Below are 125,408 nucleotides of genomic sequence, written 5' to 3' on the forward strand. Positions count from 1 at the left end.
AACGTAGCACTGGAATGAATCAATTGATAACACTGATTTGTAGAACAATTTAGGGGTAGACAAAAATAATTTTTTTGCAGTGAATCTACACAATTCAGTTACAGAGTACGTGGTGATGTTATTATCTAGTTCATACAGAAAGGAGCTTTTCCCATGACACAACTACAGCAACAGAGAAGCTACATTCGCATAAGGACCATATACAACAGAAATTATTTTTTTCCTCCGTTCAATGGTTCAGTGACAACATTTTTTATCTCTGAGGAAATCACATAGACAAAGAAACAAACAAAACAAAAGGGAAAAAAAAACAGAATAGGAAACTACACAATATCCTATTAAATAAACTCCAGGCAAGATTAAAGTTGACCACCACTCACTGGATTTAGAGAGAGCTGTGGAATTGAATTCACTCTGCTTCTCCTGTCTGTTGTCTGCAGAGTCACTGCTGCTAGATGCATGACAGTTTGAAGCAATTTGGACTTTTCTGGGCTTTGACTCATTTTCTGTGAGCTTAGTGAGAACTTTTTTTTTTTTTTTTTCGTTTCATTTGATTATTCATCCAAAATAAGTCAGCCACATAATAATGGCTGTCTGGTGACACAGATCCCAACACAAAACATAAAAGTTAAGTGTGTGTGAACAGAGCCACAGGGCCAGGCCGTGTTTAGCTGAGAGGGAGGCAGACTGAGACAAATACCCAGACTGGGGTGACCACTGCAGCCCAGCCACTTCTATATCTCTGATTTTTTTATTTCCTTCACCTTGAGCCACCGTGCCAATTTGTGTAGAAGCCCATTTAGAAAAGTCCACGCTGGCACAGAGTGAATAGAAACAGTTCAGTTACTGGGGAGTAAAGTGTGTCATTGGCTGAGTGACTGGAATCAACTTCATGAAAATCTAAGTAATTAGGGACGTGACTACAAAAACAATGTATGATTAAGGTTTTGAAATAACAATTTACTTATTTGAAACTGTATATTTCTTCCTTTTATAGTTCCGAGCGACGTTCCAGGGTTAATTCTCACAGGGCCGATTGACTAAAGAGAGGAGATGAAGGGAAAGCCTCTGAGGTTTATGTGTGGGGAACTGTATATCCACACACCTCACCTTTTAGGCTACACTTGAATTTTCAAATTGACACCCTGAAAGCCAAATTCTTTCAGGAATGAGTACCTGTGAGCAAAAGCAGAAAATGAACACTGTGGTAAATGTGAAAGAAATGATTGCAATAGATCAGGCTCATTAATCATTAATCATTTTCTCTCTCTGCCATCAACCAGTGGGCAAAAGTTGCCAGTGCGTACTTCCTCCAACTGAATCTTCTCTGTCTTCCTTAATCTCACCTTCTATTTTCCTCTTTTCCTAATGTGCTACTCTTCCCCTCTCTCTGGTTCAGTGTTTATGGAGGGTAGGTTTAGTGAGAAATGATGAAAAGTATGCAAGAATAATAGTGGACAAAGACATTTTTTTTCAAGGAAAGTAGAAAGCTGCACAGGGGGCTTAAATTGATATTTTGTTACTGCTAGCGGGTGCATATTGAAGCTTTTTGGCTCCACTGGAAGGAAGAATTGTATTAGCCAGAGGGAGAGACAGAAAGACAATGACAGAATGAGAAAGAAAGACATACAGCAGGATGGCATTATTGGCAAACGCTGCTGTTTAACAGGGCTGCCCAGATCCAGACACAAAGTTGGCCTGTGATTGGTCGGCTGTGGTTAGGTCTTGGCAAGGACTGCAGCAACAGCTGTTTGGAAATGATGGAAGCCCCTGAGAAGGGAGACAGAGAAGACCGGGACCACGACAACAATCCAAAATTACCGTGAAATTCTGTTGTCCAGTCTATTCTCCTGACATGGCTTAGATGGACGCGGAATGAGAAATAGGAGAACGCCACAAATTAACAAATGGAAAAAAAAAGGAGATACAAATGGGAGAATCGTGTTGGTACTGCACATTGCTGAAAGGAACATGCAGTAATTGGATGCCTTCAATCTTAAGTTCTCCTCTGAGGCTTGTTTGTGGGCCTGTTTCATTTCACGCCTTCATCTAAGTCTAATGGGACAGATCATAAAGACATTATGTGTTGAAGGCAAAATGAAATTCAAGCGTGCATGCTATTAAGACTCCTTACAAAAGGAAATATCAACAAATATGTACAAATACAAATAAGCCTATTTATTGCTAATCAAGCTGTTTTGTATAAATGTAGTTTGACAGAGGAGAAACACTTATCAATGTGGTAATTACCCTGCAGTCCCCCCCTTAATGTGAATCTGGTCACTTAACATGTGGTGTGCTTTACCCAATGGAGATCCAGATGGCAGCTTCACTATTCATAATTGCAGTCCCATCAGATTGTAGTAGAGCTATGTAAATACAATGGACTGAATCCAAAAGCAAAAACACATCAGCACAAGGCTAAAAACACATCCAGCAATCATTACAACACCACTGTTTTTGTTTTTTATTCCTCAGCCATAAGAGGAGGTCTGTGTTAACAGCTACTATTTTACTCACTCAGGTACTCACATCACACTTCAAGGAATCCTACAGAGGGAATAATAAATCCCCCCACATCTCTTCTTCCGTTTGTTACTGTGTGTTTTTCTACATTCAGCCCCTCTCGCCCCTACAGATTGTAACTCTGTGGGGCTGTGCACATCTTGCTGTCAAATCACTCTATGGCATATAAAGAACAAGCAGAAGGGATGGCAGCAGTAGCAGGGAATGTCCAGGATCCCCTTTGGCATGACACAGTGACCGGGAATTCAAGGGGTTGTTAGCCATTTCAGAAATGCCACCCAACTGGGTAAGTGGATAATGACAGCCAATCAGGAAACTGTTCGTTCTGCACAACAGCTCCACACGGCTGTACTGCATCTGAACAAATGACGGTGTGCAAAGACCACAGGACACAGCTAACAACTGATATGAAGTTTATCTCATTAAGTTCATTTGCCTGTACTCTCTCACAGAACCATCCCTATCCTAACAGTCTGAGTGCTTATTTAGCCCTTCAGCTGTATTGTTGTGAGCAGCATTGAGTTCATATTCCATGAAATGTCAGACTGTGAGTGAGTCAGCCATGGCAGGTGCGTGGGATTGGCATCTACTGTAAATCTCTGGTTAACAGTATAATGAGTTACAAGGGAGCCTCTCCATATGGAAGGAAATGTGTTGGAGGGAAACATACTCCACACAAACAAGACCAGTTGCTCTCACCTGCCTGCATGGCTGGGCACAGCAGAAACACACACCCTTACACCTCCACAAATACACAAACACACACACACACCCGTACAAAAGACAGTGGATGTCTTCCCGTCAGAGCCAGCACTGTCAGTTTGTGAGCAAGTGATAGAAGGATGCTCGAAGACTCTTTCAGCCTGGTGCTGCAAATTCACGTTTGTTGCAGTGACGGGAAACATCCGAAGAGGGGGGAGGATGTGAAAACAAACGCTCACTCAACAGCACAAAAACCCTTAGAAAGAGCACAGCCAGCTCGTCCTGGATAATATGGTGATTGTAAAACTCTGATGAGGCACTCTGCCTTCTATTAAAAGTGCTGTGCTTGGAGCGTTTTTCACTCTCAGCCCTTCAAATGCTTGATGTTGATGACTAAAAGAGGCACATTCAGTCATCCTCCCTCTACATCCTTTTCCAAGTCACACGTGCACGTACGTAGACCCGCTGAAACACATACAAAGAGAGCTGGAGGCTACCCTTGCACGTCTCGTGACGTTGTGACTGGGAGGCTTGGATGGAAAGAGCGGCGGCGGGCTAATAAAGAATGCTTCATTTGCTGATGAAGTCTTGATGCAGGAGTGGGCAGTCTTGCTTTAAGACATGTGATCTGACTCTCTCAGCTCTCTCTCTCTCTCTCTCTCTCCTTCCAGCTGGACTACGTTGTAACACACACACACACACACACACACACACGCATGCATGCTCACTCACACACTCGCTCTGCCTCTCTGACACAGACTCTACTTAGTGCGTTGAAGAGAGCACTGAGCTCACACTATCAGCACAGCTTCTCAATGGGGGGACGCAGCCAAGAGCACACAGAGCAGTCATTCCACTGGAGCCTTCCGCTGCACGCGAGAGAAGGAGACGACAAGTGAGGGGGGTAAATTAGCTCCCTGTCACCACAACATAGGAGTTCTACTGACGGAGAAGAGGCACAGGCTGAAGGAAGGAGAGGAGAAAAGAGCTCCACGTATGTGACTGATACAGCAGTGACATGCTCAGCATCCCATCCCTCAAAACCTGGCCAGTGTGTGACACAGACCCCTGGGTGTTTTGCTTTTGCTGACTGTGTTGCCAAAGATTTCACAAGGAGCTGAGCAGCAGGAGTGAAAAAGGAGGGAATACTGAGGACAAGAGCAGCATTTCAGCTCCCTTTGTGTGGTGCTCTGCTCATCTGACCACTGGAATTTCGCGCGGGAACCCCTGGCTTCAAAGTATGGATGGATTTAAGGCAGAGGAGTGAGGCTGCTGGGCAGGCAGTGATTCTGACTGAGCTCCTTTCCTCCTGAACGCGCAGCTCAGGTAAGGGTGTGGGACTTTCGAGGAATGCCTCTGGTGTTTGGGGATGGGATGGGTGGGGTTATGAAGTACAATTTCTGCAAAAATGGAAGCATATTCCACACTGCAGGCTGCTGCTGGTTGGAAATGTGTCTAGTCTGAGTAAAGGATGTCTGGACTCATGCAAAAGCTGAAAGCTGAAAAAAAAAACAACAACAAAAAAATAACTATCTACTAAAACATCCTGCATCTCCTGACATTCCTTTGGCATAATATATACAAGTTCCAAACACCTTTACATTGAGCTGGAATGCTGCACTAATCCTGATACAGATAGAGTGAGTACGTCCGATAAAATCCAAAAAAAAAAAAAAAAGTTCTGATGTGTTTGTGGGAGTCGTGGTCAAGTGCGCAGAAGGAGAGTCGGACAGACGCCCGCTGTGGTGTGATTTGGTCCGAGTCGGTGTTGCATGCAGGTGTGTCTGCTGCTCAACTCCGCGACAGCATCCGACGCACAGTGGATCCGTTCATCTGCCGCTTTATTCTGACGACGGAACCAAACAGAGTAAACCCTTTTCAATATGTTGCTCCTTTTTTCAAGACGCCGAACCTATTTTTGTTAGTCGGGGGGAGGGCGCTTAGTTGCGCTGACAAAAACGACCCTCCAAGAGCGAGAGTTGTTTTTCCCTTTTTCCATGAAAGCCGCTTCCTTCCCCTGTGAAGTTCCTTTAAAATGAGACGCACGTTGGCTCGTTTCATTGAAAGTCTGCCGCCGCACGTCTTCACCTTTGGTCAAAAGCTGCCGGTAACAGTCACATGCAATTTTTCAGCAAGGAGGCCTCCCGGTAGCCGGGAGCAGCTCTGGGTCTCTTTACAATGAGCGGATAACTGCAACGCTTCTGTTCACAAGAAGCGTTGTTGTTGTTGTTGTTGTTGTTGTTAGGAAGGGGGGTAAAAAAAAAAGCAAAGGAGGAAAACACAGTTCACATTTCCACGAAAAGCTGCAGATTATGATGGACAGTGCATGGGTGGGGATTTACAAAGTGCCATTTACTATAATGTGCTTAATTTTCTCTGAATATTAAGCTGGCTCAATGTGGCCTAGGGGTGAAAAACACAAGGACAACGTGGAGCAGCGCAATGGCTGTAACCCCTCATGCTCAAAAAACAGTGAAGTGAGTCTTGTTTGAGCAAACAGGTGAGCGAGCAGTGGCTCTGCTCTGTGGAAACAATCTGGCCTGCTGTCGTGGCAATTTCTTCATTTGTACCTAAATGGACCCCTTACTCAAATGTGAAATCTGTGATTTTTCAAGTGTTTATTGGCCAGACCCCCTGAGGTCCATAGCCTGCTTTCTTCTCACTCGTGCTTTAAGATCTAGTGAAATAAGAAATTATAGAAGTGATAGGTTCACACCGAGCATCAGATTCACACAGAAAGTCACAATCTCAGTGGAAAGTGAGAAATGTATAATAACGGCTGCCAGAATTTGTGATAAGCAAGCGATGAGGTGGTGTTTCAAGGTAGCAGTACTCAGTCACAGAGTTGTATGTTTCATCCGGTTTAAGTGAAAAGGACAGACAGGTAAACGCCTCATGCTGTTGAAGAGCAGGTGGAGGTGATGATTTAAAATTTCCCACTGCGGGGTCTTGAATGCATTGAGACACTGAAAGCACCTGGAAGGGAGGAGAGCGTCATTATTCAGTAAGGGCTAAGGCGTGACTCCATATGCTGGTCCTCACCAGCCATTAAGCAGTCACTGAGCAAATCCACAAAAAGGTTCTTCTCAATTGTGTTCTTCAAAATACAATCTTTTACAAACTTCAGACAATATTCAGAGCACTGGCGATGATACTAATGGACCCATAGTTTTCATCAAAATATACATATGCCTGTATAAAATGATTTGTTTTACAAGTTTGCAGAAGAAATATATTCTTTAATAAATTCTTTTACCACAACAGATTTAGACAAAACAAATATTGACCAGATTAAATTTACGTTTGCGTTAGTCCTTTGTCTGCAGGAATTCTTTCTTGAAGCCTAATCTTGTTTTTATTTATTCCTTTTACTAATTCCTACTGTAATTATAAGAAGATAACCTTGCATGTGTGTAAATAAATCATACTTCTAGACTTCTTGGTCTAATATTTCAAGTTGATACCACAATATTTCAGGAGGAGCATCAACTCGACTCTTTCCTGTGTTTTGACAGTGTATTAAACTCAGTGTGTGTTGCAAAACCAGATCTGGGTGGTCTATAATACAGCTTTGCCTCTGTCCTCTTGCAGACTCGGCCTTACCATGTCCTGGTTGTTGGGCATGTGGATTAGCCTTGGCTTCCTGTTGTTGTGCCAGGCTACGCTCTACCAGACCGTCCAGCAGCACCATGTGGCCCGACCTGGTCGCACCGACATTCTCACCCTGGGTGCGTATGCCTCTTTGATAGATTTCAGCTTCACAGCATAATCTTACGATGTGAGATGTTGTGCTATCCATGGGGCGACACTTCTAATCTCTGACTGCTAAAAAGCAAAACCAAAAGAGCTGTGCAGAAAGTCAGAACAATTTTCCACAGCACTGTACTGTAACATGATGATTCACCGTGCTTGGAGTCATACAAGATAAGCAAGGGGGATGACTGCTAATTGTGCCTCTAATTGCATGTTGCATATTTCCATTTAGTCATACTCAGATATATCTCCCTGTAAATATTTCTGGCTATTTCCGGGCTAATATTGTTGTTTGACTTTGGTTTTGTAGTTGCACTGCATGCCCGTGTTTGTATCCAAACATGGAAGCCATGTTAGACATAGAGCATCTTTAAACCTTGTCGTTTTGCTGGTAGGGGTGTAGATACTGTGTGCACTGAGGAATTCTAGAGTACTGCACCCTGAATCTTGCTGGCAGACTGATACGAGGAGTACAAGCTGTAGGCAAAAATCCCTATTACTGTGCTGGTAACCAAGGGAGCTTTGATCACTGTGGCTTAGATGGAAATGACAATTATATTTCCCTCTTTTGGAAACGTTTGGCAATTAAGCTCAATGTCTTCTGCATTGAAGGGGCAAAAAGGGGAGGGCAGACGCCAAGGCGACTCTAATAATCTGATTATGGAAAAGCTTACCAGCGTTTCTTGTGGTGTATGTGGGAGTGTAACGGGGCAGGCAAAGGTTTTTTTTTTTTTTCCAGCAAAGCAAAGGCTTTCTTTAAGCTTCTAACAATGAGTGAGACTCCCAAGCTGAATCCTTGTGCAGAGAGGGGGTCTCTCCGGAAGCCAAGTGGCAGTTAAACATTGGTGCTATCTTCTGCTTGATTCTCATGTGTGTGTTGCACAGCCAAGCTAAAAGACGGTAATTGAAGCACAGCGTGCAAAAGAAAAATCCAGCCATGAATTGTCCATGCTTGTGTTGAACACTGGTGACTTTAAGCAGCGTGTTGGGGAACTGGCTTGCTTTTGCTATGGAACAGCTGACAAGTGAAAATCCCAGCTATGATACAGAGAAAGTTCTCAAAGTATTGCTAGCCCGTTAATTGGAACAAGAGGGTGAGGGATGAGCGACAGAGAGCTCTGAATGAATTTTTAAAGGCCAACTTCCAATTTTTTCTTGTTTTGTCTCTCTTCGCTTCTCTTTTCTTTCTTTTTTTTTTTTTTTTTTTTTTTGACTGGTTGGCAAGTCAAGCTTCGTGCCAAAGATGTACAAGGAAGTGCAAGGCTCAGTAAATGTCTTTTGAATAATGTAGCTGTCCCAAGGGGGAAGAGGAGGGAAGAAATGCCCCCTCCCCTCCTGTCCAACCACCACCACCACCAGTGTGGATCTAGAGTCATCCAGGCAAAAGAGTTATGGCTGAAAGTCCTCTGGAAGGTTTCCTGTCAGATAGATCAACTCACACACTTACTGCATACAACACTAAGGTTGGTGCGGACGTGTACAACCCGTTCTCTGAGTAAAGCCATTATGGTGTGGCATTTTCATGGGTCTCCTGAGGTTACTGGAGCTGTGCTCAGGACACGGTGCATCGGTTGTAAGAGGATGCAAACTTATTTTGCAGGGATTGGTGACAAACACTTTTTTTCTTTACATCTTCATTATTTAACCTGGGGTCACACATTTTTCAGTATCATCATGAAGAAAAAAAAGATGTTATTTAAATTCACAGTGAGGAAGTCATGATGTTATTTTAGCATAAGTGTTCTCTGGAAAAACGTTTGACCTATGACAAACTCTGACCTATGACAGCAATAATTGGTGCTGACAATCATGATGCTGGGAGACATTGATGTTTTACAGCTCAGTGCTCAGAGGGCTCTTTTTTTCCTCTGCCGCTCGGCAACTGTACAATTTACTGTATATCATGTTTTTTTTAAGAGGATTAAGCTGACATCAATCTTACTCAGCTATGGAGTAGCGTTAACCGATTTAACTAGGACTGCTCTCTCAGAATTGAAATGCTATGATGAATATTTGAATTAGAATTGATTTTATAATTTGAGAAGCTCTTTGGTTTCATTGAGGCCAGAGCCCTCAGATATAAATAGATATGGATATGTAGGACGTGGCAAAAAAAAAAAAAAGAGATGTCTTGCCTTGAAGAATCCATTGGTTCTCATGCTTTGCTGTTTTCTGTGATTAAATAATATTTCCTTATCTCTTGAAGATATGTTGTGCTGTACCATAAATGAAGCTTGAGATTATTCCCATCAATGAAGGAAGTGGCATGCAGGTTTAAAGATGATTCCCTTCTACGTGACTAGACATAATACCTAACTCACATTAAAATTTTTTAATGAAAAATGTTTTCTTGCTCGCCCTGGCACACTATGTTTTCACATTGTCTGCGGGACCGCGTCTTGAAGAGGTAGCATCGGGTTAGTAGTTTGGAAGAAACTATGTCCTGAAATAAATTTCTTTGGATCTTGGCATGCAGCCTAGCCGACTGTCTGAGAGTCTGAGTGGTATAAAAACTCACAAACATCCCTCATCGACAAACATACACAGACAAGGGGCTGTGCGGGTATCTAAGCAGGGGAAGTGAAGGTCATGTTGAGTGAGGTAGAGATGTAATCCTCCGGCCTGTTGAAGCATTTAACAATGTTCAGAAATCAGCTTATCTGCCTCCTGAATTTGTGAAATGACATACGAAAAAAAAAAAAAAAGGCCACTGCAGAGACAAAGTTTCAAGATCACATTTATTTTTTCCAAATGTTTCTGTGAAAAATCAGCGAAGTCAACACCGAGGCGGAGATTGAGTAACGAGTTGCCTGACTGCTTCGTCACCTGCTCAGGAAGCGGCGCCGCTCTCCTTCCCATGAGCCTGCGCTTCACACAACCTTCCCCTGCATCCTGCTCATGCGGCTGAAGATTGATGGCGGCCTGATTCCGTGCAGCCAATTCTGGTCTCTCAAGAAATAATCCACTACATTGACAGATGAGCTGAATGTGACATGACACACACAAGCCTGAGCTCTGCACCCTCCCCACCTGCCAACACAGCGAGCACAAGTGCTCACTGCCAAGACAGCAGCCGCACGAATCAGGCCATTCCTGACAGCACGTAGTATTGGACTCCATCACAAGTCAGTAAAAGTGCAACCAATTTGCACAGTCAGTGCATTGCTGGCGGTAGTTACTGTAGATTTGGCATCTTCTACCATCAAAATGAAAGTGCTCCCAAATGTGTTGACTCCACATTGTAGTACTGTTCAGTATTATTGATATGTTACCTTCCCAGCTACTGAATTTATTTACACTTTCACTGTGGAATACATTCAGTAGACTTGATCATACCGTCTCAATGCCCAATGGGACAGTCTGAACATCACAACTTCAACTTGGTTTTATTATGACTATGATAGGACAGTTAAGGAGAATATCAGCCTTTAATAGAGTAGCATGATTCTTCAGGTGCAGCAGTGAAACTCGGTCCTCTAGCCTGTTAGTCTTCTCTAGCGGTATATATGCTTAACCATTTTTTAAGTCAGCCTATTACTCACACATTGTTAGCATACTGTGCAAGTGGCCTACTGTTCACTTGAAAGAACATCATGATCAAAGACAGTGAAATGTGGTTAAGTGGTGAATGGCAGCCAAAGGTACACTGGCTTTGCATGTGTGTGAGAAATGTTTTAGAGGACAGCGCAGCGTAGAGGTCTTGCTGAAAAGGCTGGTAACAAATGCTGCAGTGCTGCCATTAGGTTTTTATCCATTGATTTGTAATGGCTTGTAAAGTTTAATGACAGATAATTGGATGACATTTTAATGAGCTCATTGTTCAATGCGCCATAATGTGCAGAAATGTGCAGAAGTTCCCTCAGTGCAGAAAACTCATTGAAGTGAAAGTAAACATGTAATAGCCAGTACGGCCAACAAGAGCAATGGTATAATAAGAAGCTACAAAGGGTTTGGCAAATAAAATGATGCTAAGAAAACAACCTGTTAAAATGCTGTAGTGCTAAACTTTAGTTAACATGTCTTTTGAATCTCCTGTCCTTTAACTTAAGATCTAAAGATCTAAAGATGGGAATTTCTGAGCAAAGAAGAAATCTGACATCGGCATGTTGAATGAAACATACAGCTTGATTTAGGATAGCTGTCTTTTTGGTGAATTAGGACAGGGAGCCATACATATAATTTTTTTTTTTTTTTTTTTGCCGAGCGCTTGGCTGCTTCAGAAGATTGGTGATTTTTTTTTGGGGGCAGTGTTTGGGAATATTAGGAAATTAGCTTCACTTGCTCAAAAGAAAAGTAAATGGAAAGACAGTTTTCAACTTGCAAATGATTTTCATAGTTCCCAAGCTCCTGGTTACAGTAGCTCAGTATTGGAGGCAAAAAAACACAGTGTGCGCTTGCACCTTTTTTCCCTCATCTTCAAGCTGGTAATCTTGCTGCTTCTCTTCTTCTGTGGAGGTCTAAGCTTTTACAGTGTAAGTGGCAGATCCATCCCCACTATCCACAACAACAGCTGTCCATATAGGCTGCGCTTTTTTTGTTTCCCCATTAAATCGGCTTTATTTACATCCCCATTAAACTGTGGAGACTAATTATTGTGAGACGTGATGGTGAAAGAACATTCAATTAAATTACAGTCACATGAATGGATGACGAATCAATCATACTTTTGTAGAGTGGAGGAAAAGGAATTGTTTGATCTGGCTGAAACACAGCATAAGCCCCATGCACATATTTATACGCATGTGCACACACACACGCATACGCACACAGATGCAAACATATCCAAATCATTACTGTCAAGGTTGCAGAATAACCTTTTATGAGGCTGCAGGTTGCTGTGTTTATTTTACTCTCCATTCTTTTTTAGCTTGACAAAATATTCAGGTGTGTGTGTATCAGTGTTATGTAAAACCAACTCATTTAGAGCAATAGGAGGATGGATATCGTAAATCATATACGACGTAAATTTAATTAGAATTCATTTTGTGAGTATGACATCTACAAATCCTGCCTTTTGCTAACAGAGGATCTCAAATCCTATAATCTACCTCCACATGGGATTATAATTGCTTTGAAAACTGCGGGTTTAGGTAGAGGGCTCATCAGTGCAATGTGATCCCGCTAACTCTCTCTCACATGCTCACGCACACACATGTACGTCTTTGGAGATAATGAAAGCAACCTTTCTTAAAAACAACATTAAAAGCCTGATCATTCAGGTGACAAGCCGCTTTCTCTCCGTGCCCAGCCTCTTCCCCTGGCCCTCTGTCCTCTTGTGCCCCACAGCCCTCATCCCACCCTCCCTTTCCTCCATCTCCTCGTCTCTATCGGCCCCTCAGACGATTTGTCATGGATCAGATGAGACCATTTGTCATGGATTAGTGCACTTAAATGTCTGTGTGATAGTGGAAGCAGTCACTGGAAAAGCTTAGGAATCCTATTACACTGCGTTTTATGGCCAGCATGAGCGGAGGGAGTGGAGGTTGAATTGGTAGTTTCGATGGCCTGTCTACCATTTCTTGACTTTTTCCTCCACACATAATCAGATATTCACTTAAAGGTGAGCTCTACTAAGAAAGCAGACCTGAAGTTATACCATTTCCTGCATATGTTTCTATTTCAAACGCCCACTTAGCCCTGCCACCATAGTGGCCGCTGCTATGGCAGCCAAGCTTTTGTCTAAAAATATAGAGTGAGTATTATGACACACTGTTTGAAATTTACAATAATGATTAAACAATTACCTCACAATAAAAAAATGGTCTAATATCCAACTGATTTTTTTCAGTTATCTTGAGCTGATTTATGTAGATAGAGCCAGCAGGTATGAGCTAATGAAATTAATAAAACTATAAATATGATAATGTAACTTTAATCTCCCAAACAATGCATGTTACAGTCCTGTATGAGTATTTTTACTGCTTATTGACTCAGAAATATAAGATAAAGATATCACACAAAGTCTTCAAAGTCAATACTACCATTGTTGCTAGTAATCTAGTTGGCCATTGCAGCATATGTAGATTTACACTCCAACTGTTCACTTTTGCTGTTGCATTTTTGATTTGGCTATTGTAAAAATTAAAAACAAAACAACACCGTCCAAACTCAGATACAATACAGATTATAGTTTTGCTAAGCATTTGATGTGCACTTCTCTTAGATACAGTTATATGTGACCTCTTGGGAGGGGTAGTAAGCACTCAATTAGATGTTGCCTTCAAGTATATTTGATTGCGTGTAACTCAGTGAGACATTATCTATTTGTCTTTAGTGTTTTATTTTCAATCTTGGCAAACAGATCCCACTTCAACCTTTTGGCAATATTGCTGTGTTTATTTACTTACCAGTCTTTCTCATCACAAGTCTTTAAGCGAACGTATAGTGCCTTTTCTACCCAGATAAGATGGTATCATGGTAGATTGTATTCATAACTCAGATAACTGTGTCAGGGAGAGTGTACAAGTGCTATTGACAACAGATGGCTCATTCTCCTAATTATTTTCAATAAATCAAAGAGAATGGAAATGGACAGTCCAGTTGAACATTGCCAAGTGTGTCCAAACAAACCGGTGGTCTATCGGAACCTGAAGATGCATGTGAGCCTACTTTCATCCAGGTTGAATACTCTTCTGTGCCTTTTTCAGTAAGATCTTAATTATTCCAGCTCCCTACAACATATCAATTTTATGTATAATAAACAGACCAAAAGAAAATGACTTAAATTAAAGAATTAGCATATTTATTTATGCAATATGATATTCAGCTTCTCTATCACCTCTAGGCCCCTGAGCCCTTTAGTGGCTTGTCACTGAAGTGAAATAACTTGCTTATGTTAATGAGGAAAAGAGACACTGCCAGGTAATTGTAATGCATCAGAGCTACCTCATGGCATCATTTAAAACCACTGCATGGGACAAACGTTTCTCATTGAGCGTTTTGTTCTCAGTCGACTAATTTGCCCAAGCAACACATTTAACCAGTGGCAGTTAAATTAGGTTGTCATAACCATACCACTAATTTACTTTCCAACACATTTTACCCTTCTGATCTTTGTTTTTATTTATTTTTTTTTTCCCAATCAATTTTTTTAGGGGATATACAGAATACATTATTTTTAGCTTGCCTTTTAAAGCAACAATTGACATGTGAATTGACAGCTCCATTTCCACCTTCTCTGCTGTGGTTTCTTAAATGTTAAAAGAAACATGCTGTAGAATAATTGATTGCGAGTTTCAGTTTTTCCTCTGGTTTGTTTTCAGGGATTTCTTGTTCACTGACCTTGTACCCACTGAAATATTTAGTTTAAACTCTATATTTCTCCTCGTAAGTGGTTGATTGTTTGTATTTTAGCAATCAGTCATGTCACTACTTATTGCTCACTGTGATAAATCGATGCATTATTCGGTAACTCTATAGTATCACTTAGGTTTATGGAGATTGAAAGTGATTATCGGCACACAACTTTACTTCTATTGTGCAGTGTCAGGGCTCTTACAGTGTTATGTGGTGAGGACTCATGAAGCTAAAAGGAACTGTTGAAAGCTAATTTTGCTAATTAAGCTCGATATACATATTAGATTTGATGTTGCCAACAAGTTCAGTGTATTATCAAAACTGTCAGAATTTAAGATCTCATCAATTTCATCATCTCCTCGAACCAAAAACACATACATCCACAAAAAAATAAAAATTAGAATAAATAAATGTGTATATATATATATTTATTATAATTGTTATTTTTTTTTGCAGATTTTATGAATGTACTTTTGGGCAGTGCTACTTTCTGTCTCAGTTCAGTCCAGTGAATCATTCATTCATGTCCTGACAGAGGCCAAAAATGGATCATGGGCTTTGGAATTATGGAAACAGAAATCCTCTTGCTTGAATATGTCCCCACTTGTCAAATGTATGATTGAAAGTCTGTCTAAATTTTCCACCCTGGGTGCTCTGTCAGCATTAGTGAAGGTCTATTTGTCTTGTTTGATGTCTGCATGAATACGGCCGCTATGCCAAGGAAGCACTACATTGTCTTATCACAGCTTTGTCTGACAGCAGACGCGCTAATAATGGAAGTTAGGTTGAGATGTCACCGTTAACTGTTCATCACTGCTATCCAGAGTATGACACACGAGATGGACACGACCAAATGCCTGTATAAATAGACAGGATAGCATATTTCAATCTGTGCCAGCCACCATGCCACTGTATGTTTTCACTCTGTTGTCTAGCTTGTGTTAAATGTGCCTGTCACTTGTACTGTACATGGGGGGAATGGTGACAGACTGTTGAAAATCTAGGAGGACAATTAGTATCCGCTAGGCCTGCAATGTATCTTCATTTGCTACAGTATCTCCAGCGCATGTCAGGTTCACTGAACATGGCTCAGTGCCCTCACACCTTCCTGCTCGATGTCTGCTGGCCAGGAGAGTGAAAGAATGAAGGATGAGGTGGCACCTGCAAGTGTCTGTCTGTAGCCTAATGACCCAGAGGAGCTTTCTCTCTCGCACACTACCTCCCTCCTTACTTTTATGCTCTTTGTCTTTGTCATTCTCAGGACATCTCGTCTGCCTATTAGCTGCAGAGCTCATCTTGGTCGGGTATTATCCCAATCCTGTTCATTGGCACAGAGACTATTCTATACGTCTGTTACCTCTGTGGCATTTCCAAAAAAGACATGGTTCACTTAAATCATCTCGGGGAAGGAAGTGCAGAAGGCACTGTGTATTTGCAAGGAAATATTATTTAGAACCCCGGACAGCCAGGCGGACTATGCAGGATTTTCATCCTCCTCATCTCTAATCCCAGAGGTTTAAGTGGTTAGGGCTACAAGGCTTTTCCAACAAAAAGACCTTTCGACCTGCTTTCTGTAACTTTTGTGAGTTGAGTGTAAACGAGGATAAATGCCTCTTCTAAGGAACTTGCTCAGCCATTTCCCTGAAGGCATCAACAAAAAATAATAAGTGGATGGCATACATGTATACAAAATAGGGGTGTTATTGGAACTGAGTTGATAGAAGCAAGTACCTTTCCACATATTTCCTTTGATCATAACAACTTTTCCATGTCCTTGAGGATTTTAGCCCCTTCCAAGGCATAAATTACAAGGCACGCATGTGTGCTAAATAAAAATTCTTGGAACTGTACCGATGTATAACTGCATCCCTCACCTCAACTTTTATCATAGTATAGTTTTTCTCTGTCCTTGTGGAGTTGAATCCACATCAAGGCGCGTGAGCTTAAGCTCCATCATGAAAGACAAACAAAAAGATTCTTTTTTTATAAAGCTGCTGTTGAGCTTTTATTTTTGTGGGACAATCAGAGATAGTTAAGCTGCAAAATAATTTCCTCCCTGGCATCATGGGATATCTGTAGCCAGTTCTTGGACGGACAGCAAGCTGTGCAGGTTTATATTGCCAATGCCGGAACATGAAAGTTCGCTAAACACAGTTTCCTTAGACCACTCTACAGTACTTTATTTTTTTTTTCTTCAGAGCAAATTAGCATTTTTTTTTTCCCCTTATGGTCCACACGCTTGCATTTGTGTAACTTATTGTACGCATGTAGTGAAAAGTGCACTCAGAGATGAGCCAATGCGCTCTCTGTTGTTCAAGATCAAGGGCTTTTGCTCTCTGCGATGCAAAGAAGCAGAGTAGCAGGGTGGTGTTTGGCTGAAGAGAGACAAAGTACCTCTGGCTCACTTAGTGTATATTAGCTCCTAGTACTGCCTTCCACCTCTTCCCTGTATTGTCGAGTGCAAGCTTCTCAAAAATGAGTGCCTCCACTGCAACACAGTTCTGCCTCTTCTCAGGTGCAATCCAAGTGCATCTTCTTGATTTAACTATAGAGAAGATACTGGAGCTGAACAACTATTTTGTACTTTCGTATCTTTATCTGCTGTTTTATTGTGTGACGGATATGTAGACATGCTGTTACGGTGGCGTATTACATTTATGAAATCATCAGGACATTACCTTAGCATGAAACATGACCTCAGCAGTAGCTGCTTCTTGTCTCAGAACTTGTAGACAGGCAGTGCACATGCTGTCGGGATACACAAGGACAGATGTCTGCGCAGCATCATGTCGCTGTAGTGATGTTATTGCAATTTGGAATGATTTCACATGAGAGGACAAAGAGGCAGGCAGACAGTATTGTAATTGTCTCATTATTATTATTATTATTTAACCTTGTGAAAGGGAAATGTAACCCACTGCTGCAACAAGGGCAGGCTTAAAGGGGTACATATTCAAAGAGCTGTGACTATTTGTTCAACTGGGGTAATGTAGGTGGTGTTATACACCAGAGAGTCCCAGTGAGGGTTGAGGTGAGGAAGAAGGACTCATTAGAGATGAGAAATATCAGTCGGACTTGATGATAATTGACAGGTGACTCTCTGCTCTGACATCAACCCTGGCCCTTTTGTTTGATTGTACAGCAGCCTTTTGATAACCGATTTGATATGTGTACATACAGCGCGATTTCGACAACCTTTCTCCAGATATCTTTTCTTTTGCTGTGTTTTCTTTCACTAGAGCAGCTGAGTGATTTAGTGAGATATCCCATTCACTTCTTTTTATGTCTAGTTTCTGTGACCTAAATCACTTTATAGTACATTCCACTATTATCGAATGTTGTGTCATTATTTTTGTTCACTTATTGTGAGTTGCTTTGCAGGTCAAACTTTACAATGTCAAATCAATCTTGAAGTGAACTGCCGTTCTGCTCAAGAGGGGGCCACAAATAAAGATAAAGCGGTGTAGGAATAAAGTTTATGCTTGTGTGTTTTAAAGTACTTTAAACGTTTTTAGTTTACTTTACTTTAGGAAATTATGTCAAACCATCATAAACTTGGCTGCTCTCTAGTTTGATTGTGTGAGTGTTTGTGACTCTTGAATAATCATTAGTGGAGGTGCAGTTGACTGCTTTTACTTTAGGAATGAGTGACTGAGTTTTAATCAGGGATATGGCTATTAAATGCTACAGGGATCTGGTATAATAATGCTAATAATTACATCATAGTAATTACAAATACCTAATTTCTCATGATAAGGAAATTAAAATTAATGAACAAATAACAAAATCAAAGGAAAAGTCATACTGAGCAGATCAAAATATTTAACATAATATAGTTTAGCATTAAATGGAACTGAGTCAAAAATGTGCTTTCATTTCAGCAGGACCGGACATCTAGCCAGTAAACTTGTAAAGGCCAAGACTTGTCACATAGTATTAGACAGAACAGCACTTGGCTGGGCACCAAAATAAACAGTTAAGTAATTACAACAGCGACCACAATGGAAGCCCGGATAATAGTTCCAAACCACAAATGTATAAGCACGTGAGAAGACTAGAGCATATGAGTGGGATGATTAGTGATGGAGTGTCCAAACCCATTCCAGATATCCCCAATATGAGAATAAATTTTGGCCAGGTGGTCATTCATATAGTGTTGACTGTGTCGACTTTTGCATTGGATTAGACCATGGTGTAAGAGGAATTGGGATGGAAGGACTAAAAACTCCTGGCAATGAATTAACCAGGAACAGTTTCCCTTTTTGTTTTTGTGTTAGCAAACGCTTTAGTGAATTTCAGAATAAGCGGAACAACAGGAAGTGATCTGGGTGAGTGTGAGATATACAGTAGCAGGTCACCGATGTAAAGCAACAGTTCATGTGCAGTTCTTACTCCCTTGATGCTGTTATTCTCTTCACAACTTGGGTTCTCTTTCAACTGCAGTTAGCAGTCTCTCTCCCCGTCTTGTGTCTTGGTGAAAGTGTCACTGCCTGCTGTTTGATTGTACTATTGCTAATTGGAATGAGTACAGTAGCTCAACGATGCCAAACCCCTCTATGATCTGAAAAAGGTCCATGCATTCCATTTTCCGCATCAAATTATTCCACCACCTTAGAAGTACTTGTGCTAGCCAGGAGCAGCTATTGTGATCATCAATAACCATTTTTAAAATAAAAATGTGCTAAATGGTTCTGGTATCTCCATATGAGAATACGATGGTCTTCCTAGCCATGTACAATCACAAACATTAAATGTTTTATAGGAGTAAATATTTAAACAGTTAACCAATAATGTTGATTTGAGGATCGTGCTGCCCAATCTCAACAAGGTTTGTGTGTTACTGTTTCAACTACCATCTTCAGAAAAGGAAGACACCTAGGTTAACCTGAGCACCACTCCAGGACTAAATCACTGAGGGCAGATTTTCTGGAGCCTGAAGACATGAAAGCCCTCCAGTTGCCCGGAGCAGAGGTTATCCAGCGTCACTGCTGGAGACAAGGGGACCTCTTTCTCACTCTTTAGCCTGAGGAGTAGTGTGCTAATGTTAGTCATTTTGGTGATATTGGAAGGTGAATACTAGTCCCTCGTAAGGTCTTACAGGTTCTTGTGAACACACCATCTTATCCTGAGGTGAATTGGATGAGGAAGGTGTTCTGATCTGAGTGCTCTCTGCAAGGGCACTCATAATAGGTTTCTCACACATGGGACAGCAGCAGTAAAACTGCCTCATATTCCTTTTCATGAGCAAGAGGGGATTATGTAGTTTTAAAGTAGAAACACGTCTCTTACACTGTACATGTGAAGGATAAAAATCAGGATATAGCTCAATATTGCATAAATTGTTGGTTTAACATATTAAATGAGAAACATTCAAGAACCATATGGTAATGAATCGCTAATCTTCCTAATCTCTTAATGTTATCTAGGAAGAATACTTGTACCAATGCTTTGTGGCTGAGTGCGGGAGTAAAGACAGTTGGACTCGTGTTTTCTGTGAATGTGCCGATCGTTTCAAACCTTGCTGCCAGTTGGAAGAGACAGCAGTGTGTTTGAAGAGTGAGGGAAAATTTGGCCAATCAATCTCGCATCTGCTGTCCAGCCACTACACTACCATCGATCATCGTTTTCATCTCATTTCCATGCTACTTGCGTTCTCTCAACATTTTCCTCTAGACATTTCTATGTTTGGCTGGATCCACCTGTTTTTGTGGTACTCCTTTCTTCTTTGCAAACAAACAGGGATGTGTTTATGTGTATGCAAAAGAACGAGGCAGGATGCGACTGCCTGAGCCCGCCAAGCAGCACTCTTGCTGAAGTCCTGCCAGACAGATGCCGTTCATTTGATCCGGAAGATGCTGTAATGGCTGGCCAGGAATGGCTGAGAGAGGTCGTTATTGGGTCTTCTTGAGCAGGCCATGCTGCCAGTCTGCCAGGCAATGAAAACGTTAACCTTTTTAAAAGCTTACCTTATTTTCCACCACTGCCTCATTGATGGGTTGGCTGATGTGGCAGATAGTCATCAGGACTGTTTGAGAGCTCACAACATGTACATCCTGTGTCTGCATTCAACTATTGCTGTGCATCATTTTTTCTCTTCACTATTATCTGCAAGGCTATTACACGTTTTAGTATTCACCTATCTATTTCTTGTGTTTGCATTGGAACAATACAAAACACAGATAAAAAACTCAAACCTGATTTGATTCCACACAGAACTCAAAAAAATGCCCCTGGACAAAATTATTGGCAACCTTAACTTAATATTTGGTAGCACTCCCTGTAGGAGCCATAAAGGTATATATGATGAAAAGTAAATCGTTATTTTTTTGCTGTTTATTTTGATTTCACAGGAAGCGGGTCACAGGGATATGGGCAGTAAGCTCTAGTTCGGTGGTTCTAAGATTGGGGTAAGTGTACCCGTGGGGGTACGTGAGATTTAAAAAAAATATATATGTTAAATCTAGCAATCAATTCAAAAGCCCTTAAACATAGTTTAGGGTTTTTTAGCTGAGTTCCCCCTAACTGTTAAGGATTACTTCACTGAAAAAAGGTTGAGAACCACTGCTGTAGTTAACATCATCATCTGTGCACTGGCGCAGCGGGAGGTAACAAAGAGAGAGAGGCTGAGTGACTGGGAAGCCGTATTTTTACTAGCACACCCTATACACTTATCCTCTCAGCGACTGCTTTGTTTTTCATAGTCAATACGCACCCTTTGGAAAAATGTACAGAAATCAATCACTTGCAGTAACCATGAATGAATTTCTTACACCTCATTGCAGGAATTTAGGATTGCTCTTCTTTTGCAAACTGCTCCTGGTTTTTCAGATTTGAAGGATGCCTTCTCCCAGCTGCTGTTTTGAGCAGGTCTTCTATGGGATTCAGAGCTGGACTCATGGCCGGACATTTTAGAAATCTCCAGCGCTGTGTTTGTAACCATTTCTTAGTGCTTTTTGAAGTATGCTTTGGGTCATTGTCCTGCTGGAAGACCCATGACCGCTGGTGGAGATGCAACTTTCTGACGTTGCACCCCAAAATTCTTTGATAATCATCAGATTTCATGATGCCATTCACACAGTCAAGGCATCCAGGTACACACCTTTTCATTCAAATGAATAGGAAAGTGTGTCCAAACGTTTGGCCTGTAGTGTATGTCTTTTATTTTGATGACAGATTGAACACAATGTAATACAAACCTGTGTAGAGGCATCCTGACATTCTTCACAAGTTTTTTTTTTTTTTCAGCCAGTATCCTGGAGAGATTTTGTTTCTCCAGTTTTATAATACTCCAAGAGTGTTTTATTTGAAATTGTAAGCTATAACTGGTCAGATCGCAGTCTCCACTATTTTCTTCTTTAAAAGTCCTGTGTGTGTTTTGTTTTTTTCTTTCTTTTTCAGTTTGCTTGGGATCATTGTCACATTAACTTTCCTGCCAAGATTTTTTGATTTTTAAACCATCTTTTCATTCAGTTTTTGGGTTACAAGCTGGCGTTCTAGCACCATCTATAAATGTCATCTCCCTTGCATCTTCTTCTCTCATGCCCAACCATGCAGTTACTGTTGTAATCAGGGCTGCAACGAACTTGCCTGACTCCTTCTGATCAAATCTCATTTACTTTGGTTTAATCTGATGAAAGAATGGGCTGGCAGTATTCATTAGACTGCTTTTCACTTTATTTGGAGAAGTTTGATCTTACAATTTTGTCAGCAATGGTGTTTTGGAGCCCGTCCATAAAAGTTAAGTTCATGTGTCCCTCTAACTGTCTGATCAGCACTGAAACACCACTCTGCACAGATAATTCTTGTGGCACATCAGAAGCGTACCCATCTCTTTTAAATCAAGGCTGAGCAAATAGTGAGCTTCATGTGCGGTATTTTTTCAAGTGTCACCACAGAACCTTCTGTCATTGGTGCTCACTATGGTACTCCTCCATGACTGTTGACAACTCTGTTTTTAGTGGTATGTCTTTACAACTATTTGATGGAGTTCCATGAAATTTGGTTCACGTATTCATGTTGCTAATTAGATCCGGTTTGATCCCTTTATTCAATACTTTGGCAATTACTTCGGTAAATCTCAGCTTAATAACAAACTATATTGCTAATAAACTTTTATAATAGTGAACACCTTCCTTGCTGATGTTGGCATTGTTAATGTGTACATGTAAGCATGCTGGCAGTGGTGCTAACATTCAGCCCAAAGTGTCAGTGTGCTTTACAGTGCTGGTGGAGTTGGGCTACAAATCTTAGTCTTGGTTGATCATCAAATTTTATGGAATAGAGTTAGGAGCTGCTTGTTGTGGATTATTTGCGTTGTAGAATTTGGTCTTTTATAATGATTTGAGATATCTTCACCATATCTATGGAAAAGAATATATGTATGTGCTAATCTTCCCTATATGCAGATGTGACATGAGATGAAGGGCAGTATCTTAAGCAGCGTGTGTTTAATTTCACAATGAACACTGCAATTGTCTCCCCCTCCTTCTCTCCATGTTTCTTTTCACAGGGTGAAGACGTTTTCACAATCACTTTCATCCCCTTATCTCGTCACACTTGCAAATCCATTTTCAAAAGGTTAGACATTAATGACAAGAATCCCACCCTTTCTTCCTACCCCACTTCTCAGATATGAGATCACATATTTTACCCAGCGCAACAGACAGAAACTAATCCGCAGTACATGTGTGGTTTTAGGCCTATGCTTGCCAGTGTGGCTGACAGCTCTGCAGGTCCTAGTTTGATATTGGGCCTTTAATAGGCCACAGTTAAAATCCAGCTTCAGTTAGGCACTAACCCACACACACATACGTACAAACTCCGACATATTCGCCTCAGCATCATGTGTTTAAATGAAACCGTATAAATGTGCAAACACTTGAACTTTCATACTCCCTCACTGAAAGCAGCAGAAAACATGCAGCATGATTCTGAGTTTAGCAACTGTTAAATAGCAAGATAAGCACTGGGCCTATCAGAGTAAGTGTGATAAGTAGCCTATTAAGTGCCCTATGGCTTCCACTTTCTCTCTGAATCAGTGGATCTTAAATGGTAAAATTAATATTTAAAGCCTCTAGTACAAGACACTTCCAGGGCGATTGCATCAAACTCGCAATAGGGTTGACAATATCAAACCAACCTAGTGACTCATCTTTTACAGTAACCATCTTATACTATGTTTGATACCAAATTCTCTTAATACTCCTCTTATCTCACACATGCTTCTTTTCACAGTGCCCACAAATGATTGCATATACTTGCATCCAGTATTCATACTTGCATGACTGCTATTTGCTTTCATTCCATTTCACTCATGTAAGAGGCGTGGTGCTAAATGTGTTCACTTTTGCAGCATGGCATGGCAAAATTAGCAGCTTAGTTCTGCCTTTAATAGCCCCACATTCACCAATTCTCACACAGTTTTAGACTTAATGACAAAAAAGGATCATGCTGATAGAAAATGTTTTCAGCGACCCAAAGCGAAAATATTTATTAAAATAGCATAAATCAGGAATCCATGCTAGCTCTGTGTAATTAATACTTATTTGTGAGAGTATGTAGAAAACGGCATGAACTGAAAAGTCTAAATGAAATGACAGCCCAATCAAACACACCATGCATTCATGCTACTGGAATGACAGACAGACTGGACTACAGTTTTGAGAGCCAGGAGGGAATTTACTCAGCATTCATCATGCATGTTCAATTCATTAGCATCTAGAGGAACATAATTCAATTTAAAGATCTGAATTTTAACATCAACAATTTCGCCTTATTAATTAATGATGACTGCCAAGGTTTGATGACTTTGAACCAGCATGTCTGAAGTTTGAATAAATTACCACATAGAGCATTTGAAAACATGGCCCAGCTTTACATAGACTTAGAACATATACACTTGCAAAACACTGGGTGCATGTGTAGCAGATGTGTGGCAGTGTAAGACATGAAAATTATTATGTGTAATCTTCTGGCATAATTTTAGATCATCATGTGAGTGAAAAAGGCCTGTATGGCTGTGAAGCGGACCCTGAAACAGAAACCTTTGAAAGCATATATTTCTTTGTTTTCTTTTATCCTCATCACTTGTTGTATTAAAAAGGTAGAACAGCGTGCTACACTTGCACATCAAAAGCAGAAGAGCGCTTCCTCATACCTGAGCTAAGACGGAAAGATGTTCACTGAATTTTTAAGATCATGTTAGCAGGAAGACTCGGGTTTTTGTTGGGTTTTTTTTCTTTTTTCGTCTATCGATATATTTCTTTGGCTCATTCATCACCACAGTGATGAGATTAACGCCTCTTTTGTCACTTAAATGAACATCGCGCTTCTTGGACAGGCCTCTGCACAGCACAGAATAGATGTCAGCCCCCAGGCAGCCAAGTTCCTATTGTGCTGCTGCTGTGAATAGAGCTGTGCGTTATGGTACCGTAATGAGTTACTGTATGCGTGTTTGAGACATGAGCCAACACCGACCCAGCACTAATCACAGAGTGAAAAAGTGGGTGGGGAGTGGTGCTGTCAGCTTGTCTGCTTAGACCCTCCATTCACATCAGTCCGCTGATCTAAATCCAATTCATAAGCTCTTAATGGACTGCGCAAATTGTGTCTCCAGGATCTTAACTGGAGGAGCGGATGGACTGAGTGGGAACAGAATGGAAACATATGGTGCACAGTGTTGAGCACAGCATAAAAAGGTTGGGGCAGCAGCAAGTTATCATGAACATATAAGAAGAAAGACTGATACTATTAAATTCACACTCTGCAGCAAATCTAAGTTTAACAAAAAAAAAAAAAACTGTTCCTGTCACAGTGTCTGCGACTGAATAAATATTATGTGGAACTGCGTTCGTGTGGCTAAATGCCACTGCACCCATCTCCAGTATACCAACACCTGCAACTAAAATTACAGATGGCATGTTTCACTAGCCCCCAGCCTCTGTCACAGAGCAATGATCAGTGGCCAGTGGATTCGACTGCGAGCATTGTGGTGGAGATCTGAGAGCTATCCTTGCTCCGAAAATCCATTTGTTCCTTCCATTTCCCTGCATTTGAGCATGATCACACAGCTCACAGGGCTCAACAGCAGCGACAACAACAACACAGTAAATTGTCATTCATTTACCCAGGGCCAACAACACTTACCAGGCACTGTGTTCAACTCCATCAGGCCTTTGATCCCATTTGTGAATGGCATGTGCTTATGTACGTGCATATGGCACACACACACACAAAAAAAAAGAAGAAAAAAAATCCACAGGGTTTTTGAGAATGAGTCCAGGGTTGTCTCGAGAAGGTGTATGAAATCAGCTTGTACATGGGCGCTGTTACTGTGGACGGCTCGTTAGAAACACACCTTTAACTCCTTCGCTTGCGCAGCATTTCTCAGCGTGGTTCGTTCGCACTCTCCTCCAGCTGTCGAATTACCACCCCTCTGACTTGTTTCACTACAACTGATTACTCGGCACAATTTGGGAAGAAGAGTAACACAGGTGGTAGACTGTCTCACTTTATCTCATTTAATTTCCTCCCTCTGCTTTAAATGGAAAAAGAGAGTGGAAGAGAATGAATCCATCTGCACCAAAAATGACTCATCAGTCCTATTCCAAGGTTGACAACACGACTGTGACAATCTGGGAATGCAAACAGTCCCCCAGTGACTACTGCAACCACATCACCTGTTGTCAGACAAACACGCGGAGAAAACCAGCCAACTGTCGACACAGCAGCTTGGCAAAGTTTTATTTTTCCTCTACATATTTTATTCTCCTGATTATGTCTCGTTGTTTGACCCTGTTACTATGCCTACTCATAATTTTCTTTGTTTCTGCACTGGCAACTGTGTCATGAGTATCAGTCGAGGATCAGTGAGTTTTTGAGCTTTCTCTTTGAAGGAGGGACTCCTCTCCTGTCCTCCCCTTTTCTCTTCTCTGCTCTCTTGCAGGCAGCTCTCCTGACCTTGCTTCACACTCTGCTTGGCAGGAACACTTAAAGACTTCTCTCCATGCACTGCTCTTTCTCCCTCTCACACCTTCGCTTTATTCATCCCTGACATAACTGAGGGGAATCGACTCCTCATGATTTTTTAATATCTCTCAGATCTTGGGACTCCGTGGCTGAGGTGGGGAGTGTTTTGTGTGATCGATGTTTCTCAGGCTCTACATCTCGTTTTAATCACGATATCATCTCCCTACCCTGGCCTGCAGAGACAGGTGTGCCCCGTGCTTTTTTTTTTTTCCCCTCCTCTCCTTTGTCTTGCATTTTTCCCTCCACACCTCCCTTTTCCCTGAAGTGTGATCACATTATTTAAGTCCCTGTGAAGAAACTCTGGGGCAAATGGAGAGTAAAGGTATGTCTTGGGTGGGAAAAGAAGTAGGACACAGAGGTCGATGGCTATGTAAGGCAGGGTTCAGGATGAGGCCATGGATGCACACATCTGTTGAGTAGAGCAAGTCCTTTCACAAAGGTCTCCTAACTCACAGCTATCTGCCCTGAGGGAGACTTTGACATACTTGAAAAAAGGCATCTGGATGCTATGGTAAGAGAAAAGGTGTTTTCGGTTTATGTTCACACTTGGTGCTCTAACACCTCACTTAGAGGTGCATGGAATGTCATATTAGTTCTGCGCCAATAGTTCGGTAGCAATGGAAACAAACAAACTTTTCAAGTCATACGTTAAGTCGTGGGGTAATGCCATGATGGCTAAGGCTGAAACTTTGTGGATTTTTGTTTTTCCCCTTTTCCTGCACCATTAGGTGAGATTTTTGTGCGCTTTGTGGATTCACTTTGAGGTAAATATTGTCATTTTTGGGATCAGAGTGTTAAGTCATGTACAGTACAGTCTATCAGAAGGTTTTTGCTTCTGTGTCTTTGCACTTTGCTGTGGGTTGGATCAAAAGCACTCATCAGATCAAAAGGATGCCAGAGCAGGTGTGAACTCACACTGCAAAGGTCACGATTGACTCCATTATTCATCAGGCTCCCATGCTTAAGCCAGGGACTTTTAAGAAAGAAAAGAGAGGGTGAGAGAGAGAGATTGGGGGATTTATTTAGAGAAGCGTTCCCTCTTTTTATGCCTCTCCTCCCACAGAGACCCCTGCCAATATTACTCATTCACTGTTGCAAACGTTCCAACTCTCCCATGGTTAAGGAACAAAGGATGGAGGCAAAGTGAACGTGGACACAGCAGAAAAAAGGAAAGAGGGAAATACTGTGTGGCCTGTCCCACTACCTCAAAGACCTCCATCTCTTGATTTAGCCATCTATTCCCATCTCCCACCACCCTTGCCATGAGATTGAAAAGTGAAACAGAATTTGGCCCAAAATATAACACCTACTGTGCCAGCTGGATGTCTGCAGCACCCAGAATTACTTTTCTGCGAGACCTCCGACCACTGGCCAAGACAAGCGGAGTAGCCAAGAGCAGGTTCATATGGTGGCGCTCCTCTAAAAAGCTTTTCTTTTAACACATGCAGCAGCATTAGCAGCTCAGCACCAAAAATCCCTGCCATCTGACCCCTGTTGTTGAATCACATACCTGTTATCCCCTGTGAAGGATAGAAAAGAGCTGAAAACACAAAGCTGGAGATGAGGTGATGGGGAAAAAAACCTACATTCACACTTTCCCTGTAAAATCTAAATACAACTGAGGTCCCTGTTGTACATCCTGTTTCCTGTTGTATTCCCTGTGGAGCATATATACTCTAGCCGTTCCTGGTTGTTTTATGACATTATTTATTTCTAACACATGGCGACCTGGGCTCAACATCGGCCGCAAGCAAAGCTCTCTCCAAACAGTGGCCCGCACAATCCAGCCTCTGTGGAGATCCTGGCGTCCTTACTGCCCAGGGGAGTGTTTCACACAGCATGAGGGGTGAGATCTATAACTGAATACATATCACTTTCTTCTCCTCAACCACCGCCATTACCTCTCCCATTGCATCAACACACACACACATATGCACACACATATGTGCACCACCTCCACAGAACAATGAGAGAATTCTGTGATCCTCCATTGTGTAAAAAAAAAGCTCACTCACCCACTCAACTTTTTTTTTTTTTTTTTTTTTTTTTTTTTTTTTTTAATAGCAGCATACAGTATCAGCAGAATTACTGCAGCTCAGCTTCGATGCTGCAGCAGCCTTGCAAGAGTGTGTCAAGCCCAGAGGGGTTCATGGCTTTGATCTAACACACAATACCCAGTGTGTGTGTGTGTGTGTATGGAAAAGGGAGGGTGGCGTACACACGCACTCTTAGGCAAATGAGCGCACATCTAATCAAATGCTCGCGCAAACACACACACCTCTGCAGGCATATGCAAGTAAGCAGACACACACGCATATATCCCCTTTGATATAGTTCCAGGCTTTTAGTGGGTGATTAGGAGAGGCGACCCAGCGAAAGTCTGGAGTGATAGGAGGAAGCAGGAGCCTGCTGCTCTTTAGTTAGAGGAAACCAATGCTCTGTCTGTAGATAGAGGAGTAATTATGCTCAAGGGCTGAGGGGAGAGGGGAAAGAGCATTTTGGAGCAGAAGGAGAGGAGGGGGGGGAGGGGTGGGTTGAGGGTGAGAAGACTGGGAAAGGGGCGGATATCAGATTCTCCACTGTGTCAGTCCTACAATCAGTATTTAAAATTCCACTAGAGGGAATTTAATGTGTGTTTATTGTAAATATATATGTGTGTGTGTGAGAGAGAGAGAGGGAAAGAGGGAAAGAGAGGCTAAGCATACATGTATTTACATTATGGTGCAGGGTGCGGTTGTGCATGAATTTGCCCCGCTGCTGCATAAATGCAGTGGAAGCTGCCGCTGCGGTGCATGCACACACGCACATGAGAAAGCACACTGCTGTTTACTGAATCCACTCCAACTTGTTGGTGGTCTAAGGGTAATGAATTATTAATGCCCCCTCTCTCTTAATGATTCATAAATTGTATTCCAATACTTACCACTCTGCTTCTCCTCAGTATTTTCCACTCCCTATAATTGGACCGTTGGCCTGGTCAAAAAAAAAAAAAAAAAAAAATGGGGGGAGGGGGTGGGGATTGTGTGCGAGACGAGTGTGGAGCATGAGATGAAAATCAAGTTTTCCTCCATCCTTACTTTTTTCAGCGAGCTGCATGCAAGTGCTGAAAGTTCATAATGTCAGTAAATGGTATTCATGAACAAATGCTCTCCCAGGGAATGTGTTTTTAGCATTCACACCAACACTGAACTGAGATGAGTATTTGGCCAGGAAAACTGCTGCGACTGCCAGTGACACCTTACAAAATATTAACTTCAGCACACAAGAAATGAGGGAATGTGTTATTTACTGTAATAAACCCTCCGTTATCAGGAGATAGTTGGGAGAGTTTTTGTTCTTTCTCCTTACAGGAAGAGATGGTGAGGCCACACTCTAATGCGGGCTAATCTAAAAGAAACAGATTCACATTATGTTTGTTTTATTTATTTATTACCCAGCATCGATCGGAGACCTGAAATCACCACTCTGGACTAAATGAAAAGAAAATAAGCTTCTCACTCTATAGCTTCTTTATCTGCCGCTTGTCTTGGTTTCCCAGACTTCACCTCTTAGTTTTATTTGATTCAATAACACTTTATAAAATAAGAACATTAAACATCAGGAGAGAAGAAACATACAGTAGCCAAAGTCATCACATTAGATGCTCTCGTACACACACCTAAGCACACATGCAGGTGCAGAGGTGGCTCATCTGAAGGACCAAACAGATGCCTTGTTTGCTATCGCAGGTAAAGTAATAAACCATAAAGCTCCAGTTTTTTGCCTCCTTCCCTGCAACTCATGTTGACACTCACTGAAAGCATACATTTGAGCTTTAGATGAGCTTAAACATAATCTCCCTCATTACTCATACACACATGTAATGAGGGATAAACTGCAGAGGCTTTTGTAGCAGGTGGGCTGCCAGTCTGACAGAAGAAGCCACATCAAAGAAACATTAGTAAACTGTGACTTGTAGAGCCACACAGCCCCCTGCAGATAAGACACCAAGACGTATACAAAGCCTCACATGTGTATGTTCAGTCATGCTCACCTTCACTGCAGGATTCATCCAGAATAATCAGTACAGCTGGAATTCCCTCCTTGATGACTCGATTAATAAAGAACGCACTGAATATTTCTGATCATCAATCATTCACAGACTACAATATAACAGGAGCTGATTTTCTACAGCTCCAATATTATTGAACACACAAAATCTAATAGTGACTTTTGCAAAAAAAAAAAAAAAAAAAAAAAAAAAAGGCAAACAACTGAACAATCAGCCCAAAGATTTAGCAAGAAGCACTCAATAAACCAAGGCCAAGTGGCTCCTCAATCACCCCCTCAAGCCCCTACTGACTGCAGCAAAGGTCAGTTCCTGTGAGAGTCTATCAGAGGGGCTCTAGATATCTATGTGGGTGACAGAAGCCTCTTTTTTTTCCCTCTGCCTGAGCTCCCGCTGACCAGTGACTAATGAAGATTGATCCAGTTTATTTTGGGCATAATAACTTCCAGCAGCTAATAAATCCTGTCTGTGCTATTAGACTTACAGAGAATGACAGAAAAAGCTGGAATAAGAGAAGAGAGAGCTGCAGAGCTGCTGCTGTTGTCCTTCCCTCCCTCTCCTGCAGATGTTTTCTCTGGAATGGCATGAGGTCAGTGTGGGTTAGAGTTCAAGACTGGGGCGACTGGGGTGCGATGCAACACCATGATTGTAGTTGCTGTGGCGACACAACGTAAATTTCCCAAAGGGAAAAAAAGGGCAGTATGACACGGTTTGGCATGCGGATGGGGCATCTACACATGCAGTTGCTATAATGAGCGTATCACTGTGTCTGGCGTCACACAACACTTGTCATTGCAGACAGAGTAGCCTCCCACTTGTTTGGTGTTGTCATGATAATGTCACCCACACACAAGAGAGACAACTTAACATAGCTGCCATGACAAAAAAAGCACAGGCGAAGCTTCCAGCACGCAGTGCAGTTTAAACACCGCTGATTTTCTCTGGAAATGCATGCTTTAAATTGATTTCATTCTAATTATTTTTAATGAGCCCAACAACAGAACCTGGCAAAGAGAGAAAATACCTTTTTATCACTGGGGCAAAAGAAAAGGTTGGCTGTCCACCAGCATGATGCAACACGGTGACATTTTTACCATCTGTCCTTATGTAAGCCGCTCCTGAATATAGTGGGCACAGTTCTGTTTTTTATGGAGATAACTCCCCGAGCTCTCACTTTACTTCACAACACTTTTTTTTTTTTTTAACTGACACACAAAGCAACACAAATGCATCTTCACTCTGAAGTGCACAACACAGAAAACACACAAGTCATTAACTGCCCCCACTTTCCAATCTTTTCCTCCTGAAATGAGACACAATGCACTCTGAGGTATGCAATCATCTCCATTTTTTCTTAATCTAAGTGATGTATTCAAGCCAGAAGCAACCACCTCCCTTCATTTTTCCACCCACTCTGGGGGTATGTTGGGATGGGTGGAGACGTGTTCGGGGCCTCCAGGCTCTTCCACATCTGGAGTCTGCCACAGCCATTCTGTTCCTGCGGCCTCATGAGCCACTGTGATGACCACCACAGGCCACCCCCTTGTCTCTGTCTCTGACATCTCCTCCGTCTGGATGCAGGGGGTGTTACACTACCCCCAGCTGACATGGATGCTGTGCATGTTTATGCATGTGTTGATTCTAATAACGCTCAGTTCATTCATGTGCCAAGCTAGGCAGTGGTGGACCACCATAATGCTCACTGACTCGCCTGTCTGCCACATTTCTCTTCTGCCAGTGCCAATGCATTGACTGAGCATTGTCTGTTCATGCTCCCGCCTCAGGATGTTGCAGCACAAGCAGCTGCATAGTAAATGTTTCCCCAACTGTTCCTGTGGCCTCCTCCCACAACCCATGTCAATATGTCATATTTATAGTATGCAGTGCAGAGCATTGAAGCAAAAGCAAGCTTTCGATTAAGTTGTTTTCTCACTGTAATGCAGTTGGATGTTAAGTATAGATGGGGAATTTAAAAAGGACCAGTCTTCCAAGATGTCCTTCACCATCAAACACTTTTGCCATGTGTTTAAGATTAGCAGTGAAGAGAGAGCAAGAGGAAAGTGGGAAGGAGAGGCAAGGTGCATTGGGGAGTGGAGACTTAATAGTGAGGGATGGTTCTGTGTCGCAGCCCTAAAGAGAGAGACAGACCTCCATCTCACTTATCTCTTGTTTGCTCAATTTCCTCTGTGTACAACAGTGCACCTGGGGTCCAGCGTAGCCTCCCAAAGCTCCTCAGTGGAAACCCCCATGAGATAATAGCCAATCCCGCTCTCCCCACTCCCAAATCAGACAGGGCCAAAAGACCTTGTGCTTTATTTAAGATTTCCAATGAACAAACCCATGTCCCTGTAGCAGGGGGCCATTACAAAACCAGACAGCTGAATGACACTCTTTTTTTGTTCATCTAATAGCACAGTGAAAAAAAAAAAAAAAAAAAACTAAACTAAACAAGCTCTTTGGTCTCAGACCGAGGTCAATGTTTTAGTGTGTGTGTCTGTGTGCTGCCGGATGATCACTTCATGGGTGATTAATAAAAATAGTGCCGGGATCATTAGCCTGAAGTCAATAATCCATTATGACACCTCAAATCTGCGCCTTACTTACAGTGGCTGTTTGGCTGTTCAGGCCATACGTGAGTGACACAATGCGCTGATAGCAGTGATGGCAAAGCACTGTGTATACAAGTACTAATGCGTTTATGTCCTTTACTGTTATCCTCCCACTCAACACCTTGCCTCCTTTGTGTTTGTGGAATCAGCCAGACACAACTATCAGTCAGCTCCCCTTGTGGCTCTGTCAATCAGTCTCCCAGAAACGTAATTCCTCTTTCAACTTGGACGTCATATGTCATTACATTATATCTGCCTCTCATGAGAGGCAGTCTCCCCTCTCAGCTGTAACTTAAAAAATTCATGTGACTGCTGAGGACCTCTTGATTTTCAAATGGCCTTTAGAGCATCTAGATCCAGAAGAGCTGAAGGCAAAATAAACAACGGCCAAACATGCTTCTGGACGTATTTCTTCAAGGCGTTTGACGTATTGGCTGATCTAAAATGCTGATGCTCAGTGTGGCTGTAGGCCTTCCTGTGGGGTGTCACGCTGTTACTTTATGTAGACAAATCTGTACAACACTGTGTTGAGGAGTGCTCTGTGCTTAATGCAGCGGAGACAAGCTAAACAGATACAGTCCGATACCGTAACATCCCAAGGGTACGGTCTTTCTGGTCAAAGAGGAAAAGAACCGCAGGTGAATCGTTAGGAAACCCAAACCCTTAAAAACCTAAGCACAAATCAATGACCAGAGCAGCCTGTAAGGAGCACACTATCCAAACAGCCTTCACCTTCCCGATTGCCGCACTATCAACATTTCATGTTGATGTGACGCGATCAGCAACACACTGGGGATACCACTGGGTCGCTGTCCATCACATTTAAGATATATGAGCCGCTTAGGCCCCTTGGAAATAAAACCAAAGACTTTACTTACATGCACTCAGATACTCACACATATGCAAACCACATGTCCAAGCACACAAGCACACATTCACATGTACAATCATGTTCAGTCCATTTGATATGAGAAACAGGTTAATCAGCAGCACCCTGATATACAGCTCCTCTTTCACCGCTCGACAGTACTTCTACACTTTCTTCCCCTGTGCCTTAGTTGTCTACAATAGGCCTCGCTCTGAAGGAATCCAATCTTAATATGTAGCATACTAGTGGGGGCTTTTAATGTCTCCTGTTTCTGCAGTCTAAAATGCCAAATCATTGCTAACCTACTTAACCTTGCACCTCCGGAATGGGTGAAAGATTGCAGCAGACTTTTATCCCCCTAGTAAAAACCACACTTGGCAAGGAGTGGATCGACCAGGGTGTTTTATTTGGGGGGGGTTCTTAATAGCCCCTCTCAAGCTAATGCTCTTAAATGATAGATTAAACAAGGAGACTCTTGATGGTACAGAGGGTGGTGGGGAGATCCAAGAGATCCGTGAGTGAAATAAGAATTAGAGAAACATGATGTGTGAGAGGGAGAGCGATACGAGCCAGAGAAGGAAATGCAGTCGACTGCAGTTCAGGCTCAGCACAGCAAGTAGTTTAACACACATATTCTGAATAATGCAGGTTTAGACACACAAACGCCTCATAATGTTGACTAAGATGCTTTACCACATGCTGTCCTCTTGCTAATCCATTACCACTTGCAATGAACCCACAAGCCAGGTTGGGTATAATGGGAGACAGTTTAAGCTTTTATGGTACAGTGGATGTGGTTCTTTAAAAGTAAAACCTCAGTTTCACAGTTGTCTCTAGAGACTGGCCATTAAGAAGGAAGCAAGACGAAGTAGTAAGTTAGACACAGTCAAACCAGGGATCGTAAAGAAACAGATGGTGCTAGGCTGCGTGTTTACACTACTAGTCTTAACTGCTGGGACATTAAACACACCCACACCGGTACACTCACACAATCACTCACATTTCCATGACTCAGACAACAGAATTGGGCAATGTCAAGAGAAAGTCAAGAATGCTTTTTAGTGTTAATGGACTTCCTGGCCTCATTGTTAAAAGCAGACACACATCGCGTACATTTTTTTCCCCCTGCCACTGCTCAGAATTACTTTTGAGATGCCACAGTCTTTAGTCACAGTGACAACCAGGAGGTGGAAATGAACTTTTCAATCCTGAATAAGAAGATGCCCAACATTGATGTGTACATGCTGAGATATTAACTAGTTCATTTAGCTGCTAAGTAGACATGCTGTGCTCTGTCTTGTGTGAAGATATGCATGGGGGTGGGTGGGGGGGGGGGTGCGGATGCTGAATGTAGTTCATGTTTGTATACCAACAGCTGGTTACAACTTATCTTACCCCGTTGGACCCCACCCCACCCTGTCCACGGCCTCCTAGAGCTTGTTCTCATTCAGTCAGCACCACTGTCTGTCTGCACTTCCCAGCTCATTAAACGCACTGGTCTGTTTTGCTTCACAAGTACCGTTATCTAAGCATTACGCAAACACACAAATAATGACTCCTCCACATGTAATTATATGACATTATTGTCACATTACAGTCATTGCATGTGATTGCTAGCCTCCTTGTTATCATGTGCAATCTAAACAAACTCCCATTACTGCTCTCATGCTTTGGCATCAAGAAGGCATGGGCTCTGACACACACGCAGTGTTACATATAACTAAATATAATTGGTGATATTTCATGAAGACCTTATTCTCTCAAGAGCAGCCCGATGGCTTCTTATTGAGATACATATCTTTTATGATGCACACCCACAGTGCCTGAATGTCACAGTTTATTAGCCGGTCTTGTAGTCACACTGACAACCCTCCCACTCAAAAACTCGCAAATAACCCTTGATTATCCAGAGAGCATACAATGAATTTTCTGATTATATTATGCTAAGATGTATTCTGGTGGTTACAAGGACGCTCTTCTGTAATTTGGTTTACAAATGATTGTCCGGGATAAATTATCAGACGGAATTTTCATTGGATATCATTGTGAAACAAAAAATTGTTGATGAGAGGAGAGAAAGGCCGGCCTAAAGAGAGAGTACAGAGATGAAGTCTATAAATGTGTCAGAACAACTGATACTGATATTGATCAAATGTTTTCTTGTCTATGTCAGATAAAAGTCAACACTTGATCTGGGTTTAAACATGAATCGCCGTCTGATCCTCTACATTATTTAACATCCCCACTATAAATTTTCCACCTCTAAACTTGACTGGAGATAGCAATATGCTGCATGCCTTTTATACATCAGCGAAAGGTGTAAAAATACTGACTTTGCTCTGAGTGTGCAGTCCCAGGTTCAGTAATAGTTTGGCAAACAAAAGTGATATTAATACCTGCGACAACTGCACACTGCAGCTTTTGTGATAGTTAAAAACCAGAAAGTGCTCGACAGCCAGGCCTTGGAAGTGTAATTAGGCAGCTCCCTGGCAAAATTCTCTCTGATGCCAAAGTTTTCAAAGCCCATCCTGCTTCAAAGCTAAGGACCCCTAAAGAAAGGAATCAATTAATTCATTATTTATTATTTACCGACTACACACTGGGATAAACAAATTCTTTTTTTAAGCGCCTAATGCAACCTCTAAGCTAGACTCCTCAGAGAGTAAACAATGGCTGGTTTTAGCCCTCCATTTCTGAATCCAGTGTCTGTGTTCTCTATCTATTGTGTTTGTAACACATGTGCTGCAAAGCAAAGAACATTGTCTGCTGCTTGCAATTATATGACTTATTTATAAGGATGTGAGGTGGGGAGAGGTATTGCAAGAAAATAGTTGAAGAACATAAAAGAGAGGAGTGAGGCTTGGCACCACATTCGGAAGTGGCAGATTTGACTCTGACTCACCTTTGTGTAAGGGCCTGGTGAGTTACTGGATGATGCTAATATCGAGTGACAGGGCTGCCCGCAGGCTAATGGGAGCTAACAGGGCGTCCCCTTCTCACGGCTGGTGACCAGACTGAAACTTAAATCTTGTTTTCACACCAGCGTGCTTTGTCACAGAAATATTTTTATTTTCATAAAGGATACATTCTCATTTCAGTGTGACATGCAGTGCAGCACATCACAGCCATAAATTACTTTTCACTGTCTCCACATTTTCAGACCTATCTAGGCAGCTAAATTTTCAATCAGCAAATAATGTTTGCGTTTAGTGGGAGCATTATGAAGTCAACATTTATTCATTCATCTTCTACTGCTTATCTGTTTCCGGGTCACGGGTGGAGGTGGAGCCAATCCCAGCTCACACTGGGTGAGGGCGGGGTCAGCCTCACAGGGCCAACACACAGAGACAGACAGAGACCAACAACCACTCACACTCACACTCAGACCTATGGACAGTTTAGTCACCAGTTAACCCAAACATGATGTCTTTGGATGGTGGGAGGAATCCGAAGTTTAGAAATATTAGATGTTCCACTTGCTATTTTATGTGCCGTCAGTGGCAGGAAATAGTGCAACAATATAGAAAATGTCAACAAAAACAGACAATGTGGACCGCAAAATTAAACATTAGAGATGAACTGAATCAATCAGTGTCTTTTGAAGTGGAGAAAACTTTGCCTTCTGACATGGCAATAAGCAAAGTCTAGTGGAGCCTTTTAACTCAATCAGTCCTCTCTCTGCACATATTTCACAGTCTGCTTGAAGATTCAACTGAATTGAGTGATATTCAACAAACACTGAGCAAGTGTAGATTAAAGACGCATACACTAGAGACTTGCACAAACGTCTATGCACATTTGTGGGCTGCTGCTTCTATTTCACGCTGTAAATTATGGATTCACCGCACATGGAAACGGCATGGAAGCTGCAGGGTATCACCATGCTTCGACAAATGTATGTTCTGATCCCAGCGGGATTTGACACGATGACTATCAGCTCTCAGTGTAAAGGAGCTGCAGCAGCAGCAGACACTGAGGAATCAATCACTCCTTGCAGATGATTCACAGATGATAAATTAAGTATTCAACTTCTCAGGGAGAGTGCTGTTATTGTAAATAATGACCCTATTAACCCCCCACATCATGCACAAAACCTGTTCTTCAAACATTATGGCACGACCAATGTTGTTATTCAACATCGGCTGTGCTGTCACTTTGCTGGAGATAAAGCTTCCTCCGACAGCCGTGTCCTTATTGCATAACATTTAATTAGCCAGAATCTTTTGTCTGCCATCTGATTTCTGCAGCTATTGAGCTGTCAATATTTTTCAAAGGGAGCATCCTTGGACCTGCGCAAACAATGCACCATCATCCCCAGGGGTTTTCACCTGCTGTATGATCGTGCTAGAAGAAGACAGGACTGTAGTGACACGTCAGGAGGAAGGAAACGTATAGAAGGGGCTCTGTATTAACTTTGATGCATCTCTTTCTGACTCGTCGCTCCTAAAAGTCACTGGTGCCTATTTGGCAATCTGTAATTTATTCTCCTCTCCATCAGTGTTTTGTGTATAATTACAGGAGTGCTGAGTGCTTACAGCCCATTTCCTCCACCATCCTTCTGTCACAAGCTGTTAAGGAAGTATGTTGTGATTGTTGGTCTTGGATTCTGAGAGCCGAGCTATGCTATGTAGCACGACAGATTCTATGTACAAGGGTTGGGGTTGCCATGGAGACAGATATCTGGACTACATAAGTTATGATTTATCAAAACACCCTGGGCATGTAGCCTAGATACTTGAGGATCTCAGCAGAAGGGAGTCTTCAGCTACTCAAAGCGCCGGGTCAGTCAGGAATGGATTGGGAATCTGTCGCTGGGAATTTTTGTGTTGTACCAAGGTTACAAAGGTTGCTTATTCTGCTAATCTACCTGAGCAACATCAACAGTGTGAAGTCAGAGCTGTAGATAGTAACAGCAGCAAACTCTGTCATGATTTTTTCAAGTTTGAGGTGACTCAGGGGCTGTAACCCAAGTGAGCTGAAATCATTATGACCTATTGGACCTGGCTCTGCAGAAATAAAGCTCAGTGCCCAGAGCTGAGGAAAAGGAGGTCAGGGGCTATATGGTGGCTGGGGAACGGGTCAGTGATTACAGTAAGAGGCCTGGTCGCTCATCGATCCTTTGTCTCAGGCTAAAGCGGGTGAGCGACTGGAGCTCTCACAGACACTCACAGAAACAAATATGGAGCTGATGCAAGGAAACAGGAAGAAGTAAGTGTGTGTGTGTGAGGATGGGGGGGGGGCAAGGAGAGGCCAGGGACATTGAGAAGCAGAAACACTTACTATGAAGTCTTTGAGTATGAGACTAGGACAAGCTGTGTCTGAGAGTGTTGTGTCGAGACAGCATGAAATCTGTGAAGTGAACCTGAACAGGGCACCCCTGGAGCAATGCTCTGTTTTGGTCTTGTGGTAAACCAAAAAAAGAAATATTTAGCTGCATTATATTTGATTTGTTTTTCTTATTTGGATATCAATGCATCATCTATACAACCTCCACCTGCTAAGCACATTTGACTGCACTGAAACTTTAATTACTTTCAAACATGGCCATGATTATCTAGCTTGCGCTCATTTCTTACCGACAATCACATTCTAATGTAGTCCAGTAATCACAGTGAGTACAGCTTATTGAAAAGCTAATTGCCTATTAGGCTCAACTTGTTGCCTTGGATATTCCTAGCTTGATTATGAGGCTAAGGACCAAAGGGCTTGAGAAAAATGTGAGGCGATGATTTCAAACATCCGAGAAAAGCTATAACGCTGTAATGGAAAATGCCAAGTTCTGCAATGATGGTTTTACACAACCAAAGCAACAGAAAATGTTATAAAGGTGGAGTCATACTCTGCCTATGCGAAAAGACTGGAACAGAACAAGTTTTTTTTTTCCTAAAATGTATTTACTTAAATAAAAATCCATATAGTGTCTTATTCATCTGACTTGGCATACAAATAAGATGGAAAAACAATATGACATATGCTGCATGTTATATATTTGCTGTATTCGACTCATTTCTTTCAGTTCTCTTTCTGGTGCTGTCTTATTCAAGCCAGTCTGTAGGGAAATAGTAGTATCACACATACACAGCCACACACAGTGGACAATGTTGTCATACTGGCCACCCCCTCTCCCAATCAGCCCCACTTCTTTTCTGCACTATTATTTTCCTGTTTGAATCCTCTTCAGCCCAGTCCCCATGCCGCCCTTGCAGTCATTTTGCCCCCACTGGGTTAATCAAAGGTGGAAGCTACAGCAGTATGCTCGCAGTGTACACACTATAATCTGTCTAAACACACATGCACAGCATATTCCCTCGCCCTCAAACACACACAGTGCACCTGTACTTTGTATTGTACTTTTACTGCTGAGATCATGGCTTGAGTCGAACTCTGTACCTTACTTTACTTTGCTGGACATACAGTATATTATCCAACCATATGCACATGAAAAATGGAAAAGGATTTTTTGTTTTTTTGCGTGATATACCTTGTTTTCATTTCACATCTGCATATATTTGTGTTGTTTGATTTGTTGCCTTTTAACTACAAGGCAGTAGCTCCTGAAATTGAAGATTACCATGTATGGCGTGTGAAAGGGTTTGAAAACAAACACTAATGTTTCATCCCCGTGCTCACGGAGAGCAGCATGAATTTGAGCCAGAGCCGCCCCCAACTCAATGCTCGTGGGGATGCTAAAAATGGAAACAAAATTTCCATATTTCTTTTCATCAACACCAGGGCCATTGCCCAGCATATCATTTTCTCATCATGTAAACTGGCAGAAACTTGTACCATTTGGGTTGTTCATTTCTTTGGCAAAGGCAGCTTATTCACTTGATAGGACAGCTTCACAAAGCTTAGGGGAGGTTTCTGCTTGCTTATTTGACTTCAGTGCAATGTATTGTAGAGGAAACTGAAATATTGAAAAGTGAAAGATGGAATTTTGAATGTATGTTTTGATTTTCTGATGTATTTTCATAGCCCAAATGGCACAATTGCACATAAAGAGTGGGAAAAAATGCAACTTGAGTCTAAATGAAAATAGAAATATGTCCTGCTGGGTAAAAACTATGTGGAGACTATGGCATAAATCTGCACAATCCAACTTGCACAGTTAATATAAACCACACAAGCCCGCTGCCCTTCATTGTTGTTGGGTGGAGCATACTCCAAAAACTTATAAATGTGTAAATAATTCATGCTTCAGCTTCAACAAAAAATCCAAAATGCTTATATATTCATTTTAGGGAAAGGAGACAAACTCCAGCCAAACTGCCAGCGGCAGCGGAAGGTGTTTGCATAGTCTGAATGCGTTTAGAGAAATATAAATAAATAAAGCTAGAAATATAAATAAAGAAGAAGCTGATGAAAACAGTGTGATAGGAGAGAGAGGAGAGGAGAAAGAAGGTGACAGTTGAAACAGCAGTAGAGGAGTCCTTGGTCTCCTAATGGATCAGATTTGCTCCTTGTAACCACACATATGCTGTCACCATCGCTTCTCTTTAAGCATTTAAGGAGGGAATATGTAGCCAAGAAGTCTGGCTGACAAAGTCTAACCTACAGTGAAAGCAGGACAGGATCTTTGCTTTGTTGCTCACTCACACCTCTGGTGATGTGTACTTTAAGCATTGCATTAAAAGTGAAGAAATAAGGGAAGGGTATGGACAAAAAATGTGTCATTTTTCAGGCCCTCACACTGCAGCACACACAGTAATGGAAGAAATAGTTTTTCATCAGTAAAGGTAGCATTAAAAGTCACGCAGCCAAGAGTTTGCTTAATTAAGTGTAAATATGTTTTATAGGCAAATGTTCAAGTACCAAAAACAAAATGTACAATTTACTGTACAGTGTTAATCATTAAAGGACATGTGATGTTGATGATTTACATGTAAGCAGCATTTTAATGGGGTCGGGGCAAAGTTCATTTTAACATCTGGATATGCTATTGAGTCATTTAAATCATGGCAATGCGTCGCAGTTTCTAGATTGCTGCATTTTACAATGCAACTATGTCGGAACAGCAATTTAACCAGTAGTGCTCATAAATATTCATTAATTCATTCATTCATCTATCTTCTACCATTTTGAGGAAACCAGAGTTGCTCCTAAATAAATACAGTGAAATGAGACTTAACAATACTGCTTTCTAAAATGTATTATGTATAAATGTAATACTAAATGTAATTCAAGAACATATCCAGGTACAATTCTTGTGTAAATGTGGTTAGTTACATAAATAATCACCAACTCCAAGGCTTGCTCACTTTTCTTTACCAGAGTTTTTCTTCCAAATGCAGTATTTCCTTTTCATTTGTTTGTTCAAGTCCAAATAAGATGTTGCTGATTGTTCCCTTTTAGATTCAGATCTGATAACTTGCTGCTACAGAAATGATTTTAAAGAATTAAGTTGAAATTTTCATTCAGTAAATACTTTGGCTTGAGAATGGGCGAGACTGTTAGGTAACAGTAAATGAATCATGTAAACTTTATAAGTGAAGTGTCATTGGTGTGAGTGAACATAAATAGATGGAAAAAGAAGCCCATGGTGTGTCTGCATGATTCACTTTTCATCCAGAAATCTTAAAAATAATAGATGTCTGGACTCATTAATGTATTAATTTATATATTGATGTAATAGGTTTGAAAACAACCCAGCTGGTCCTTTTCCAGTTGGGCCTTTAAAGATTTCAATAGCATATATAATAGAATAAAAAACCCTCTGACCAAGACAAAGAAATTTGTATTCAGACTCACATCTTGCACTATATTACTATTCCCAACTGAATAACACACCTTTTACAAATGCCACAGTCACAAAAAATGTTGGATCAAAATCGTTAATGTGATATTTTTTTCTTGAGCGAGTACATTTTTCTGAGATGGGTAAAATTGTCACAAACAGCCACATTTTCTGTGCTAGAAAATCCAGCATAGCAAAAAAAAAAGTTGCGTGAGCTCAATTGGGAGAAAAAAATGTCTTCAGGCATATTTTGTGAGGTGAATGATAAAATAGTACCCACGGGAAGCGTATAGTGGCATCGTGAGCGGAAATTACACTTGAATTGAACCAAAGTTGTGTTTTTCCTCCTGTTGTGAGTTTTGGGTGCTTGTCTGACATTTAATCCACAGTGATGTTTGTGTCTTTCAACGTATTCCCGCTCCTGCATGGCTCTCCTGATTTCGCAGTACTGAAAGAATTGTTCTGTTTTTTGAACACACACACATATATATATATATATAACCATAAAGGGGTGCAACACTTTCTTCTCAACGTCTTCACTTTTAATTACCCGCGATTTCATCTGAATTCTAAAAGCATCCATCCACACCACCACAGCCTGAAAAAGACAACAAGAGAGATGATGCTCCCATTGCAGGAACAGAGGGAAAAAGGAGGAGGAGTGTATGCGTGTACGTGGTGTGTCAAGTCAAATTGTTTTTACATTTCATCTTGTTGGCTCCTTATCTATTCAACTGTTTATCTGCATCTCTGCTGGGGAATGTGCAAGCTGCTGGTGTATGTCTCTGTGCATGTTTGTGTGCACCAACTGCCAAAGTAAGGAGGCAGGCAGCTTGCTGTGTCAAGGGCTGTGGGGGGAATGTTCAAACCTCAGTCAGCGGGGGATTATGTGTGAAATACAGATGTTAGAAATGGCTCGACTGTTTGCCTATTGTTATCACTGCTCTTTGGCTAAGAGAAGAACAGTCTTGGGTTTTGACTTGACAAGGGAGAAACAGAATGATAAATTGTCCCACCAGCTTTTATCCAACCCACCGCCCCTGAGCTTCCCATCCCCACCCTGCGGCTGCCCCACCCTGCATTAGATAGCATAAAAAAACAACAGATTACAAAGTTATACAAAGACAGCTACACAATGTGCAAAGGAGAAAGGAGTCTCCACCCTATTGTCTCGCCAGCTGCCAAGCAGAAAACAGGGCATGAATTAATAAGGCAAAAAGATGGTTCCAACAATTCACGTTCTCTTTTTTTATACATGATTTTAAGGAGCTGAATGGAAGAAATGAGAGGGACTGACAGATAAAAAAAAAAGAAGTGTCTACACACTAGAACAAATATAGATAGCAATCTGCACGTCACTTTGAAATGAAGGCGTCAGAGTTGTATGCAGTGGAGCACTGTGTAAATGACTAAAACTGTCATGGGTTTGGTTCCCGGCCTCTCTGTGTTCTCCCCATGTCTGCGACGTTAAATTGACCGTAGGTGTGAATGCGAGTGTGAGTGGTTGTTTGTCTCTGTTTGTCTTTTTGTGTTGGCCCTGCAATGGACTGGCGACCTGTCCAGGGTGTACCCCGCCCCTCGCCCGATGTGTAAGGGATTGGCTCCAGCAGCCCCACGACCTGGATACGGATAAAGCGGATGAAGATGAGTGAGTGAGTGAGTGTTTCCCCACTCCCTATACACACATACATACACACATGCATATCTGTGTGTGTCCACAAACACATACACACATGCAAGCACACATACAACTACTGTATACGTATACCAACGAACTAATTAGCCAGAAAAACTACTGATCACAAGAACTGATCTCTGCTGCTGAATGCCAATGATGGGCGGTTTGGCTCCAGCAGTAATTAAGAAAAGTATATCAGTTGCTCAACAAAGTAAGTTGTTATGGTCTTCTCTGAAATTTTCATCTCCTACCGCTTCTCAGTTTCCGGGTCACGTGGGATTCTGGAGCCAATCCCAGCTCACTCTGGGTGAGGGCGGGGTCACCCTGGACAGGTCGCCAATCCATCACAGGGCCAACACACAGAGACAGACAGAGACCAACAACCACTCACACTCAGACATACAGACAGTTTAGTGTCACCAGTTAACCCAAACATGATGTCTTTGGATGGTGGGAGGAAACCCACACAGGCACAGAGATAATATACAAACAAACAAAACACAGAAAGGCCTGAGGCTGGGAACCAAACCTGTGACCTTGTTAATGTGAGGCAACAGCGCTAACCACTATTCTGCAGTGCTGCATTCTCTAAAATGTCTTTTTCTTTTTAACTACAAGTAACAATTAGGTTTCAGAAGATAAAATCTTGAGCGGACATGTTGGCGTTTGAAATGTTGGTGTAACCTGAGGGCAGACATTGCATAAAGGAGGAGATAATAAAAATCAAAAATGCTTGGCATTAAAAATAGCATAAAAGAGAAAGCCTTTTGGCTAATTAAACATCTGGTACAGCAGGAGAAAAATCTAGGTGTTAGTCTGAAGGTGTGAGTGTCTGCCTCCTAATTAATCTGTGGAGAGCATTGATATGGTTGTGGGAAGCCATGTACTTAATAATCTGTGCTTCATTCAGAATTATATGAACAGATAGAAGCTCTTGTGCCATAGAAGGTAGAAGTAGAAGGTCTTACTAACCTTTATGTGAAAATTAGAAGCATTTCTGAGAACTTTCATTTATACCACACAAGTAGGTTAAACCTTGGCCCCTAAACCACTCACACAAATACACAGCTGTCAAACTGCCATCCACCTCACAAAAGGAAAAAGCAAAAGATCAAAGTTTCTCCACCCTGAGATGCAGGAGTACTCTGGCTGATGTCTAACATTAATTTCTCATGATGTAAGTCAGCTTTCATGAGCATTAAACTTTAGCATGCCCATGAGATAACCATCTGGGACAGACGTGGGAAGACACCAGAGGGCTATGTGAGAGGATGACTGCGTCCTCCACTCATACCCCCACACAACTCTGAAATGTGCATCACAAACAAAAACTAAATAAATAAAAATGTTGAAACTTATACATTTTAATATCCTCTGCTTGGATACCTTCCCCTGGCTGGGTGGTCATGTTTCCCAGAATGCCTTCACTGCCTTTCCAATTACAGTAGAGAGAAAAAAAGGTGATGGGAACACAAGTGCGCAATGGATGCACACACTGCCTACAATTGTGTGGAAGAATGCATTTATGTAGGTGTGTGTATGGGCTGCGTGGTTGGTGTTACATCAGCTGCTATCCATGTGTGGTATTTCATTATATAAAACAGTGATGTAAAAGCTTCTGTAACTCTGTGACAGTTGATCACATCTGACTTAACACTGTGTTAAGATTGCTGTGATGATTGCTCAAATGTCCATTTTGTCATAATCTGTGAGGTTTGAGTCTGACGTTAATTAGAATTGTGTGAAAATAACGAGGCGTTCTCACACTGCTTTTCTCTGCGTGCACGACAGTGTAAAAAGCTGCATGTCTGCACATTCAGTAGACATTCGGCGTGTGCGAGTCCACTGGCATTAAGCAGCTAAGATACTCAGTTCACTCTCTGCTAGGTTCCATCATAATAAGGTTTTATCCTTGTGCCGATTAAAGAGTTGGAACAACATTGACACAGAAGTTGACCTCCTGCTGTAGCTTGCCGATAGCTCCCACAGGAACCAAGCAAAAAATCATTAGCCAATAGTGTTGTGGTAGATGAAACTTAAGATGCTGTCTGCATGTTTCAGTATTCCCCCCCCGCCCCACACACACACACACACACACACACACACAGTGTTCAGCCTTTGTAGACAGAGCTGCATTCATATCCATCATGCATCACTTTTCCATGATAGCATAGCTTCCACAGCCACTTAGTTTTACATTATGTATTGCAAGCCAAGTGGTCTTATGCATGCTTATTGCAGCTAAAGGAACAGCCACTGCATCGTTTACCAAGAGGGTTTTTTTTTTAATCACTTGTTTGCCTTTTTACATTTATATGAAGAGGACGAGGCTTTTAATCTGCCTAACACGTGCTGGTGCTACACAGACAAAGACCTTCACTTTTCCAGTTCATCATTTGTTCAACTAATCCAATTGGCCATGGTTAGACAGGAGCAGAAACATGAAACATGTCTCTGCGTTATCTTACACCACTTTGGGTGCTGAACTTCAGTGATTTTTCCTTTCGGGTTATGTGGAAGAGTCTCCTTTCATCTACCCCAGTCATAGTGTTGGTTTATTAAGAGGCTTAAATAATACTTGAAAACATTCCCAAATGTCCTGTCCCCCAAAAAGAGAAGAAAGTCAGAAAAAAGAAACTGTTAAACAAATTACAGGCAGCTTCTTTCAAGATGGAGTTTTTTTTTTTTTTTGGCGATACCCCCAGTTCAAGGATGAAAAACCATCAAGGAGCCACACATGTTGGGGATAAACAAATCTGTTCACTTCATATCACTTCATGTAGTTTCAACGAATGACTCGGCAGAAGATGGTGCACCACATACAAATATTCAGTCAACATGCACTCCCCATAGGGCTCTATGTGGACTATCAATATGATGGATTAGTCTTTGCCTGCTGGAGGAAAAAAATAATTGCTCAAAGCAATAATTACACCAGCTTCCTGCTGAATTGCACAACACTCAACTGGTATATATGATTCCATTGTTGAAGTCATGTTGAAGTCAAAAACAAGCCTAGCACCTTGAGATACAAGTACAGAACCCTGTGCGTCATCTGTGTTATGTGCCTCCTGGTACTTAACAGTTTTTTTATTGCTTAGCAGACAGTAATGACAATAAATGGAGTTAATCCAAACAAAAATGTTTTCCTAAACCAAACCAATCAGGATTTGTGCCTAAATCAAAAAATGACCCTCCTACAACCTAAACCACAAATTTAGCAGCGGCTGAATTTTCCTACAGTCTCCTACAACGGTAACAAGTCGAGGAAGTACACGTTTGGTCATTAAGTTTGGAGGACTTGCTGGTAGCTTATGTGGTCCAAGTCCTAACTCATAATTCGGAATTCATCCGAAGCATCTGGTGTCAGGGCTCCACTTGGCCCCCAAACAATGTTCCTCAGTCAAAACGCTGGTTTCACTGTGTAGAAGTCAATGGATCAGCAGGCTGGACAAAGCCAAATGTTACAAGCACAAATCATCCAGCCAGTAATTAGAGCCGGATCAACCAAAGTTGTCAGCCAGCAGTTATGGCTGCTGGATAATTGAGTAAAAATGGGAGTGATTTCCGAATGCCCTGACACATTATTACAATCTCTTACAGCACATTCCTCTAGTGAGCTGTTGGGCTGTTTCGCATATTAATGGTCACCCAACTTGTGCTTTTGTATATCACACACAAACACATACACACACAAGCAAGGCAAGCAAATACACGTTCACGTTGTTGTTGATGTCTTCATTAAGCCACCGAAGTCAACAACACCAGCAGATTCAGCAGTCTCGTAAAGCCTTTAATAGGAGAGTGAAAAAGATTCGATTATAACTTTCTGACTGGGGTTATGGTCCTTTGGACCTTTTTGTGAGTCTGTGTTCATGTATGTATGCATGCAAGTTCGTCGTATGGCGGGGATAAGCCTGTAGCTGTAGCGGAGAGACTAAGCAGTGCTGGAGTAATTACTCCAGAGTGACTGTTAAGCTGTGAGGCAGAAGCAAGCCTGTTCTTGATAAATAGATAGCAGTTGATTTATTTAGAAGTCAAGGGCATGTGCACTTATCTTTGTGTGTTGTCTGCTTCATTTTGGCCATTTTGGTCGACATGACTGTGTGCGTGTTTATACATAATGCAGGCGCCACAGCTGCTGCCTGTAGCTTTGCTTTTATTTATATTCTTAAGGTCTTCGGAACCTTCCGAAACTTGTTTCAAAGAGAGGAGATCCATCAAGTCAGTAGAGGAAAAACAACAGAGGAGCATAGGTCAATTGTGAGCACGCTGCACATCAGAGGAAACAATGGTTGTTGAATTATTGAGTCTTTCCTGTCCCATCAGCCATTTGTCCCAGACCTAATGGGTTACTCTAAAAGTTACCATGAGAGAGAATGGAAGGAATTTGCTTTGTTTGGAGTTTAAAAAAAATCAACAAAACTGAGCTTCCCTCCTTCAGACAGTGGTGTCCAGCTTTAGCTTGTTAGAAAAAGCTGAATTCCGAATTAACCATTTCTCTTTTTGTTAACAAAGTTTTCAAGTAATAGATCAATAATTTTGATGTTTGTGTTGTCCGATCAGATTAACAGTGGCTGAGCAGATCTAAAATTCTAAGATGATACCGCATAGTGTACTGGCCTGAGGGTGTTTTCGCTGCCAGGAGTCTTTTGGGATTGTTGTGGTCCCAAATGCTTGATGTTGCAGGGGGGTTTCTGAAAAACTGCTGCAATTTGTAGTGTTTTTATGTGATCCTTTTTTGTGCATGAACTGGCAAAAATTTTTATTTGAATGAAGGGAAAATGTAATTCTCCCCCCATATTTTAGCTACCAGCTAATTAAGTAAGAGTAATATCTAATCACTGTATATCACATATAATAACTGGGGATCTTTTTTATTTTATTAAATTAAGATCCACCTCCAAGTCAAATAGAAAAAAAGTGGTGATGGTGTAAGAAGCAGTCCGTAAAGAAAAGGTGTCTCAAACTCTAGCATAGAACACATAGGCCTTTTTGCAGTTATTTTTGTTGGTAAATGATTTTGTCTTAATGAAACAACATCAGCAGAACAGAAATCATGAGCGTTATTTAAAAAAAAAAAAAAAAGAAGTAAAAATGGCAGATGAGATGGGAGCAAGAGTGCAAAGGACAGTGGTTCTTCAGAATTTAAAGGAAAGTGTGCAAAAGGAATGTGGGAGTGGACAGTCTGATATCCATGACTCAGATTTGGGCATACTGGATCAGGTCACTTCTCAGAATAAATTACCACAATTTAGGAAAATTTGAACAGTGAGGGCAAGATGAAACAATGGGGCATGTTATTTTACAAAAATATTGTCAGAAAAATGAACATGAAAGAAAGTTAATGATAGAGAATCTCAGAAAGATCAGGGTATGATTCCAGGTAGCCAAACTGAAGAAGGACTCAAAAAGTGATCATTCAGTGCTCTTTTTCATTTTCTGATTGTGAGGATTTGTTGTTTGCCAATAAAAAAAGAAGAATATACCCAGTGACACCTGTTCCTGTCACTTTATTTTTTTGTGTTCCTACAATGCATTTTAAGGTTTTGTAGAAGAATTTCTGGAATTTGTTGAAAAATTGCAAGCAGCAGTTTGCTCGAATTATCATTACTGCGATCTCAAGACTGGTATTGAAAAGATGCATTAATTGACCGTAATTAATTAATTGACAGTCTGACTGCTTCTGTCTGTAGTTGTAGAGGAACAGGGCCACCAGATTCATCCGCACTTCCCCTGGCTGCTCAGATTTAACTGTCCTCACGCCGCACATGATGTGAACCGAATGACCCACAAGCATACACATATCTGAACCCCCACATCAGCCGTGTGTCTGTTGATACAGAGAGACAGGGTAGATAGCCAGTCAAACGGTCACACGCACACAAGTTTCACACCTTCTGGGTGAGAGTATGTTCCTTTGGGCTTTTATTGGGTGGGCCTGCATCCAGCCATGACTTTAAGAATCTGGTCTGTCAGCTGGCAGTCAGGACTCAGCAGGTGTCTCCTCGGCGCAAAGGCTGAGTCGAGGGCTAATAAACAACCACAGCAGGAGAAGCAAGGGCCAAATCGATAGCGAGACAGTGTGTTCACCCTGCGCAGCCCCTAAGATCTTCTTAATAACACAAAAAACTTGTCTGCTCATGGCTGTGCATTCACTCGCACCTCTGCCTCAGCCAGATGGAAGTGGCACACCGAGGGCTGCAAATGTCTGCTCTGGAAAACCCAACGTCACTTGGTACGCTTCCCTAAAACTGCAGCTGTTGTTTCCCAGTGACTGTTTGGGCATGATTGCTGTCAGGTCATTCAAATCAACACATGGCAAAAGCAGCCCTTTTTTCTGAGCTACTTCGCCCGCAGTATTAACTCTTTATCTAGTTCACCAAACCGGTAATATTTTACCTGGTAGCATACGGTGCTCTCAAACAGAAAGTGAATGTCCACATCTGAGGCGTTCAATGCCATTTCACAAAATATGCAATTCATCCATGATGGAAAATCAGGGGAATAAATGAATCCAGATATGATGGAGAGTCAGCTGGCTAGATGTGGTCTGATCGAGCTTTGAGTGACTCACAGTGAACTCACATGCACTGGGGCACGTGTTTAATATGCTCTGGTTTAAAATATGTCATCATCTGTCTGTATGTTAACCTTGAACTCTTGTGGAACGAGAGGTGTGGTTAGACTTGCACAGCACGATGAAGCTCAGACCAGATAACCATTAGCAACTCAGTAACCATTAGCTTCAAATAAGGTATGAAGATTATTATCCAACTTCTCTTTTAGTCATCCAGCAATAAAGGAGCTATCAAATTTTCTGAATTGAATTTTATAGCGTAGTATATAATATAAAGTATGGAATATAAAATGTGTGCAAAATGTGTGTCCAGCTTGTGCATTCACTCTAGTTTCAGCAGGTTATTTTTAGACCACCTAAAAGCCAAATTTTATGGTGCTACCATGGCATGAATTCATTAAACCTGCTCTTTACTTAATAGCCAGGATATAACAGCACATAACAATTAGCCTCCTCCCGAGGTTGTTGTTGCATGCTGGGAAAAAAAAAAAAAATCATTTTAGAGCCTTTATTAAAGTTATCTTTCTTGCCCAGAGCTTTTAAGTCCGACACAATAGTTGGTTTTACCGTAGCAGGAAATTGTGTTTCCCTAACCATATATTTATTCACTCAGAGTACATGTACCCAGATATTGGGACTCTATGTATGCTCTCTATGTGCACCCTGAGACTTCTAAGATGTGCCATGTCAGCAGCAATCAGCAGACCACATAATGTTTGAACAAGTGTATAAGGCTGCCCTATAGATTCCAGTAAAGAGGTTTGCAAGGTGTTAGCGGCATTATTACCACCGACTGTTGTTTGCTCACCATAACAGCTTGAGCAGTAAGAAGTCAGCCTCAGCCTAGAGCAGCAGCGCATTAAAATTCTCAGAATCAGTTAGATCATAAACGTAATTGTAACACAGAGCTGTGGTAACAGCGTGTGCTGCCTCTTCTCAGGATTGCTTTGACTGATTTCTGTATGTCATTAATAAAGTTGTAGTGATGGAGCAAAAAAGGTCTAACCAACCACATGGGCAAATAGCGGTGTACAATGTGCACACACCTCAATTACCTCGAGTTCATCTAATAATTAGCTTTGCATAATGACTGTTAAGTATTTTGTGACTACTTTGTATGATAATCAACACTGATCAGGTGAACTTACTCAGCCCACAGCTTGTTTTATCTCAGAAGAGCTGCAGCTGTAGCTTCTGTGTTGCGCTGTAGATCAGGACTCTATCTGGCAATTACTTTGACGTGTTCTCCACTGTCGGAATACTCTTTTTTTTAATGTACATACTGGTGTAAAGTTAAGGTCGTGTAACTTTTTAAAATGGCTCAAACGTGAGCAGAAGCATGTGCACTTTCTTGTGTGAATAGCTTGCAGTGATGAAATGATGTATAATGAATCTGTCAGTAGAGTAGCACAAATAGGTCCCGTAACCCTTGTTGTGTAAATAAATCAAGCGCCCCTTAAATTGGAAACAGGTTGATTCCACAGGTTAATGCTGCTTGTTAGGAGATTTGTCAAGATCAGTTTTACTCAAAACTTTAGTGTACTAATATTATCTTCTACTATTGCTTACATCTTTTGTCTCACGCTGGAAAAACACTTGTGTCTGACTCATTTTTACAGCAACTATTATTAACATAAGCTGCTATAAGTTCGTTAGCACTTAACCTTTATTTACTGTAGAGAAATCCTTAAAACAAATAAAAGGAATGAATAAAACATATTGACCTCATGAACTCCTCACAGTGGACTGCTAAATCTGTCTAAAATTTTCAGCAAACTGTTTTCATAAACAGACACACGCTCTCCCACACATTCCTCTGCTTTTGTTACCTTCAGTCAGACACTGACCTTCATCTAGACCAGTTAGCATAACTGCCATTTATCTTTATTACAATTCAGGAGACTTAAAAGCATGAATTGTTGCTTTGACACAGAGCACGCAGTGTATGAATGAAGAAATAATTTTGAGTTGAAAATAATACGTAATACGATCAATTCACAACTCTTAGGTCACTGACAGGATTTTATATTGGTATTCATATGATGCAGCATTCTGTGAGGTGACAGTAATTTTATCCCAAAGATACATCACAACTTCTTCCCACCTCTTGATGTAGTTTGAATATTTATTTATTTGTTTACAATGGATATTTTTATTGGATAACTAAACAATATAAGAAGACTGCAGTATGGGGGTGACTGATAAACTAGCAGCCTACGGTAGCAGGAGAGCCGTTCTGTTTGAGCGATTATGCAGAGCGTTTGAAATTAATAACTTTTGCAGGACTTTTGTTTCAGCTAATTAAAAATGAATTCAATTGAATGACAACCACGCTGCAAAAGATCCTCTCCCTCTCCTGGTGTTGCTGCCATGGCCGTGAAGACCCTTTGCGACAAACGCAGACCCCTTTTGAGTACCTGAAACAGAAATCCAGCTTATATCAACAACCGAATTTAGACATAATCACTGAAAGAGGTGAACAGTACAAGATAAGAGCTGTAGAACTCCTCTTCTCCTATCTAAGGCCATAAACTTATCATCTCTTGTAATTTCAAGAAGTCAGACAGTTCTCTAATAACATAACTCGTCTTTTCACTGTCCTCTTGGAAACAACACACAGTTTGTTAAATTCATGAAAGTGCTTGTTTATCTTGGTGATAAATGTATATATTTCATCAACAATGAAACCCCTATAGTTGTTTTTCTGAAGGGAAAACACAAAATGTCTGAAACACTTTCAAACGAGGAAATGATAATCACACAACTTTTATCATTTCAGTCTCCGGTGTCTGGGTCTGAAATACTGTATCACATCACTGATTAATTTTTCAGCCTTGGCTCCACCTTTTAGGAGAGAAACTGCTTGTTAAAACTGCAATCTGAGCACATAGCATTGCCCCCCACCCCCCAAAAAAAAAAAAAATGTAAACCTATGCAGAATATATTTCTTATATTGTATATACAGTATTCATGGGTGAAAAAATGCTTTGTGGGCATGAGCCAAGAACTTCTCAGATGTCTTTTCCCGGAACAGGGCAAAAAAAATGCTTCAGAACATCCCCTGTGTGGGATCTGTTTTACACATCATTTAACTTAGAAATTGTGTTTCTTCTTCCTCATATCTCAGCAACCATTAGTGAGGATTTGCCCCCACTTGTGAGACGTTTTGTTACGGCGGCATTACAGCCACATGGCTAACTGCCGTTATCACGACTTGGGATCCACTGGAGCCCAAACAATTACAAGGGCCTGTGTTCTTTTGAATATGTGTCACATTAAATTTGCTCGGACTCGAAAGAAGGAAGGAAGTCAGGACAGAAATGCTATAGGGATTAATGTTGAGTTCTGGAGCCCATCTCTTCAAGGCATTAGCTGCTTGGTGGAGCGCTGAAGGCCTGACAGGGAACTATGACACAGTTTGTGAGCCATTTGAGAGTGTTACAACTGAACACGCACACGTTGTCTTGGACCCCAAGTGTGTATGTGTGTAAGCTGCCAGACACATCACACACCTAACACTTGGACCTCAGAGAGAACCGGCTGATTTGCAGGCAACCAGTAGTATTAGCATGTAGGATAAACATTTCAGAATCAGAATTTTTAATCGAAGACAAAAAGTGAAACAAATTAATTATTTGTGCGGGAGAAGGGAGAGGACAGGAAAACAGCACCCTGGACACCAAGCAAAGAGGATAAATAGAGGTTGATAAATGAGGCAGGATTGAATATATCTACCTGCACCTGTGTGTGATGTATATAAATAAGAATGGTCTAAAGGTTCGGTCTATTTGAGAGGAAGATGTGCTGAAAACAGGCCAGAGGATCTGAGATTGGTGTTTTAATGCTGTGACCTTTGAGTGAGTTGAAAACATGCAGACAGCAGTGCGCAGCCTGATGAATAGCTTTGGTGTTTTCCCAGCTGGGAGAGCAGATGCTAAGAGGAGATTCATAACGTGCTTTTTTTCTGTCCTCCTGCACTCTCTTTTTCTCCCTGCTTCTAATCTTATATTAGAGATTTGGGGGGGGGGCGTGTGGTTGGTTTTGGGAGGGAGGGGAGTTGGGCGCTGCTCAGGAGATGACACACTATTAACTCTCCTGGCGTTAATCTTAATGCCTCATGCTAGAGGACTATACACAATCCATTTTAATGCAATTAGCTCTTGCCAGGAAAGATGAGTTATTCAATGGGAGCATAATTGCATCCTCAAGTTTTTACACTGGTTCATTCCAGGGATGTAATTACTTTCATAGATGGTTTAACACATGGCGCCACTGACACATACAGTATGTACAGACTTAGGCACTCATGCAGACATGTACACAGTCATATGGAATTAAAATGACACGCCATACATCATAGAATTTTACCTGATTATTAAAAGTCGAAAAGTAGAATTGGCCAGCATCGGGTTTCATCTGTGTCGACATTCATATAGGATTCCCAAGCAGCAGAGCCAGACGCAGCGGATCTGGAGATTGATGCCTCATCCTGAGGGGGGCAACTATGTCTTCCTACTATCCTACCAAACGGTCTAGCTACTTTGTATTAAAATGATAATGACAAAAGCTTCTAATGTTACCCTTTGGTTTTTCAGAGTAAGTCAAAGGAGGATGCACAAGACACATGCTGGCATTTGTCTTTCTCCGTCTGTTCCTGTTTCTTTCCATTATCACTGTTGGGCTTCAAAAGTCTCTGGTGTTTAAAGTATTTCCAAGAGATTTGGCGACACAATTCCCAGCACATTGCCCTACCACATCCAGCTCCTCTTTCAATTCGCAATCCATATATTTTTCTTCTCTTTTTTTAAAAGGCTCTTATAGTTGTTATAGTTTGGGGTTTTTATTTTTTTCCATCTTTGTAACACTGATAGGTGACTGACAGAAATTTTCAAAACAAGCTTTAGAACATTTAGTTTGAGTTTGAAGTTGTTTTCTCAGACTTGATTTTCCTCCTGAAGGATAATAGACTTAGAAATCATGAGAACATTGCAAGATGATGACATCAAGTTCAGAGCTATTGCAACTATACAAAGCATCAAGACAGGTTTCTTAAAACTTCATAAATTCTGCTGCTCAGAATAAACTGCTAAGTCCCCGCTCCCTCTCCTTCATACCAGTGTGTTACACAGAGGAGGAAAATAGAAGGCTTACAGCATTGTCCCTGAGAGGCCAGTGCTTAACCACTGATGTCTGTGTAAATAAAGGTTCAGTGTAATGGGGAGGGAGTGGAGACATAAGCCCAATGAGCTGCCGCAAGGGAGATTGTTCCTCTGCTCTAAGTCTATAAATAATGGAGATGAAAGGGAACTGGGGTTAGAAATGATGTCGAGTGGCCCTGGGCAGCCCACAGGCCCCTGTCAGAGCCAGGGGGAAGCAGGCCCTACGTCCACCCACAACTCCATTCCCAACCCTCCGGTTGAACTTGACAAGACAGCAATGTACAGCCATTTACAATGAGGGGGCTCATCAATTGTTATGCAATTGTTTCACTTTTTCCAGCACAACTGGAGAAAAAGAGCAGCAGGACTTTGCTTTTCATAAACTTGCTGCACTTGCTTTGTCAGTTTGAAGCCACAACTGTCAAAGATTATGCAATACTTAGGGAAGAAGTTGATCTTGAAGTAGTTCAGATATCCTGGGCTTTTTTTCCAGGTTCTGAAAAGGATGTTTGCTTTCAAACCCCACTTCTCGGTCATGGCTGTCGGATGTCATGCCCTCTGTGCTTCTTAGCCCTTAGCATGTCCCGCAGCAGCACCAGCACCAGCACCAGCATGTCCAGATATGCTGACCCCTCTGTGTATCAAATCGCTGACAAGTTGGGTTTTTTTTTTTTTTTTTTTCAGGCGAACTCAACATATTTCTTGCCATTGCCAGATACCACAGTGTGTTTACCGATGCCCTAACCCCTGAAACACAGATGACCTTGACTGCACAAAATGGAAGCTCTCTCATATACAGACAGATGTTACAGCTGTCAAGGCAGAACTGTGGGTGTAGGTTACCAATTGTGGAGGGCGGTGCACGGCGAAACCCTCAAGCATTCAAGGCACAGTATGACTCAGACCTGAACACCATCAACCTTCAGGAAGCTAGACCTTTCATCCCACACACAGACCCTCCCTCTTTCCTTGAACCACACTCAGTACTTAGCACAGGAGCATTCAGTGGCTGTTGTTAGTTTCAGACTGATGAAACTTAGATAACTGAAGCTTTAGTCACACTAAAGATACTCAGCAGCAATTATTTCTGCATTAAGATCTATTGGGAAAGAGTGCTGTGAATAGGTAGGATGTTGTGTTTGACAATGCAAGTGTGACAGCTGCAATTGGGAAAACAGAAGAGGAGCTCTCGACCTCAGGCAATGGAGAATGTCAAAGGGGACGTGATCAGACTACGTCAGTAAGAACAGTTACCAATATTCCAGTAGAGCTTCATATCATGTCAGTGACACGGTCATATGAGTTATCCTTCACTACAGTTATTCTCCAACCCAAAGTGAACAAGGTCAGAGAGCGCTGTTTGTGCTGTCAAGGGCATTTCCTGGCATGGCTTTGGTTCATTGGCCCCCTGGAGGGAAAGGTCACTGCAAATCAATGAAAATTATTATTAGTAATAACCTTTATCCTGTGACAAAACATAGGTCTCCTCGATGAATACAATGTCCTCCAAGAATGATGCTCATCTCTTCAGTAGAACAGTCACTTGTAGAATCAATGCCAAGTAGCACCGGAGCTGTCCCGGCTTGGAACTTGGACGTTGAACAGTTTATTTAGACAATTTATGCTGGTATTTCCTTCATTCCTCAACTGGCTGTAAATCAACGCAGATGCAGAGACACGCACACTCAACTTCAACAAACGTACAGTGCCTTACTGCCTTAATCCCAGACTTTGTGAGCCATGGAAGTCAATATATTGACTGGCAGCTCTTACAGCCATGCTCCCCCATTCACCCATCCTCCTCTCTGTTTTTTTAGATGCCATTAACTGTGTTAATGCTATATCAGAGCATAGACATCTGTTAATATATATTAGAGCCCGAAAACATCTTTCCTACCTCTTAATTCTGCAGTTTCCATTGAATTAAACACTGGAAATCGGCAGAGTCCCAACGCAAGGAGATAAATTTACATGGCTGGTAGTGTGATTCCACTTAATGACTCTCACCATAGCCTACTCCACAAGAGAAAACTGACGCCCAAGCCAGAGCTAGTGTGTGTATTATCATGCTCTTGCCTTGCTGAGGCACGCCTTGTGATGCAGACATCCCGCCGACTCATTTATAAATGATCTGAGAGTATGATACAGCCGTAGGAAAAAAAATAGAAAAACATGTAGCTGTCCAAGTGGATTTCACTGACATGGTGCTTTATATAGAGCAGACTGGACTTCAGAGTGGAGAGAGCGAGAATTCCGTTTGGTGTTGGAACTTCACTGTTGCACCTTCAGGCTACAGCCACAGACACACAAGTCCCACTGTGACATTGACTTGGTGCTGCAATATTTACCATTCACTGGGTAAAATACACCTTTTCCAGTATTTGTCTCCCATGTCAGGCCTGTGGCATGCAAAGCCTTCTTCATTTGCAGATGCAGGAAGCGTACTATTGGGATTCAATTTTGACAATTTCCCCATTAAGCTTTCATTCCGGCTGTGTTAATTATCAGCAGGACATGACTGTGTAATGATAATGCTGTTAGCGGCAGCCATCTCCGGAGAAATCTTCTGGAAGTGGAACACTCCAGTGTTTTTCTCTGAATGTCCCAGGGAAGCATGTTGGGAATGTGACAGCAGCATTGCTTGCAGAAGTGCTAACCCATGGCTCCGGCTTTGGCAGCTATATTAATAAACAAGCTCATGCACATATTAACAGATTGACAGTACCAGAATAGAACTTAATGACGAAATGATGTGCATGGAAGTGGGGAAAAAAATGCTTCAATCCCTGATGGAAACACCCTTGTTAAGTATCAGAACGCCCTAGAGAATCAGATCCACTATCCCTGCGTGGAGTTAACATTATTCCAGTAATCCTGTAAACAAGCTTCATATCTAAAATGAAAGCAACAACAACCAGAAATGCAGCTATCATCATTTTAGCTTGTAATTATGGACCTACTGTTCCAGTTTAACCTGAGCCTCTGTGTGTGGGCAGAGAAATGGGAATGTATATATTTTGCTATTTTTTAAATAAAAATTTTACTTTTAACTTTAATAAACATTTAATTACATACATTCACGCTGATGACACAAACACTGCTGCCTAACATGCTGTTGGTTCTTTGGATGCCACCAAGTCAGCTCTGACTTGACCACTGAAGCCTCCCTCCAGTTTCTTGATGTTAGGACGTTAATAAGAAAAAGAAAAAATAATAATTTCCTTTAAATTGTGTATTGGCTGTAAATCTGACTCATTCCAGGAGATCCCTCAACATCCTGTCACAGGTTTGTGGTTCGTCCTTCACCATTACCTGCCATTGTTGACCACAATTTGTTCCCTGTTAACGATGACGACTTTATTCACAACTTCTCTTGCATCTGATACATTAACTTCACCATCAGATTTATATCCCCCTCATATGGGCATTTATGGTTGGTGCAAGATTATGAACTTTATTTGCTTAATTCTGGAGTGGCTTTAATCTTGAATCTTATATAAACCTGTATACAACCTGCTTACTTTCATATTCAATTGAGCTGTCCTCTCTTAATTTTTGACAAAGAAATGCACCCCAGGGTAAAGCCAGGCACATTAACCTTGCCCATCCTCACGGAGCAGCTGCTGCAGGGCACCCTCCATCAAGGCTGACCTTCCACCAGAGGTGTGGCAGGTCTTCTGTCACACCTCTGGTGGAAGCCTCACAACTCAGTGCTGAGGATGGATAGGTGTGAGCACCAGTACCCAGGTGAACCAAAGTGAGCTTTCTCTGCAATGGTGCTGCTAGCTGCCAGACCACCAGCTGACCAGGCTGGAGCTGACAGCTACCTGGCACTGATGCAAAGATGGATTAGGCAGCTCAAACTGCCAGTCTCCTCCTGTACCGTGACCAAAAGCCTCATGACAATTACTCAGCGGGTCTGTTTCCAAAAAAGGCAGACCCACTTTCAACATTTACCAACAGTAAAAGCCTGAGTAGGCCGGCATATACTGGTTCTGCGTTAAACACCTAAGGTGACTCCAAGGTGGTACCCGACTGCCAGCTGCAGGGAGGTTGAGATTGGTAATGAGCTGGTGTGATTGATCAGAGGCTTTCAAGGGACATCAGCTGGAGTATGGCCAATAAGGCTCACCAAGTCAGTGTGGCATCATCATCACAGGGGCGACAGTGCTCGGACAAGAGCTGCAGGGATCTCCTACATCATGCTGCTACTACATTAAGCTTTTCCGGAGCAAGGAGATTGAAGTAATCCCACATGCAGTTTTTTTGGTTATTTTTAGGCCCTATCTATGCTGCATGGTCACAAAATTTTGGCCGCAATGTGATGCTGATGATGTTGAGATACTGCGATGTTTCTGTCTGTGTTGTGGCGGTGCACTGCAGTGTTGTGCTTTCCGTTTTGCTGAATAGCTACATGATGTGGTAATTGCATGGAGCTACAGATAATTACAACTGTGGAGATAGTACAAGGAGAAACACATATTCCTCTGTTTTCTTTGTCAGCTCTCTGCTGCCTTTTTTGTGTTATTTAGCTATTTTCCCCTTGTTGTTTTCACACCTCTATTGTGCATGTCTCTCAGGAGTCTGTGTTCACAGGCACAGTAAGATTGCCTCTAAATGAACTACCGGTTTCTTGGTAGGAGATAGACTACCTACCTAACCCTTCTTCCGGCCCTGGCCTCCCATTGACTTGGCTAGTCACCCATCCCCAACTGAGTGTCAATGCAACTGGGCAGTGAAAGCTAAGAAAGGCAAATATGACAGGAAACAGGCTGCTGTGAATATGGATGGAGGCTCTTCTGGGGAGGTGTAGGTGGTATGTGGTGGATGGAGGCACCGTTGCTCGTCTGTCAACGAGGTGGAGTGTACAAGAGCCCAGTAACACCGTGGAGCATCCAAAGACGTGACTGCTCAGTGACTGCTCAGAACATAATCATACTTCGGAGACACCACTTGCCCTCTGGGGGTCAGTATAGTGAAGGGAAACTAATACAGGAGATAAATGAACGTGTTTTGACTATTTCAAAATGCAAGACAAGATTGTCAAGAGGACACATGTTCACAGACTGGAATACAACATACTGAAGATGACTTTTCCATTTTAAACTGATAATGCACTGTTTTGGATCCAGTCATACTGATGAAAGGGTTCATAGCTGGTGATTTTGGTTTTAACAACTACTCAGGTCTTAGCTAACATCTACACTTACTGAGAGGAGCACAGTTAGAAATATAATCATAAAAGTATTGTGGGATCTGTTGTTGATCTGATCTCCCAAAAATCCAACAGCAGGCCACTTAATGGCACAAATGATGTGTATCTATTGGGGCTTGGGTTGGTAACTGGGTTCCATTTATAGGGAACTGATACTGTGCACTGGGCAGCATGGTAGCATAGTGATTAGCCCATTTGCCCCACAATGAGAAGGTTGTGGGTTCAGTTCCCGGCCTCGTGTAGTTTGCATGTTCTCCCTGTGTATGTGTGGGTTTCCTCCCACCGTCCAAAGACATCATGTTTAGGTTAACAGGTGATGCTAAATTGTCCGTGGGTGTGAGTGGTTGTTGGTCTCGGTCTGTATCTGTGTGATTGGCCCTGTGATGGACTGGTGACCTGTCCAGGTTATACTCTGCGTGTGTGTTGAATACATCCATGGGTTCACTGAATGGTTTCTTTGCTTCTTTTTCCTGTTTGACACTTTTCTTCTTAAAGGTTAATTGAATCTGTTGACCCCAAGAGATGTTTCTTTTATCCATTCAAGGAAAAACATATTAGTCTCACTCGTCTCTCACCAAAAAACAAACAAACAAAAAAAAAAACAACCAACTCAAAGCCACATGCACACATGTTTTAGCTAAACCAGAGTGACATTTAGTGTTACCTTGGTCTTAAAGTAAGGAATCGCAGATCTGGAAAATGTATTATATCCCATACTGACGTTCACACACACACGCCGAGCCACTGCATGCAATCCCACCTACAGTTCTGTGTACAGCAGGTAGACACGTTTGGGAACATTGGATTTCTCTGAATTATGCTTCACTCATCCCTGCCATCGATCAGCACCTCTGTGCGACGGCAGGAAATCACATCATATTACTAGCCCTTCGCTAATGTCGTTAGCGGATATTGTTCTGAGGCGAAATGTGGACTTGTCCAATGTGATTAGGCCCTATGATGAATTTGCACTGTTGTTTAGAGACCGTTAACTGACTAGAATGATTGACCTGAACCAAGAGCCTTCTGGGAATTTATTGATGTTCCCCGAGTGTTATTCCTTTAATGACTTGCTCTCTGATCATTGCGAGCTTTATGGCTTGAGGGAAGCTGAGTTGAGTTAGCAAAGTTTGACTAAATGGAGTTTTAGAGGACCACGGTCACAAAACAGGGTTACTGTGCACACATGTGGTTTGGCATTGATTACTGCAGCCAGGGTGTTTATCACATAAATTGTTATTTTGAGTGGATGTTTGCGGTGACCAATAGGGCTTTTGGATAGGTAAGGAGAACTAAATGCCTGCAGGGCTCAGGTCTTGTACATCTGACAATGTTTATACTCTCCTGGGGGGAGGCTTGGCAGTCATAGCTCAGACAGAGTGCCCAGGTTACACTATAGGTCCTCTAGGTTTATTTTTGGAAGCCTCATGTGGTACAAGAAATGGGAGAGGACAGAGGGTTTAAAATTACCAGGACTTTTTGCCTGAGAAAAAAAATGTTTTTACACTAAATTGTACATTCTCCTTACCTCTTCCCACAGGATATCATCCACTATATAATTTTGTGTTTGTGTGTGTCTGCAATGCCTTGTGTAGGTACAGGTGTATTCTATCAATCAGTGGTATATCTGCGCACTCAAGCAGTCCCAAGAGTCAGACTTTTCCTGTTAAATTGATTCCCCCTGGCCATTTTGGCAAAGACCTCAGGAGTGGGAGAAAGCATACAACAGAACTGTAACAGCAGCAGGTGTACTGCCTACTCTTGCATGAGTACAGGAGGGATGTAAGGCAAAGCTGACTCACTTGGGGGTTTGCACAACAAACACTAAACAAAGGCATCTTTCATTAATCTTCAGTGCTAAATGAATGAACAATTTAACATTCAACAGCTTTGCTGCGGTTCAAGTTTCTCTATAGCCTTTTTTTGTCTGCTGTTATTTCCCTATTAACAGTAATATACCTTACTGAAAGGTTTTGCTTTATCTGTATCTGTGGCAGGCAGCACAGCGGTGGACTGGTGACCTGTCCAGGGTGTACCCCACCCTCACTCAATGTAAGCTGGGTGCAGCTTTTCCAGCTGGACAGAGTGAACTGACTGATAACATTGTGATTTGAGATGAGGGCACTTGTGTAAGTAGTGAAGTGAACTGTTAATAAAGAGCCAGATTTGTCAGTTCATAGTTCAAAGTGTAGTTCCAGTTTGCAACACTGTCAAAAGAAAACTTGTCTTTTTAAAGACATTTAATTGAAAGCTGTAATGTGTTTTTTATGCAGGCAGTAATATCGTCTGAGGAGTTGTGGTTATGATATTACCTCAGCACTCAAAAATTTTTCACTCAATTCAAATTAGAGATATTGCCAGTTTTGTTCAACTGTTTTCACTTCTTTCCTTTCATACATCTAAAATACTAGACCTATATATACTAAAACAATGTACACATGACAAAATTTACTCCTACTGCTTCACAAAAAGACATTACTGTATGATATTTTGGCAGCTTCAGTGACAGGACAGAACGTACCGCCACCGAAACACTGAAACCAACCTCACACCCCAACCGACGAAGTCCTGTAACTTTTCATAAAATTCAATTTTAAGTTACACTTAATAAATCCCACGTTATCTCATGAATCCCTATGCTGTTTTGTTATTATATGATATAGCATGTCTTGCTGTATGACAGATAGTAGTCCATATGCCTGTACATGTACCTGTCACATGGCCGACTCTTTGGTACGTGAACACTGCTCCCATACTGTACCAACAGTGCAGCAGTGTGCCTCCTCCAGGTCGCTGCATGTTCCAGCGACCCCAACGCCCCATCCATCCCTTCCCACACACACAGAACTTATTGATGGCCACCACACAACCTCCCAGATGTGTGGATAAGGTGAGAAGGCTAATCAAGTGGAAAGTTGGATTTAAAGCAAACTGTCGCCATGTGCTCATTGCCCACGCAGCACGATAACCTCCTGCTTGGAAGTATACACACATTTCAGAAGACAAATTGTCACTGCCCAGAAGGAAACGTTGTGCTTTTATGAAATATACTGGGTCAAAACCTCGTATTTTGCTTGATCTCCGACAGTTAGATCCTGATTCTGTAACGGCAACGTCATCTGACAAAAATCGCTTCAAATCAATCATTTTGAGCTGCGCTGTGATTTTCGATATGGTTCCGTATGAAATAACCAATCAGAGGGAAAGGATAAACACTTTTTTTTTTTTTTTATAGCTATTCTCTCTGTGATTTACCAGCAGCAGAAGTTCTTTGTGTGGCACACGCTCCACCAGGTTATCTACTGCTACAAATTCAGACTCCCAGTTTTTCTTATCTTCTCTTCCGCGCAGCACGCAGCCTCTCTCTGTCTCTGTGTCTTTCTTTTTAGGCTTTTTATATCTAGCCGATATGTTTTAGTGGCCATGTCATTCAGTTAGTTATTTAATTTGTTCATGCAAAGTCACGTTTTCCTGTAATCATACCAAAGTTTAAGCCTTTTACTGTTTCAGTGGACAGAAACTTTTATCGAAGTGCTGCAATACATGTGTTTTCTCATTTCCTGTGTTTTTGTCAGCACGTCTAACGCTCTTTCCTGCGGTCTTTGCTCTTTGTTTGATATTTATTCTCTTAGCTCCTTTATTAATAATGATGGATGTAATAAAAGCAGTCTATTTGCCATAATGGAGACAAGGTACAGTGTCGTGAAAGCGCTTTTCTGTTTCCCTGCAATTATCAAGCAGCTGGGAAACGAGAGTGACTCAGTAACAAGTCTTTGCATCTGCACAATCCATTCTTCATAAAAGTCTCTAAATCTATCAATGGTGTGCTAAGTTTGAAACACTACAGGGTGTAGCTTCCCCACTCATGACGAGCTGACAAGTGGTGAGAACATTGTTACATATCGTCAATCACAATCAGGGAGATTACAAACCAGAGGGCTGACGCTGCTGTTGCAGTCCAGACAAAAAGGAGGCGAGCACTTCATACACTTTGTTCTTGTTATACTGCGCATTAGAGGAAACATGTCATATTATGCACAAAAACATACCATATTAGAGGGAATGTGCTTTAAGCAGCTGCATGGTAAGTTATAGCGAGAGGCTGGAGATTTTATGAATGGCTATGAAGACAAAATGAGAAAACTGAAAATGAGCGCAGAGTGCAGAAGCAAATTGATATTTATCACTTCTATTTTGAGCAGCTCAATGTATAATAGTAAACACTGACCAACTCAGTACACAGGCCACTGTTGCAAAAAGTCATTGAATATGACATTTGTTATGTATTCATGAATATATTACACAAATAATAAATGCATCTACGTCTAATGATGTTTTTCAATTACAGTGTATCCTAAATGCTGTCATTTCTTCATGTTCCATAAAATATAAATGGTGCCGTTATACGCAGTGTTTTTTCATTTTGCTCTGTCAGTTTCAATTGTTGCACACACAGCAGGGAGATTATGGCTACTTTAACAATGCAGGGATTGGAGAATGCATGAATACTTAATAAGTGCCTGGTGAAAATGATGTAATGGTGATGTAAGCCACTGAAAGCCATTAGTCAGAAAAGTGAAACCTAAAGCATTGTTTCTGCCCTAGTTCACCTTGATAGTTGAATCTTTCATTGTGCATCAGAGGTGTGATTCTGTGCGTATGTACAACATAGTCAGAGAGTGGTTTAATTTGTGCTCATCTGCTTTTGTGTCACAATATTTTAAGTACTCTTGCATGACACTGTGAAGTTTTACTCATTTTTTGTGACTGTCTGGGACACGGGCCTTTGGTATTCACTTTGAATATCTGTTCACTGCTCATGTCAGCCTTTCAACTGTTGAAATAAAGCGTCATAGATCCCTCGCACTGTAGTCCTGAGCTCCACCGCACGTTTGCATACAAGATTTTGAGCCTTAGTGGATTTGACAATATCACTTCCTGACTCACTGTACTCACAGTAGCAATCCTTTGATCCCCATCACTTTGAATGTTAGATGTGAGATGCACCCACACACATGCATTGGAAGGCATTTGGCCTCCACCACAGGAGACGATGATGCACTCAATAGAGCCAATTAGAGAAGGAAGCATTTAGTGATTTATGCAATATTTGACACATCCCAGTGGATCTTGCCTTCCCATCTTTTTTCTCTTTCCTTTCCCTTCTCCCTCTCCCACTCTTTTTTTTTTCCCAATCAGTCTCCGCGTGTATGTGCATGTCTCTCACTGGCAGAGTAGAATGAGACTCCTCCATCCTGTTCGACTCCATTAAGCAGCTAGTGTGCCTCAGTTCACCACAAATCATAATCTGCTCATGGCGAGAGGAACCATTCAGCATGGATGGGACTTGACATCAAAGAGTCACATTGAGTTTAAGTGAGGGTGTGTGTGTGTGTGTGTCTGGAATATTTGCATGCCACTCCTAATGCACCTCACAGCTGCTGTCCTGGCATTGCAGGGTAATCAATGGGAAACACACTCATGTCACCTTTTGATCATGCATCCGTATTACTGTCTCACTGCAGAAGTGACATTTCTTGCCTTGTGGATGAGTGCTTTTTCAATCTTTTCCTCCTCACCTCTGCAGGGGCACAGGGGCAGGGAGGGCAGAGCATGGTGGGTTGTTGAGACTTACTCACTGTGGTTTTATTCTATCCCAGCCAACTCCACCTCCCCCTGTGCAGACCTCACTGTAGGACACAGCGGGAGTTGCCAGCCGCCACAGAAACAATGTTATACTGATAAATCTTGCCTGAATTCAGCAACGACGGACCACCGTGTCAGTGCGGCAAAAAAAACTCCCCACGTCTTCCAAGTCAACAAGATGGATCTATTGCCATGCTGGTTTAGTCAAAACTGTTCATGTGATTTCTCTGTTTTTGGAAGCTAGTTGTAGAATTTTTGCTGCTGATAACTGGACTTCAGGGTGATAGACAGAAAGGTTGTCAACACTGAAGGAAATACTGAAGCCAGTATATTGATGATGCGGTTGCTGCTTGTTTCTTCTCTTTCACCGTTGCCACCGTCTCTCTCCTACAGACTCTTTTAGGCCTTTATTAGCATGCATGAGTTTTCCATTCCTCAGTGCTCTCAGGGAGGCTCTAACCCAGTCAGTTCATATTTAGACCATCTGAATGAAACATTCATAACTCAAGGTATGTGGTCTTAAACACAATGAGTGCTGCTGCTTTTCAAAAACCCTGCATCAATCACAGGCCTGGACAAGCCAAGCATGAGATAAAAGCAAGCGCCATGTCAAAGTTACTTGGGCTCACATCGGGGATAGCATGCGGGTCACGGGCACAAAGGCTCCGCAGAGGGATTCGCAGAAACTAACGTCATTTGCATTTTCAGGGGCCACCCATGTCTCATTGGGATTATTATTTTCTTGCCTTTCAGATGCTTTCTTCTCTTAAATACACACTTGTACAGTCGTGCAGCCTCTTGTTATGTTTGCCTATGTGTTTTTTTTTTTTTGTTTTTGTTTTTGTTTTTTTTTTCAGCATTGCTCTGTTGTGTAACCCACCTCTCAGCCCCCTGTTATTTTTCACAACAAATTAGTGGTGAATTATGGGAATGCATCATGTAATTATTGAAGAAATGCCCACAGAAGAAGACTTTCCCAAGAGACTCAATTGTTATTATTGTTGTTATTATTAACATCATTAGTGCTATCAGCTCGTCTGCAGAATAAATATTCTAAATATTTCAGCTCTCAATTGTAGGACAATTGCTGATTAATCCAGTACAAAATAGGCAGTGCAGCGCACAGTAACCAGCTCCTGTCTCCTCAATACTGTTGAATCTCTAATTAGACCACTAATGGGAGGAAAAGGAAGCACCCTAGAATGTTCTGACCCGTTCAACAGTAAACCTCTGTGGGAAAACACTCCGGATCCCACCTCACGCCTTTTCTGTCATCTTCTCTGCTTCTCTCATTTACACTCAAAATCAAACTATTTGCTTTGATTTTAATAAACAGTGCTTTCCAATTTGAGGTCCATTTGAGATGCTGCCAGACCACAGTTCCACTTAAAATTTCACATGCCTGCGGGTTAGCTCATGTGGAAAGGAAGAAGCTACATCCAGGGGAAACACAGTTTTGATGTCCAGTGTATACAGAAACCTCAGTGGATACATGCAGATACTGATGCTCTCAATGATCGCTGAACCATATAAGAAAACTCCCTGCATGCCTTTCTCTTCCTCCTTGCTCATTCTCTTTAATTTTTTGAAATATATCAGCTGCCACATGTCTTAGCATGCAATCCAGGTGCTGTTTGGATGTCAAAAATGTCCCCAGAGCTGAAAGAAAACAGAGCCTCAAGGTCCTCTCTGCCAATAAAGAAAGGCAGCAGGTGAAACCAGAAAAAGGAAATTAGTAACAGTCTGCTCACTCAAACACAATTGCAGCTGGCTTGTCCCAGTAGAAAACACACATCCTCCCAACTGTTTGGCTAAATAATATACAATTAAAAAAAAAAAAATAAATAAATAAAAAACTGAAGCAGAACTGAAGCAAGACATATTTTTTCTACATGAAAATGGTAATGGTCCAGCTGCTCTTTGCTGCAGAGCTGCTCTTCCTCAGAAGAAAATGTGTCCCAATTGAGAGCTGGTGCTTCGATCAGAGCTAATGACCACGAATGAAATGCACTTAAATGTAGAAGGATGGATTTGGACACTTTGAAGTCTGCATACAGCACTCACATGCCAAATGTGACTTACTGGATGCTGAAATTATTCCTCTTCTCCATACCAGCCATGCAGCAGTGCTTTCATTCACAACCTTTTTGCAGAGAACCATTGCCTGCAAAGAAACGAGTCACTTCAGAGCATATTTAGAGAGACCATCGTATTTGGACATAAACGTAATACAAATATCAACTGAAAAGTGAAATTATGTGTACAAATGGGAAAAAAGTCAAGTGTTTGGTTGAGGGATTCCTATTTGTCATGGAAAATTGTGGCAACCAACTGAAACCAACTGGGGCCACCCTGGACAGGCCACCAGTCCATCAAAGGGCCAACACACAGAGACAGAGACCTACAACCACTCAGACAATTTAGAGTCACCAATGAACCCAAACACAATGTCTTTGGACGGTGGAAGGAAACCAGAGCGCAACAGTGCTTAACACTATCGCTGTCGCTGTGCTACCTCTCACGATAATTATTTCCTAAATATACAAAATCAGCATCTGTCATTGTTGCCACTTGTAGTGTTTCTGTGCAGGCTGCACTTGTGGTGCAGATGGATGTCACCTGAGACTGAGAGTAGGTGTTCAAATGTAGGTGTTACTGAAAGTGAAGCGAGGCATGCTGGGTCAAGTTGTGACAAAAGTGAGTCAGACACTGGAATACACCTGCTAACTAGCTGCCTTCCTCTCTACCTTCCATCTTTCATCTCCTCCTCCTCCTCTCTCTGTGCCTCTTTGGGAATTTAGTTATTGTGCATTGTCTTTGCTTTCGGCAGGTTGTTCTGCCTGATGAATGGGCAGCATTTGGGTCTAGCAAAGTAACTGCATTCGATAGTAAAAAAAAAAAAGAAAAACAAAAAGAAAAAGATTTGGATAGTCCGCCCCCACAGTTTATTTACCCAGCAATTAGTAAACCATGGTCAGGGCCAGCAAAACAGCTGAATTGCTGAATCTCAACTAATGTCCTGTTGAGTTGTTATAAATATCTTCTCGACTCCTTGTAGGTGGACCATCGAAAAGTGTTACCAGAAAGTTTCTTTATCCAGCCTGTCTTTCCACTCTCACTCCTTTATTAGGACTCCTCTTCCTTTGCCTGTAACAACAAATAGAGATAGGTAAAAGAGTCTGGTGGTGAGAAAAGTGTGTAGGGAGTCATCTGCACGTCTGGCAAAATGAAAATGTTGAGAAGTGACTTACACGCATACTGTACCTGATCGCAGTGGAGGAAAGTTGCGAAAGTAGATACCCCACCAGTATCTGAAACAGACTCATTTCATGCTGGGAATGTGAGAGTAAAAAAAGAAAAAAGAAAAAAGAAATGTCTTTCAACATGTATCCGCTTCCCCACGCTGAGAACAAGGGAAGCTTTCAGTTGAAGTGGAGTATTCAAGAGAGAGAAAGAGTGAGAGAAACAGGCAGTGAGGAAGAAAGAAAGTGAACAAGGCACTGAGCGTGGTTCGGCAGCCGTTTCATCACTCATTGTGTTGTGAGACTGTCCCACTGCTCAGGCTCAGTGATGCCAACTGTTCATAGGAAAGCGTCCTGCTGAGTGCTGTCTATTGGCTGCCACTTTGAGAAGATTTGAGGCAACATGAAATGGGCAATTTCTCATAACCTTGTTTTTACTGGAGAAAATTTCTAAACTTCTTGGCTCTAAATTGAAGTCAAACCAACCAAAAACTACCAATTTCAGTCTTTTTGGCATTCATTTTTCTGTTAATGTGGACTGAGCTGAACTTAAAAGCACATTGTCAAACCTGCCACAGTCCTCTAATTCCACTCACTTCCTTTGACTTCAATTCAAATGTGGCACATTATAAATGAGTTGCAGTTTCACCACTGCAGGTTATTTCCCATAGCGAGAATTATGTTTTGAATAATGACTCAAACAATAGTCGCCCAACTGTGTCGTGACCCTGTTTCCTTCGTTCTTTGTGTCAGCAGTTCTTGCTCCAAATCCATTTCTCTTTTGTTCACAACTCACTTACCTGCAGGGAGGAGCAGCATTAGACTTGCATGCGACTTCCTCGCACCTAAAATGCAGCATAAATGTTTCTCTAAGTAGCGGGTTTGTGTGCAAGGAACCTTATGTGTTTAACCAAGTGTGTTTGTGTGTCTGTCTGTTTGCTTAATTGCCCCAGTGAAAGACAGATTTCCTATGCAGCTGGAGCTCATCTCTGCAACATGACCCCTAAGTCACAACTAAAAAGGGTCAGCAACAGGAGACCTTCATTATGCCACAGCTACATGCAAATCAACTGCACTGACAAAGTCCAGTATTTAAAAAAATAAATAAATAAGAAACCCTTCCTGAAAAGGTCAGAAGGGGCCACGTCCGCCTGTCTCTGAGCCGTCCTTTTTCAAGGTGAGCTCCCCGGCGCCATCATAATTGAAAATTAAGTATTTGCTGCAGTATAATTAAATAGCGACCTTTGAACTCGAATGAGACCTTAGACACATATTAAGAGATTAGTGGGCTGTTCACACACAGACATGCACAGTCACACACACATGCACACACAATGACAAGGTAACAGGCGGTGACAGCTTGTTAATTATCGCACCACCTGAGTCGTTAAAGCAAGGCCTCCTACATCACCTTTCGATTTCTACAGCCCATAAGTTAAGGGAATATCTCATTTATTTTAATTTAATTATCAGATTGCACCATAAAGGTAATAATAATGACACAGAAGAGGGTAAGTGGCTCTTTGGGGGCTAATTCTGCGTGGGGGATATTCATTTGTGAACTTTTAAGTTTTTGGTGACAAGGAATCTAAGAAGTTGTTCCGTGTTTGCTACAAAAAGTAATTTATTTTACACACCATCTTTTTGACAGGGTTTGAATATCAGCACAATTCTCTCACAAGCTTTCACCGAGCGTGTGAGGCATTCTTACACAGCTGCTGAGTTGAAACAGATTTGTGCAGTCAGAGCTTCTGGACCATTTTTTGAGTGCTCACTAACTAATATTATTTTCATTGGATGTCCACTTGCTACCTAATGTCTCACTTCACATTATATCACTCTGCAGAAAACTTTGAAATACTATAATCACTTTCACTATTATGTATTCCAAATGAGTCATAAATTAAAGTGGAAATTTTTATATGTGGAACAGGGAGAAAAATGCTGTGAGCCTTTTCCCATTTCAACAAATGGAATTATCAATGGAGTTTGGACGGCATAAATCTTTTAGCAATGTTAATATTAATATGATTTATGATTATGGATGTAGGCATTTTTTATTCATACAGAATTAGTCTGACAAGGCTCATTTAAATCGACTTTAATGCATTTCTTTTTCATGTCTTGAACACTGCAGTCAACTTTTGCAAAGATCACCTCAATTTATTCTACAATGAAAATAACGCGCACTGATATGTGCCACTTGCTCTGCTATTGATGTTGTATTTTGGGTTTTATGGGTCAAATGGCATATGGACTCAAGTGTTAAATAGCATCACTTAACTGGGATAATGGGCAAAATCATAATGCTTGCATGAATCCCTTTACACAAAGTGTGAGGAGAGTGTTATGTGTGATGCTTGGGGTTCAGCAGTGGTTTAAATTGATTACCGCACAGTGGCTCGTACTTAGCCAGAGAAGAGGTTTGCATTTAAAAGAATCACAACAGCTCTTAATCTTGGCCCTGAACGAGGGCAGAGCAAAGGCAATCAATAGCATTAGAATCTAGTTCTTACGCCCACTTATCTTTGTCTCATTCCATAATACAGAGAGTAGAGTAGCACATGAGACTCAGTGTATATAACTCAGTGACTTTAAGTCTTAAGGCTTTCAGTGTATTTAAGCCAAATGGCAGCAGGCTATGTGGTGATGTGAGGAAAAGTGTTTTTGCCCATGGTCACGTTGGGGCCCACTGAGCACACCACAAGATCCACACTATACTGTCCCACCAACGCCATGGCTGCTTCAACCAGAGATTGAGTGAAATATTTTGATATCGTCAGGATTTTGGACTGAAGATGCCCCCCCCCCACAGCTCAAACTTATTCACTGACTGCATGGGAAATATTTCAATGACATATTACACTTCATTTTGTATCTCTCGCCTCTGTCCACTGCTGTGTATAGCCGTCTGCGCACCAGGAATAAATCACTTCCCAGCCAGCTTATTATATGAAATGAAGGAATTCATCATGGTGACAGTCCGCCGTTGCGAAGCGTTCACTGTGATTTATCTGGGAAAAATTGATTGATTCATTAACACTGAGTGAACAGTGCGGCGCTCTGGGTGCAGTGAGGGGCACCTTGCCACATGCCGCTGAACGTGTTGAAAGAACACATCTGGAGGTCTTAGCTGAGCGTCTCCTGTAGCACCATACAGGGGATCATGTGTTACCAGCTCAGCTCATCACCTGGCCAATGTAGTCAGTGGCCCAGAGCACTGTGGCAAAGAACAAAGCGTTCCTAATTAGTTCATCCTTATGCCTTCCAACATAACAGAGACTGCTCAATAATGTGACAAGACATCCTGATTTAAAACTGTGCGCTCAAACTAAGTGAAAAAGTTTCTAGTAGTTAAATGAACCATTGTAAAAGAAATCAGTTTGAGAAACTGTGCAGACTGGTGTGTGAATTATATTAAATGATAAATGAAACGACAGGAATGGAACAACCTGCCCTCTGATTGGACTCTGCTATGTCATTGGATTATCCAATCAGATTCACCTGTGAAAACTTTGTCTCAATGTGTCACTCGCAGATTAAATTCACATTGCCTCAATTTTTCTACACATGTACAGTCTGATGCAAATTGATTTGAAAGTTTGATAAAAGTCCTTCTTACACAATATTGAATTATCTCTTTTACTTGGAGTCCGTGTCCACAGACACTGCAGACTGAAGTTCATTGTGCCAAATCACTTGATGTGCAATCGACAGTGAGTCATATGTGACAGTTTTTTACACTACAGTATACACAATGATCGATAGTGACTGCTTCAGCTTTCAGTGTGTCCCTCAAGGTGTGCGCACTTTAATGAAGAAACTTTGTGTCACTTCCAAGGCTGCAGCGTTCCTTATGTGCACGACAGATACAATGTCTTTAACAGAGTTTAAGCGGAGGTTTGACACTCAATTTCTCTCGCGTTATGGGCTATCAGGCCTCCCTGTTGGCTCTTCTCCTGTAGTAATGTTCGTTATGTCAATGTTGGAAGAAGCTTAAATCAAAAAAGGAAAGAGCAAATGCTTCTCTCTCCTCTCCTGCCCAAGAAATACAATAGTTTCAGTGTCCTGCTGAGGAAATTAGTTTTTTGAGGGCTGTTTCTCTCATCCAGACTTCGCATCCATAGCTCTGCAACTGAAAACCCTCAGGTGTTTCCACAGAGATGACCCATATTCACCATCCTGTTTGTTTCCCGGAAGGTGAGCAAGTGAACACTTTTTAGCTTAGTTAAACTGAGTTCTCTGACAAAAAGTTCTGGTTAAAGTTGTGATGATGTCAGTGGGAGACCCAGTCTTGCTGACGGCAGGAGAAAAAGGGAACACACCTCATGATGAGTTATACAACGAGACGCAACGGTATGGTGAGCTTGCTGCATGACAGCCCGTTCCATCTGTCTTTTAATCCAACCGGTCTGTTTTCATCCTTTTCATCTGCTGCTCTCACAGAGCATCTAAGGATTATATCAAGTCTAAGTTAATCTATAGATTTTTTTTTATGGTGCGTTAATAAATCAAATATCTTTTTTTAATGTTTAAAATAGCAGAGCCTGCATGTACGTTCTTCGATTCCCTTTTTTTCCAGACTCATTTAACCCAAAAAATAAAAAGGCTGAATTAAAGTGCTACCAGTAGAAGTCACGGTCAAAAACTTTAACAAATAAGACTCAGGTGGTATAAAATCAGAATTTCCCTTCGAGTGGTTAACTGAATGTTCAAATTTATCAGCCTGGTCCTTCCTCCTATAGATGTCTCTGGAAGAGATGCTGCTGAACTGAGCAGATACAGAGTTAGAGCCTCCAGTCAGGTTAGAAACCAAAGAGTACTCCATAGACCGTGTCTCGCCCTGTTCCTCCGTCTTATCGGTGCCTTCCAGCTGATGCAAAAATGGGTGTGTAAGCCAAAGAAAGCGAGTCAAGCCCCACTCATGATGTCAACAAAGAGCAGCACTATTCTTGGAGAGGCCACACGCCATATTTGACGTGATTAATTGACTTCTAAGGAGAACAGGCGGGTCTGAAGACATTTCTATTTGGAAAAGAGTCAGCATCTGCTTCAGTCACAGCAACTCTGAGAAAGACAGATAGGAGACTTTTAAAACACATTTTAACAAGCTGTCATTGTGTGCAGTTGAACGAGTCTGTCTGCTGCGAAACGTGCTGCAGTTTACCGTATAAAAATGCCAGTACTCGTGCAAACGGGTAAATAATGGAGCTTTTCCAGAAGTCTGTGAAGATAAACATAGGAGTGTCATAGTACAATAACTGCTGGGGATTTACTCTCCTCTCGTGATCAACCATCTGTTGCTGTCCTTGAGAGCTGCACTCTAATTCGATTTGTGTGCCAGAAACAGCTGGCAAATATCATTATTGCATTTTCTTCCATTTAGAGTGCATAGGTCTTGACAGATCAGAGCATTAATGTGAAAATTAATGTGCAAATTACTCCGTGATGAAATTAATCAAAAATACACTTCTATGCAACAGTGTCAAGCAAAAGACAACTTGTACAATTCCATTAGTTGCCATTTAGGAATATTTACTTGCATCACGCTGAAAGTCTCCTTTGTATGATAGACTTTTGAACTGTGTGTGTTTATATTTACTTAATGCAACATTTATATATATATATTTTATTTTTACATTTTGACCACTGTATGTGGCACGCACATGCCACAAAGGAGAACATAAATATGATGCAAAATATCAAAAACATACAGGGCAAAGATGGATTTTTCTAGTGGTTTCTAGCGACAGAGGCTACTTTGACGCCTGGTCAGTGGTCTGGCAACCTGAGAGGCAGTGCATGGTGCAATCTGAGCTCTTTGAACACACCACAGTTCAAACTGGTTGGACACTTTACCACTTTCACACACTTACGCTGGTGGAGGGTTAGGGTGCGTTTGATGAGAGTGGCTCTGGAGACACGATAATAGAAGGCAAGCAGAACAAAAAGTGAAACGGAGACGTCGTACAACTGGTACTAGAGTGAGAGATAGTTTCGCAGTGTGTGTGAGTGTGCATGTGTGCGAGAGACAGAGAAGACTTGATGAGCCTTTAACAAGGAGCTTCATCAGAGTGAGGAATGAGCTGCCAAAAGGGATCTTTCCTTTGACCTACCTTGGAGAGCGATGGATGGATGGATGGGTGGAAAGAGGGGCGGATGGGTGGGGGGGTAGAACAGAGAGGAATTGGGAAGCATCTTCAAAAGTGCTGTGCAGAGGCTCCTTTCTTCATTGCCTGTCAAGGTAGCTCGTCTGCCTGTCAGAGGACAATCACTTATCTCTGTGCTCTGATTTTACAGTCACAACTTTAAGCACTACTAGTACGCAGGCAATGACCAGGGAAATGACACAGCAGATATGATGGATAAAGAGGATAGGCATGGTGACTGCTGCCTTTGGCGCCATACCAACCGTATCTCTTCCCAAGCTGATGTGTTATAGCGTGGTGGCTGCATTTTTTTCAATCTGTTGATGAAAAGTACATACCGGCATGGAAATGTAGTTAAATTGGAGCTTTATGTAGCTGAAACTTGAGCTTAACCTTATTTTTCTCTTGGATAAAATATTCTTTAAATGTCAATATATCTCAGTTTCTCTAATACATTATTCAGAATTATTATTAATAGAATTATTCTATTTATTTTTCTTTGAAGAGAAAATGTCTCCGGTCGCTCCCTTGCCTTCTCCGTCTCCCCCATCCTCTTCTTCTCTCTTTCTCCATCAGCGAAGTCAGTGCTTGCGTTGCGCTGGCATTAGTATGCACACTGAATTCAGTCACACTTTGATGTGCAGCCATATGATTTCACAGTCCACCCTGGTGGCACAGATCAAATTTACAGGTACGTAGAGGCAAGACCAATGAGGAGATTCAAGTTTTCATTTCATCTCTACTAAAGGGTTTCACTGAGACAACATAATGCCCGAGGTACATGCAGCGCATGTGAATATTGGGTCTTAATGTCGATACAAAACAGAAAATTCAATGATTTGGCCTTTTTTCTTTTTTTGGTTGTTTTTTTTTGTTTTTTGTTTTTTGCATAATTTTGCATAAACAGGTTATGAGGCAACAGACAAATGCTAACTATTTCATTCATGTTTGTTTCTGTGTTTCATCATTATTAAATCCTCTTAGAAGGGAGGCTGACCTTGACAGTCAGTAGGGGCCAGAGTTAAAAAACAAAGTCATGATTCTAATCTTTATAATTAATGGCTACGAGAGGCTGTGTCATTCATTACTGCTGATTTTTAATCTGGTAGATAGGGGATGGTTGCTGTGACTGAATCAAGGCATATTTCAATTCTTGATGGATTCCTCTCTGCACTGGATTGCTACTGAGGATGAAGTAATCGGTCTCAGTCAAAGAAAGGAGTGAAAGCTGGAGCCTTTTCTTTTCACAGGGCTCCAACATTTATGAAGTCAATTCAGTGACTCGTCACTATGACGTTTGTGAAGAAGCCACAGGAATTTTAAACACCACTTTTTATCAGACTATTTTCCCTGTACAAGATCAAAACATGGTTCATATAAACACTCCCAGAATATAAACATATCGATTCAAAGAGATGCCAGTGGTGTGGAAGGTTTGTTGCCGTCTTCCTCTCTGTTGGGATGGGAGATAGCGGTTTGTTAATGATTTACTCCTCAGTCATTTTTAGAATGAATCCTCTTGCTCATCGCTCTGGTTCTTGGTTCATTTTCCTCTGCTGTGGCCTAGACAATAGAAAGAGATGAGACTGAGACTCTTCTCCCTTTCGTGTTACCACATCAAGATGTTATCTCCAGCTTAAAAGCTTATCAGTCTGACAGTAATGATATTGAGTGACTGAATTGTGTGTTTTGATGGATATCACTGTGAGTAATCTGATGCCAAATTGTGTTCCACTCCTCATATTGTTCCGATTTTAGACACTGCAAATAACTGCGCTCCCCTCCTCCTCTCATTCTTACCCCCATCAAAACCTCTCGTCTCACTTATAGTCATTTGTCATAGCTGCAATTCTTCCCCAAAGGTAAAGAAATAGGTTGAAAACCCATTTTAGCGCTCTGTGACACGAAAATAGATTATCATTGTCCAATGTCTATTTGGCCCATAGTTAATCTGTTGGACAGTGTGCACTGTGCTGTATTTTCAAAGGTCTCCATTCTGCTCTCTGATAGGGCTGCAAACTTGTCTATAAAGATATCAGCAATGCTTTATGAGCAGAATAATTAGCTTCTAGAGTAAAAGAAATGGCATTCAGGGTGGTGAGAGTGAACAGTAAAGACTGTCAAATAATTTGCTCGCTATCTTTAGCTACAACTATATGTTTTCTGAAAAGTAATGTGTTGAAAGGGCTTTCTCTCTTCTCCTTCTGCTGGAAATTTGAGACCTGGTTATGCTGGAAAGTAACACTTTATTGTTTATTGTACCACATATTTTCCAATCCCATCAGATGGAAAAAGTGTTTAGAGGTTCCTCTAACAGCTACACGGCTCAGCACATTTATATTGTAACAGAGGTCAAAATATGCTCTGTTTGTGAGATAAAAAATTATGCCAAAGATTTCCACCAATTAAATCATAGGAACCAATTGACAAATGATCATTATTTCTGTGGAATCACCCTTGTGCCCTTTGTTTTATTCAAGAATTGATGATGATGAAACATAATTTGAGCTATTCCTGTAAGAGTCTCTGACCTGTCGTCTCATAAGCAGGTATGAAAAAAAGGATCATTTAAAATAAAATCTCTTCGGCAATGACAGATTATAGCACTTTATGACAGCTCCACGCTCCTGTCCTCTTCATAGTCCATAACACTGTTCTGTCCTTGCTGCCACAAGAGCAAGGTCACGCGCTAAATGCCACATCTGACATTGTTACTGTGCATTGTCAAACAGCAGCTAAGTGTTTAGCACATTGATTTTCCTTCCCTTACTCTTACATAGATTGATCATCACTTGGAAGTCAGTCTTTGGGAAACTGATCAATGCTTTGCCATACAATTATCATCTCACGAAAGCGTCATTTAAAAGCCAAATCCATTTTAATAAGGTGCTTAGTGAAAAGCACTTTGTCATATACACATCAGCCAGCAACACGAGAGCCACGTAGAGAATACAGGCACTGAACTGTAGAGCAAAAGCTATGTGCTTTTACCAATAGATCCTGTGATGCAAATGTTGAGAATATTTTGTTAGAGAAACGCAGAGCAGCTACTGAAGGCTCCAGCTGAAGACCAAACTGATTTAGCCTAATTGGGCCTCAACCGGTAACATGGCTGTAAGTAGGGTCACTTTTCACAATTTTCAAGTAACGTTGGCACAAACTAGCCGAGGGGTATGTTTGTACAGCATTTTTGGTAGTGCACTTAAATTGCTGCCTGCAAGTCTTTCTAAAAGTGTAGAGAAATAAGACCGACCATTAACAGCAAGGAATTGAGCTATAGCCAACTGCCTTAATACTTAAAAGCAGCATTAAAACATGCAAAGATGCCAGTGAAACTAATATGAACTTATTAACATTTACTGCATATGAGGCCTGCTTATGCAAAATCATGCCATTCCCTGATTGCTCAGTTCTACAGAAATTGGGCAGATTATTTGCACAGCAAAGTGCCCTCTCGCTACATACAACACTCCGGGAAATTTTTGCATGCATCTATAATTTGATGTTAAGTGCCTGCCGATGCATTATGCATGGTAGATAATGCATAGTGTGTAATCCAGGCAGACCTCATCTGAACCTCAAGCGACATGTCATTCCAAACCCCGCACGCAGAAACCCCGGTATGGCATGATTGCTGGTTGAGACAGCCACCATGCATCACACCTCCTCCACCGTGTCACCCTGCGTTGCACTGTATTAAGGATAGATCGCAGACTAGACAGTAGCTGCACTGTGTCGCACAAAAAAATCCTACACAGCATTTTGTAACTTTACTCCACTTTGAACCACTTTCAAACTTTTTTTTTTTTTTTTTAAGCAGAGGTGAACAGAAACTCATGGGTTTTACATTCAGGCCATTTTCCAGGGCTCACAGCATCTAATTGTTTTCTCCCAAGGAATGTCACATTTTTGAGGGCTACTCTATGGTGCCTTTCAAAAAGGCAGTTTTGTGATTTTGAATGGACAATTTAGTAGCTCATTTCACCATCCGACTCATTTAGAGCGAGCAGTGACCTGTGTCATATGGACATTGGATAGAGGTCAGGCTCCACCAACTGTAGCCTATTGCAGGGTGCAGTAAAAGAGACACACCTGAGGGCCTGGATTCAGTGGTTATGTTGTGTTTTTAAAGACACAGCTAAAAAGTATAAAGAGATGGGCGTTTGTACACACACACAAACACACACCACATACACAAGATCCAAGGAATAAAGTGAGAATCAAGAAGTGATAAATTGAAGATTGCTGGCTATATATATATATATATATATATATATATATATATATATATTTATATATATATGAATGCAACAGCACCCATCTTCATAGAAAATATCTGTCGTGTATCCAAGAGTATCAAAGTTATGTTCACACCTGAAAGACCACAGAAGTAGGTTATACTCTGCATATATTTAGCATAATCGCACCCTTTTTCCATTCATTTCTAAGATAACTTCTGAGAACTTTTAATGTGTTTTTTCCCCGAGTGTTTTTTTTTTTTTTTCTTTTAACCTGCCAGCTATTCGTTTTCATTACTTTTCTGAAAAACCATGGGGATAATAAAAGCTTGGATTGACATTTAAGCTTTAATGGTTGTCAACAGCCCCTCACTAGTGCCCCTCCCTACACAGGGCTTGAGCTCGTTGGTGGGTCTTCTCACGGCGGCCTGAGTCCATGACACGGAGTGTTATATATGCCGGAGCATTACAGAGTCCTTTTTAATCTGGTTTGTCATGCTGCTCCCGCTGGACTGGGGTAATTTCATGGTGCTGAACTGGTATTGATAGAGCCTTGGTAAATGAGGCACGCTGCAATCGGTAACTTTAATAACCATAAAGATGTGAGCATTGGAGTCATACAGACCCATGAGAGGAAACCCATACAGGTGATTAAGAATCGACCTGGGCCATGGCCAGGAGCACCTTGCATTTCTTATTCGTACTAATGGAATTACCTGTTAAAGATGTCAAAACTATTACTACCAGCGGTGCAATTGCTGCACTATATTTTTCCTTTCAGTAAACTGGAATCATTGCCATGACACTATGCATTAAAAACAAGGTGAACACTCAGATTTTATTCCCCCCTGGCTTTCTCTATATTCCTCCAAAGCCATTCATAATAGGTTTCTATGTGCTGGGCCCAGTGTCGTAGAAACATGCTCAGTATTCGGTAGGAGTATAGCTGGATTCAGAAGTAAGTCATATCAAGGGGGGGGGAGGGGCAACATTGATTCATGTGACGCCAGTACAGCAGGGTCAGTGGTTCCTGTCAATCAGGTTGAGCTCTGCAGTTTTTCCCAGCTTCTCTTTGCCCCCCCCACTACCCACCAACTTCCTCAGGTTTGTGGTAGCTTTAGGCACTACTATAGCTGCAATGTCCACTTGTATGTCTACTCCTATTACTGTGGGTGCTGCTGCCTGGGGAGCAAAGTGAAATCCAGGCCAGTGCAGGGTCAGTGATGAACCAGCCTGAAGCCTTCACTCTAGCAGAGGTCAGAGAAGCCATACGGATCACTCCAACAGGCTGTCGATGCACACTCAATACAAAGCAAATCCACACCAGTTCCCGATGTATTAGCGAACCATAGGTCAAGAGGTTTTTGGATTAAATAAATACAACCGCCCCTGAGATTAATTTGTTTGTTATTTGTGGAGACAGACCATTCAATGTCCTGAAGCTTGCCTTCCTCTCCCTTCTTCAGCAGTGAATGGCAGCCTTTTATTATTTATTGGCGGGTAGGTTCTCTGGGAGATGGCTGTAAAGCTAGAAGAAGCTGCCAAGGCTCAAGCCTTGTAGTGAACTTCACCACTACAAGGAAGATGTTAACAAGAGTAGTTCACTCGGTGTCTCATCTTAACACCTTCATTCAGCAACATGCATAGCAGCATACTGCCAATGTGAAAGAACTATATGCACTATGCACTCAGTCTCTTCTTCTTCTATTGTTACGGCTTCACACTGCTTCACAGGCCTCCCTGCTTAGGTGTGATTCAGAGAGCATTTGTACTACAGGAGTGATATACTCCACCATGATGATGTAGGACTGAGGTCTAACCCAGCTCCTTGTTGGGATTTCTCTTGAGAGACGACTCATTTTAACCAACCCTGTTATGGAAGTAGAGGAATCTGAGCAGTAAATGAGGGTTGTGTAATTTCTGATAAAATATAAAAACTGTATCAGTTGCCAAGGCGAAGGACATGAAAAGTTGTTCCCTGGCCCTGCCTCTAACGCCTCCAGTTGGAATTCACTCAGTGGTGCTTTGTAACGTGTTTAAACATTATCCTAAGTAATCAGGGGGAGTGTTCATGAAGTTCCAGCTTGATGTTTAAGTAATGAAAAGCAAAATTCTGATGAGCATCATTAAACATATATGCAGTGGGGCAGCTGGCCCAGAGCCACTTTGATGCCTTTGCTTCTTGAAACGGATCATTAACATGCCTTCTTTCTCTTTTTCCTCCGATCTGAAAAAAATATGAAACTAATTGGGACAAACAGAATAGAGTGTTTTTTGCAATTTGGACATATCTGACAACTTTTCAATCGGATGCATTTTACTATATTTCAAACTATGTGTCACAAAATAGGGTCATTTTTCATTATGCATGATTTCACAGAAGGAAACGCTGACAGAAATAAACAATTTCACTAAACAATCTGACATTTATAAAACTTTGCGGGGGTTTAAATGGACTTGTCTGGCACACAGTATAAAGTAACTTTTTACCGAAAGAGGCAGTTGGCAACAGTGAGAGGCTCAATTTGTCTCTCAAATGTGCATCATTTTCGACAATAATTTGAAATGCAGCTCTCACTCTCTTTCTTGAGTGTCAATTTTCCATTTTTCAGCTCCATCCGTCTACGGTTATTTACTGACGACAGGAACAGTAAATTCTGTCGCCATCTGAGATGCAAATTCACAATTAGAAGCGGTGGATCACTGTCAGGTATATGGATGCACTGGGGAATGGCAGCAAGCCTGTTGAGAAAGAAACATAGCAAGGAACGATTGGACTCTGGTTGACACAGCAGCTGTCTGTCTGCAAAAACAAAGCAGCCACTCCCAACACTCAGGCAGAAATGACTCATTTTCACCTGAGTATGCACTGATTAAGTTGTTATGATGAGTCCTTGAAAGGCCTGAGTTTTCTCAGGTGCTACCGTCTTTACTATGACCATGTTATTTCCTAATAATTGCAGCATTGAGAGGGAGAGAGAGAGAGAGGTAAAAAATAGTTTAAGAGAGAAGTGGTGACAGAAATGCTTGCTGATTGTGTGCCAGTGAGTACTGCTCTTGGCTACTCTGCATAGATTGCAGTTGTTGACGCTGAACCTGAGCCAACGTGTGGTCACATTGTCATAAAAACCTACATTTATCTCTCTGTCAAAAAACCGACACGTTTGGTGAGATCAGAAGGAAATCAGCTGCCACTAGAGTATGTTCTTTCAAACTCACAAGATAAGAAGAAAGCTTCTGCAAGCCCGAAGCCTTTTAAGAAATAAATTTCCGTGGGCTTGTTGTTGTGAACTTGAATTTATCAACAGGAAAAAAGAAAAACATTTGATTGCTAGTTGACGTGGTAGAGGAGGAGGACAGATAGATAGAAAAGACAACATAAAGTGTCCCAGTAAGTGTGGGCCTCTGCATCCTTAATGCTCTATGTGCATTGTGAACATGTCCCCTAAACTGAAGGGATGAGCACAAAACTTCTGAAAGCTATTTGTTCACGATCAGGTTCAGTGATCGAGGTGGAGAGCCCTGTCTAGCAGACTACCCGGGTGACTGTTAAGGCCATAGCATGTCGGTCACACCATTTTCATACTCATCAAACCATTCAGTGATCGGTTGTGGCCTGTGGATGGTCGGGCTATGACATCGCAGCAGGGACTGCTCCCATCAGAATGCAGCACAGCTTTGGATTGATTGGCACTGACGCTTCCTTCTCAGGGAACAAGGGGCATGAAACATTCCAACAAATTGCCCCTCAAAGCTCAGGATAGCCACCAACTCCTCTCACAGTGAGCTTCTTTTTTGGCTCCTCATTAAATATAATTTTGACCATCTTGACAGACAGATTATTTGCTACATGTTTAGGTTCAAAGGGCAAGCACTATTAAGTGAAACAAAGCCTTAAAAGACACACTATTTACATATTCTTCATCCTCGCAACATTAATGCACCACAAATGAACCCATAATGCAGCACTTTCACACAGAGAATGTCTTAATCCTGATATCCTGAGCATGAATTGTCTTTTCTTCAGATATAAGATAGTACCCACCCCTGAAATAGAGGTACAGAAGGAAAAAAAAGGGTCATTGTGATAATTTCACGTTAATGTAAAAGATTAAAAACGCCTAAAACTCTGCATTTTTGTCAATAACTTTTCCATACACACAAATCTCAAGCCTTTGTACTTCTATAAATCACACTAATATGAAGTGTGGCTTTTTTTTTTCCCCAAGCTCATATTGCTGCTTCCTCTATCTCTATCTCCACACTTTACAACTTTCCCTATTAACAGCTCCTAATTGGCCGTTGGGCTAAGCTGAAAACAATGAAGCATTGATTTCCTTAAACATAATCACCTCATCCAGTCATTTAATGGCTGCTGTCACTGTGGGCCACCAGGAGAAAAATTACCAGCCAGTGCTCCTATCGATGCCCTTCACCTCCACTCACCAAAGGCTACAGCGCAAAGCCAACCACTCCATCTTAGTGGGCTGGTTTAACCCCTTTAGCTGCCTGACAAGCTCCAAGCACTACATCCATCACAACCTGCAGTCATGTCTCAAATTGTCGTGATCTTATGTTGTCCCAGAATGCACACATCATAAGCATTGTGTACTTGGGCAGAAAATATCTATTATATATCTATTAATCCATAACACATCTTGTGCATGCAGAGGCAACACACACACTCTCAGACAAAGGTAATGGATTGTCACTTAGCTCACCCCGAGCACCCAGCTACCTGAAAGGGATTATGTCTGGTCCAAATGGCCATTTGTCGTCTAAGTGGCTTTCATGACTGGCCCAGCCGAGTCATCATGAAGCCATTTACACTGCTTTCTCCTTTACATACCAGATGGTTCATAGTGATCACGCTTAATGTCCACCTGGCTTATGGCAGGACCTCACCCCAAAGCTGATACGTGCTGTGTGTGTGTGTGTCCATGTATTGGGGATATCCCCAATATATTGCAATAATTATAATTATCATCATAAAGATAATCAAAAATGTATTTTCCATATATCTTTAGCGAAATGTCTAAACGTAAATGTTTTCACTGAAACGTTGCCTCTGAATCATTTTTTTTACAATTTTAAAACACACTGAATGCTAATCTTTATGAATCATGAAACAATTCAGTCATTATTTATATAAAGAATTCATACCATAACCAACCAACCATAAGTTGCATTTTTTTTTTTATTAAAAATTCAAACTCAGCTGGCAGTAACTTAAAACCTACTTTTGATAGCTGCCAAGGTGAAGTACAGAGTTTCTGATGATAAAAATGAATTATGAATAATTCTTAACAACTGTACATTTTTCACACACTGGGAAACGTTTTGAATTTTTAAAGCCCAACATAGCTTCTATAACTCAGATCCCACTACAAAACAAAATCCAAAAGTCATCAGGACATCGACATTAGTGACATTCAAAAGGTGATTTAATTATTAGAGCTTTGTTTTGTTTGTCCCTTGTCAGCTGTTCGATGGTTAAACCTATGTAGTGCTGAATAGGACATCAGGCATTGAAACTAACTGAGGGGACTCAACCCAATTCAGCTTTCTGTGATGCACCGTAAAGTCCTCACTTATTCAGAGATGTGCTCTGTATTGAAAGCAAGTCTGCAGGTCAGGACGTTCTCTGTAAAATATTAAACAAGAAAGCACATTGTGGGGTTTGGGGTTTTAGCACACTCAGGGGATTTTCTCCTCACTTTTACAGTCAGTGTTCTGCCTCTTCCTGCCTAGGAATATCCAACAACAAGCACTGGGAGAGTGACATTAATACTGCACGATCGAGCCGTACAGAAGGACTGCAAATATTTGAATTTAAATCCAGGAATGCACAGCTTTTCATCTGGCCACGATGGACATTGGTGGTAATGGGAGAAAAAAAAACAGTTGCCAAACTTGTCTAGGCTGCTGGGATTTCAGTTCCCTAATTCATGACCTGAGCCCCTTTAAACATTTGTACAACCAACCCAGCCAGAGAGAGACACACCGATTGTTGTCACACCGGTGGAAACAAATGCATTTTCCCATCACAGCAGGATGTCCTCTTTAAGACTTGATACACAGCCAAGTGAAATAAGAGGCAAGCAAGATGAAATGTGGCATTTGCGTGTCTCCTCTTATTTTTTACTCTGTCCTTCCTGTTGATTGGATGAATTCAAACCTTCTCTCCTCTTATCTCCTCTCCTCTTTCCTCTCCTTTTCTCTCCTCCCCTCTGTCCTGGGATGAGCTCCAGTTTAATTGTTGGATGCTGGTGTCTGTTGCGGTGGCTGTCAAGGGAAGATAAAGAGTTTTTCCTGGGGCGTAAGGAAAGGGGAGAGTGGTGATGGAGGGCCTCTCTCCTGCAGCTCCACTGGCTGCATTAGCCCCACGCTTTATAATTGTGTGAAGGGGGCACTTCCAGTGGCTCCCTCATTACTCATTGGCATGGACAGTCCCTGGCAGCCAAACACACCTTGTCCTGTAGCTCTTTCTCTCTGCCTGTCTTGCTCATTTCAGGGTGTCCCTCAGCTCCATCACCCCCTCTCCCTCCCCTGGGCAAGCCTCCCTATTGTTATTTTGACCCACTACCGCCATGGGTGCATATCGCCTCTTTTCTCACAGAATTTCTTTGACATGCTCTTTTGTCAGGCTGGGACCTATTGTACACCATTTGCTATAACTGATACGTCCTTTGTTTTGCAGTCCATGCTTTAGTGCAATATAGCCTCAGACTGCTTTTTGTCAGCCAACGAAGTCAAATGGCTGCTAGATTTGCTTGAGAGGAAATTAGATAGCATAATTGAGATGCCTGCTGGGCCAATTTGTTACACATATTTACTGTGCCCATTGATTATACTGTAGCATGTCTCACATGATGTGATGGGAGATAGTCAAGTTTTCCTCATTTTTCGTTCAGATCCTTGTTGTTTGGATTTTGCTGTAAAATTCACTCCATATTATGCAATTGGGTCAGTCAATGGTCGGTAAAGGAAAACTCAATGTATGTCTCTGGTGTTACTGTTGTCAAGTAGCAGTGATTCCTAATAGTCTCTCACATTTACTGACTGTGTACTGTGTGTATCTGTTTGCAGAGGGAGGCACATGTGAGGTGATTGCTGCCCACCGATGCTGTAACAAGAATCGTATCGAGGAGCGTTCTCAGACAGTCAAATGCTCCTGTTTACCGGGGAAAGTGGCCGGGACGACACGCAACAAACCCTCCTGTGTTGATGGTGAGGAAAAATTTTATTGACTTCAAATTTTGCTGGTGATGATTATTTATTCCTGAAGATTTGTAGAAAAATGTCATATTATCTATTATACCTCTATCTCTATTTTGTACAAAACATTGGTATTGAGTGCATATGGTCAACATGTCAAATTGAATTTCCAACAGAGTTGTTCTCATTTACATCTTTTCTTGGAGTAAAAGCAGAGTAGCAGAGCCCTAAGCCCCTGGTAAAGTCCAACTGGATACTAGTTTTTTATCCCACTTGATTGGAAGAAAGTCTCTAAATCTAGCAAGAGTGTTGTTTGTTTGTTAAGTTGGGACACTAGAGGCTGCAACAGCCCCCTTCATAAACCCTTTTGCACCAAATCACTTTGAAAGACTAACGGCCAATTGGGGGACTCAATTAGCTCACCATTGTTGGAGCTAGTTTCATTCTTTCAGACAGGGATTTTTTCAATTAAAGAGTTTTCCCCGCTGTTTGAATCGAGTCAAAAAGGTACGTACAAATTTCATCCAGCAACAACATTCATTGGCAGTGCAAGAGTTGGTGTGTCAAACCTAATGGAGAGCACAAGAAAAAAGCAAAATTATCACTGACATAATCCACAACTTCATAATTTTACACTGCATCAGTTTGATTAATATGTTATATTTACGTTAAGTAAATAGAAATCGGGACACTGGAAATCAAACATGATTTGGTTTGACCTTATTGATGCAACAAAATGATATTGTGTAAAAACATCCAAGGGAAAAATGTGGAGTTAAAATTAAAAGAAATCTAGATCTGATCAAGTTTTCCCTATGATTATATCAGGTCTGGTGTGTGTACATTTCTTCTTAGTTTGGTTATGAGGGTATAATAAAAAAATTCTAACATACAAAATTAAAGGGCCGCTTTCATGTTAATGCATCAATGATAGTTTCTCAAAAATGTAATAAGAAATCAGCTTTATTTTGAAATGAAATGTTGACATTTTACTTGAAATAGAAAAATTTTATCACATGATCTCAGGCCTTATTTTTAAGCAAAAATGTCATCACAGAAATGGAATGTTTCAAAGTGGGATTATCAGGTTTGCATTAATTATTTTGAACACCCAATCTATTAAACACTTCTCAGCATTTTCCAATATGACTGCATTTTAGTTGCTTCTCCATGATTTACTTCAATAATAAGAAGACATCCAAGCATTAAGAGCACAGTAATGCCGTGCTGCTGGGCATTGTGGGGAAGACAGGATGATCAAGTTGGGCTGTTGAACACCTGAGTAAAGAGCACGTTGCAGATCAAATCGCCTGAAGCAACTCAGGCTGATGGAACTGAATAACTAATAAACACAAGTCGGGGAAGCTCCAGGGTAGTGCACCTGAATTAGCTAAACTGAGAAAAACAATCAGGCAGAGGTGGCTCTATGAAGGGGAAAAAGGAGGCCAGGAAGTCACATGTCTACTGAGACAGAACTGCAACGCACCCTTCACCCTTCTGAGCTCATTTACTGCTCCTCAGTGTCACACTTTTCACTTCCACCTTCAGCAGAGATCAAAGTAATCTATCTGACTGCCCTCGTGTGAGGAAATAACACCAAAAATATACACATTATCAGCAACGTTACATGAAGGAGGAGACAGGCGTTCTCAGTGGGCCTCAGGGTTGGTTAGGCACAGCTGACACTCAAGAAGATGGGCAAGTATACATCAGATGACCACAGGATGATACAAAAAAACTTCCTCCTGAGTTGATAGAAAATTACCCAAAACTGTATAAAACTCTTGTGAACGGCTGAATTTTCAGTCCTTGGGTTTTGTGAAAAGAAAAAAAAAATGCTGTGTTTGCCCTGTGGTTGGAGACAGATTTACAGAGCAGTGACCTTGAGATGTAGTTTTTCTAGAGGGCTATGTTGTCCTTGTATTGAGAGACAGCTAGCCAGACACTGTCTACTCTGCAGCACATAACAGATAGGGGACTTTTGACTCCTTTAACATTTCTTTGAGATTTGTCCTTTTCATTTAGTGCAGCCTAGACAGACTTCATAAAAAACACCTGAAAACAGTAACATCAGACATTTTATTATCTACAATTAAATATTACATCTCAGTCCTTGAGACGAACAGCATTGTTAGCAGACTGTAAACATCAAAAGCTGAATAAAACGTGATGCTTCAGGCTTTTTTTGATGAGAAAATCCAACAGAGTTGTGAGCACAAGATGGACAAAGACATAGAAATCACAAGCTGACTTACATGGCTGACACATTGAGGTGGGGTGTTTATGCCTCTGTGGCTCCCACAGCAAGAAAATCCTTGTTAATATTCTATTGATTGACCAGCATATATAGACAGAGTGCTGAAAAAATGGAAATGACAAGTCACTGAGCATCAAACCAAGCACCACTGCACCACATTCAAAGGCTTAAGTTGAATCGCCCTTTTAATGATTTTATTTCCTTTAGTTGGGACATTCATAGCCTTCCTTGGATGGTTTTCACCTGCTGTAAAGTGAATCAGGCTGTTGGTAATTTATTTAACACTGCAACCACCAAGGGCTATAGGCTGAAGGGCAGACGAAATAATTATGATTATTCATAAGAGCTCATTTGTAGTCGGAAGTGTCAGGCATTGCAGACGCACCATTTAATTAGTGGTTGGTGAGGTTGTGTGTTTTTTTTTTTGTTTGTTTTTTTTTTTTTTTTGGTGTAGAAGTAAATTGACGCAGGGATGGGATGGGGGGGGGTCCACTAATGGGTTTTGATGGTCTATGAAAGCTACACCTGAAGTGTGAGTTTGTCAGCTGAATCCCTCAGGCCGTCACTGCACTGTGTGAAGAATTACAGACTTTCGGAGTCAGTGGTCTGGGCCCTCAGCAGCACACCGACCTGGCCCAGATGGAGCTTTCTCCCCAGGTCCAAGCATTATTAATGTTCCATCCAGATAAGGAACGATGCCGCTGCCCGGCTCATCCTGCCTCCCCCTGGGGGAAAACCTGCTGCCACTGTCCCATACACAGGTTATGGTTTCAAAGGAAGTCTAGTTTGTGCTGCAATATAACAAATAAGAGGTCTATCTACACAGGTCATTTGTTCTGGACACCTACACAAAGGCTGGAGGAATCTTTATCTTTGGCCAAATTTGCAGTTTCCCTGATGTCTTGTATTATCTCGCATTAGTATCAAACACCAACATCAAAGCGTGCAGCAGAGAGCAGTTCCATTGTGAAGTATCCACCGTCGTTATACGTGACAGTTTTGACTGTTATTAATATACGGGAGCTTGTATGAGGTGGCATTACTCTCCATGGGGGTCCAGTGTCATATTGTTCCCACTAGTGAGAATTGATTGTTAACTCTGACTTGGAGAAAGATGTCCCATTTATGTCTGAGTAGCCATACCCCTTTTTAACAAGTTAAAGCTTCACATCTCCAGCCTCACTGGGCCAATCACATGCACTCAGATTAGATGCTCATCACTGCACCACAGCCTTTATCCCACCGTGTGGGACGTGTAAGCCCTTGAGCTACAGTATAGACACACACAAAGGTACACACGTGCATATGCCCTCATTACATTCAACACTTCCAAGCAGCTGCTGTAATATGTGCACATGCTACCACTTTGTGTTGTTATGTAGCTGCTGTAGAAGTCAGAGTTTCAATAGGAGATGCACGCAGATGCCTGCTCTCTGCTGATCAGTGATGGGGAATGAACCCTTCTGTCTGGCTTCAGGCACATATAGCCAAGCATGACAGGTTGTCATGGTACATTTGAGATACATCCAGGGGGAGACACTTGTGGACTCTCTTTGAGGGGAGGGACAAGAAGTGCTGTTCCACATACATTAATGGTCCAACATATGCACACCGTGAGTGAAATGAGAATATCGTAATTATGCTCAAATCATCTTTAAAAATATAAGTCACGGTTACTTCAAGAATGATGATATACCAGACTGACCTGCAAGAGATTATTAGACACTGTTCTCACTCGCATTTCCAAACCGGTGACAGTTGAGAAAAGCCAAGAGACGATCTCACAGTTTTTATGTACAGTCTCTGTAGTGTTTTTGGAGATGAAGAGAAGGAGTAGATAACAGAAATCCTTCTGGGTCAAAAAGGTTGTTTGTGTCTTTCGAGAAACTGTAGTTAATGATTGTGAGGTAAGTTTTCAGCTCCATATTTGTCACATCCCAGTGAGCGCACGCAGCACTAGCAATGCAATTAGACTCTCAACCTTTAGCCTGCCAGGAGAAAAGCTGACCCTCAACTGCAGTTGAAAGGTTTCCTCAGTTTTGCCTTGTTTTTTCTTCCTTCCTTTTTCTCAACCTTATATTTCCTTTATACTCTGGAGTAGCAAATCTGTGATTGAATTGAGAGATAGAAGTACACGAGCATAGGACAGATTTATGTCAGCTGTGTGGGAGATACATTTTTCCTGAGTCACTTTTGTAACCACCGAAAGGAAAGAACATAACCACACAACAAAACGAATCATTGTTCATTCATTAATAGCCATGCGTGTGCACACCCACTCAGTCATGCACCCACACACAGCAACTCCACAGGCACAAAGTTACACTCACTCACCGATGCTCAAAATACACAGGCGCACCCAGAGAGGAAATATAACATCAACGAAGAGACAGTGTATGAACACAGTGTATGCTTTTAATGTGATTCAATTTATACAAAATATTTATCCCGATATGTTTAGTAGTGCTTTTGACCCTGAATCAGCATTATACCGGATCTTTGTGTAACTGTACAATAACTCTAATCAGAGGTCAGGCAAACTAGTCAAGCTTTCTTTAGGCATTTTAAGTTTAATTCAATCTGAAAATAATTCAATTAAGACTAAGGAATTCTTCTTCAAGTCTGCAGGACGTCTATTTCGAATTCAGAAATTCATTAAAGCCAAATAATATTTTCTGAATAGCTAATCAAACCTTGGCTCTCCTATCCAAGAGGGCAAAGATTAATGCCGAATAATGAGTATCTGAGGCTGACCTCGGGTTCGCTGGTCCAAGTCTCAGTCCTGCTGTAATTCTATACTCGCTTCATTAGCCTCACGTTCCCTTGACCCCTCCGATAGTTTAATGCTGTTACACGGTGCGTGCTTCTCATAGCCCAGTCTCATTGAGATGGAAATGTGGTCACGAAGGTGAATCACGAAAGGAATGGATTGTTTGTTTATTTGCACGATCATATGAATAAATGATTGATTAGCCATTTGTTTAGTTAATAACTGAGTAATCAGGGCACTTGAAGAGAACTGCTAAGTGTCCATGTAAAGAAAAAGGGCAAAAACACTTGTGCGACCTGAATGAGTCAGTGAAGGAAATCAGTGGAGCTAGGGGTTATCTGGTGGGAGGCATCGATTCCTCACCTCAAACAGTAAATTTAACCCAACAAATGGTGCGAGAATTTAATGTCTAATTGCTTTCTTGACTAAAGGCAACTCATTTAAGTTACTCCCCAGGAAAAAAGCAAACACTACAGCTGAAATGATTGGAATTCCATCATTTCACAAAGATTAAGTCTACCAAGTGCTGAGAAGCTGCTTCAAGTAAGAAAAAAAAAATTAACTATTAATAGAGCCCAAAGACACGTATTCTCATTTTGACACGGACAGAAATCAATTCCCTTCCTCATCCGTCAAGGTGTTCAAACATTCTGCTACCTGGCAGGGACGTGTCAGCGAGTTCAATCCATCACAGAACCTTCTCACCAGTGATCTGACAGATGTACTTGTAAAAGGTCCATCGCGCCATGTTTTTCAATCAATTCAAGTCCCACTCTCGGTTGTTTGTTCATCACAGATAAAGACTCCAGCCTGCAACCTCGCCAACATCTCGATTGAAACAGGCCTTCACTCCTTGCTTGTTTGATTATTCCGAACCCATCTGTCATCTTTGACAGTGTAAAGCAGCTACTTTATTGTAACATGCGAGGGTCATGCTAATTGGTATTGGTGCTTCAAATCACATTGAAGATTTTCTGCTTATATAGATGGATGTAAAAATTAACAGTTAATCCAAAGGGGGGTTGAGGAGAGTGGTTCACTTCAATCCTCCACTCTCACTTCTCTTACTTGCAGTCACATAGGAGGAGTAAAGTCTGCTGATGTTGGAACAAAGGTTATACCCTCTATGCTGACGATTGCACTGGGAGTAGTTAAAACGACTGGTGGAGGTCAGTGGTCACCAGAGGGTGATACATGGATCCCAGCCCAGAACTGGCTCCCCTCCAGCGGTCAAGGTCATCACCAGATGTCCTGGCCCGGGTACAGGCACAGACATGATGTTTGTGTGTGTGTTCACATGAGTAGTGGCTCTGTCTGGTTTTAATCCTTGTGACCATCAGAACAAACATGTCATCAACCATGTGTTTTCAAGTTGTGTTGAGATGAGCCTGCTGTCTTCCATAATAGCTTAAAATAGGTTTTAAAGGCAAAGATCACATTTGAGCATAAATATTTATCAAGGTGTATTTCATAGTCACTGCTCATTAAACCTGTACTCTTTTTTTAGTACAAGATGGGAAGCTGTCAAGATATTAATTAGAGCTGTGGGAAACTGCAGGTTCTGGAAATACTGCTCTGTGCTCTGGAATAACTTAAACAAAAAGAGGTTTTTACTTTACATGGTTTTAGCAAAGAACTACAACGCTACTCTAATTTACGGTTTCTGAATGGTGATGTATTTTCTGAATAACACAATGCCCTTTGTGAAGACTCTGGTAATCCATCTTTGATCTTGTGGGTATGAAATACTGACAGTGAAAAGGTAGTGCTGTTGTCTGGGTGGCTATTTTATTTACAAGTTGAAGAATTACCACGGTCACTTAAGTGTGATCTCATGGCTCCACCGTGTCTTCAAAATGTATATAACCGTGGAATGAGAAAAAAGATGAACGAATTAAAATAATAAGTGGCTGATCTGTTCTTTTTCAAACACTGAAGTTAAAATACCTTGTTAATAGCATCTGTTACTCCAGAAGAAATTATGAATCTAGAATAAATATGCAATATTTCTTGTACCATTCGCAAATTTGGTGCGCAGGAGGTTCCAAATTTTCCACGACACAAATGTTGACTGTACATGGAGGGATGGAGAAAGAACAAAAGCAGGAGGAGAAAAGATGCCATGGAAAATACAAACAAAACATACAGTGAATGCACCTGGTAGCTCTAAATGTGAAGTGGTAAATATTGGCATTTGGGGAGAAGAGGTAACAATGAGAAGCGATCTGCAGTGTGTAATGATAACTAAGGGTAACTCTGGGAGCAGCAGATATTGAGCGGGAACATGGAACAGAGATGATTCAACACCTGTAGGACGGGGACAGGAGGGAGGAAACACAGACAGGAAGAAAACAAGTGTTAGTGACGTGATGTTGTAATGTACGGGAGAGAGAGAGGGACCTATAGCAGCACAACTAAAATAAAAAGAGTAATTACACTGTAGGCTTTGTCATAAAGGAAAGTTTTAAGCCTGATCTCCCAGCATCAGCCCCCCCCGGATTGATACTGGCTGGTTCCATAGAAGAGACGCCTGATAGCTGAGAGATGGAGACCAGTAGATCCTTTGAAAAATGAAATCTCAGGAGAAAGCATTCAGCACTGAAGACAGCAATAGCAAATAAAGATAAAACAAAAGGAGGTAAAAAGGTAACATGAGCAGAAGCACATGCAATCAAAAGCTCCCAGATTGTTCACTGTTGTTTGGATGAAACAATGATGGTTTTTCATCTGGATTGAGCCAACAAGACAGTAATTACTGAGCACGCTGCCTTGTCACACATTAAAACGCCTCACCACTAAAAAAATGTTTTAATATAGTATAAAAGTCAGCAACCCAGGATTTGATTATTAATCCAACCATGTGCTATTCTAGCTCTTTTCTACAAAAATGTTTTAAAAATGTTAAACATCAAGGAAATGAAAGATAGATGCAACAAATAATATGAATAAAAGCCTTCCTATATGAATGAAGCCTTTTTCCACTGATCTATAATATAATAATCTATATTTGATATGCACACATTTCAGGGCACAGATTGTGGAGTAAATTCAGTGTTTTGAACTCGAGTAAATATCATTCACCTTTCCCACAAAGCAGCTCAGGTGAGGCAGTGTTTTAATATCCAGCCTGGTTTCACTTTCTTTTCTGTCTCTTCCCCGCTTCCTCTCTTTTCTCTCTCCATTTGAAGGAATACTTTTTTTTTTTTTTTGTTTTGTAGGTATTATTTACCATTTTCAATTTAAAGCGGTCTCTGCTTTCACATAGTCGAATATAAATTCTCCTCATTCGGGTAGTATAATGAAAAAGAACTTCTCACTTTCCCCGGCGCTTTCTGCATCAATAAGAAGTGGCTAAACCAAGTGGCAGCTTCGCACCACATCATCATTACTTGATAAAACTGATTAAACACATCTCTGCAAGCCAAGTCATAATTTGCTGCTTAACAAGGACCTCCAGCGCAGTGTTGCACCTAAAACGCAGCTGAATGTAAACATGATTAATGATGTGAGGTGCATATTTAGCCCGTGGATGAAGACAGAGGGAGAAAAAGCAAGATAGCAGGAGCACGGTGGATGATGTGCCAACACGTGGTAATTAGTGGCTAAGGTAAACAGTCATGGGGGAAGCCTAAGGGCAGGTTCACAGCTGGTTAGTGGATGCTCTCACTCTAGCATTCAACATCCTCGAGGCTCTGGACAGAAAAAAAGGAGGAAGTCAGGAAATGCACTGCGTTCACTGAGGAGTGGTGGGGCGTTTCTGCGTGTGTGTGTGTGTGTGTGTGTGTGTCCACACTTCAGACACTCTGTGCTGTGAGGGACTGCACTTAAACTGTCTTCTTCCATCAGTTTGAGATGGCATGTTGCTCATACTCACAAATGATTGGTGGTTGGCCTGTAACCTTGGCAACGCAGGCTAGAAGAGGGGGGAAACTTTTTTTTTTTTTTTTCCAAAAGGTTGAAAAAATTGGTTTGGGAAGTGAAATCATTTAAGACCTCATATTCACCCAATCATTTGACCTTCATATCCTCTTTCTGTCACAGTGTGATGAAAGGGAAGATGTGTTTTGGGATTTGTTTTGTTTTTTTTTTTTTGGTTATTTAAACAGTGCATTTAAAAAAGATATAAATCATGCTGAATTTTTTTTGTCAGGAGAATTTTGACTTATCATCTGAAAAATTACTTTGAACTTTTCACATTTCCTGTCAGAAACCTCCCACTTCTCCTACAGTGAAGGGTGGAAACAAAAAGTTTTTCAAACATCATGGTTAATAAATGAATCAGAATTTGACTTTGAAAATGTGGTTTAGGTTTAGAAAAGTCTTTAAAATGCATTTTTACAACAGGGCTTTTGGCTCAATAGTTACAAGGGATCAGAGGACAATATTACATTTGTGACACAACTCGGTGTGAAAACATAGGGAAGCATATTTTGTCATGATGAACTGAATATATGTGGCTGTGGTAAGTTCATCTTAGCAATATATACTTTAAGTTAAAACCAAGTTATTTATTCTAGTTTCTATTTGAATAGATTTTATCTTCTATTGTGATTCACACGGGTGACTCACCTATGACGAAAGGTATTTCTTTTATACATTTGACACCTAGAAAACACACTCTCTCTCTCTCACACAGTTAGTAAGAGAGGTATCAAGGGAGGGCAGGATCTTGATGAGAAGATGAGAACATATTTGTTTTTGTCACATAGCTGGAGAAAGAATTTAGTCAATGTTAATGAGAGGCAATTAGTTTTGATTAAAAATGAGATTGCTCCCTAACATGCGATGTAGCTATATAAAAATGAAATAATGATTCATTTCTGTTGGTATAAGACATTATTGTCAACAGAAGTAACCGTGCAGTAATGATACAATTGCTCTGAGGCCAAAGAGGAGGAAAAAAATTCATTTAGATACATGGCTGTGTGTACCTCAGGAGTTGCTCATAATAAATCGTGTGGGAGTTCACATATCCAAGTGTGCCTTTGTGTAACATGTACACAAAATACGTTTGCATTGGAGGCATCAGCAGTTGTTCAACTTTTTGTGATGATTCCACCTACATTTTCCTCCTTGTGTTTTTGATTTTATGTTATTATTTGCTTTACCTCTGATACCCACCTGTGCTGTGGACATACATACATGAATATGAGAGCACACTGCTGTGTGTGTGATAAACTAACCTGCTTTGCATATCTGTGCTCACTCTCCACAGCATCCATTGTAATTGGAAAATGGTGGTGTGAGATGGAACCGTGTCTGGAGGGTGAGGAGTGTAAGACTCTGCCTGACAACTCTGGATGGATGTGCTCCTCTGGGAACAAAATCAAGACCACAAGGGTGAGACCACATGCACACACACACACACACGCGCACACACACACACACACAACAAAGCACCAATTCATCCATCTGCATACAGAGACCAATGCACACACAGGAATACACATTCACACACAAGTGCACATACATCATTTTCACAAAGACACTGCCTAAAATTTCAGACATATTTTGCTTTAATATTCCATTTTTCCTCTGATACATGAAATAAGGATGTTGCAACAAAATAAGAAGAAGATGTGTTTGAGTACTTGGATTAAATGCTTTGACAAAGCTTCTCTGCCACTTGACTGCTTCATTTTTAATTCATCTTTAATCTTCTGTCATCAAACAATTACATGCACACTGTATCAAACCCGTCGGTAAAAGGTGATTTGGGCGAGTGTCAGCATATCAACAATCGCCTCTGTAAAACAAGGCAGACTCTGTTTTGATGTGCGCTACCTATCCATGAGGGCCCATAGTGGTAAAGAGCAAATATAAAAAAGACAGTAAACAAACAGGTGGGCTCTGCCTCAGGCCACACACCTCGCAGAGATAAAGTTAACGGTCTCTCTGTTCCTGCACTGCCTCTCGGCTCTGTAAACCAACTCCAAATGCAGCATGCAAAAATAATGAGGGAGTTAAATCCTCGAAGCCAGCAGTCCAGCACCCTGTGACAGGTTGATCACCCGGTTTGTATTTATTTAATTCAGCCTCCCACCCCCCTGCTCTTGAGCAGCAACCCCGCTTTCTGCCAAACCTTCATACTCATATGCACTTGGTGCTTGGTGACAACTTAACTTTGAATACTTTGAATAGAAGCAGAAACTAATGTGATGGCAGGAGAAAGAGGGAACCGCCAGTGAAGGTTAGACCGCATGGGGCTTCCCAAGGTTGTTCTGAAGATTTATACGCCAACAGATAGACATAAAGCTCTCACTGGGGGCCCTCACAGCCGCCACAGGCTTAAAAGTTTCAGAAAGAAGTTGATCGAGTGGGGTTTTGCCAGCCTGTCAAGGTAAGGTGCAGTACTTGGTTCACTATTAAAGAATGCATCTTTAAATCTCAATTCAGTCATTTGCGCAATTTCAAATAAGTAGACTTGAAATATTGATTGTTTTAAATTGGCAGAACTTATTTTGTTTCTCTTCTTTTGTAGAGAAAAGATTGTAATGTGTAGAATTTTGTACATAAATAAAGAAAAGCTTAATGCATATTTATGAGTAAAATAGCTTCATATTAATTGAATCAAAACCTTAAGATAAAAGGGCCCTGGTCAGGCCTGAAGGTGCTTTTCTACCCAATACACACGTGTCTTTTTTTTCTTGACCCTCTCTTTGCAGAACACCCAGCCATACTCCCCTTTTTAGCTTCCGGAAGCAAAATGCAGGGGATGCGTCAACTGAAATTGAGCTGCATTCTTGCTTCTGTAAAGGTCAGTCTTTTTCTTAAGCTGTTCTTTGTTTTTGTTTTCCCTTTTTCTCTCACTACATCACGGCATGCACGTGACTGTCAGGCAGTAGGAGTGGGACCAACTCATGTTCAATGACTTCTCATTAACCCAAATGCTCAGCGCAAAATAATCAAGTGTGTGTTTACATGCTGTGCATGATTGGGCAGGCGTGACACAAATACTGAACGCACCGCCACCCACTCTAAATATTTATCACCCAGCACAGGCAGCAGTCACATAGTATAAAAAGAAAGTTGCTGTGTATTTTTATACATATACACGCACACACTGACACATATACACATATACATACACACACACACTGACACATATATATGCATAGGATATATAGATATCTCAACGGTGACAGGTGTATTACTGAATTGTAGTCTAGATTGGTGAATGTGCATATACCGTAGCAGAGCACTTACTGAGTACTGTAGAAACACACACATAGAGCCAGGTCCACCCCTCAGCAGAACACTGCAGTCTGTGATCAGTGTGTAATGGCAGGATCAGTCCCTCCTCCTTTCATTGCTTCCTTTGTTCCATGTCCTGTTTTTGCTATCGGCGACTGTGTGGGCTTGATTACAGTGCCTTGCTCTGGTCTGCCAATCCCATTAAGCACTAATCTGTGACATGCTACTTGCTCCTCTCTGCGTTTCCTCCTAGTTACGTGTGCGCACACACACGTTTGATGTGTTTGATATGTATGTGTTTGTCCGTGTATGCTCATGTGTGCGTGAGACCCCCGGGCAGACATCTTCCCTTTTTCGTTGTGTGGCTCCTTATCAGAGTCCACTTGATATCCTGATCCCCCTCTGAGGGTCTGGTTGAAGCAGCTATCAGCAGACAGCATTGCCCACAGGCTACATGAAAGGGCTTTTATCCTGCACTCTGCTCTCTGTTTTGATCAACATTCCTCATTCACCTGCCTCTCAGGCCAAATTGCCTCATTTGTATTTGTTTTGTCACAAGTAAGCAAGCCCACGAGACAACTTTTTTTTTTTTTCATTATTTACTTGTTTGTTTGTTTGCGTTTTTTCATTCCCAACCATTTTATTTCCTGCAGGTTTTCATTTTGCTCTGAAAAATGTCAGTGAAGCACAATGAGGGAGGCACGCAGGCACATGTTCACCCACACACCAACTTCGTCACCATCTTTCATAGAAATCGGCATGAAAAGTAAAAGAGCCTAGCAAAGCCAGTGCCTGACACCCATGTTTCTTCTTTCCTTTCTTTATGTCTTTCAGAGAGGGAGCCCTTCATTGCCTGTTCTGTAGCAGCAGACAAGGCAGCCCATTTTGTTTGTGGAAGTCACAGTGAGAGCGAGGCTGGGAAGCACCTTCCAAAACACTCACCCACCATAGATCTGCATTACCTGCTCCACTGGCTAAATAGATCAATCCATTTCTGCTCCCTCCAAACAATTATACACCTTCAGAGAAACAGGCAGAGTGAGAGAGGCTGACACGAACTACTAATTCTTCGCCCTTGATTTTGATGCAGTTAAAAAGAATTGTGTTGGGGGTTTATATATATATATATATATATATATATATATCCACACTGTTCCTCTGCTACAGTGCATCACCAGTATCAAAGCAGGAATATCATCAGGCAATAAATTATATCACACTTCCACTTGTTTATATACGGTTTTTCTTTCAACTGTGTAAGTCCACAGTAGTTCCACTTTGGAGTATGTAATTGCTCTGATTAGTGAGTGCTAAGCATTACAATCCAGTGAAGCACTACGCTCTTTCACACTTTATAGTGTGTGGCCTGCCTAACAATTTACTTGCTGTTCAGAGAGCAGCATGGCTCTTATTAAGAGGAGCATGGGGTACGGGCATTTTTCTCAAGTAAAATAACACACTATGACAAGATGTAGACCATCTGTGAGACAGTTTCAGAGCAAAAGTGACCTACCAGCAGATGCATCACCATCTTAATTTGTCAAACCGGGAGACCACGCTCCGCAGTTGATCAAAATGAACTCCAAGCGGCCATGCAACGTGAAGTTCAACTTCACGGAGAAAATCATCTCTCACCTCTGTGCTTAGCAACATTTCTCATCCTCCTCCTCCACTCCTGTTGAATGTCATCATGAAGAGCAACATAAAAATCATACACATATGGTAAACAGTGTTTCATTTTTGGATAAATAATAAATGACTTTTTTGAAAAGTATGAAACTGCAAGCCGACAGATGGCTGCAAAGACTGCCCAGGTTGTCATCCTCATGACAATTTTATACAGGTTTGGAGTGGAGGAGTTCATTCCAAGAGCTACTGATTAATTTATATTTGTTTTCTTTGCTTTTTCCATTGTCAATGTCACATTAAATGGATCTTGATGTATTTTGTTGTCTGGAGTCTTCTGTTTTTAGAGGGTGCTCTTTACTGCTGTTTGAAGAGGTTTCTCAGCTGGCATGATTGATTTGTTCAGCACTAAACGAGAAAGGGGGAAAGGGTAGGCTGTGTTTGCACTAAATTCTTTCGCTAAGGCAATTGTCCTTGGCTCCTTTTACTAACTGAAGTCTGAGTAAATTGCAATTTAATGCAGCTAGCAAATTTGAATGCAGATGGCTTAGTTGCCAGCAAAGACGGGATAGGCAGGAAATCCTTGAGCAATCCACTGCTACCTGCTGCACTGTTCATTTGAAGAGACAGAGGACAAAAAAGAATAGACACTTTGAGTCTCACAGACACACAAACACACAGACACACACATGCACGTGGGTTTAAATGACAGCATTTGCATACAACCATTTTCCTCCTGCCAACAAACCTCTGGTGGATTCTGTTTGAGATAAAGAGTGAGCTGCAATGTATAACCCGTTAAAGCTCTTGTTCGAGAGAGGCCATTCTTCTGCTCCGCCATTTTGGTGCGTTGTTGTATTGTCGATGATCCATATGAGCTCATAGTATGTACAGGATATGCTTAAGAATCATAAGAGATAAGAGTCAAATTTTATGGGGCAAGATGTTGTGACAAGGCCTGGAGAGCAACATCAACTTGTCAAGAGTGTGATTTTGAAGCCTTGTAGAACAATGCCGAGGAGCACTGCAGTGTAGCTGCCTAAATTTTTCAATTACATAGTCTGCAATAGATTACACTGTCTGTGGTGCTTGAGTCTTTCTTTGACTGTGAGAAAGGTTAAATTCTGAAAGAAGCCTCTTGAAAATGTCAGATGTATTTTTGTAGGATATCCCTGCGGTCGCCCTGATTCCCTTTACAATAAACCACTAAAGTTCTTGCATGCGTCTTTTGGATTTTTGAAAGCCTAAATGCAGTTGGCATATTTCACATATGCCAACTGCTAATGTTGGACTATAAACAAACAACAACACTCAGCGAGGCCATCAATAACTACACACAAGATAGTACGGAGCCCCATAGGGGTCAAGTGGAGAAAATGTTTTGGCTTTACCTCGTGATATGATATCCGACTGCGTTATTTGTGTGTCCGCTCAGCTGCCCCCAGTGCAACGTTGGCTAAAATATGGATCGTGTAAATCAGCTAATTAAATTTTACTTAGAGCTTGTACCTTCAGTACAGTAAATTCACTGTACTGAAGGTTAGAGCCTTCCTATATTAATGCCATTCAAACTTAGAAATTGTGGCGATGGTAGTCTTTGCATTCACATGCATGAACAGAGTTTTTTTTTTTTTTAATTCAAACATAATCAAGTCCTTCATACAAAAGGAATTTTTCAAAAATAAAAAATACGACCTGAAGACAAAAGCACCTGCTATGGTATAAGATATTCCAGTAATGGGTGTCGCCCGCACCACTCATTGTGCAGATCAATCCAAAACAACAACAAAAAACTGACCCAAACCTTGCCCCCTAAAGGGCTCCGTTAGATAGAACAGGAAAATCTTTACTTTAGAACATTTTTATGATGACATTATATGTGATAGCTTCATTCATTATGTAGGGATAAAAATAATAAAGGGAAAGTGGAAAATGCATATAAATGTAAGTAAAATCTTAAAACCTGTTAACCCTAACACTGTGGCCCCATTCAAGCTTTTCAAACAATAGATTCTCACTCCAAAATGAACTAAGCTACTAAAATTAAGGTTTGTGGAGTCTAAAAATTATGCATTAAAGTAAAGCCACTTTATAAAGCCTGCCTCTGCTTTAGCACACCACACTGTACACAAATACAGGTGCACACTACTCTACCCACAGGAGAAAAAAATAGGTTAATGAAATAATTTGGCTCTCTTGCTGGTGTGTCCAACATATTGCCGCTGTGAGACTGTGCCACAGCTCACACAGTCTCAAGTAGCAGCTTCTACAATGAAATCCAAACACCTGGCCACCACCTGCCAGGCCTGCTGGAAATGTCATGGCTGGGTTTCTTAGCTGAACAGGATTATGGGATTTCTAATTTGCTCCACGTTGTGCAGGTGCTTTCAAATTTGTTCCCTCTGAAATCTTAAAGAAGTGAAATAGCTGGAAAATGTGATAAAAGGAAGTTGAAGGCATATTCTGGCAAATATTTATATTTGTTGGCCGTGTAGATGGCCATGGAAGGGCCAAGAACTCAGCTGCTTTAACTGTTGTTGACATCACACAGTCTGTATTGGTTGAGCTTCAGGTTGAGCAGGATGTTGAAAAGCTGGACATTCAATAGCAGTCTCAAGGTCGCACAATGTACCATTGAAATGTGTCCAGGTTTGCAGCTGAGGCTGAATAACAGTCCCTGAACCAGAGTCACGGAGAGACAGCTCAGACTCCACAGTGGGGGCCCCGATCCCATTTAGCAAAGCCAAAGTCATTTTATCATGTTGGAGGAAAATCCTCAGCTTTGATTGGCTGGCTTGGTATGAAGGTGCAAACAAGAGGGGCAAGTGAGCCTGGGTGATAAGGATGTTGCTAAAATGGTCTAAGATAAAGTCAAAGATATGCCAGTGTTTGTGAAGCAGACATACACAACATGGAAACGCATTAGTTTTCTTTCATCCTCTTGTGGAAAGCTTTTCACACATATATTCCTGTCACCTATAAACACCAAAGACACTTTCATTTTCACCGTGGTTTCCACTCATATAGTGAAAGGGAGTGAGGCGTGGCTGTACAAAGCTTCAGTAGTTCAAAAGACTCGAAGGGAGCGATTCTTCAGGGTCTAACCCTCGCACACTTGTATGCCTTTGTTCTATCTAAGTGTGTGTGTGTTTTCTCTCCTCTCCTCTTCCCCCTGTGTGTTGCAGATTCATCCCAGGACCTAACAGAGAGCTCCCATTGCAGGGCTATGTGCCAGGCTCTTCCCCTCATCTACCCTTTTCTCTTCTCACCGAACGGACTAAAACTATTACATCCACGGCTACTGACTGGATTACCTGGGACCACAGAAAGGATATCCACCCAGATAAAACAGCTTTGCTTGCGTGGTGCCAAGGATTTCAAACCAGACTAATCCCCTGTTTGATCAATGAGCCCCATGTTGGTGACTCTCCTCTTCCACACAGTTGTGGCCAGTTTTCCTACCTACTCTCTGTCTCTCTCTCTCTGTTTCCCTCACTTTGTCTCCCCTTGAAAAACTGAAACAGCTTAGCGGGGGTTATTTAGAGGTTGTTAAAACATTATTTGAAGATGTTCACCCCTGCCTGCCTTCCTGAAGGTAAATGGGTTGAGGGGCTTATATGGAACTGCACATGGGAGAAACAGAACTATGGGAGAGAAATTACTATGATATCCATTTATTTCTGTGTGGAAGGCATTTGAGTCAGACTACATTAGCTGGATGGCATTGCTGTGAAGACAGAGAGAAGAGTTAGCTGAAATGAACTGGATTGTCAGAGAACATGACCACGAACCTATGAGAGTTAATGAAGAATCTCTGGGAGGCTTCGAAGTCTGCCCTCTTGGCCTCACCTTCAAACTCCTTGATGGACATTTGAACTTGACTTTTATTAGTGGACATGCCCAGTGTAAATTGATGAGCACATCCTTTTCTTTGTATGTATTAAAATTTGTGTATATATACATATATAAATACATTACACATATGAGAGATCCAAGAAGCTGAAAAATATATTTAAGACTTTATCGGGAGCTCCAACTATTGATCAGCCCCTGAATATAATCCAGAGACGTTGTTCCAATATAGTGTGTATAGGACAGCATTGCAGTGTGTGTTTGCATTGGAAAAAGCCACAATGGAGTCATTAAAATAAGTTTTGGTCACTGTTCTCATCCAGCAATGTTGTTGGTTAGGCCAGAAAATGCTTGTAGTTTCTGTAAAGATGAGGAAAACACTGTATAGATCTGCCTCACAAAAAAAAATCAGCACTAACGACAACCCCTGAGCCTCCCACTCAGATACAGAGGGGACTTAGAGCAGCAGCAGAAAAATCTGGGGCCATAATCAGACAGTTAGCATCTGTTTCTGCAGGAGCAGTCCGTGTCCACACTCTCCACATCCGTAGTGTGATCTCCCTCTCGCACACCACAGGGAGGTGACTTATTCTAAATGACAGTGAGACAGTATTACTCACAATGGAGAAACATACAGTTATCCCCGGGTAGACATAAGTACATTACAGGACAGCCTTATGAGAAATAAAAATGGTTTTCTATACTGATATGCTGCCTCCCATGCCTTCATACGGTAACTGATATTTTGAAAAATGTCCTTCTTATGACTATTTGATATGTTGTAATATGTGCGTGGAAGATCTCGTCAAGAGTTTCATCGTATATGTTAACATCATGAACAGAGTTTTTGCTTGAGTAAACAAGCAATCAACAACAGCACAAGGCGAGTATGAAAATGACTTACAGGCAGTCAAATACACATGCAGTGAACACACAAACAAATCTGTGATGCTTCATTTACACAAATCCCTCGGTGGCTGACTGGATTTATCAGAACAGCACATTCAATTCATTCACGCAATTAGAATAAAGATTTCCAATATTGTGCCAGGCGAAATTCCAGATGATTTTCAATATCAGCCTCCTCTTTCGGCTGATATGAAATTTGTTTCTTCTCCCAGAGGACGCAGCAGTGTACATTCATCATTTAGGAATTTGGCTAGTTTCATGGAGCCTAGTGCCTTGCTGAGCAGTCACAGAAGGTATAAAGAAACACAGACACATCAATCTCCCAGTGGTGTTGCCAGAATCATGGAGGAATATGTGAAGAGGAGAAGCAGAAAAGAGCTTTTTTTTTCCCCTTCAATGAGCCGTTCCTTTCTTTGTTTTCACATATCTAATAGGATTCACTGTCCTGCAGTCTTACTGAGCTTGAGAAAAGGAAAATAAGTTTGTGTGTATGTACATGAATGTTGACTGCAAATTTTCTGTTCCTGTAAATGAATACGTGTGAGTGGATGTGTGCTTTCGTCTGTTTCACTATGCTCCTGTGTGTATTTTTAGAGTCTGTGAGACACACGTCCAGCATCGAAGTGCTGTGAAGATTATCCTCAAATATGGTGCTTCTGTCAAAAATCAAGGGATTTCTCCCTCCCTGCTTATGCAGGTTCTAAGTGGATTTTTGCTTAAAAGGTGGCTGGGGATCAGGAATGGAAGAGATGCTTTTTCTTATTCTCCTTTATGCGCTCCTTAGCTCCATCCAGAAATGATGGAGACGTGCTGTGGAGGGAGGTTCTGTTCCATTTTAGGCAGAGCAGAAAGGAACACAGCGTGAATAGATAACAGGGACCAGGTCCTCCTTTCTCTCCTCAGTGTTGTGCAGTCTCAAAAGAGAGACATCCATCAAGTCCTGTAACCTCCCACCGAGACACAGACAGCCATGTCCACATCACGCTGGATGGCTAATCAAACCCTGGCAGCAAGGACAATCTCTCATACGGTCAAGATGTGTGAAGAAGATATCGGACATTTTGTTTATGAAACTTGCATTACTAACTTCCAAGGGTATATCAAGTAAAATCCAAACTTTTGCCCGGCATGCACATGAAATAATTGGTTACTCTTAGGCGCTTTTAGCAGAAACCTCCACTTATCTCTGACAATATTTCATTTCTTTGCACTTTATCACATTCATGATCTTTAATCATTTTGTACAGCAACCTGTAATTTGGAGAAAGGGCACACTCCTTACCTGTGGGGGCTTTGCGGTCTATAATTATAGTGATTATGGGCATGAGTCACTGTGAATGTTGCCTTTACAATGAACGTCTACTGGTGCCGGACAACTAAGGGCATCTCAAAATCCTTAATGACACTAAAAACCGGCCTCAGTGATAGCTGCTCAGAGACTTAGGGCATTATTACCAGAGGCCCATTTGCAATGAAAAGTAATGATGCCAGACAGTCTTTTGCTTGGGCAGATACTTGATTAATTTTTTTTATTAGTGGAAATAAGACATGCAAAAAACGATATGCCATTATACACAATATCCGAACTGGGATAACTAACACGTTAATGAGTAAGTTATGATCCTTTACAAGACGCCAAAGTGATCACGATGATCTGAACTGCCAACAGCTATCTATGTGCAACAGCTTCTTAGCTTTGTCAAGCTAAACAAGGTCAAAACAGCAAGCGATACAGTGTAGAGTGAAACACACCAGTGACCTGATGCAATGCTATTGTTTGTAACAAATGAACACTCTGCAGGATACACGATACATCACTGTCCGGGTCCCATGATGCTGCAGCCTGCCTGCCAACCACCAGTACTCTTGTCAGCCAAATGACTCGCCAGTCTGTGATTGTCAGCAGCTGCCATAATGATAATTTATTTCCCCACTGCTTTACTGTTTTCCTCACCTTATTTCCCTTCCTGTCTGAACCCAAAACACAGCAACTTGCAAAGGGTCAAACAACAGGATCCATCACGATGCACATGAGTGCATGCGAGCATTGTGCACAGCACGTCCTGTCCCTCAAGGGGCACCAATGTTGTCACACACCAACCTCCCCAGGAGATTTTGGGCTTCACACCTTCCCATTAAACAGAGAGTATTTTTCACAGCAGTGTCTAAACACAATCAGACCCACATCAACAAACTGACATTACATTTTTTTGCCACTTGGAAATGAGTGACTGTGAGCTTGATTTGGAAGACAGGGAGATCAGTTGGAGAAAGGACCTAAAACATTATTTCCAGGACTGAGCGGAGTATCCAAGCATGCCAATTATATTTTAATATGTCACATAGGTTAAGCTTGAGTCCCAAGAAGGAGTACAAAGATGTAGCATCACACAACAGCCCAGATACACGCTAACATTTTTCACTTTCATGACCTTTTCATGGCAGCACGGCACAGACGATGCAGAAACATCTCCCGTCACCACAGACAAAGCAAACAATCTGCCGCTGTCAGAGTGGGACAATCACAAGAGGATGAAAACGCACAGCCCCCTATGCATCCCTAAAACACATTCACCTGTGAAAGTTTTCCTTACATGTGTGTTTTTAGATACATGAATACTGACTGACTTGAACATAGAAAGACCAAATGCAATGAATTTTGTCCAATGCAAAACATATTTGTGTTGCAATAGTCCAATAATTCTGGTCTCAACAGTTAGATGTTATTCTTGAAATATCACCTTCCTGCATTAAACATTTTTGATTTGGGGATTTAATTATTTATTTATTTATTTTTGGTTTTGTTTGGAGCTCAAGTGAAATTTTCATGCCGGTGGTCCAAGTTTGTATGCAGAGTTCACCACAGCAGCCAGGCCTTCAGGCTCCCTGCCAAAAACAAAGCACTGTGCCGTCAGTCCAAGCCGGCCCACTTGCACAGTATGCTGCAGTGAACTTATCTAAAGTTTGGACGATTGAAGGGATTAGACTGTTTATGTTGCCCACACACTCACCGAAAAGTTTGCCATGTCACAGGGTTTATCCAACGTTTTCTTTTTCAGCCTCTGTTCAGTTTGCTGTCTTTCTTAATTTGCAGTTTTTTATACTATGAATGAAGTATGAGAGAGAGCTTCTAGCTGACACCCAGTCTGAAATGATAATAAGTATCACTTGCTCTACACCAGTGCTTCTCAATTATTTTCTGTTACGCCCTCCCAGGAAGAAGAAAATACCCCCCCCCCCCGCCTCACCCCCAGTCTCCACCGCGACCATAAATAGTGTCATTTGTCTATAAAATTGTTATAAGTAGAGCTCTGTATAATATTGTATTCTTATTATTGCTCTACACCAACAACTCAGAGGTTATTTAATTAAACTTATAATGTGAGATTACATCATGACTTTTATAGCTAGAGTGGCCTAAATACAGTTATAGGTGGATGGACGGTTATTCATGTATTGGAAACTTGACAGCTGAGAAATATCTACTTAACATAATCAAAAACACAAGAAATTCATTAAAGTTCCCCTAACCTGCAGGTGTTAATGCTTGGGCAGAAAACTAAAGCACACAGACAAAGTTAGGGCATGAAAACTCAAACTCCAGTGCTGACCGAGTCCTTGAGTAGTTCAAATATTTCTATTCCATTAATTAACAAAGCACTGTGGAATAATGAGCAATATAAAAGCCCTTGTCTTTAAAGCTCTACGCTGACGGTCGATGTTTGATCTGAGTTCATCAGTCAGTAAATAACAAACCATCTTTGAGCTCAGGTTTAAGTAAAAAAAAACCAAAACAAAACAAAAAAACAATACAAGTTTTCCTCAGGCTCACATGACCTTTATTCTAAGGAAATATTTCATCCATTTAAACTCACACCCTTCACACAAAGACTGTCTCGGTGTCGTTCAGTCATTACCTGACTCTGTCTGGTCTACAGTCTCATATCAGTGCAGCTCCAAGGACAGGAGGATTCTGCTGTCTGTTGAAACTGAATCACTGCCCTTTTGTGCTAAAATCACGAAACTCCAAACGTGAAATCTCAACAATCTCTGAGTTTTGTATGATTTTTTAAAAAAGAACTATTATGTAAAAACTTTGGAAAAAATAAATCAAACACAGAGTTTACAAAAGAAAACTAAATTAAAATATTATGACTATTGGCAAATTAATTTGAAACAAATGTAACATGCAATTTCCCAACTCACTACGATATGCCAAATACCCCTTTGTCAATATTAATAATTAATAACAATAGAATAATTAGCTGCTAAATATTGTGCTGCAGATCTGCTTTCATCTTAGAAGACACAAAAATATATACATATATAATTTATTTTCCGGATTTACTGGATTACAACTTTTACTGAATATTTCAACATGGATTTTAATGTACCGCCTAACTCTGTTATTTATTTAATCAGTGTGCAGATTCATGAATACCATCATAACACTTTGATGCAGAGGAGCAGAGTTTTGAGTTTGGGCTAAAGGTAAAGGTCTGACAGGCGCAGGATGGAACTGCTTTCCACCCTGAACCTATGAGCGGTCCCTTCCCTTGGATGCAATTGCTTGGATGTTGCTTGGACAACAAGGACGTTGTTTTTGGACCTGGAGGAGACAGAGCGATCCTGGAGGGCTAAGCCTGTCTCATTTAAAGTAAATGATACCATTTCAGTGATACAGTAAGTGTATGGTCATAAGAACACAAGAAGGCAAGACCTCTAGTAAGTAAGTAAGTAAGTAAGTCGTGTTAAGGTTAACAGAAGTTGGTTTGAATTACCATAATGTGCTATCCCGGCACTGTTGTATATTGTTTTGCAAATGAGCACAACTAGTAATACATACAGTGCTACAAACAGTCAAAATAGCAGGACGCCTTCTTTTAACTAAGTAGCTGGTATAGCAAACTCTGCTGGAATACAATAACATGAGCACTGTGCAGGAATCAATTCAGATGTTATTCCCATGACAGTGCCTGGCTATGACTATCCAGGGTATTTCTATTTTGTACAACCGTCTCCACCTTGTTTTTCCCAACGCTATCTTCCCAAACAGAATTGTGTCTCTGTCTGAAGGCAATGGCCATTGATCCACATTGGACATGAGACACTACTGCCTGAGCCGTCACTGCAATGGATTTTATTTGTCAGACCACAATGATTAGTGCAACTACGCAGATAGACCATGCAAAAAGTCCTGCTGTAACAAAAGGTGCTATGTTAAAGCCAGCTGTATCACAGTTTATTCCTGATTTCCAATTGTCCAGGTCTTTAAATCATGTTGTTGCACCTGCATGCATCGCATACTGTATAACACATGTAAAACACACAGATGCACAAGAATCTCTGCTGAATATCCAGGATGAAACATCAATTTTAATTGCTTACAAAATATATTCTGCTGTTGCCCGTTATATGCATTTCTAAAGTTACATTTATTTTTGGATTTCTGTATTTCTCCATATTTTTATTAGGTGGCACCACTTTTTGCAAGTGAAAGCTGAATTGGTCAAATTGTAGCAGGGACCAGTTACAGGATCAATTGCTGCTGCAGTGGTTTGAATGGTAACAGAAGCTTTGCATTTAGCTTACTACTAGCTGCTTAGATAGACAGGCATCCAACTCAGCTCACTTGTATTTAAATAGAGCAGAATAGAGCAAAGCTGACAGAGTAAGGTAGAAGTCTAATAACATTATACAGAGAATCAGTTCACCACCACGAGCAGGCACTGAAGAGGAAAAACTCCCTTTCAAGACTGAGTAACCTGATTTGCCTCTCTGCCCTGCCTGGTTGGGTTGAAAGGAGAAATGTGGAGAGGAGAGACAAAAAGGTAGAGCTTCCTATACTGCTGTATTAGCTCACGACTGTGCCCCTGCTTTATTGATGGAAAGGTTTGCATGTCATCACTTTGTACTTACATTCTGTGCAGTGTCAGACATTTTCAGCCATTTGTCTATTTACTTCAGTCCCCCTCTCTGTGCTCTTATATGGTGTTTTAATGCAGCAAAATTTTCAATAAAGTTCTTCTCATTTTCATGTCTATCTTTTTATGCTGACAGACCATGCAACAAGTATAAAATACTGACTAAAATGTTGTCCAATATGACTACATGAGTCACTTTGTAAGCCATTTCCAAGCTGTTCTGCTGCAACTAAAATCCTGATTTTATAACCTTGACGGAATTTGACAAAATCAGCAAACACATGGGTTAAAGACACCAGCTGTGCTGTGATTCTGGCTGTATTTACTTATAGTTATTACTGGAAATTTACTCTTGTTCAGACTGAATGCTCAGCGCTGCCTTTATTTTGCTTTCAGTTGTACTTTCACTAACCAATTTAGCTATCCTTTTCATCTTCAGTGTGACTTGGCATTTCATTATGGATATAGAATTATTTAACAAACTTTATTATATTTAAAGACAGACAGTTCTCAGTCTTGATAAGAGAGAAAATTGAAGACCAGATATTGTAGACATAGAATGTAGTAGTTAGTTAGCCTTCACAACTTATGCATGTTTTAATACTGTGTACCAGGTAAGACTCCTTAACTCCTACACAGGAAATGTTGATTTTGAAATCTACCTTAAGTATCTTAGGCTAAGTACTGCCACTAATATTGGTCAAAATTTGTGGTACTTGTACTTAGTTGTGATGGGAGAGTTTTAGACTGGACCAAGCACACAGACTCGGGGCAGAAAGGTTTAAAGGTTTAATGTAGAAAAGGTCGGTTGAGAAGCTGTAGAGGCAGGAATGGGGAGGCGGATGGCAATCTGGCTTGATGATAGTCTTCTATCTCCTAGTTCAGTTCAACTCTAATCCTAACAAGAGCACAGGAATTAGCACGCACCAGAAATAACTCTATAGAAGTGTAGAAAATACTGAGCAGCCCAGACAGAATACCACAAAACAGGCACAGCAATCTTTTGACGAGTGAAAGGAGAGCTGGTGAATATACAGGGACTGATGAACAGAGGAAGCGCAGGTGTGCTGAGGAGCCAGGTGAGCTGAGGAGGAGGCAGCGCCATCAACCCATTCACTCAGAGATGGAGGGATGACAGGAGGGACACAGAAACGCTGAGAAAACACACAGCACAGTGCCCATGACGCTGGGTATGTCCATTTGAGGTGTCACATTTACATTTCTCCAGTTAGCTTTTTCTCCGTTTTGCCCCAGAAACCAGTTCAGGTTCAGAATAAGGGAGGACTGCCAACCAAGACAAATAAAATCTACTGATACATTTTGGTTTATTTATTCAAAGAATGGATTTATTTACAATTCTATTTATATATTTTGGTTTGCTGTAGTGGTGCAAAGTGTCCTCCAACTCTTCCTGACAATCAGCAAAACAAGACAAATGGGCTTATGTATACATAATAACAGCAGGTAACACAGAGCCTTCTCAACATAAACTGACACTAATTAGATGGACTGAAATACACAGGCAAGTTATTCTTTTCCCACAGCGTACATAAGCGCACTACACCAGCAAAGAATAATGTATGAAAAGCATAAGAGCATATACATCCATTCAACATGATGCCCATGATGTGTTTTTCTAAAACAAGAGCTAAAGCTAAAGTTACTTTTCTTTTGTGTCTGTATGTATGAGTTGAAGACAATAGAGCGAGTACGCATCATTGAATCACAAATTTAAATAATGTCAAGCTTCAACTGCAAAAAGAGAAAGTCAGACCCCGAGCACACTGCAGGCCAATACAGGGATGTCCCAAGCTGTAGCTATAATTTCATGTAGCATTGGCAGTGCATTTTCCCGAAGTCTTCAGCCCAAAACTATTCAAACTCGCCACCGTATGAACAACTTCGTAAATGACTGCCTGGACTGTGTCATCGATTTAACAGCATAGTCCTTCTCTGATGATTCATAGGCAATGTGTGTGCTCTCAGCCACATAATCTTTCTTTTTCATTTGAGCACCTCCAGAATTGTCTTCTAAACACAAATAATGACAGTGGCAGCAAAGGTCTGTGAGCCTACCCACAAGCTCATTTGAAATATGTTCATCATTTCGCTGATTCATAGTTTTTTCCTACCCAGAAGCAGAACTCTGCGCTGCAGCAGTCAGAGGTTTGTTTTACAGAATGCTAAATAGAAATATATTGATACTACTTAAGCTTTAAACAAGAGAAAAAGACATTAGACCTTTCAAAGATTCTGCTTTTAACATTTATGTTGCGTAAACTGTTAGTCTAAATTAAATACTCTTTGACTACTTTTCTTAAAATTCAGTAAGGCAGCATTTTATTTTATTTTATTATTATTATTATTATTTTAAATCTATGTGAAAGATACAAGACACAAAAAAATCTCTGCTCTTATTTTCCACAGTTTATTTATTCACATATGGGAAAAAATATCAGGGTTCCAATGAATCAATAATTCTGAAAACTCAAGCATCACAAAATCAGTTAATTCATCTTTCAACTTTGAAGCCTGCCCCTGACTTTCGATTATGTAACCAGACTACTGAGAAACTGAGAAAACCTTCCACCTGAATCACCCCTGTCCATATTACATTAATCACACTTACCTATATAAAATGAAATCCATTTAAATACCCCTGGTTGCACAAATAAATTGTGTAGCCAGGTTGAAAGACTTGGGAGTCAAAGGCAGTCTAATTAGACGGGACGATTCTGAAACCTAATACAAGATGTAATTAAGGAAATTAATAAGGTGTCAGCCCCCTTTCACTGGGTGCTCCGACTGATGATTAATCACTGCCTGGGCTAATTTGATTTGTGACAAGGAAAGAGATGACTTGGTAAGTCAGTTAGGAGAGCCCAACTTGACAGCATATGACATTAATAAAACATGAGTATTGGGGGCTCGGAGAAGAACAAAAATCCACTTGCAATCCACATGAAGCGATCAGATTAAAGAAGTCTTTGGATAGATAGATGAATCGCCATAAGGAGTGTGACTGGAATTGAATCAGTGCATCTGATGTTACATTACTGTTATCACTGAAAAACCCATCTGCACCGCGCGACTTAAAAAGCAACAAGTGCAGGCTGAGATCTCTTCATGGACGTTGAGTCCAAACTACACTCCAGACATGTGATGAACTTCTTAAGGAGCTGAGAACACTATGTGACAGTTTCAGGCAGTAAAAGAGTAAAAGGTGAGGGCAGGGTATTAATCACTGAGCCACAGAATGGATGGTGGGTGGTGCTGTCCTCTCACAGGGACACAGAGCCGGCCCCGTGGCTAAAAAGGTCACAAATCAAAAGCCATTCACTAGTGTGGAGATTAAGTTTCTATAAAAGGAGTTCTGGCCCGTGTCTTTTCCTATGTTGTCACTGTAATGTGACAGTTCACCTATCTCCAGGTAATCTTGAATTAAAAGATGAATGGAAGCTACAAACTGTGCATCTCTCAAACGATTTGTCTTGTATTTGGTGGGGTTGGTGAGGACAGGGTACATGGCTGTTCCTCCAGCAGATGCTAACCATAACATTAGAAACCCCTGTGTTATATGACACATTCTTTGGTTGAAGTATATGATGTTTGACTTTAGGATTGGATATCCATTAGAGGTAGCCTTGTGTTGACCAACAGGTATGATGAACAGTGAAGAGGTGTCCGACCAAGAAATGGCATTATTTGCCTATATTTAACGGTACTTTATTGGCCTTTTTAGGTACAACATCGCCAGGCTGAGTTTTGCTTTGAGTGAATGCAGGCTAACGTTAGTTGGGCAGGGTGGAGGCAGTGCTCACGAGGTGCTATACATCTCTCAAAGTTTCTAAATGTAATTTTTTTACATCCATTTTGGTTTGCCTGCCTGCTCAGCCCTCATACAGTTAGACATAAGGAAGGCACGGCTGCAACTGCAGTGAAGACAATCATTCATTTACCAACATATGCTTATAAACACCACACTTGGATGCAGACTCTCCCAGGGGCCTCCTGAGTACCTCCTCTAACGCCAATCCACCGGCTGCCCTCTCGGTCTAATCCCTCAGTCTAATCCCCCAGGTGGGTAACGTTGACAAGGCCGTGGCCTGAACTCTGAGTGTGCAGGTGGGTACCAACTCTCTGAGGACTGTAGTGAAACCAGTCACAGAATGAAAAATATTCAACAACCATTACACCTGAGTCCCAGTAGACTCTGGTGACTTGGGGAGTGTATCACACCTTCTCAGAGCTGTGAACAAGTATAGATCCTGCTAATTAAGATGTCATAAGCATGAAATATTATGCAAAGCGACACCAGTGCTTTATCCATTTCTTATATACGATGTCATGTATGTGATTTCTACAATGCACTTGCATACGTATAGGTACTTAAAGAAGGGACATTTATCAAGGTTGAATCAAATCCTTCTGCGATCCAGAGAGGAGATGTATTCACTGAGGCACGGAACTAGATACCTTCCACAAAATGACTAAGAAAAAATAATGCTGCAGCAAAAATAACAACTATAAAGCCACTTTAAAATTCATTTGGCATTTTACTCCACTGCCATGATCCTCTGGCTTTAATTCCTGGTATGGTATTGTTTAAAAGCAGAAGCAAGCTATAAAACTCTTATGGATTCATACACTCACAGAGGAGTCATTAGGAACTCCACATTAATACTCAGCTGGTTCCCACTTTGCCCTCAAAAAAGCCTCAGTTTTCTATGTCACAGATTTTTAATCTGCTCCATGTTGAATTGATTGCATCACATCTACAATACAGGCCAAAGGTTTGGACACACCTTCTCACTCAAATTAATAGGAAAGTGTCAGCTGTAGACTCAATCTGCCTATCTCCTGGTCAACCCACAGGCTGAAAGTAAAGATGGGTGTATTTTCCATGACATCACTCGCATGTTTTTGAAGAGCAGTTTTTAAGCCTGAGTGGGCCGCTCCATCGTCACCATCTTGGCAATGTTTGACTCAAAAATAATATAACTGCAGGGACTTAGATGGAGCCAAGACTTCTGTGCACAGCAGTTTATGCCTAGCATATGTTCACCTACATATCACCTAAGGCCTCATGATGCAGAATTTAATAAAAAAATAAATAAATCACTGTACAGTTCCAATAGACGAGAAAGCTCACTAAAAACATTTTGTACCACATGGTAAACATGTTTATTTCTGCATATTAACATGGTTTTGTCTTAGCTTCACTTTTCAGTCCGAAGGTTGCTGCTTGGCTCTCCAGCGTCTTAAAGGTATTCTTCTAGATGCAGTTGAGGGGTGAGATGAATGGACTTCACCTCAAACTCATTTTCATTTTTATGAAACGAACGAAAGTCAGTCATTTTTGTTTTGTGATACCAAACCATAATTGATTGCAGCCTGGGCTCCTGATAAAAAAAAGCAGGTTGTTTTCATAGATCCATGCAAGTAACAAAAAACTGACCCCATCAACTCTTCAGCTGTTTATTATTTGTGCCTGTGTCCACTGCAGTCTCAGGGTTTTGTCCATGGCCAAAGGAGTTGAGTCCAACGTTGTCTTCTGTTCTTCCACCTCAAAGTTCCTGAGTTACTTTCAACTGCACTATCAAATCCAACCTGTCTGGACATTTTCCTCTGCCCTCTGAAAGCATTTCCATTCACATAGCTGTTACTCACTGGATGATTTTTTTTTCGTTATTTATAGTCAATATTCTCTGTTCAAAAAAAAAAAAAAAAAGAAAACTGTAGACACTGTGAAAATCCCAGGAGACGAGCAGTTTCAGAAAGGAACAAACCAGCCCGCCTGGTAAAAACAGTCGTAACACCGCCAGAGCCACAGAGATCACATTTTCCCTCATTATTGCGCATGATGTAAACTGCTTTTCAGCTGTTAGAAAATAAGCCAAAAAAAAAAAAAAAAAAACATTCTTGCTTAAAACAAATACAACTTGTTACAATTTAATTTACAGTTTTTGTTTTTTTGCTGGTGGTGGTGGTGGGGGGGTCTTAATTTCCCTCACTTTACTCAATTAACTGTAAAATATGGTGGTGCAACAGCTTTACTGTTACTATACAGCCCAAGCCTATACAGCACTGCAATTTATGACTTGCTTGTCCACTCACTGGTAAAGCTGTGTAGACCAGGCCACAACAGATCATTGTGGTTGAGCTGGAAACGTTTTATCAGAGAATGAATGCTGTGACACATCAGTAAGTTCAGCCTGCCATAAGATTTAAGTCTGAAATACCCCTAAAGGAAATGTACAACATAGCGTATAGAATTTCAAAAACTTAATTTGCATCTATTGAAACTAGCATAGTTGTAAAATGAAACATGATCCTGCAATTGTACAGCTCATTGACCGTCTCAATTACAGATAAACTGAGCTGATGTACACTTGGTAACTAATTTCACAATCATGGCAAATACAAAACCTTGTATTTCCAGCTTGGCTCCAAAGACAAATTAAAACCAATTTAATTCAAACAGATGTAGAAAAGGCTTGTGTTGATGCCTTTATAACAGGAGGTGTCATTTACCTGTTATATAAACCATTCAATATGATATCTGTCTCAAGCCAATTTACCCGTGGCCTTGCCAGTCAGTGACAGAGGCACAGAGTGTGGGCTGGCTTTGACAGGCAAAAAATTGTGGAGGAACTGTGAAAAATAAGGATAAGGTTAAGAATACGATGGGCATAATTAACTGACTAGACATGATCATGTATATTGTAAGTCTGCACACATAGAAAGGGATGAAGATAGAGAAGGCCAGACTGTGTCAGAAATACACTGTGCAGGATGTGAGCCGGTGCTAATAACAGCTGGGCTATCTGGCTGCATTGTGTCATGCTGTGAAGTTGTATTAGAGACGTGAATGCCCTGCTCACATCCAGCAGGAACCAAGTCACAGTTTCTCATGAGCGGCGTATTTACTTTAGTCTAAGATGGGTGTACAGCATCAGTCAAGCATAGTCGTAGCTTTAACATTTTCCCCGAGCAAACAAGGACATATGTCCTATGAATGAAAGTCAATATACCTGTCGACTAAACAGAGGAACTGGCAGACACGCAATCTAATCTAGTCATGTCTCAGTTCACTGCTTTCAACAGCTTCCTCAAATGATGCCCCACATGTACTGTCACTAAAAAGAAATCTAACACACAGAAGTAATGGTCACAAATCATTTCAATGCAGCAGGAAGTCGTGACGCTTCAAATACAGATGAGGACGTTAAAATTAACCACATTGGGCTACTTGTTCTTCACCTCAGGCTCCAACAGAGAAGAGAGCACCAGTCTGATAGTAAGTGTCTCCTGAATGTCTGTTTTTCCACTCATCCAGATGTCAAACACCAGGGCTGCTGTTTGGCAGTGCATGCAGATGCTACCATTGACACTTTGGCCGCTGCCTCCAGCTGAAGACCTTCACCAACACAGTGCTCGTCCTGGCAGCACTTATAGGTGCTGCCCTCACTGACATACAAAAATAATTCTGCTGCCAGATTGTGTGTCACCATAGTGGTGATGTTGTTTGGGAGAATGTTGCGCTGTAACCTTGTAAGAGACTGTATATGTGTGTTGCCTGCTCCTCTGACAGGTAGTGTATAATTTTCCATTTTTGGGGGGCAGTTTTATTGTTCGCCCAACACGGACTTCTCAAAATGGCAGGCCACAGCTTCAGCAGGTTGTGTCAGATGTTTTCTTGCTTTTGTAAATGCTTTGTGATTTGTTTCTATGTCTGCTTGCAGTCTGTAAAAGAGACAGTAGCTGTGAGCTTTGACAAACCTGATAGCTGAAATGTCCTTGATTGAAATATTGAATCCCATATTGTTCACAAAACCAAGCGTTGGAGAGAGAAAGACCCCTGGAGAGGCGAAACCCTTCCTAATAGAATCCAGCTCACCATTTGTTAGCTAAAAATTGTTACCTTGCCTCAAGATATATTACACCACAAGCCAAACAACAAACTAATCAGTCATATTATGTTCCCTACAACACTGTTTGTTTAACTAAAGTGGTGTCTTTGCGACTGCCTTGTCATTCTCTAAAATAAATAAGGAAAGAAATAAGAAATTGCCTTAAAATAATGGATTGTAAAATGACTTTGACATTTCAGTCTAGAGACGTTTTCACAGATCAGCTATATTAATATTATTGCATGCGCTAGATATACACAGATAACTTGCTTCTGCTTAAACAGCGTTAACAGTCCAAACAGACAGACCTATGTAGCTGACATCAGCTTGGTTCAGAGTGTGAGAGATGACAAATTAGTGAATTAGTGACTGCTGATATTTATACAGAACATACCACATGCTGAAGCTGATATGTGCACAGTAAGAAAAAGAAATCTTCCAGTTAGTCAGTAACTGCCCCAGAATAATAATAACCAACCTGGCATAACTTTAAGCATCAAGTCTTGTTAATGTTAAGGTTATTGTGATTGACATATTCTTTTGTCATTTTCATTCCTTTCAAAGGGGCCAGTTTACTCTACACACTGAGACATTTGCCTCTTGAACATTCAGCAGTGTACCAGCACTGACAAACAAATATGACAAGTTTTTCAAACAAAGCCTCCAATGCTTCCAAGAACTCTTCCTTTCCTACAGTTTACATCATATACAGCCACATATCCTCTAAACCACCAGAGGTTTACCCAAGGACAATTGCTCACATGTTGACATCTGTCAAGGCAGCTGAGAATAGAGCAGATAGACTGATCCCGGGGGGCTTTTCTTGCATTTTCACTGCCGTGGAATATGTCGTTTCACACAAGCAAAAGGTGTGCAAGAGTTATAATGAGGGGATGGTTTATAGACTTTCCCTGTGGACATCTTATGCTATTACACTGTCTAATGAGCAGTTACAGTTCCCTTGATCATGGCCAAGAGTTTCCTGTGCACTACCTGCCAAACATATGACAATCAATTAAAAAAGAATTTCATCTCATGGGTTTAAACTATCAGTGAGATGGAAACCACAGCGCGGACTGGTGGGATATGTGACAACGTGGCAAAAATTACAGATAAAAAATTTGTGGTACCTATTCTGGGATTCATTTCGAGACACTCAGGCATTCCTGTGCTGTTCAGCTCTCCACATAAAGGAAGTAATCTGTAAAACCAGAAGTCACCATAAACACTGAAATTTAATGCAACGTTGTTTTACACACCACAGATTCTATCATCAGCAGGAGTCAGCTAATTTTCTCAATTTTATAAATGTTTGGCCAATGAAAACTGAACTCCACGTACCAGCTGAAGAAACATCTGTCACATCTACATAGAGGAGCAAATGTTTTTCAGGTTAGAGAAGACTTACCTGCAGTGACCTTGACTCCTGCTGAGGTCTCATGTGATGTCTGCAGGGAATCTGACACCAGTATGGAGACACCTCCAGGTTATTGCAATTATGACACCTCTCTCGGTCTGGCAACGACCTTGCCACTATTTCTTCTCAGGTGGGTAAGCTACCTGGAAGATGAACGATCAGTGATCGAACAAAGCTCTCCTGCCAGCTGACCATTTCCAGAAAGACTCAGCTCAGTTTGTCCATCATTTAAATGAGAAATACCAAATGTTTCCTTTATCATGACCCCTGTCTCCTACCTTAGGTGTGAAATCCTTTGTATCTGTGAGCGTAACAACCTCAAGATGGCTGTGTTTACACTTATCATCATTTATGGATTCATGTAAAATTGAACAAGTTTGAATTGCACACACACAAACACGCAAAACACACACGCACACACGCACACACACACACACACCTGGTGAGGGGAGTAGCATCTCTCCATTTGCATCCAGAAAACTATGAGTCTGCATTTTTCCAAATACTTTGTTGGTGCAGACGAACGTTTGCTTAATGTACAGTGAAAAAGATCTCATGGATTTGATGCTAACAGCATCGTGTTCCTTCACCAACATTCAGACTCATTAGAATAGTTTACATTTTGCTGTTCCACATCTGTAAAAGCAAGCGCCATCCTTCACCACCGTGAAAATGAGTTTTCTAATTCTGTCGTGTCACATTGTAAAATTGCTGATTGTATCAACTCAGTAAAAAGCTATTAGCTGATGATTGTGTTCTCAACGCTCATTTTGTTACAATTAGTTTATTAATAATTGCAGATGTAATTATCACCCCATTGTTGCCATGAAGTTAGGCTATCACTAATGAATTTTAAGAACCTCACCCAATCCACAGCTAATTGATTCCCTTCTTACTCTCCTCTTTAAGGGAAAACATTGTCTTTACTGATGCTGTAAAGAGTCTCTGTACTCTTTCTGTTGTGCAGCTCCATGGTGACAACTGCTTTCATTTTGTCATGAGCTCAGCTCTCACATTCAGTGACCCAGAAATCTTGCCAGGCAGCTCAGCAGCCTGATAGGCAGCTTTGTTTAAGCCAGCCTTATATAGCTCAGTATCATCACCATGGAGGTTAATGAAGGATGTTCACACTCGCTGGAAACACACGTCAGCAATAAAGTGTGAAACATCAGTCCCTTTGATATTCTGCAGGGATCCCTCAAGTTAATGTCACCAGTTGTCACTAATCCGATGTCATTGTACGATTTCCCTTTGAGATTCGTATTTGGGCTCTGTTACTCTTCAAATGGAGGAAAGATGTGATGCAGTCTGTTATGTGCTCTACTTTCCCTAAATGGCTGTGTGCATTTTTCCATGAGGACCCTTGCTTCAATGGAGCCTCTCTGGATGAGCATAGCTCTTGCTAATGAGCGAGCCACAGCCATTTAGGGAAATGAAGCAGATGCTTAATTTTCTCTTGCTCTTGTCCTCAGTGGATCGCATGACTTTGGAATATTACGTCCAAATTAGTGCTGTGAAGTTTATTTGTTTTTTTCACATTGGCACAAGTGTCACGTGTGAATCAAAACCTCTACACACCCCCTCTCAGTTTATTCAGAAACACCTGTCCACACGCACACATACGTACATACATGGACTCCTCGATCCAACAGGTCCTCTGACAAGAGCTGTGATTTATTTGGCAGCTTCTTCAAGCACATTTCTAATAAGCTCTGTGGAAACTGAATGTGTAGTGCTAGCAGCCCTATAGGGCCAGGGCTCAGATATCCTTGTCATGTAACACCTAAAGACAGTCAAAGGTCAGCTAGTGGAGGAACAGAAGGGCCACAGATGGAGCTGCACCAACTGGCCCTGCTCTGCCCCAGCGCTGTCACATCACCGTTCTCCTGGCCCCTAACATCCCACCCTTTCACCATCACCCCCTGGGTAGCCAGACTACCTCTTTTCCACACACACATACTCTCTCATTCGACACTGAGCTACACGCCTGTATAGGTGCACATTGCTGCACGCACACACACACACACACACACACGCTGTGTGGATTAATGAGGAAGAACATGCATTTCAGACTCCAAGGTGTTTAAGAGGATGTGAGTTGAGTGTGTCCACAGTGACCCCCAGCAGCATGGCCAGCGAGGAGAGCAGGTGGCCATTGGTCTGGATAGCATCGTCCCGCCCCCCCCCCCCCCCCCCTTTTCATATTGTCATGCCTCTGGCGTCCTGCCACTGTTACATGCATAATCCATTAGTCTGCCTGGACCTTGTCATTACCAGAGTTTAAACCAACAGCTTTAAGATCTTTTGCATGAACACTGAACAATCACACTTGAAGTAAACTAACATCTTTTTGTTTGAGATGAACATCTGATAAGGCATAAATAGAAATTGCTCATCATAACATACCTGTCCATAACATACCTTAGGTAAAGTCAAGATACCATTAATGCAAGTAATCAGTAATAACAAAATGTTATCTTCTGACAGGCATCCAGAAATTTTCAAATAAACACTGTATAGCGTAATAGCGTAATAGCTGAACTAGGTCTAAGTTAACTTTCCCTATCACACAACCAAATACTTCATTTATTTTGCACGTTTTAGTCAATGTGGAAAAACAATGTGCTGCACGAAGCATGAGCTATCAACACATATGGCAACTCCCTGTACGGAGTCAAAGCCATTAAAAAAATAAAATAATGATAACCACCAACTAATTATTAAAAGTGGATAGCAACATGTGGATCTTAAAAGCATCACAAAAGTTTGATTAAACAGAACAATAACTTTACCAACAGAATAAAACCCAATGAAAGTAATAAAAAATTATAATAATGGTAAATTAAGATGAGCAAACCTGATTGCTGTAAGGCACAGTGAAATGTTTTTAGTTTGGATTGAACAGATTAGCTTCACTCCCATTTAAGCATCCCTAGTACAATTTGGTAGCATGTATCAGAAACCAAGGATCTATCAAGTGCAACAGCAATAAAAAAAAATCATAGTTTCTTTGAGGAGTGTGTGACTGTTTCAGCAGCGTGTGTCATTTCAGTGTTTAGCGTACGGGGTGATTTGTGAGCTGTCAAAACTGTGGTCAGTCTAAAATGTCTCGGAGGTTATGGTCCTCAAGGTCCGACATGTAAATGAATGATACATTACCAGTTGCTGGCTAAGTGACATGGAGCTTGTCCAACTCTCTCCTTTTGAAGTGTAGTCTGGACTACATATGTCAAGTGCATTTATCATTAGCAGAGGGCTTAAGCTGTAAACAGGCCACATCATTACCAAGTCTAATTACATTTGGGTCCAAGGTCTCACTGCAGACAGGCACACACACACTGGGAGACACTTACAATTACATACACACACTTGCCAGGCGTGGGAAACAGAGCGAGGGGAGGCTAAACTACACTAAAACAACGGTTAAGGAGGTTACACCCTTCACATGGGGCGTTGGAAATTTCACATTGAAGCTGTTTGTGCAAATACTAACTTCTCTGGCTTGTGGATGGTTGCTCCAAATCTTATTGTGAGAAAGCAAAGATATTGTTTTCTGATATGATTTGGTGTCCGCTACTGCAAGTGGAAGCCAATATGCGTACTAAAAGATTGAGTTACAGAGGAGTTGGAGATTGCTGTCCAGTTGTATGGAGTCAGCCGTAATTGCTGAATAACTTGGCGTGATGTGCTCACATCCCAGTGACAGTGCTGACGCTCTTGGCTGGAACTATGATCTGCAGTTCAAGCAGAATCGGTAGGAGGACTTGACAAGAGCGCGCTGTGTTACACCTTGGACTTCATCGGAGTGGAAGGTCTGGATAATGATCTGATGCGCAATGATCAGCAATGTCATGGCCT

General features: G+C 41.3%; 1 protein-coding gene across 2 annotated transcripts; it reads left to right on the forward strand.

The window, feature by feature from the left end:
* The first annotated feature begins 4,425 nt into the window (after window positions 1-4,425).
* tafa1b (TAFA chemokine like family member 1b) lies at window positions 4,426-104,829 on the forward strand. Of its 2 annotated transcripts, XR_003840751.1 has the most exons (6): window positions 4,426-4,554; window positions 6,820-6,956; window positions 87,560-87,700; window positions 97,931-98,055; window positions 99,381-99,472; window positions 100,744-100,895. XR_003840751.1 is itself a non-coding variant. In XM_029502723.1 (5 exons), exons 2-5 carry the CDS (start codon window positions 6,833-6,835, stop codon window positions 104,736-104,738), a joined length of 408 nt encoding a protein of 135 aa, XP_029358583.1. In that variant the 5' UTR covers window positions 4,426-4,554; window positions 6,820-6,832; the 3' UTR covers window positions 104,739-104,829. The 2 variants fall into 2 exon arrangements, 1 of the variants encoding a protein (XP_029358583.1); XM_029502723.1 differs by lacking the exons at window positions 99,381-99,472; window positions 100,744-100,895 and adding an exon at window positions 104,721-104,829.
* Window positions 104,830-125,408: the final 20,579 nt, after the last annotated feature.

Source organism: Echeneis naucrates, chromosome 5 (assembly GCF_900963305.1).
Source record: "Echeneis naucrates chromosome 5, fEcheNa1.1, whole genome shotgun sequence".
Classification (NCBI taxonomy): domain Eukaryota; kingdom Metazoa; phylum Chordata; class Actinopteri; order Carangiformes; family Echeneidae; genus Echeneis; species Echeneis naucrates.

What these genes read in the sequence shown, in the direction of transcription:
- tafa1b (XM_029502723.1), top strand. Translation starts at nt 6,833, where the DNA reads ATGTCCTGGTTGTTGGGCATGTGGATTAGCCTTGGCTTCCTGTTGTTG. An exon ending in CACCGACATTCTCACCCTGG is followed by an intron (nt 6,957 to 87,559) that starts GTGCGTATGCCT and finishes ATCTGTTTGCAG; the next exon opens with AGGGAGGCACATGTGAGGTG. An exon ending in CAAACCCTCCTGTGTTGATG is followed by an intron (nt 87,701 to 97,930) that starts GTGAGGAAAAAT and finishes CACTCTCCACAG; the next exon opens with CATCCATTGTAATTGGAAAA.